The 144,179-nt window shown below is 35.8% G+C and overlaps 5 protein-coding genes and 1 long non-coding RNA gene across 6 annotated transcripts; all 6 read left to right on the forward strand.

Annotated features, from left to right (window-relative positions):
• The first annotated feature begins 16,267 nt into the window (after nucleotides 1-16,267).
• On the forward strand, nucleotides 16,268-23,462 carry LOC139859227 (serine/threonine-protein kinase TIO-like). Its single transcript, XM_071848021.1, has 11 exons — nucleotides 16,268-16,594; nucleotides 16,838-16,932; nucleotides 17,903-18,101; nucleotides 18,596-18,694; nucleotides 18,781-19,438; nucleotides 20,003-20,194; nucleotides 20,241-21,073; nucleotides 21,148-21,381; nucleotides 22,905-23,012; nucleotides 23,087-23,320; nucleotides 23,445-23,462. The coding sequence occupies exons 1-11, from the start codon at nucleotides 16,352-16,354 to the stop codon at nucleotides 23,460-23,462; spliced, it is 2,913 nt and encodes a 970-aa protein (XP_071704122.1). The 5' UTR covers nucleotides 16,268-16,351.
• Nucleotides 23,463-23,667: 205 nt separating this feature from the next.
• On the forward strand, nucleotides 23,668-53,913 carry LOC139859228 (serine/threonine-protein kinase TIO-like). The gene is made up of 7 exons (XM_071848023.1): nucleotides 23,668-23,813; nucleotides 24,348-24,546; nucleotides 51,357-51,455; nucleotides 51,543-52,226; nucleotides 52,767-52,844; nucleotides 52,921-53,813; nucleotides 53,910-53,913. The coding sequence occupies exons 1-7, from the start codon at nucleotides 23,698-23,700 to the stop codon at nucleotides 53,911-53,913; spliced, it is 2,073 nt and encodes a 690-aa protein (XP_071704124.1). The 5' UTR covers nucleotides 23,668-23,697.
• A 7,171-nt stretch (nucleotides 53,914-61,084) lies between these two features.
• LOC139858773 (uncharacterized) lies at nucleotides 61,085-61,629 on the forward strand. The gene is made up of 3 exons (XR_011763080.1): nucleotides 61,085-61,187; nucleotides 61,305-61,385; nucleotides 61,484-61,629. It is a non-coding gene; the product is annotated as an uncharacterized lncRNA (long non-coding RNA).
• A 31,478-nt stretch (nucleotides 61,630-93,107) lies between these two features.
• LOC139859229 (serine/threonine-protein kinase TIO-like) lies at nucleotides 93,108-106,402 on the forward strand. Its single transcript, XM_071848024.1, has 8 exons — nucleotides 93,108-94,217; nucleotides 101,729-101,842; nucleotides 102,086-102,180; nucleotides 103,154-103,352; nucleotides 103,845-103,943; nucleotides 104,030-104,458; nucleotides 105,254-106,302; nucleotides 106,399-106,402. The coding sequence occupies exons 1-8, from the start codon at nucleotides 93,447-93,449 to the stop codon at nucleotides 106,400-106,402; spliced, it is 2,760 nt and encodes a 919-aa protein (XP_071704125.1). The 5' UTR covers nucleotides 93,108-93,446.
• LOC139857150 (serine/threonine-protein kinase TIO-like) lies at nucleotides 102,682-108,397 on the forward strand. The gene is made up of 6 exons (XM_071845877.1): nucleotides 102,682-102,703; nucleotides 106,399-106,632; nucleotides 107,058-107,201; nucleotides 107,319-107,399; nucleotides 107,498-107,689; nucleotides 107,818-108,397. Exons 2-6 carry the CDS (start codon nucleotides 106,483-106,485, stop codon nucleotides 108,001-108,003), a joined length of 753 nt encoding a protein of 250 aa, XP_071701978.1. The 5' UTR covers nucleotides 102,682-102,703; nucleotides 106,399-106,482; the 3' UTR covers nucleotides 108,004-108,397.
• Nucleotides 108,398-135,028: 26,631 nt separating this feature from the next.
• On the forward strand, nucleotides 135,029-135,790 carry LOC139859230 (receptor-like protein kinase HERK 1). The gene is made up of 2 exons (XM_071848025.1): nucleotides 135,029-135,614; nucleotides 135,690-135,790. Exons 1-2 carry the CDS (start codon nucleotides 135,029-135,031, stop codon nucleotides 135,788-135,790), a joined length of 687 nt encoding a protein of 228 aa, XP_071704126.1.
• Nucleotides 135,791-144,179: the final 8,389 nt, after the last annotated feature.

Consider the following 144,179-nt stretch of genomic DNA (forward strand, 5'->3'; position numbering starts at 1 on the left):
TGGTGGTGATGATCTAATTGGTGATACACATGCTATGACAGATACGGTTGCTCCGTCGATCCCTGGGTTGCAGACTAAGCACTTTACTCGAGGTGTTGGCGGTTTTGTTGATGGAGATTTGATGTTGGTTTTTCTTCTCCGATGATTACGAGTAAAAAGGCGGATGGTCATTGTAATTCTTCTATTAAAGCTGGTTTGAGTTTTGATATGCCACCCTCGGTTACGTTTTCTTTAGATAAGATTCAAGCGGCTCTAGATTCTCAAGGCTTTCGCAAACACAAACGAGCTCGTTGTTGAAGTTCAGGTGATGATATTGTGGGTTCGGTGGGGTACGAGAAGGTTAATGGGGGTGTGTGGTTCGATCGAATGTCTGACTTAGGGGCAGCTAAGGGTGATCCTAATGATCAACCTATTAGTTACATGATGGCTAACGTTGATGTTTCTCGGGTCGATTTGGGTCAAAGAAGAAAGGGATGGAAGATGGGTTGTGAGGTAGTTGTGGGTCGTGGAAGTTTTGATGGGCTTGGACCTGTGTTTGATTTAAGCCTAGGTGAAGGTAATCCATCGGGTAAATCTTCTAGCTTTTTTGAGGAGGTGGCAAAAGAACTTGAAGGATGTATTATGGTGGAAGGTAAATTGATTGGTTCGATCACGCTCCCGAAGCAAAAAGAAATTAAGAGATCTATGGCGAAGAAGGTTCACGCGGAGGTGTCACAAAAGGTTAGTGCCGAAGGTTTGTGAAGTCCTCGTTTCGTTTCCTAAGTTTATTTGGTCTGTAGGTTTATTGGCTTTATTTTTGTGTGATCGTACATTAACTCTCTTAATTTTGTTCGATAGTTTGGATGTTGTTTGTTTAGAAGTTATGTTTTGTGTTTTTGGGCTTCGTTGCCTTTGTTTGTATCATTGTTTCGAGTTTTCACTTTTTTATGAAGATCTCGAGTTTAGTTTTTATAAAGTTAAATAAAGTTCATGTTGAATTTTTTTTTGGTAAGAATCAACTAGCTTTTCTATTTTTCTTGTACCGTTGCATTCTCGAGTTTTTCTTTTAACATAAAGGAAAGGAAACAAACAACAACAACAAAGCCCAATCCCATATGCGTGGGGTATGGGGAAGGTGAGACGTAGACAATCATTCCTCTACCCATGAATAAAGAGAATTTGTTTCTCCACCCCGAGTGAAACACTCACAAGAGTAGAGAGAGTCATCCCTCTCTCGATTCGACGGATAAAGAGATTGCTTCCAAGCGGACCTCCGGCCAGATAGTAAGGGGAAAAAACAGATTGTGACGACCCGGAAATTTCCGACTAAATTTAAACTTTATCTTTATATTATTCTGACACGATAAGAAATGTTTGTTAAGTTAAATCTCAAGGATTTTAAATTATGTTTATACATTCATTTAAACCTCGACCAAATTCCAATGATTCACGAACCATTAAATGAACATATATGAATATGTATGTATATGTGTATATGTTATAAATTGAAAATGTCAACAAAGTATTTAAACGTATAATGCTTTATATGAACGTATTTGTTTCAATATGATTATCGACGAAATTAAAAAAATATATATTAAATGATTGAATTATCAGAAACATTGAATTATGATTACAAGTCTCTGTTGAGAGGTCCACTATGATTTGAGAAAATCTATTCCTCTTAACGATATTCGGAATAATTTGTAAAGCTATTTATAAATAAAAATAAAAAGTGTCATTTACGAAAGTTAGACAAAAGCTAGTGGAGAATTGGTTTCCATAATATTCTATTAATCTATTTTCAAACGTACAAAAACGTTTTCAGTTTAAAAAGAACTTTATTATTAAAACGTATATAACTTTTATAAATATCTAGAATCGCTTTTGACAACTCATTATTTAACCAGTATGATAAATATAACGATATTTATGTTTTATTTCATTAAATATATATAACGATTTAAATTAATATTATATATATTTATACGCGTATTATACATAAATAGTTTTTATACTTTTACTATACTTTAACTTTACCTTTACTTTACTTTTACTTTACTTTAACTTTAATAATTCACTTTAATAATTCATACTTTAATAATTCACTTTAATAATTTATACTTTAATAATTCACTTTAATAATTCATACTTTAATAATTCATACTTTAATAATTCACTTTAATAATTCAAAAATCTATTATAAATAGAATTCAATAGGTTTCATTATTTCATAGAAACTTTAAAATATATTTCTCTAAACTCTCTCAATCGATTTATATATATATATATATATATATATATATATATATATATATATATATATATATATATATATATATATATATATATATATATATATATATATATTTGCTCTGTATTATTTCAAGATATTATTAGTATACATAAAATATTACGACGGAGTGATGTCCGAGTGATTTTAAAATAGTTTTTTGAATGAGTTGAAGCTAAGGAAATTATGGGTTATAGCTATGGAGGTGATGGGTATGGTTCATGGGTATGCTCGTGAGGTCAATCTAGTGTTTATCATCTCCGTTGCGTCTACGTACTTTCCTGCAATATTGAATCTCAATATTGATACGTGAGCACTCATAACTTAACTTTTATATATCAATAGTGTATCCCTGACTAGTGCTCGAGTATATAGGATTATGCATGCTTGTACATTCGATATTGTCCTTAGATAGGTTTGTTGAATCCTGAATTAGATACATATGCTACTGAGATAGGGTATATGATATGCATGTCATTGAAAAGCTAGCGAAAAATTAAGAACTTTTCATTTAGATATCGAATGGTTTCGATGAACGGATTAGAAGTTATAGTCAACTGAATTTTAGTATTATTGTTAAAATGATTATTATTACTATCGTCGTTATTATTTTAATAGAAATATCATTGTTATTATAAAATATCATTGTTACTATTATGTTAGTATTATCATTTTATCATAATACCATTTTTAGTAAATATAAATATTGTTATTTTTTTATAGAATAATAATAATTATTATTACAATATAATACAACTTTTACTTATTATTATTATTATGATCAATATTATTTTATCAAATAAATAGGGGATACAAAGATATTTTTCACCACGCGTAATATAATTACATTAATAATACTTACCACTATAGTTTTACGATATTAAGTGAACTTTATAAATTTTACTACTTAAGATATATAAAAGTATATTTTATCATATATAAACGTTAATATAAATTTTTATTAATAAATGACTTTTATTATTATAAAATCTAATAAATATATTTAAATACATAAAACGACTATAGTTAAGTTATATAATAAACACGTATAAATTTTAGAAGTCATTTTGGGTCAAGTTGACTTTTGTTGACTTTTGCATATTAGTCTCGAGCATTAGGATTGTGGTGCACTATGACTTGACCAAAAATTGTTAGACAAATATTGACCAACATATAAATATATATAATTAATATAGGTTCGTGAATCCGAGGCCAACCTTGCACTTGTTAAATGACGTTATATGTATTTTTACTACAAAATACAGAATGGTGAGTTTCATTTGCTCCCTTTTATATATATTTTTGGGACTGAGAATACATGCGCTGTTTTTATAAATGTTTTACGAAATAGGCACAAGTACTAAAACTAATTCTATGTGGGTTTAAACCAGAAATATACCCTTAGCTTGGTAACATTAAACTACTTGTCTATGTACGGTAGGCGCGAATCCTAAAGATAGATCTATTAGGCCTAACAAACCCCATCCTGACTATGGGATGCTTTAGTACTTCGAGGTTATTTTAAACACACCTGATCTGGTGTACTTCAGAGGGTAAAACATGAACGTTAAGGCTTGTTACCGGGTGCCTACAACTTATAGAATACTTTTATATACTTGCGAGTGTACATATATTTATAAACGAAAATCTTGTGGTCTATTAATATATTGAAATGATTGTTATGATAAACCTATGAACTCACCAACTTTTTGGTTGACACTTTAAAGCATGTTTATTCTCAGGTATTAAAGAAATCTTCCGTTGTGCATTAGCTCATTTTAAGGATATTACTTGGAGTCATTCATGGCATATTTTGAAAGACGTTGCATTCGAGTCATTGAGTTCATCAAGATTATTATTATGTCAATTATAGTTGGATGTATTATGAAATGGTGTGCATGCCATCAACTTTCGTTGTAAAGAAAGTTTGTCTTTTAAAAACGAATGCAATGTTTGTAAAATGTATCATATAGAGGTCAAATACCTCGCGATGTAATCAACTATTGTGAATCGTTTATAATGTATATGAACGGGTCCTTTCAGTTGGTATCAGAGCGGTGGTCTTAGCGAACCAGGTCTGCATTAGTGTGTCTAACTGATAGTCGTTAGGATGCATTAGTGAGTCTGGACTTCGACCGTGTCTGCATGTCAAAAGTTTTGCTCATCATTTTTGTCGGAAATTACTTGCTTATCATTCTTAGTCTAGACACGTCTTACTGCATTGATTGAATGAATAGTGTATAGACAAAATTCATATCTTAGCGTATCTGCTAATCCATATCTTAGCGTATCTGTTACTGTAAACTTTGCCTGACATATCCCGTAAATTCCTCCGTAATCTACAAAATATTTTGCGCTATATATATATATATATAGATATTCTATGTAATTAGAATACCACCCGATAGCCAAAAAATCATTTCATATCGAAAAATCCTTTATTCAATCGAACGAAATGGAATCCGTCATTAGTTCAAGTCCCTCAAATTCTGATATGGAATCCCACTCAAGATCCGAAAGCAGTGTGACCGGAATGGATCAACCAATTAGCCATCATCTATTCTGGATGAATTGGGGATAGGTTCGTAGCCTCCTCAATAATTGGAGACAAGAAGAAGGTGATCCCTTCCATCCACCACATTGCCCTCTTGGCGATGAACCTGAAGCACTTACCGGTGAACCGGTCCGAAACACCATTTTCTCTCTCATTTCCAGAGTATCTCGTCACGATTATATACTACATCAAATTCTAGATTTTATTTATCAGCTCATCCGAACCGACAATCACCCCGGTGTAATAGAAGAAGTCAACGCGCTTCGCTCGAGTAGTGGCTTTAGAGAATATGGTGCAAGGGTTACAAACACCAACAACAGCACTAGCAGCATAACCAGTACCACCATCAGCAACACCAACAGTACCATCACCACCACCAACAGTAACATCCGCATCTCACACTTCAACATCACAACCTATATCCCACGAGTACCAATGACATACACTCTATAGATACCAAGGAATACCAACAACAACAAACGATGAAGTATTGATTCATAACTTCACCGGAGAAACATTTTGCGACGATTATGTAGTCTCTAAAGTCTTAGAGATTATCTATTCTAGCCCTAACCATAAATTAGATGAGTGAACCCAAATGATAGAAGGAAGAGTAGAAACCCTGACAAGAATGATGTGTGGTTTACAAGCTAGACTTGATTTACCAACAGCATCAACAGTACCATGAACATCACCAGTACAGTCAGTGCCATCAGCGTTGTGAGAATCAGCAGCACCTATAACATCACAAACTCCGTCAGTTCAAGAATCACCGTGGACATCATTATAAATCAACAAGAAGTATGTCATATCAATGAGTTATGAAGTGTTAACTCATTTCCACTGAAGGATTTATATGTATATCTTATATATATAAATTTTTAGACCATAATAAATATTTTCGTACTAAGCTATTATGTGTGAATCTTAACTACTCGGTTAATTCATATTACTAATATGCAATAATGTACGTCCTTCGTCCACAACTTAACCATCATTAACTACAATCTCTGCCTCAATTCAATAAATCCCAATTCATAATAAATCAAATGAATTATTCAAATATAAGTTTGATTTTTCACTTTCATCGTCGATGTACTCGAAACTTTTCAAATAACATTATTCGTACCTTGCGAAATTCATAAGAATTCCACAAACACCAACAAATAACGAAGTATTAATTCATAATTTCAATTTTATTGAATAAATACTCCGTAAAAGTTATGTAATTTCTAAAGTCTTTAGGGATTATTCAGTTCTAGTTTCAACCGTAAATCAAACGAGTTTAATTTAATATTAACTCATTAAATCTATGTTACATCTAAAGAAAATATGCACATATATATTTTCATAAACACTGTAATAAAATTCTATTGTACAAAATATTAATTGTGAAAATTTTTTTTTAACGGGTAGGTAATACCCGAGAGGTATATAAATTCACAATTAATATGTTACATTTTTCGAATCTGATTAAGCAAATCATCAACTATACTCCCAAAATCTCACAACAATATACATTCTTGTATAGAAATCAAAACAACCATTCTCACCCAAATTTGATTACGCATTCTGATTTTGATAAATCAAAATCCAAGTCACGATTTAACAGAAGACATCACTCTTAGATTCCTACATCTTTCAAAGCTATACTTTGACTTCAAAACTGTGTTAGAACATCATATGTATATTAACGATTACAAACTGTGTTCAAACTCTCCGAAGTTTTCGAAGACACTTCAAACAATGAACAATCGAGATGATGATCCAACCACATATTACCCACATTTATGTACCTAAAAAGCTCTCGAAGCCAAAGTCATAGTTCGATACGTATCCGTGTCAGACCCTTTGGCATTTATTAGCTAAAATGACTTTTCAATTCCTTTTCAAAGTAGACAGTTTTGTCACAGCTCCAGCAAGTCAACTTCGACTTTTCAGTCGGACTAGTCTTATTATAACCTCGATAGATACGTTGCCCTTTCGTCATCGTTACTAGGGACCTTTCATATCTCGCCACCTTAGCAATAAACTTACCAACAACTTCAATTATCTTTGACTTTTCAAAAAATCATTATATTTATTGAAATCACATCATTTACTCATTCGCATCTTGTAACGAGAATTGTCATACGAATCATCGGAAAACAGTAACCAGTATTTTGAAATCTCGCAGCATGTCTACGCCAACAGTTATATGTGTACGTAAAACGTCTATCTCCTGGACTTACATACTTTGAATGTGAAGTTCTGAAAAATATTTTGAACTGCAAACTAGTTCTTGAAATGCTGACGAAGCATCAAAAACTGTAAACGATCTTAACAGTAAAAAGTTTGATGACAAAGAATAGTAAGGTGGTAAAGCTGAGAAAAAGAGAAGGTTTGGAACTGGAAAACGGATTGAACAGACTATGAAGGAGGCTGTGGACAAATCACAAAGACTAAATCTGCCTTCAAAGAATCCAAATGATTCAGTGCCTGCTAAAGTCATTAATGAATACCTTACTCTTTATTCTAAACCTTTACAGACAAATCTTCATCATCATCCATCAATATTAGAAATTCTAAGATATTATCATATCTTTCATTATAAATATCCGCGATATTTCTGAAGATATTTTCACAACTAATCTTATCTGAAGTCATTTATCTCTTTGCGCTATCAGTGTTACATCATATAAGAAACTATTAGTTTCTATATTCTATAAACTTTCGAGTTTAAATTATGAATGTTTTGTAGTAGTGTTGGGAACTGAAGCATGAGTTAGTATAATATAATGACACTTGATCAACGTGATTATATTACAGTAAGTCATGCTAAGTTTCTAATGGGACATGACGATTCACAGACCATGCCGTCATCATGTTCCATGTTACACGACTCTTGTATTCTATTTAATCTCTAAAAATATCAAGAATATATTTTCTTGATGATTCGGTCTTTTCAGGGTATTCTGGTAAATTAACAAATCAAGATCGTGCTATTACCATTTTCTTCTTAGAACATTAACTATGTTCATTCTGAAATTCATATCTGCGAATACTGGACCATTACAAATGTTGCTTAATCGCAAGAAGAAGAAACGAAAGGACAAAACTCCAAAATAAAAATTGGAGTATAAATCGCAGCAAATAGAAGGGAGCATTAACTATGGATGTCAATGATTATAGAAGACAAAAGCAGGGGCTTTGAAATATAAGGGAAGATATAAAACCCAACAACCACCCAAAAATTATAAACCGTATATATCGATGCATATAGCAATATAAAGACACAGAAGAACTAAAAACACTATAAAACCGAGAGTATAGTAGAAGTAAATAGATTCTTCCGGAGGCAGATGAAAAAGAAGAATGACAGATATGAAAGTGAGGAGTATATCGAGAATCAGTACTGGATGAAGCATATTGACAAATACTTTAAAATATGAGTTGAGGGAGAAAGAATAGAAGGTGTGAGTTGTAAGGAAACGAAGGAGGTGGATTTATAGTGAAATACCCGACAGAGAAATCAAGATGGATTATCGTATTAATTCGAAGAGAATCATAATCTCCTTAATCACCGAAGCATCAAATCCAACATAGATTACAAAGATTTTCTTTAAATTCGGAGATCAATTGTGATGACGTCAAAAGATATGACGAATCACTATAATCTTATTTCCTTCATTTACGATAACTTCCCTCATACGCTTCGAGTAATCGAATTATTTTATCCATACTTCTTAGACATGATAAAACTTCATAATCGTTACGTCATAATAACATTCTCATTGTTAGCCATAACGACCTCTATCAAATTTCGGGGACGAAATTTCTTTAACGGGTTGGTACTGTGACGACCAGGAAATTTTCGACTAAATTTAAACTTTATCTTTATATCATTCTGACACGATAAGAAATGTTTGTTAAGTTAAATCTCAAGGATTTTAAATTATGTTTATACATTCATTTAAACCTCGACCAAATTCCAATGATTCACGAACCATTAAATGAACATATATGAATATGTATGTATATGTGTATATGTTATAAATTGAAAATGTCAACAAAGTATTTAAACGTATAATGCTTTATATGAACGTATTTGTTTCGATATGATTATCGACGAAATTAAAAAAATATATATTAAATGATTGAATTATCAGAAACATTGAATTATGATTACAAGTCTCTGTTGAGAGGTCCACTATGATTTGAGAAAATCTATTCCTCTTAACGATATTCGGAATAATTTGTAAAGCTATTTATAAATAAAAATAAAAAGTGTCATTTACGAAAGTTAGACAAAAGCTAGTGGAGAATTGGTTTCCATAATATTCTATTAATCTATTTTCAAACGTACAAAAACGTTTTCAGTTTAAAAAGAACTTTATTATTAAAACGTATATAACTTTTATAAATATCTAGAATCGCTTTTGACAACTCATTATTTAACCAGTATGATAAATATAACGATATTTATGTTTTATTTCATTAAATATATATAACGATTTAAATTAATATTAAATATATTTATACGCGTATTATACATAAATAGTTTTTATACTTTTACTATACTTTAACTTTACCTTTACTTTACTTTTACTTTACTTTAACTTTAATAATTCACTTTAATAATTCATACTTTAATAATTCACTTTAATAATTTATACTTTAATAATTCACTTTAATAATTCATACTTTAATAATTCTCTTTAATAATTCATACTTTAATAATTCACTTTAATAATTCAAAAATCTATTATAAATAGAATTCAATAGGTTTCATTATTTCATAGAAACTTGAAAATATATTTCTCTAAACTCTCTCAATCGATTTACATATATATATATATATATATATATATATATATATATATATATATATATATATATATATATATATATATATATATATATATATATATATATATATATATATATATATATATATATATATATATTTGCTCTGTATTATTTCAAGATATTATTAGTATACATAAAATATTACGACGGAGTAATGTCCGAGTGATTTTAAAATAGTTTTTTGAATGAGTTGAAGCTAAGGAAATTATAGGTTATAGCTATGGAGGTGATGGGTATGGTTCATGGGTACGCTCGTGAGGTCAATCTAGTGTTTATCATCTCCGTTGCGTCTACGTACTTTCCTGCAATATTGAATCTCAATATTGATACGTGAGCACTCATAACTTAACTTTTATATATCAATAGTGTATCCCTAACTAGTGCTCGAGTATATAGGATTATGCATGCTTGTACATTCGATATTGTCCTTAGATAGGTTTGTTGAATCCTGAATTAGATACATATGCTACTGAGATAGGGTATATGATATGCATGTCATTGGAAAGCTAGCGAAAAATTAAGAACTTTTTATTTAGATATCGAATGGTTTCGATGAACGGATTAGAAGTTATAGTCAACTGAATTTTAGTATTATTGTTAAAATGATTATTATTACTATCGTCGTTATTATTTTAATAGAAATATCATTGTTATTATAAAATATCATTGTTACTATTATGTTAGTATTATCATTTTATCATAATACCATTTTTAGTAAATATAAATATTGTTATTTTTTTATAGAATAATAATTATTATTATTATAATATAATACAACTTTTACTTATTATTATTATTATGATCAATATTATTTTATCAAATAAATAGGGGATACAAAGATATTTTTCACCACGCGTAATATAATTACATTAATAATACTTACCACTATAGTTTTACGATATTAAGTGAACTTTATAAATTTTACTACTTAAGATATATAAAAGTATATTTTATCATATATAAACGTTAATATAAATTTTTATTAATAAATGACTTTTATTATTATAAAATCTAATAAATATATTTAAATACATAAAACGACTATAGTTAAGTTATATAATAAACACGTATAAATTTTAGAAGTCATTTTGGGTCAAGTTGACTTTTGTTGACTTTTGCATATTAGTCTCGAGCATTAGGATTGTGGTACACTATGACTTGACCAAAAATTGTTAGACAAATATTGACCAACATATAAATATATATAATTAATATAGGTTCGTGAATCCGAGGCTAACCTTGCACTTGTTAAATGACGTTATATGTATTTTTACTACGAAATACAGTATGGTGAGTTTCATTTGCTCCCTTTTATATATATTTTTGGGACTGAGAATACATGCGCTGTTTTTATAAATATTTTACGAAATAGGCACAAGTACTAAAACTAATTCTACGTGGGTTTAAACCAAAAATATACCCTTAGCTTGGTAACATTAAACTACTTGTCTATGTACGGTAGGCGCGAATCCTAAAGATAGATCTATTGGGCCTGACAAACCCCATCCTGATTATGGGATGTTTTAGTACTTCGAAGTTATTTTAAACACACCTGATCTGGTGTAATTCAGAGGGTAAAACATGAACGTTAAGGCTTGTTACCGGGTGCCTACAACTTATAGAATACTTTTATACACTTGCGAGTGTACATATATTTATAAACGGAAATCTTGTGGTCTATTAATATATTGAAATGATTGTTATGATAAACCTATGAACTCACCAACTTTTTGGTTGACACTTTAAAGCATGTTTATTCTCAGGTATTAAAGAAATCTTCCGCTGTGCATTAGCTCATTTTAAGGATATTACTTGGAGTCATTCATGGCATATTTTGAAAGACGTTGCATTCGAGTCATTGAGTTCATCAAGATTATTATTATGTCAATTATAGTTGGATGTATTATGAAATGGTGTGCATGCCATCAACTTTCGTTGTAAAGAAAGTTTGTCTTTTAAAAACGAATGCAATGTTTGTAAAATGTATCATATAGAGGTCAAATACCTCGCGATGTAATCAACTATTGTGAATCGTTTATAATGTATATGAACGGGTCCTTTCACAGATTAAAAAATAATAGTGATTCTTGAGTTTTTATTTTAAGCGAAAAAGAAAAGAGAGTAGAGGATTAGAAAAATTAGTATAGTTATATTTTGTTAACAACACACTCTCGGATTAGAAATGATGGTAAAACAGTCTCGTCACATTTCTTTTCCACTCCTTTTAACTGAAAAAAGAATTCGAGAATACAGCGTAGTGATTGACATACAACTAACACAAAAGTAAAAAAAAAAATAACAAAATTAAAAAATTGTGGAAACATTTATGAGTTTTTCTCTAATATTCCTCCATTAGAGGTGATTCTCACACACCACTTTTTTTTATCCATATACACTTTTGTATTATAAATTTATAATAATACCCCTGTATTTATTTAGGGAATTGCACTTATATTATTATTTTAAACATAAGTAAGGTTATAATCTATAATATATATAAAGCTCTAAAATAATGATGTCATCATTAAGTTAATTACTCTTTACTTTTTATAATGATGATGTCATAATTATATTAATTTAATTAAAAAAATAATACGAAATCTTTTATAAAAATAAATATTAATCTCTCATAAATTGCAATTTTATTTTTCTAAGGAATTTAAAAGGCATTTATTATTATTAATAATTATAATTATTATTATTATTAAAAATATAAATATAAATATTCAACTTTGAGCGAACTTTATGTTTGTAAAATCAACGACAAATTTTTTAGTCGGAATCCGTGGTTCCACGGAGTAACACGGGCCAATAAATTAAATGACATTAACATTTACATTCACTCAATACCTAAAACATAACCGGTATTTTCACGAGTCATTTCATTAAGTGTGTATTGTAGTGACCCGAACTTTTCCATGTTTATATATATTAATTGAGATTGATATTTACATGATTAAATGTTTCCAACATGTTAAGCAATCAAACTTGTTAAGACTTGATTAATTGAAATATGTTTCATATAGACAATTGACCACCCAAGTTGACTGGTGATTCACGAACGTTAAAACTTGTAAAAACTATACGATGACATATATATGGTTATATATATAGTTAACATGTTTTTATTATAAGTATGTATCTCATTAGGTATTTTAACAATGAGTTATATACATAAAAATGAGACTATTAATTTAAGAAACTCGAAAACGATATATATAACGATTATCGTTATAACAACGTCTTACTAGATACATATGAATCATATTAAGATATTGATACACTTGGTTAATTATGTTAAATTATAAGTAAATATATTATTAAGTGTATTAACAATGAAATACATATGTAAAAATAAGACTACTAACTTAATGATTTCGAAACGAGACATATATGTAACGATTATCGTTGTAACGACATTTAACTGTATATACATCATACTGAGATATATTATATATCATAATATCATGATAATATAACAATTTAATATCTCATTTGTTATAATAAACAATGGGTTAACAACATTCAACAAGATCGTTAACCTAAAGGTTTCAAAACAACATTTACATGTAACGACTAACGATGACTTAACGACTCAGTTAAAATGTATATACATGTAGTGTTTTAATATGTATTCATACACTTTTGAAAGACTTCAAGACACTTATCAAAATACTTCTACTTAACAAAAATGCTTACAATTACATCCTCGTTCAGTTTCATCAACAATTCTACTCGTATGCACCCGTATTCGTACTCGTACAATACACAGCTTTTAGATGTATGTACTATTGGTATATACACTCCAATGATCAGCTCTTAGCAGCCCATGTGAGTCACCTAACACATGTGGGAACCATCATTTGGCAACTAGCATGAAATATCTCATAAGATTACAAAAATATGAGTAATCATTCATGACTTATTTACATGAAAACAAAATTACATATCCTTTATATCTAATCCATACACCAACGACCAAAAACACCTACAAACACTTTCATTCTTCAATTTTCTTCATCTAATTGAACTCTCTCAAGTTCTATCTTCAAGTTCTAAGTGTTCTTCATAAATTCCAAAAGTTCTAGTTTCATAAAATCAAGAATACTTTCAAGTTTGCTAGCTCACTTCCAATCTTGTAAGGTGATCATCCAACCTCAAGAAATCTTTGTTTCTTACAGTAGGTTATCATTCTAATACAAGGTAATAATCATATTCAAACTTTGGTTCAATTTCTATAACTATAACAATCTTATTTCAAGTGATGATCTTACTTGAACTTGTTTTCGTGTCATGATTCTGCTTCAAGAACTTCGAGCCATCCAAGGATCCATTGAAGCTAGATCCATTTTTCTCTTTTCCAGTAGGTTTATCCAAGGAAATTAAGGTAGTAATGATGTTCATAACATCATTCGATTCATACATATAAAGCTATCTTATTCGAAGGTTTAAACTTGTAATCACTAGAACATAGTTTAGTTAATTCTAAACTTGTTCGCAAACAAAAGTTAATCCTTCTAACTTGACTTTTAAAATCAACTAAACACATGTTCTATATCTATATGATATGCTAACTTAATGATTTAAAACCTGGAAACACGAAAAACACCGTAAAACCGGATTTACGCCGTCGTAGTAACACCGCGGGCTGTTTTGGGTTAGTTAATTAAAAACTATGATAAACTTTGATTTAAAAGTTGTTATTCTGAGAAAATGATTTTTATTATGAACATGAAACTATATCCAAAAATTATGGTTAAACTCAAAGTGGAAGTATGTTTTCTAAAATGGTCATCTAGACGTCGTTCTTTCGACTGAAATGACTACCTTTACAAAAACGACTTGTAACTTATTTTTCCGACTATAAACCTATACTTTTTCTGTTTAGATTCATAAAATAGAGTTCAATATGAAACCATAACAATTTGATTCACTCAAAACGGATTTAAAATGAAGAAGTTATGGGTAAAACAAGATTGGATAATTTTTCTCATTTTAGCTACGTGAAAATTGGTAACAAATCTATTCCAACCATAACTTAATCAACTTGTATTATATATTATGTAATCTTGAGATACCATAGACACGTATACAATGTTTCGACCTATCATGTCGACACATCTATATATATTTCGGAACAACCATAGACACTCTATATGTGAATGTTGGAGTTAGCTATACAGGGTTGAGGTTGATTCCAAAATATATATAGTTTGAGTTGTGATCAATACTGAGATACGTATACACTGGGTCGTGGATTGATTCAAGATAATATTTATCGATTTATTTTTGTACATCTAACTGTGGACAACTAGTTATAGGTTACTAACGAGGACAGCTGACTTAATAAACTTAAAACATCAAAATATATTAAAAGTGTTGTAAATATATTTTGAACATACTTTAATATATATGTATATATTGTTATAGGTTCGTGAATCAACAGTGGCCAAGTCTTACTTCCCGACGAAGTAAAAATCTGTGAAAGTGAGTTATAGTCCCACTTTTAAAATCTAATATTTTTGGGATGAGAATACATGCAGGTTTTATAAATGATTTACAAAATAGACACAAGTACGTGAAACTACATTCTATGGTTGAATTATCGAAATCGAATATGCCCCTTTTTATTAAGTCTGGTAATCTAAGAATTAGGGAACAGACACCCTAATTGACGCGAATCCTAAAGATAGATCTATTGGGCCTAACAAACCCCATCCAAAGTACCGGATGCTTTAGTACTTCAAAATTTATATCATATCCGAAGGGTGTCCCGGAATGATGGGGATATTCTTATATATGCATCTTGTTATTGTCGGTTACCAGGTGTTCACCATATGAATGATTTTTATCTCTATGTATGGGATGTGTATTGAAATATGAAATCTTGTGGTCTATTGTTACGATTTGATATATATAGGTTAAACCTATAACTCACCAACATTTTTGTTGACGTTTAAAGCATGTTTATTCTCAGGTGAATATTAAGAGCTTCCGCTGTTGCATACTAAAATAAGGACAAGATTTGGAGTCCATGTTTGTATGATATTGTGTAAAAACTGCATTCAAGAAACTGATTTCGATGTAACATATTTGTATTGTAAACCATTATGTAATGGTCGTGTGTAAACAGGATATTTTAGATTATCATTATTTGATAATCTACGTAAAGCTTTTTAAACCTTTATTTATGAAATAAAGGTTATGGTTTGTTTTAAAAATGAATGCAGTCTTTGAAAAACGTCTCATATAGAGGTCAAAACCTCGCAACGAAATCAATTAATATGGAACGTTTTTAATCAATAAGAACGGGACATTTCATGTATTCTCCCTTTCCGAATTTATGACCTACAACCACAACATCAAATTCCCAACAAACAAATGAAAACCTACAGAAAATCAAATCAAATCCATATAGCCCATATTACTTTGAACTTGATGAATCCCTACAATATGGATGATGAATAAGTGTGATCTTAAGGAAGAAAATTTAAAATAAACAATACCTTGGAACCCTAAATTAAATGTAAATCCACAACAAGCACAGTATCGGACAAGTATAAAAAAGAAGAAAGAAACTAGTCGGTTGTGTGTTTAATTTCAAATCAAACTGTCGGAATAATTCCTCCAGACAATCACATTGGGGCCCAGAGTAAAACCCACACCCGAGCCCCCGAATGATTCCTATCTATTATCTATTGTTTGTTAAAAGGGTGTCAATTTATTTATTGTATAAAACTGCAATTATGTCAAGATCAAGAGTTCAAAAGATCAACATGCTTAACAATATAACATTTGAATTTCAGGATGATATGGATAAAGGCCCTAAGCTGACGAACTATGAAGGGATAAAAGATTCTCCAAGGGATGAGCTTACAACAAATGCCATTAAGAAAGTCCTTATCAAGGGGGACACCGAGGTATTTACTCAACCATATTATACATTTATACATACATACATGAAATTGATCCAAACAGAAACAAATTTGAGATATGTATTTTTTTAATATTAAAATAATGTACAAATACAAAAATATATTTTGATAGTAGCACTAAGCATTACACTAGCTTGGTGTAATACAAGTAACAATATTAGTATTTCACCAAATATATACAAATAATATTTTTATATATTTCTAGTAATGAGCAGTGTTACGTTACAGTTGATTGGTTCTACCGGTGAAAACACATCTGAGAGGAAATTAGAGGCGATATCATTTCAAGAAAATTGGATACCGATCAGTTTGCCTGAATCCTGGTTATCTCTTTATCTTTTTTTGACATTTTCATAAGAAAGTTTGTTTAGGCCTAATAAAGCAACGACGATGATACAATCTTGATGATTTAGGACTTGCAGTTTGGTTGATTAGGGCCCTGTTTAGATAAGGGTTTCAATGTATGGAAATGAATATAAAAAATTGAAAATGAATAAGAATGATACAATCTTTTATCTAGGAAAAAAAGAGAAAAGAGAAACGGGTGGTTTTACCCTCGTGTGTAACGCAGACGAATGTCAGTTGCAAGGGACTGTTCAAGCAGATATGTAAACCACAACTGCTGACCTAGTATCAATAAAAAAAGTTTAGACACTGTCTACAAATAATTTTACATTAAAAGATAAAAAGAAAACACTACAACTTGACATGTGCACTTAAATATTTAAAAACATAGCTCCCCTGGCTGAACCCCTCACGCACAATACCACAACAGTCTGCGCATAATCTGGTTTTACAACAGAATAAGGTCCGTTTGATTGATAAAACTCATAGAACTGTAATGTAAGTAGAATCTTAAATTTATTGTATATTCTGTAATCCTGTATGGTTGTAAAGTACAGTTCATATTTTGTTACACTGTTACTTTTGCATGAAATTTTATAGAACTGAAATTTTTTTTAAAAATTATTATTATATCTGATAGCATATGAGGTAACACCGTAACAGTTTACTAACCGTGGCATTTATATTATTACTATCATGAATATTATTATTATTATTGTTAGATTATTATATTAATATATTATTGATACATTATATTATATACTAGATTTGTTTTCCATTATTATTGATATCACTTTTAAATTTTAATCTTTTTCACTTGCAAACACACTCAGTAATCTGTATATGTAAATTCCCTGATATAATTGTTTAGTGTAAAAGATATGACGTACTCGTCAGACCTTGGTTTCTTGGATTTGTGTGTTCTAAAATGTCTTGTTATGACAACAGGGATGACGGTGTTTCAACGTCAAACCAGTCCGAGCCGAGTGTTGTTACAAAGTTAGTTGCTACTGGTGCACGTGATTCTAAAGGGGTGGCAGATGAGATATTTTGGGAACACATGGGTATTACTGTCAACATTCTTCGAATGAAAAAGTCAGACTACAATAGAGGGCAGTTACATTTGCTAGATGACTTGCTGATTAAGGTATGCTACTTTTTGTTGACTACTACTGCAAAGCTAGCTGGCTACCGGATTAAAACTTAAAACTACTATGTATCATACATAAATACATTTTAGACAACTTTCGGTATAACTTTTGACTAAACTTTTTGTTGTCCGGTTTGAGATAAAATACTAACCCAAATTAATAGACCTAATTTGGGTAAATTGGCGGAAGTTTAATAACATTTCTTTTTCTCCAACGGAACTGTCATGTTTGTTAACAAGATTACAAGAAGCATTTGGTTGTTATTAAAGCACTTTATTTTTATTTTATATTTTCAGGCAAAAAACTTGAAATAAAAGATAAGAGTAATATCAACTATTGTATAAAAGTAGGATGTCCTAGGTTAGAATCAAACATTGTATAAAAGAAAATATCAACTATTTTTTTTTTGCTATGTATTTTATTTCTTTTTTTACCATGTTCATTTTTCTGGATGGTGCTAGTCATAAAAAACAACTCTTTTTTGTTGCAGTGTTTCTCACTTTTAAGAAAATTATTGGATAATAATGGAGGTGGGTTTGGAGATTCATATATGAGTCATTGGGTGGCCGTAGTGGAGCTCTATAAAGAGGTTATAATCTCAACCAAAGATATAATATAATAAATGTCTAACATTTTTATCTATTACATCTCAAACTTCAGTATATGTATATGTAGGTTACTGGTTGCACTGAAGATGCATCGGGGAGACTTGTATATGAATCTGTTGCCTGCATTAGAATTATGATATCCAGTGTAGCACAACATCTGAAAGCTTCCAAGGCCACCAAACATGCCGAGGTGGCGACAAACACTCTTAGAGAGATGTTGGATCATGCTAAAGCTTTAGGTGTCATAGATGATTTGCTTTCATGTGTAGCGACTTGTGGTAAAAGTCTCATGTCTGGTTCTTCAAATTTGTTACGTGCAGCTTGTGAAGCATGTGAGGCTATTTGGTCACTAATACATGCTTTTGAGATTCATTCTACAAACGAAGAGGCACCTGTATTTCCGTTAAGCTCGATGTATTCCCACTCTCTGGATCAGATTAATATTAGGTCACTGATACATGCTTTTGAGATTCAATCTAGAAAAGAGAATGAACCTGTATTTCCATTAGGTTCAATGTATTCCAACTCTTTGGATCAGATTAATATTAAAGGAGATGAATATGGACCATTGATGGGTACAGATTATGAAAAAATAGTGGAAACTGTGACGCAAGAATTCCTCAGGTCTGATGATATAAGGGTTGCTATCTTCTATTGTCTTCGCCAGCGCCTGGAAGCCTCATGGTCTTCTGTAATTCAGGTGATAACTAAGGCTTTCTGTATAAAGTTAAGTCCTAACAGTTGGATAATGGTTCTAAATGGGAAATTTTTGTAGTACATGTCACTATGGGTCAGGCTAACCCGAAAAACATCAAGTCATAACCGGTTATTTTACTTAGCGAAGTTTACTTTGACATAACCCAAATCATTTATAAAATTTGGTGAAAATCAATCTTTCGACTTCTGTTTTGCTGTCCCTGTCATTATCATCATGATCCCCTGTTTGTCAACCTTCCTGCTCATCCTGACTCACTGTGTTACGTGATACGTCACCATATTAAATAAAGTAATCTAATAAGTACTTCAATTGATTAAAGCTAATTCTACAACCTTTTCAAATATAATGGTCTACTTCCATGAGTAATACGATTTTGGAGGTTGTTTCATTTGTAATACACTCGGCAATATCGGACCTGTCTGATTCCGATTAGACCCCTTTTGATCTTCTTTATTTTATTTTACTCTTTTGACCCAGATAAGAGTATGAAAATGTATCCAAACCGACAACTCACTGATAAGTAGTTAATCATGCATTACCTAACCTGAGGAGTGGTATAATTTCTATTTTCAGATAATCTTACGGTGTTGCCTGCATAATGATTTGGTTGCTAGAGTTTTATGTGGTCTCTCTAGTTCATGTTCATCAGTGGTTGGTGGAGGTGGTGAAAATACAATCATTTCAGAGGTTTTTTCATTAATATCTTTTTGTGCTTCATTCGATACAGATCCTCAACAACAAGACAAACAACCTGAAAATCGAAGTATCTGATCCAAGTGACTTGGTTCTACATGCATGCCTTTTATTAGCTACAGTTGCACAATCCATAGATGATCGGTCTAAAGGATATACTGCAGTAATTATGCTTACATCATCACCTGAAACTCAGCAGTCTCGCCTCTCTGACCTAGCTCACCATTACTCTTTGTGTGATGGAATACAGAATTTTCGTCCCCATTCTATGTCGGCCATGCTGGCACTTGGATACATGTGCTCCCTTGAAAATAATGAGCCCATTGCAACGTCAATTCGTGAAATAGTCGTTCCTTTGATCCCACCGAGTACCACACTTTGTGATTATCTCAGGATGTCAATTACAGACGCTCAAGGTGGTAAACTCATGCTCTCATACTGGCGCGGGATCAAGGATGGGTGCGTGGTTTTGTTGTATTTCAGATTACTTTGGGGTGGACCTTTAGCTACTATTCAAGACTTGGGTAGCTGTGATATTCCCCAAAGTCTTATTAATTTGTTAGGAAACAAGCAGCAGCAGCAGCAGCAGCATTCAAATGAAATTGGACTATCACCTCTTGGGGTTTACTGGGCAGTTAGTTCATTACACATGTGTCTTAAAGGAGGAAGTTCAGTTTTTCGCCAGGTGTTGATTACAAGTGAAAATGTAAAAATAATGTGTGATTTAATATCTGATGTCCATCTTAAGCTTTTACGCTATTGGGTTGGACCTGGTGGAGGGAAAAGTGGAGTCAAAGAGACAGTTGATCAAGTAGTTAATCTTTTGAGGTTTCCATTTGAGGCTTCTGAGAAGAGTATTGAACTTGGAGACATGGACTCTCAAAGTAGGAAGGATATGGTTATAGAAATAAAAGCAAGCATGGACCAGTATATTCAAATCCTTTTAGAGGTATGCATATATCTATATTTACATATATTTTGTCTTTAAAGTTTTGCAAATAATTAATGCTATTAAATCTTTAGGTAGGACTTCCTGGGCAAATAATCAAGTGTTTGGAACATTTGGAGTCCAAGGATACTGAACAACCTCTTGAGCTTCTAATCTTAATGATAGATCATCGTTCACTGGTTGTTGAACTTGTTAGGAAAGGACTCTTGAATCCAATTTTAATGAAAAGCTTACTTGATGATTCATCACCAACTCAAGTCAAGGTGAAGGCTCTGAAAATAGTTACAGGATTAGCCGAAATGGACAAGGTCAGTACTTGCTACTGTATTTGGTAAAGTCTCAATCTTCTTTTATATTAGTATAGGCCCGCTTACACATGGTTACGCATCATGTTATAAGATAAATTAAGATAAAGTCTTAAATAAAATTCAGAACTCTGTGTTAGAGTGAAGATGTAAGAGTACAAAACCCATAAATAACATTTCGAACCAAATCTTATTTTTCTATAAGGTAGTTATCACTTTTCAATAAGTAACCTTAACTAATAATTTCAAGGAATTGAATCATTGCTTGAAGGTCTTATTAAGTTTTATTATAAATGAAATTCAATATATTGCAATTCCAAGTTGTCTGGTATCGTAAATTTTGTAGAAATAGAAATAGGTATAGCCATGTTAAAAGCAATTATGATATCATCATTATTTTGTGTTAATGAACAAGCATTTGGACGCAGGAGTTTTATGAGCTAATAGATGGAGCAGATATATTACAACTGAAAGGACCGGTTATAGCCCAACAAGCACCAAACATATAAGCCATGAGCTCCCACATTACTCTAAAACCAATTGGTAGTAGAGAGAGACACTCATGAGCTTATATGTTGATCTTGACATTTATCCTTAACCAATGTGGGATTGGGTTTGCACCCAACAATCCTCCCCTCAAACCGAAGACCACATCACCAGGTCTCCCCTTCAACGATATTCCGCACATGATCCATTCATCTTATATCGCCGGCCATTACCCGCAACTCTCAACCTGACCAAGGCCAAATCAGGGAGATCTTTTGATATAAGGCACACACAATGATCCATTATCGTTGTCTAACTGGGGCGATTAATCCACATAATTCTAGGCTAACCCGCTCTGATACCACTGAAAGGACCGGTTATAGCCCAACAAGCACCAAACATATAAGCCATGAGCTCCCACGTTACTCTAAAACCAATTGGTTTGTTGGGTTTTTTATTTGGTTTCCAATTATGTGGTTAGCCCAAGCCCAACAAATTAAGCCCAATTGATTGTTTGACTTGGTCAACCATCAAGGGGCATCTTTAATTTGAAGTTGTGCAGCTGTATTCACAAAAAGAGTGCAGAGAGATAGATCAAGAAATTGTGTGAAACCCCAATTCCCGTCTACAGTGACAGCAGGCCAGAAAACCTTCGATCCCCGGAGATCCGACCGTTGAATCTTCTTCATTTTTGGGCTGTGTCTTCCTGACATCAGTGCCAACATTTTCAACCGTTGAATTCGTCTCAAGTGGTCTGTAGCTCGAGTTACAGCAGGTCGAACAGTAGCAGAATTTTGGGTGATGAAATTCTTCTTTTGTCTTTAATTGTTTCATATACTTGTTGATTATTGTTGTTCAAGAGTATGATGATGTTGTATACCTCTAGTTGATCTAGAGAAGGATTATTGTATTGCTCTCTTTGTTGATGATAGTGGAACATTAAGTGGCTTACGAGTCCCGTGGTTTTTACTCTCGATTTTGAGGGGTTTTCCACGTAAAAAGTCTCGTGTGTAGTTAATCTTTTGAGGTTTCCATTTGAGGCTTCTGAGAAGAGTATTGAACTTGGAGACATGGACTCTCAAAGTAGGAAGGATATGGTTATAGAAATAAAAGCAAGCATGGACCAGTATATTCAAATCCTTTTAGAGGTATGCATATATCTATATTTACATATATTTTGTCTTTAAAGTTTTGCAAATAATTAATGCTATTAAATCTTTAGGTAGGACTTCCTGGGCAAATAATCAAGTGTTTGGAACATTTGGAGTCCAAGGATACTGAACAACCTCTTGAGCTTCTAATCTTAATGATAGATCATCGTTCACTGGTTGTTGTACTTGTTAGGAAAGGACTCTTGAATCCAATTTTAATGAAAAGCTTACTTGATGATTCATCACCAACTCAAGTCAAGGTGAAGGCTCTGAAAATAGTTACAGGATTAGCCGAAATGGACAAGGTCAGTACTTGCTACTGTATTTGGTAAAGTCTCAATCTTCTTTTATATTAGTATAGGCCCGCTTACACATGGTTACGCATCATGTTATAAGATAAATTAAGATAAAGTCTTAAATAAAATTCAGAACTCTGTGTTAGAGTGAAGATGTAAGAGTACAAAACCCATAAATATATTATACATTTATACATACATACATGAAATTGATCCAAACAGAAACAAATTTGAGATATGTATTTTTTTAATATTAAAATAATGTACAAATACAAAAATATATTTTGATAGTAGCACTAAGCATTACACTAGCTTGGTGTAATACAAGTAACAATATTAGTATTTCACCAAATATATACAAATAATATTTTTATATATTTCTAGTAATGAGCAGTGTTACGTTACAGTTGATTGGTTCTACCGGTGAAAACACATCTGAGAGGAAATTAGAGGCGATATCATTTCAAGAAAATTGGATACCGATCAGTTTGCCTGAATCCTGGTTATCTCTTTATCTTTTTTTGACATTTTCATAAGAAAGTTTGTTTAGGCCTAATAAAGCAACGACGATGACATAATCTTGATGATTTAGGACTTGCAGTTTGGTTGATTAGGGCCCTGTTTAGATAAGGGTTTCAATGTATGGAAATGAATATAAAAAATTGAAAATGAATAAGAATGATACAATCTTTTATCTAGGAAAAAAAGAGAAAAGATAAACGGGTGGTTTTACCCTCGTGTGTAACGCAGACGAATGTCAGTTGCAAGGGACTGTTCAAGCAGTTATGTAAACTATTATTATTGTTAGATTATTATATTAATATATTATTGATACATTTTATATTATATACTAGATTTGTTTTCCATTATTATTGATATCACTTTTAAATTTTAATCTTTTTCACTTGCAAACACACTCAGTAATCTGTATATGTAAATTCCCTGATATAATTGTTTAGTGTAAAAGATATGACGTACTGGTCAGACCTTGGTTTCTTGGATTTGTGTGTTCTAACATGTCTTGTTATGACAACAGGGATGACGGTGTTTCAACGTCAAACCAGTCCGAGCCGAGTGTTGTTACAAAGTTAGTTGCTACTGGTGCACGTGATTCTAAAGGGGTGGCAGATGAGATATTTTGGGAACACATGGGTATTACTGTCAACATTCTTCGAATGAAAAAGTCAGACTACAATAGAGGGCAGTTACATTTGCTAGATGACTTGCTGATTAAGGTATGCTACTTTTTGTTGACTACTACTGCAAAGCTAGCTGGCTACCGGATTAAAACTTAAAACTACTATGTATCATACATAAATACATTTTAGACAACTTTCGGTATAACTTTTGACTAAACTTTTTGTAGACGCGAATGTACTGTTGTGCTTGAACTCTATTTTCTAGCCTGTACAGCATCCGATTGTAGTACAATGTGAAGATGTCAGCTTCACAGCAATTTCTCAACCAAACGGGATCTAAAACCCGTATCGAGTCTGTCTCATCTTCCTTCAATTTGTCCAAAACGATGACTGCCTCCTCTGAGCATTCATCGTAGTACCACCAGCGAAAACGTGGGCTAAAGTTCTGCGGCATTTTCATCACAGGAACCTTTCTCATATAATTTACTGGCTTGTATTTGACAATCTTTCTTCGTTCGCCCGTTTTCTTGTTTGTTCGATAAGTGATCGTGGGAAATTGAGGGCTGAATCCCTCAAAGTTCTTTGACAAGTACGAGTGTCTTATCTTCTTGCAGACAATATTAGGAATTCCGTCATAATCCCTATATAACATTTTGAGCCTAGCCACCTGCATAAATTCAAAGTACGGTAGAGACGTGAACTCGTATCCATGTTTGATGTAATCCACTCCGTACTCCTTCTTTATTGCGTATATATTCAACTCTTTAATGTAGGCCCACGCAATTATCTTTCCTTTAGCCAAAAGATTCGCCGGTCTATTAATGTAATTCATCCATTCAGGTTCCGGCGCTGGCTTCTCACAATATTTTCTGATCCTCAACAGGATCTTCCACTCAGCTTCTAGAACTTCTATCTTTTCTTTATTTATCTTGACCGGTAAAAACCCTGGAGGCAAATCTTCGGTCTTTTCTTTTTCTTCGCATTTACGGTTTAGAAGCTCTTCATTCATTTTGAAGTAGTCTTGAAATGTAGGTAGATCTTTATCGTTATTACATTCGTACTCCGGAAAATCACCTATTGGTTCATCTTCAATAATTACTTCATCAAAATCTTTGTCGTTTTCATTACTTACGACAATTTCCACAAAATCATCACTAGAATCGTAACGATTCTCAAAAGATGAGCTAGCAGTTGCGTCAGCTGAAGTACTTGCTTGTTGCTCTTGACGCACTAGCTCGGCCTGCTCCTCAGCGCTTAGATCCGGCGGGATCTCCCCTTCTTCTAAATCATCAAATACAACTGAGTGATTCAGACGATCCTGCTTTGCCAAAAAATCACGTAAAGAATAATCAATATTTAGAGGAATTACTGACAGTGGGTTCTCGCTTGTGCCTTTAGCAACATCCAAACCTAGCTCATCCTCGCCTTGATCGTTAAAATTACCAAAGTCTATATCCTCCTCGAGATCAACAGCCTCAATATCGAAATTATTTTCCCACTCAAGCATCTTCGACAGTGCCTTGTTCGCTGTAGTCTCAGCCTTTACAATCAGCAAATTCTGAGCATCAAACTTAGTTTGTAACTTCTTCAATTCAACCTGCTTGGTCAGTTTGGCAATCTCAGCATCCTTTCTTCTCTCTCGTTCATCAGCTTTTTCTTTAAACTTTTCAAATTCAGAAGCCATATTGACAACCTTCTCACTTAATATAGAAACCGCAGCATCTTGTGTAATAGCAGTCGTGGATGCAGCAGCATGACCTCCTGTATCAGTTTCAGCACGTGTTTCTTGAGTAGCAGCAGCTGAAGGTTGTCGTTGTGGTTGTGATTGCTGTGATTGTCGCTGTTCAGTAGCTGAGGACGACTCAGTCCTTTTTGCCTTCTTAATGAATCTTATGCGCCTCTGCTTCGGCTTTGTCGTAACCGAAGGACCCTCAGATTGTTTTTGCTTTCTCAGCTCGAATTGATCAGGGTCAAAGTCATCTCCTTCATCGTCTTCATCAACCAGTGTCTGTTCAATTGCAAAAACTGGCGGTGGCTGATTAACCTCTTGATCGTCTTCACCAACTGCGACGATATCATCTTCATTACCAGACGTACTGTTCTCATGACGACAGGCAGCACCTGGTGGACATACATAGTTTTCATTTGCGAGGTGGCCAACCAATCTCTTGAATGGTTCATCAGGACCTCTCTTTTGCTTGACTCGATTGAAAGTCAAATCGTTCAGATGATTCAGCTTAATCTCATCCTCCCAAACCTTATTCAATCCTTGCACTTGCTTTTCAATCATCACCTGCAAGAACCTAGGAAACATTAAGTGGCTCTTCTTTTTCACGTTCACCAACATGCTTCTGAAAATTACTTCGGAGAAATTGAAGTCCGCATGAAGAACTAGTGCTGCAAACATTGAGCTGTAAGTCTCATTCAGCTCATCAAAACCGCCTACCATTGGACTCATGCATCTTAACAACACCAAAGTTAGGTATTTGTATTGATGACAGAATCGAGTTCTCTTAACAGCACCTTTCATTGAATCACCAGAGTATCCACATCTTACTAGACACCTTCGGACCTTAGTTCTATTCAGTGTGACTGGCATAGAATCATTATCTGGAAAACCTAAGTCTTCACGAACTGTCTGTGCCGAGATCTTTACAATTGTACCACCAACACTGCTTCGTATCACCTTTCTTCCTTGTTCAGTGACAATAGAAGCATTGTTCCAGAATTCTCGTTGGTGCGAGTAGTATGCCTTGCATTCTAGGGTGATTGCAGTATAAATCCTAGACCTTTTCAAGAACTTGATAATATCAACGAAGCCTTCCTTTGCTTCAGGTCCTTCCTCGTTTAGACATGCCTCCAGATTGACATTTTCACTTGCCGTCAGCCCTGGAAGATTCTTGGACAGAATCACCTCTTCCTCATGTACGTCTTCGTTCACTGGACTACCTAGTTGAGCCATTTATTCTGCTATACAAACATATATAATAATCGAAAAGCGTTAAATCGAAAAACTTAAAAAAAAATACAGGAAACAACAGTCGGTCGACATACAATGTAAGTCGGTCGATTTTCAAGGACAGTCGATCGACGTACAGGTAAATCGATTGACTTATAAAGTCGGCCGACATACGCTAAGTCGGTCGATTTTCAAGGGCAATCGGCCGACTGATTAAACGAAGCAAAACACAGATCTAAACATAAATTCTTCGATTTTATGGTGTTTTGACTCAATCAATGTCTAATACATGTACAGAGGAGGCCGATTAATATTATCTATTCAACAATTATCAATTACAGGTCCTAAACACCACACATTGAATCGAAACAGAAAAGTAAACACGAAAACTTCAATAACTTTCGATTTAAAAAGAATTACCTAGATTGGTTAACGGCGCTGGAATCACAATTCAAAGATGTATACGAAAAACACGATCAAAAACTCTTCCTTGCAAAATTCGAATTTTTGGTAAATCAACACAATCGCACGAGATAAAGAAAATCGGCCGTCTGAGGCCTTTTTATACTCAGCTCGACAATCGGTCAACTTTGGTGTTATGTCGGTCGACATATGTGACAATCGGTTGACATACTTGATAAACGGTCGACATTATAACAAACGAGTAAGTCGGTCGACTTTCTTCAACATCGACCGACTTATGTTATAAATCGGTCGACTGTCTCTTCCCTTTATAAAATAGTTTTGCGTTTTAGAAACCCCAATAATTCCTTCTATTCACTTCCACTGGCTGATTTTACACGCAAAATATTTTCATTTTGAAGACTTTAACAGGTTTATGATTTGAGATGTGTAGTTCGTTTCTTTTTGACGTCGAGACACAATTTGTAACTTCAAGGAAATATACACATATTCACATAAGCAAACAAATAAAATGTTTTTGTATTTTTCAAAATAAATATCAACACACTGAAAAATCTTTTTGTAGTTTTTTTAGGATTTTAAAACTTTTCACAATAACAATGCAAATGAAGTACAATTCATGTCAGAAAGTCAATGATCAAGGTTAAGAAAGATCCAAGATTGTATGGCATAAAACATGTTATTTACAGGAAGCAGTTTCTGTAAGTCATAAACCTAAGGAAGCTAAATTATCAAAATGTATACATGTTCAATTAACATTCAGACAATAGTATGTACACAAAATTTCACAAGTAAAAACAAACAATAACAGAGAAATGATTTTAACATGGTTTCTATCTTCATTAACCTTTTACAGACTTTCCTCTTAGACATTTTGATGATCAAGTTAATTAATTACATTAACATATTGCTATGTTAGATTCAATCACAGACTCGGTCATCAATGTGAGATCGCACGATTTTTTAGGTAGTCAATTGAGCACAAGTCTATTGACGCTTTCCGTTACCACAAACACATACGTTAGATCCAATTGAACAGGAAGATTCTCATAGTAATTTTGGAATATCCCTGTCAGCCATTAGCTTCTATCTTAAAGTATACTTTTCAATTCATATGATTCTGATGGATCTCATAGTATATTCATTATTCTATCAATCATGCAATCAACCAACTGCTATCAATCTCATTCCTTCTTTATTATTAAAGTTATTGGAGGAAACGGAATGAAAGACGTAGCTTTCTTAATAAGTGAGTATTCAGAATATCTCTCTGAAAACATCTTTCGCTGTCTAGGCCTTAATGGGTACAGTCCCATATCACAGACAATGATAATAAGTCCAATAGAATGGTTTTGTTGAAGTATGAATGATTTAAGTTCTTCTTGGTAATCTTCACACTCATTTGTATTCTTGCAAAGACTTCTCTTCTCGATTTCATCATTATCTTGACCTTTATATTTTCGTCTTCCATGATTTCACTTCTGTTTTGATGATATAATAACTTGATATGCAATGTGCCATTTATTATTATTATTTTTTTTTTTAACAACACATTGCAGTCTTGACTTTGATTTAGTTCTCAAATTGACTTCCTTGCGATGAAGATCTCTTTTCTTCATTTGTGTATCAATTAACTTAAATCATTCATTCATGGACTGTCTGTAATATAGAACCACACTTTTCAACCCGTTCACAGGAAAGACACTCTTATTGAGATAAACTTACTATTTTGGAGTTTAGGTACGATTCAAGAATTAAAGTTTGATAGAAGTCGGTATGCATAGTCAATTAGAACATTTTCAACGCTTATTGATCGCTTGAATATCCCAATTAGTCGTGAGACTCAATGGTGCAGCAATTTGGAATTTGCTTGGGGATATTCTACATCATGTGTTTCTAGATTATACGTCATGATAGGGGATACCCTCACCTTTTGTTGATTTCCTCAACAATTTTCTTTAAAGTATGCACCTGTGGTAATTAAGTGACTACCCTCAACCGCTGTAAACCTTTCCATGAGTTCCTTATCAAGATATTTACATGATTGTGATTATGATCATCTCATTCTATGATTAAGTCCGTATCCCATTTTTATATAGATCAAACTCGTTTTTTTTTATTTTCTGAATATCTGATGTTGATGTTGCATTCATTACTCCCCCTAAAATACTAAAAATCTAAAATCTTTTTGGTTTTTAGATTTTAAACACACAGAAACAATCAGAAAGAAAAGAAATATAACCACACAGTATATACAGCTATGCAAGCAGAACACATAAAATGAAGTTACTCGTTGGTCTCTTCGTCAGGAACGACATCTGACAATATTTTGACACTTAACTCAGTTAACAAGAAATCAAAACGTGGTTTATCAAAAGCTTTTGTGAAAAGATCAGCCCTTTGCGTAGTTGTGCCAATTTGGATAACATCAATTAGCCTTTTCTCATAACAGTCTCGAATAAAATGATATTTAATCCCTATGTGTTTGGTCTTAGAATGATTCACAGGATTTTTTGTAATAGCTATGGCAGCAGAATTATCAACAAAAATAGGAGTGTTAGAGATATTCAAACCGTAGTCACGAAGCTGCTGTTGTATCCACACAACCTGAGATGCACAGCTTGCTGCAGCAATGTATTCAGCTTCACAAGTGGACAAGGCCACTGCTGTCTGCTTCTTGCACTGCCATGTAACTAGTCTGATTCCAAGGAATTGACAACCTCCTGATGTTGACTTAAAATCTTTCTTGCATCCACCATAGTCGGAATCACTATAAGCCGTCAGTACAAAATCATTATTACAGGGATACCATAGGCCCAAATTCGGAGTTTGCTTTAAATAACGCATAATCTTTTTCACCACAAGCAAATGATGTACATTCGGATTTGCTTGATAGCGAGCACATAAACAAACTGCGAACATGATATCAGGGCGAGACGCTGTTAGATACATCAACGAACCAATGATGGCTCTATATAAGGTTTCATCAACCTTATCACCTTCCTTATCCGGTGTAATCCCGTGATTCACCGATAGCGGCGTCCTTGCAGGACGTTCATCTTCCATTTTGAATCTTTTCAGAATATCTGATACATATTTTGTCTGATGTAAAAAGATACCCTGATTTGTTTGTACAACCTGAATACCAAGGAAGAATTTGATAGTTCCCATTGAACTCATCTTGAACCGTTTTTGCATTACCTCCTCAAAATCATCCACCATCGTCTTATCTGTAGATCCAAAGATAATATCATCCACGTACACCTGTACTAGCATTATATGCTTGCCCTTTTCTTTGATGAAAAGTGTCTGATCGATAACACCTCTTCTAAAACCATTATCAATCATATAGTTGGACAACGTACCATACCACGCTCTTGGAGCTTGATGAAGCCCATACAGTGCTTTTTCTAGACGATATACCTTTTTTGGAGAGTGTGGATCTGTAAAACCCGGTGGTTGCTTAACAAACACGGTCTCATTGAGAGTCCCGTACAAAAAGGCGCTTTTGACATCCATTTGATAGACCTTGAAGCCTTTAAAAGATGCGAATGCCAAAAATATTCGAATTGCCTCAAGTCTAGCCACTGGTGCAAATACTTAATCATAATCTATATCAGGGATCTGTTGATATCCCTTCACAACCAGTCTAGCTTTATTTCGAATTACAATACCTTGCTCGTCTTTTTTATTCTTCCATACCCATCGAAGCCCATAAGGTTTGCAACCATGAGGCGGAGTCACTAGTTTCCATACTCCTAAATGCTTGAATTGCAAAAGCTCTTCTTGCATGGCATTTACCCAATCATCATAAAGAAGAGCTTCCTCAACAGAATTTGGTTCAATTTGACACACAAAGCATGAATATGCATGTAAGAAGAGTTTGCCTGACCTATTTAGTGAAGAATAGAAAGCTTGCATAACATTCTCAGTTGAAGCTTTCTGATTTTCAGACGTTGAGGCATCATTTGATGGTGGTCCAGAAACTCCTTTCGAATCAACAATAAAATCATCTAAGTGTCGAGGTAGGACAACTGTTCGTGATGATCTATGAACACCTTCAGGTTCTGGTTGTTCTTCCTGAACTTCTACAATTTGTGGCAGATTATGAAAACTTTCACCACTATCTATAGGTTGTGACTCCTCTTCAGAATCAGATCCATCATAAGATGGATCATCTTGATAATCACCTGATTCTTCATCATCTTGAACAAGTTGTTGTTGCGGCACTGGGTGATGTTGTGGTGCCGTTTGAGATTTCAGAACCATTTGTGATGGAGACGTCTGCATTTCATTCAGTAATCTTGCAATAACTTCATCATCAGTAGCAACAGATGGAAGACCAAAAGAATCAAACAAATCTTCATAATCAAACTGCCAAGAAAAACCTTTCCCAGCAGGAATAGCAGCATTTCTTTGAACATCTACTTCGAAATGTTCTTCAACACGTTTAGATACAGTGTTGAAAACTCTTTTGTTTGGATTTCCATAACCAAGAAATATACCAGGAACAGCCTTAGGATTAAATTTTCCTCCAGTATCTCGTATCATGATTGAACACGGTGCACCAAAGGGTTCGAAATGTTTAATGTTAGGCTTCCTTTTATGTAGCAATTCATAGCAAGTCTTTCCATGTCTCTTGACTACTAACAATCGGTTCATTGTATAACATGCTGTAGCCACAGCTTCACTCCAGAAGTTAACCGGTAAACTTGAATCGGCTAACATAGTTCTCGCAGTTTCAATTAAAGTTCTGTTACATCTTTCAGCAACACCATTTGATTGTGGAGTATAAGCTGGACTGAACTGTTGTATAATGCCTTTCTCATTGCAGAAACTCTCCATCTGCTGATTCTTGAATTCAGTACCATTATCTGTTCGAGTCTTCCTAACCTTTAACTTGTACAAAGATTCCAGCTTCAAAAACAACAACTTTATATTTTCAAATGCGTCAGACTTCTTCTTTAACATCACTACCCAAGAGTATCGTGAGTATTCATCAGTCACTACTAAACAATATGAATCTCCAGAGATGCTTGTTCGATTAATCGGACCAAAAAGATCCATATGTAACAACTCTAGAGGAACAACAATTGAATGATGTTTCTTTGTTGCATGTGACTTTTTAGTCTGTTTGCCTTTCTTACATGGAAGACATCCTTCAGGAATTTGAAAACTCTTAACATTTACTCCCTCAATAAGATTATTATGAACAAGATTGTTCATCTTTCTCAAGCTCAAATGACCCATACGCTTGTGCCAAGAAATTGATTCTTGTTCTGTAGCTTTGGATATGAAAGCTTGATGACCTGTTGCAGCTTTAACATGGGCTGTTTGTAGTGACCCGAACTTTTCCATGTTTATATATATTAATTGATATTGATATTTACATGATTAAATGTTTCCAACATGTTAAGCAATCAAACTTGTTAAGACTTGATTAATTGAAATAGGTTTCATATAGACAATTGACCACCCAAGTTGACCGGTGATTCACGAACGTTAAAACTTGTAAAAACTATATGATGACATATATATGGTTATATATATAGTTAACATGATATTATGATAAGTAAACATATCATTAATTATATTAACAATGAACTACATATGTAAAAACAAGACTACTAACTTAATGATTTTGAAACGAGACATATATGTAACGATTATCGTTGTAACGACATTTAATGTATATATATATATCATATTAAGAGATATTCATACATCATAATATCATGATAATATAATAATTTAAAATCTCTTTTGATATTATAAACATTGGGTTAACAACATTTAACAAGATCGTTAACCTAAAGGTTTCAAAACAACATTTACATGTAACGACTAACGATGACTTAACGACTCAGTTAAAATGTATATACATGTAGTGTTTTAATATGTATTCATACACTTTTGAAAGACTTCAAGACACTTATCAAAATACTTCTACTTAACAAAAATGCTTACAATTACATCCTCGTTCAGTTTCATCAACAATTCTACTCGTATGCACCCGTATTCGTACTCGTACAATACACAGCTTTTAGATGTATGTACTATTGGTATATACACTCCAATGATCAGCTCTTAGTAGCCCATGTGAGTCACCTAACATATGTGGGAACCATCATTGGGCAACTAGCATGAAATATCTCATAAAATTACAAAAATATGAGTAATCATTCATGACTTATTTACATGAAAACAAAATAACATATCCTTTATATCTAATCCATACACCAACGACCAAAAACACCTACAAACACTTTCATTCTTCAATTTTCTTCATCTAATTGATCTCTCTCAAGTTCTATCTTCAAGTTCTAAGTGTTCTTCATAAATTCCAAAAGTTCTAGTTTCATAAAATCAAGAATACTTTCAAGTTTGCTAGCTCACTTCCAATCTTGTAAGGTGATCATCCAACCTCAAGAAATCTTTGTTTCTTACAGTAGGTTATCATTCTAATACAAGGTAATAATCATATTCAAACTTTGGTTCAATTTCTATAACTATAACAATCTTATTTCAAGTGATGATCTTACTTGAACTTGTTTTCGTGTCATGATTCTGCTTCAAGAACTTCGAGCCATCCAAGGATCCATTAAAGCTAGATCCATTTTCTCTTTTCCAGTAGGTTTATCCAAGGAACTTAAGGTAGTAATTATGTTCATAACATCATTCGATTCATACATATAAAGCTATCTTATTCGAAGGTTTAAACTTGTAATCACTAGAACATAGTTTAGTTAATTCTAAACTTGTTCGCAAACAAAAGTTAATCCTTCTAACTTGACTTTTAAAATAAACTAAACACATGTTCTATATCTATATGATATGCTAACTTAATGATTTAAAACCTGGAAACGCGAAAAACACCGTAAAACCGGATTTACGCCGTCGTAGTAACACCGCGGGCTGTTTTGGGTTAGTTAATTAAAAACTATGATAAACTTTGATTTAAAAGTTGTTATTCTGAGAAAATAATTTTTATTATGAACATGAAACTATATCCAAAAATTATGGTTAAACTCAAAGTGGAAGTATGTTTTCTAAAATGGTCATCTAGACGTCGTTCTTTCGACTGAAATGACTACCTTTACAAAAACGACTTGTAACTTATTTTTCCGACTATAAACCTATAATTTTTCTGTTTAGATTCATAAAATAGGGTTCAATATGAAACCATAGCAATTTGATTCACTCAAAACGGATTTAAAATGAAGAAGTTATGGGTAAAACAAGATTGGATAATTTTTCTCATTTTAGCTACTTGAAAATTGGTAACAAATCTATTCCAACCATAACTTAATCAACTTGTATTGTATATTATGTAATCTTGAGATACCATAGACACGTATACAATGTTTCGACCTATCATGTCGACACATCTATATATATTTCGGAACAACCATAGACACTCTATATGTGAATGTTGGAGTTAGCTATACAGGGTTGAGGTTGATTCCAAAATATATATAGTTTGAGTTGTGATCAATACTGAGATACGTATACACTGGGTCGTGGATTGATTCAAGATAATATTTATCGATTTATTTCTGTACATCTAACTGTGGACAACTAGTTGTAGGTTACTAACGAGGACAGCTGACTTAATAAACTTAAAACATCAAAATATATTAAAAGTGTTGTAAATATATTTTGAACATACTTTGATATATATGTATATATTGTTATAGGTTCGTGAATCAACCAGTGGCCAAGTCTTACTTCCCGACGAAGTAAAAATCTGTGAAAGTGAGTTATAGTCCCACTTTTAAAATCTAATATTTTTGGGATGAGAATACATGCAGGTTTTATAAATAATTTACAAAATAGACACAAGTACGTGAAACTACATTCTATGGTTGAATTATCGAAATCGAATATGCCCCTTTTTATTAAGTCTGGTAATCTAAGAATTAGGGAACAGACACCCTAATTGACGCGAATCCTAAAGATAGATCTATCGGGTCCAACAAGCCCCATCCAAAGTACCGGATGCTTTAGTACTTCGAAATTTATATCATATCCGAAGGGTGTCCCGGAATGATGGGGATATTCTTATATATGCATCTTGTTAATGTCGGTTACCAGGTGTTCACCATATGAATGATTTTTATCTCTATGTATGGGATGTGTATTGAAATATGAAATCTTGTGGTCTATTATTATGATTTGATATATATAGGTTAAACCTATAACTCACCAACATTTTTGTTGACGTTTTAAGCATGTTTATTCTCAGGTGATTATTAAGAGCTTCCGCTGTCGCATACTTAAATAAGGACGAGATTTGGAGTCCATGCTTGTATGATATTGTGTAAAAACTGCATTCAAGAAACTTATTTTGTTGTAACATATTTGTATTGTAAACCATTATGTAATGGTCGTGTGTAAACAGGATATTTTAGATTATCATTATTTGATAATCTACGTAAAGCTTTTTAAACCTTTATTGATGAAATAAAGGTTATGGTTTGTTTTAAAATGAATGCAGTCTTTGAAAAATGTCTCATATAGAGGTCAAAACCTCGCAACGAAATCAATTAATATGGAACGTTTTTAATCAATAAGAACGGGACATTTCAGTTGGTATCTGAGCGTTGGTCTTAGAGAACCAGAATTTTGCATTAGTGTGTCTTATCGAGTTTGTTAGGATGCATTAGGGAGTCTGGACTTCGACCGTGTTTACTTGAAAAATGATTGCTTAACAAATTTTGTTGGAAACTATATATTTTTAACATGTGAATATTATGTGATATATTAATCTCTTAACGCGTTTGATATTATGTGATAGATGTCTACCTCTAGAACAAGTCCCATTGACTCACCTAATAATAATGAAGAGTCAAATGTAAATTGGAATGATTCGTGGACTGATTCACAAGTTCCCGAAGAGGAACCGGAAGAAGAGTCGGAACCGGAAGAAGAATCGGAACCGGAAGAAGAATCGGAACCGGATGAAGAAATAGAACCGGTGGGGGAAATAATAAAACGGCTAAGTAAAAGAAAATCCTCAACCAACCGACCAAGGTTAATTATGGTCAATGGTGTTTCCGCCAAGGAAGCAAAATATTGGGAGGATTACCAATTCTCCGATGAATCGGATTCCGACGAGAATTCCGATGATGTTATAGAAATTACCCCAACTGAATTTAAAAAGGCAAAAGAAAATAATAAGGGAAAGGGCATAAAAATAGAGAAATCTAATTCCAACCCCGATGAACTTTATATGTATCGTCAACCCCCGAAGTCCTTAAGTTGTAACAATGACCCGGGAACCTCTAAACCACCAGGTTTTTCTAAACCAATGTGGATTACGACGACTCGTATTAGGGGAACATCATATATCCCTAGAAACTTGGCAAAACGAACCAAAACCGAAGAAGAAGAAACAAGCGAGTCGGAATAAGATAGTTGTATTCGTGTGGTGTAATATATGTAATATAGTGTGCTTATGCTTTATGATATATGTAAAAATTGCTTGTATTAATAAGTATTTTTTTTTATGAATCTAACTCTTGTCTATTTTACAGTATAAAAACACAAAATGGATAGACAACCCAATATTTTAAGAGACCTACCCGGAGACATGATTGATGAAATCTTGTATAGAGTCGATCAGAATTCTTCGGCACAACTATTTAAGGCGAGATCAGTTTGTAAGACATTCGAAGAACGTTCCAAGAATGCCTTGGTTTATAAAAGGCTTTCGTTCGAAAGATGGGGGATATCACATTGGGAAATCCATAAGTTACGATGTGTTTACTTTGACGCATATATTGCGGGGAACCCAAATGCTATTTTACGCAATGGGTTAAGAAATTATTTTGACTCAATATATCCGAATATTGGACTTCGTGATTTAGAAAAAGCGGCTAACATGCAACATAAAGAAGCATGTTATGCTTACGGATTAGTAATGTTCGCTTCTCACCAAAGTGAGAACAAGAACATCGGGCTACAACTATTAAACAAAACGTTCCCACAAGTGACGGAGTCGGTAATTGGGGTAAGAAATGAGGTTTTTAGATTGTTATGGGACTGTTGGACATTACGTAACCCTCGCCCCTTTGACGACGTTACAACACGCTGTCTTATCAACGGCCATAACGGTTATGTTCCACAAGACCAAGGATGGGAAGTAATCCTAGTAAAACCAGAATGCATGACTAGTTTCTGGACGTATGAATTACGTGTATTTATTGCCTTTGCTGAACGACTTGTGTACTAGCTAGAATTATCTTCACAACCATCTTGTATCAAATTTATTGTGTGCTATATTTGATACTATATGTAAAATAAGCGGTATAGTAAGTTTGTAAAATATTGTGTAAAAGTTTGAACGCGAAATATTATTATAATCAGTTTTTCATATAGAATTGTAGTAGTTGAATTGTATATTAGCTACTAAGTATGAACTTAACGGGTAGGTACTACCCGAATTTAAACTTATAAAATGCTAATATGAAGAAAAAGCTTTTATAAATGAGTTCATATTATGCTACAAAATACTATTAACTACTCTTAATATTCTGTATGATTAACTTGTTCCATTTGACTATTTTGAAGGAAATGGCACCGACTACTCGACACACCGTGAATATGAATGAAGAGGAATTCCGTACTTTTCTAGCTTCAAACATAGCCGCAGTACAGGCTGCGCTACATACCAACAATAACCTTGGATCTAGCAGTACAGGAAATCGTGTAGGATGCACCTACAAAGAATTTACTGCCTGCAAACCTTTGGAATTTGATGGAACCGAAGGACCGATCGGATTGAAACGGTGGACCGAGAAGGTCGAATCGGTGTTTGCCATAAGTAAGTGTACTGAAGAGGACAAAGTGAAGTACGCTACGCATACATTCACAGGTTCTGCGTTAACATGGTGGAATACCTATCTAGAGCAAGTGGGACAAGACGATGCGTACGCACTACCGTGGTCAGCATTCAAGCACTTGATGAACGAGAAGTACCGTCCCAGAACCGAGGTCAATAAGCTCAAGACAGAACTTAGAGGGTTACGAACCCAAGGATTTGATATTACCACGTACGAAAGACGATTCACAGAATTGTGCCTATTGTGTCCGGGAGCATTCGAAGATGAGGAAGAGAAGATCGACGCGTTTGTGAAAGGATTACCGGAAAGAATCCAAGAAGATATAAGTTCACACGAGCCCGCCTCCATACAACAGGCATGTAGAATGGCTCACAAACTAGTGAACCAGATTGAAGAAAGAATTAAAGAACAGACTGTTGAAGAGGCCAATGTGAAGCAAGTCAAAAGAAAGTGGGAGAAAAACGGTGATAAGAATCACCAATACAACAACAACAGCAATTACAACAATAATCGCAACAATTATCCCAACAATCGCAACATCAATCGCAACTACAACAAACGGCCCAACAACAACCACAACAACAACAACAGCAACTACAACAATCATCCCAACAACAATAATAACCGCAATAACAACAACAATCAGAAGCAGCTATGCCAAAGGTGTGAAAAGTATCACTCGGGGTTCTGCACCAAATTTTGCAACAAGTGTAAAAGAAATGGTCATAGCGCGGCGAAGTGTGAGGTCTACGGACCAGGGGTTAATAGAACGAAAGGAACAAATGGTGTCGGAACGAGTAATGGCGGAGCAAGTAGTGTCAGAGCAAGTTATGCCAATGTAGTTTGTTATAAATGTGGAAAACCGGGCCACATTATTAGAAATTGCCCGAACCAGGAGAACACGAATGGACAAGGCCGCGGAAGAGTTTTCAATATTAATGTGGCAGAGGCACAAGAAGACCCGGAGCTTGTTACGGGTACGTCTCTTATTGACAATAAATCTGCTTACATTTTATTTGATTCGGGTGCGGATAGAAGCTATATGAGTAGAGATTTTTGTGCTAAATTAAGTTGTCCATTGACGCCTTTGGATAGTAAATTTTTACTCGAATTAGCAAATGGTAAATTAATTTCAGCAGATAATATATGTCGGAATCGAGAAAATAAACTGGTTAGCGAAACATTTAAGATTGATTTGATACCAGTAGAGTTAGGGAGTTTTGATGTGATAATCGGTATGGACTGGTTGAAAGAAGTGAAAGCAGAGATCGTTTGTTATAAAAATGCAATTCGCATTATACGAGAAAAAGGAAAACCCTTAATGGTGTACGGAGAAAAGGGCAACACGAAGCTACATCTTATTAGTAATTTGAAGGCACAAAAACTAATAAGAAAAGGTTGCTATGCTGTTCTAGCACACGTCGAGAAAGTACAAACTGAAGAAAAGAGCATCAATGATGTTCCCATTGCAAAAGAATTTCCCGATGTATTTCCGAAAGAATTACCGGGATTACCCCCACATCGATCCGTTGAATTTCAAATAGATCTTGTACCAGGAGCTGCACCAATAGCTCGTGCTCCTTACAGACTCGCACCCAGCGAGATGAAAGAACTGCAAAGCCAATTACAAGAACTTTTAGAGCGTGGTTTCATTCGACCAAGCACATCACCGTGGGGAGCTCCTATTTTGTTTGTCAAGAAGAAAGATGGTACATTCAGGTTGTGTATCGACTACCGAGAGTTGAACAAACTTACCATCAAGAACCGCTACCCACTACCGAGAATCGACGACTTATTTGATCAACTACAAGGCTCGTCTGTTTATTCAAAGATTGACTTACGTTCCGGGTATCATCAAATGCGGGTGAAAGAAGATGATATTCCAAAGACTGCTTTCAGAACACGTTACGGTCATTACGAGTTTATGGTCATGCCATTTGGTTTAACTAATGCACCAGCTGTGTTCATGAACCTTATGAACCGAGTGTGTGGACCATACCTTGACAAGTTTGTCATTGTTTTCATTGATGACATACTTATTTACTCAAAGAATGACCAAGAACACGGTGAACATTTGAGAAAGGAGTTAGAAGTATTGAGGAAGGAAGAATTGTACGCTAAGTTTTCAAAGTGTGCATTTTGGTTGGAAGAAGTTCAATTCCTCGGTCGCATAGTGAACAAAGAAGGTATTAAGGTGGATCCGGCAAAGATAGAAACTGTTGAAAAGTGGGAAACCCCGAAAACTCCGAAACACATACGCCAGTTTTTAGGACTAGCTGGTTACTACAGAAGGTTCATCCAAGACTTTTCCAGAATAGCAAAACCCTTGACTGCATTAACGCATAAAGGGAAGAAATTTGAATGGAATGATGAACAAGAGAAAGCGTTTCAGTTATTGAAGAAAAAGCTAACTACGGCACCTATATTGTCATTGCCTGAAGGGAATGATGATTTTGTGATTTATTGTGACGCATCAAAGCAAGGTCTCGGTTGTTTATTAATGCAACGAACGAAGGTGATTGCTTATGCGTCTAGACAATTGAAGATTCACGAACAAAATTATACGACGCATGATTTGGAATTAGGCGCAGTTGTTTTTGCATTAAAGACTTGGAGGCACTACTTATATGGTGTTAAAAGTATTATATCTACCGACCACAAAAGTCTTCAACACATATTTAATCAGAAACAACTGAATATGAGGCAGCGTAGGTGGATTGAATTATTGAATGATTATGACTTTGAGATTCGTTACCACCCGGGGAAGGCAAATGTGGTAGCCGATGCCTTGAGCAGGAAGGACAGAGAACCCATTCGAGTAAAATCTATGAATATAATGATTCATAATAACCTTACTACTCAAATAAAGGAGGCGCAACAAGGAGTTTTAAAAGAGGGAAATTTAAAGGATGAAATACCCAAAGGATCGGAGAAGCATCTTAATATTCGGGAAGACGGAACCCGGTATAGGGCTGAAAGGATTTGGGTAAAAAAATTTAGAGATATGAGAGAAATGGTACTTAGAGAAGCTCATAAAACCAGATACTCAATACATCCTGGAACGGGGAAGATGTACAAGGATCTCAAGAAACATTTTTGGTGGCCGGGTATGAAAGCCGATGTTGCTAAATACGTAGAAGAATGTTTGATGTGTTTTAAGGTCAAAGCTGAGCATCAGAAACCATCAGGTCTACTTCAACAACCCGAAATCCCGGAATGGAAATGGGAAAACATTACCATGGATTTCATCACTAAATTGCCAAGGACTGCAAGTGGTTTTGATACTATTTGGGTAATAGTTGATCGTCTCACCAAATCAGCACACTTCCTGCCAATAAGAGAAGATGACAAGATGGAGAAGTTAGCACGACTGTATTTGAAGGAAGTCATCTCCAGACATGGAATACCAATCTCTATTATCTCTGATAGGGATGGCAGATTTATTTCAAGATTCTGGCAGACATTACAGCAAGCATTAGGAACTCGTCTAGACATGAGTACTGCCTATCATCCACAAACTGATGGGCAGAGCGAAAGGACGATACAAACGCTTGAAGACATGCTACGAGTATGTGTTATTGATTTCGGAAACAGTTGGGATCGACATCTACCGTTAGTAGAATTTTCCTACAACAACAGCTACCATTCAAGCATTGAGATGGCGCCGTTTGAAGCACTTTATGGTAGAAAGTGCAGGTCTCCGATTTGTTGGAGTGAAGTGGGGGATAGACAGATTACGGGTCCGGAGATTATACAAGAAACTACCGATAAGATCATCCAAATTCAATAACGGTTGAAAACCGCCCAAAGTCGACAAAAGAGCTACGCTGACATTAAAAGAAAAGATATAGAATTTGAAATTGGAGAGATGGTCATGCTTAAAGTTGCACCTTGGAAAGGCGTTGTTCGATTTGGTAAACGAGGGAAATTAAATCCAAGGTATATTGGACCATTCAAGATTATTGATCGTGTCGGACCAGTAGCTTACCGACTTGAGTTACCTCAACAACTCGCGGCTGTACATAACACTTTCCACGTCTCGAATTTGAAGAAATGTTTTGCTAAAGAAGATCTCACTATTCCATTAGATGAAATCCAAATCAACGAAAAACTTCAATTCATCGAAGAACCCGTCGAAATAATAGATCGTGAGGTTAAAAGACTGAAGCAAAACAAGATACCAATTGTTAAGGTTCGATGGAATGCTTGTAGAGGTCCCGAGTTCACCTGGGAGCGTGAAGATCAGATGAAGAAGAAATACCCGCATCTATTTCCAGAAGATTCGTCAACACCTTCAACAGCTTAAAATTTCGGGACGAAATTTATTTAACGGGTAGGTACTGTAGTGACCCGAACTTTTCCATGTTTATATATATTAATTGATATTGATATTTACATGATTAAATGTTTCCAACATGTTAAGCAATCAAACTTGTTAAGACTTGATTAATTGAAATAGGTTTCATATAGACAATTGACCACCCAAGTTGACCGGTGATTCACGAACGTTAAAACTTGTAAAAACTATATGATGACATATATATGGTTATATATATAGTTAACATGATATTATGATAAGTAAACATATCATTAATTATATTAACAATGAACTACATATGTAAAAACAAGACTACTAACTTAATGATTTTGAAACGAGACATATATGTTACGATTATCGTTGTAACGACATTTAATGTATATATATCATATTAAGAGATATTCATACATCATAATATCATGATAATATAATAATTTAAAATCTCTTTTGATATTATAAACATTGGGTTAAAAACATTTAACAAAATCGTTAACCTAAAGGTTTCAAAACAACATTTACATGTAACGACTAACGATGACTTAACGACTCAGTTAAAATGTATATACATGTAGTGTTTTAATATGTATTCATACACTTTTGAAAGACTTCAAGACACTTATCAAAATACTTCTACTTAACAAAAATGCTTACAATTACATCCTCGTTCAGTTTCATCAACAATTCTACTCGTATGCACCCGTATTCGTACTCGTACAATACACAGCTTTTAGATGTATGTACTATTGGTATATACACTCCAATGATCAGCTCTTATCAGCCCATGTGAGTCACCTAACACATGTGGGAACCATCATTGGGCAACTAGCATGAAATATCTCATAAAATTACAAAAATATGAGTAATCATTCATGACTTATTTACATGAAAACAAAATAACATATCCTTTATATCTAATCCATACACCAACGACCAAAAACACCTACAAACACTTTCATTCTTAAATTTTATTCATCTAATTGATCTCTCACAAGTTCTATCTTCAAGTTCTAAGTGTTCTTCATAAATTCCAAAAGTTCTAGTTTCATAAAATCAAGAATACTTTCAAGTTTGCTAGCTCACTTCCAATCTTGTAAGGTGATCATCCAACCTCAAGAAATCTTTGTTTCTTACAGTAGGTTATCATTCTAATACAAGGTAATAATCATATTCAAACTTTGGTTCAATTTCTATAACTATAACAATCTTATTTCAAGTGATGATCTTACTTGAACTTGTTTTCGTGTCATGATTCTGCTTCAAGAACTTCGAGCCATCCAAGGATCCATTGAAGCTAGATCCATTTTTCTCTTTTCCAGTAGGTTTATCTAAGGAACTTAAGGTAGTAATTATGTTCATAACATCATTCGATTCATACATATAAAGCTATCTTATTCGAAGGTTTAAACTTGTAATCACTAGAACATAGTTTAGTTAATTCTAAACTTGTTCGCAAACAAAAGTTAATCCTTCTAACTTGACTTTTAAAATAAACTAAACACATGTTCTATATCTATATGATATGCTAACTTAATGATTTAAAACCTGGAAACACGAAAAACACCGTAAAACCGGATTTACGCCGTCGTAGTAACACTGCGGGCTGTTTTGGGTTAGTTAATTAAAAACTATGATAAACTTTGATTTAAAAGTTGTTATTCTGAGAAAATAATTTTTATTATGAACATGAAACTATATCCAAAAATTATGGTTAAACTCAAAGTGGAAGTATGTTTTCTAAAATGGTCATCTAGACGTCGTTCTTTCGACTGAAATGACTACCTTTACAAAAACGACTTGTAACTTATTTTTCCGACTATAAACCTATACTTTTTCTGTTTAGATTCATAAAATAGGATTCAATATGAAGCCATAGCAATTTGATTCACTCAAAACGGATTTAAAATGAAGAAGTTATGGGTAAAACAAGATTGGATAATTTTTCTCATTTTAGCTACGTGAAAATTGGTAACAAATTTATTCCAACCATAACTTAATCAACCTGTATTGTATATTATGTAATCTTGAGATACCATAGACACGTATACAATGTTTCGACCTATCATGTCGACACATCTATATATATTTCGGAACAACCATAGACACTCTATATGTGAATGTTGGAGTTAGCTATACAGGGTTGAGGTTGATTCCAAAATATATATAGTTTGAGTTGTGATCAATACTGAGATACGTATACACTGGGTCGTGGATTGATTCAAGATAATATTTATCGATTTATTTCTGTACATCTAACTGTGGACAACTAGTTGTAGGTTACTAACGAGGACAGCTGACTTAATAAACTTAAAACATCAAAATATATTAAAAGTGTTGTAAATATATTTTGAACATACTTTGATATATATGTATATATTGTTATAGGTTCGTGAATCAACCAGTGGCCAAGTCTTACTTCCCGACGAAGTAAAAATCTGTGAAAGTGAGTTATAGTCCCACTTTTAAAATCTAATATTTTTGGGATGAGAATACATGCAGGTTTTATAAATGATTTACAAAATAGACACAAGTACGTGAAACTACATTCTATGGTTGAATTATCAAAATCGAATATGCCCCTTTTTATTAAGTCTGGTAATCTAAGAATTAGGGAACAGACACCCTAATTGACGCGAATCCTAAAGATAGATCTATCAGGTCCAACAAGCCCCATCCAAAGTACCGGATGCTTTAGTACTTTGAAATTTATATCATATCCGAAGGGTGTCCCGGAATGATGGGGATATTCTTATATATGCATCTTGTTAATGTCGGTTACCAGGTGTTCACCATATGAATGATTTTTATCTTTATGTATGGGATGTGTATTGAAATATGAAATCTTGTGGTCTATTATTATGATTTGATATATATAGGTTAAACCTATAACTCACCAACATTTTTGTTGACGTTTTAAGCATGTTTATTCTCAGGTGATTATTAAGAGCTTCCGCTGTCGCATACTTAAATAAGGACGAGATTTGAAGTCCATGCTTGTATGATATTGTGTAAAAACTGCATTCAAGAAACTTATTTTGTTGTAACATATTTGTATTGTAAACCATTATGTAATGGTCGTGTGTAAACAGGATATTTTAGATTATCATTATTTGATAATCTACGTAAAGCTTTTTAAACCTTTATTGATGAAATAAAGGTTATGGTTTGTTTTAAAATGAATGCAGTCTTTGAAAAACGTCTCATATAGAGGTCAAAACCTCGCAACGAAATCAATTAATATGGAACGTTTTTAATCAATAAGAACGGGACATTTCACTGTTGACATATCCAAAATATACAAATCTTTATTTCTGGGAGCTGTCATAAGAATCATCTCTTCCGGTATTACATACTCTTTCTTCAAAATGTAGCATCTTTGATCATCAAAAGCAACCTTATGCTTTTTATCTGCTACTTGCGAAACTGACAGCAGATTATTTGACATCTGCTTCACAAAATTCACTTTATCAAAACTAACATTAGCATTAGCAATCACACCCTGAGCTGTAATAAAACCTCCTTCATCTCCTGCAAAAGAAACAGATCCTCCATTTACTGATTTGACATTAGAAAGTAAGGACATGTTTCCTGTCATGTGCCGGGACGCCCCACTATCAACAATCCAGGTATTTCTACTCGGATCGTAGGCGACCTGCACAACAAGAAAAGAAGTTAGTTTGAGATGGACACCCATGCCCGAATGGCAGTGGGTTTCCCATCGACACCAATAACTGCACATCCATCCATTGACCCTTTGATCCTGATGGATCATTGGAATTGTCAACAACCTTTGTCTCGGTTTTAGGCTTCCAAACGGTACGTTTACCAACAAATTTCTCATAATAGTCATTCGTTTGAAAAATTTTATTCACACCTGACTGTACCCTTGTGGATGAATTAGCAATAGAATTTGACTTTGGTTTATAAAAACCTTTTGAACTATTACTTGAAGTACCTATGGAACTGGAACTAGAAGCATAGTGTGTAGTTTTCGTTTCAGTGTCAGATTTTCTTTTTGGTGTTTTCCAACGCTGTTGACAGTTAACAGCACAATGACCCTTTTTTCCACATTTATTACAGTTTTGAGTTTCTTTTGTATGTGTTTTTGAACTCAGATGCTTATTGGGAAAAAGACTGTTTCATGGGTGACATAGGCTTCTCAACATGATGTTTCAAGCCTAGTCGACGGTTAGGATGCACATATTTAGGCACATTGTTAGTATTAGGGCTCCTTTTATTAAATAGTTCTTCAGGTGCTTGTGTAAGAACATATTCTTTATCTAGGTTGAGTCCCTGCTGATACTTGACAGGTGTCTGAAATATTTTCTTTCCATTAGCGTTCCTAGAGTTTACTTGTTTTCTAGGTGTGGGTTGTCCGCTTTCACTAGCCTTACTAGCATTCAATGAATTTTTCAGGATAGTAATTGGTTTGGATTTTGGTGTCACTAACTCTGAAACTTTTCCATACTCTGAATCAGATTTACTGTCCTCAGCTTCGTTTTCAACAACCGACTTAGTGCTGTCTGATTTTTCATTCTCTACAGGCTTAACACTTAGGATTTCACTAAGGCAAGAATCAGAAGGTTTATTAATGTACTCATTCCTAAGAGGAGGAGGACACTCTTTATAACCTAAACCCTTTTTACCATCATTCTTGTTATAGACAGTATAGTCAATGACATATGACATTCGCTGCCAAGTGTCATTTCTAGCCTTTTCTGACTCATACTTAATCTTAAACTCTTCCTTTTCTCTCTTAGCACATTCAAGTTGATTTAAGTACATCATTATGGCCTTTTGGTCACCTGAAATTGTAGCTCTTAAATCATGAACTTGATTTTCTAGAGTTTTGATTGTCTCCCTAAATTCCTTTTTATTGTTAAACTGAGTTAAATTAGTCTTGTATAGGCCTTTTACCTCAAGATAAGCTGCTTTAACAATCCTAAGTTCATGTTTTACTTCAGGACAGTAGATACATCCTAAGGGGATATCATTCAGTTTTGAAACTATGGATTCAAGTTTAGCAATTTCTAACTTATGATCAGCACAATCGTTACATTCCAAAGGAAATTCAGTTTGTACCTTAGAGTCACTTGATGTGTTTGCCATGAACGCATATTCCTTTTCTTCAGTCTCTGATTCAGGTTCAGATTCTGAACTAGAACTGGAACAGTCAGAATTATTCAACTCAACTGAAGTCTTGACATCATCTACCACAATAGTTTCTCCATATGATGAAGACGAACTACTGTAATCAGTCCATACATCGCCATCATTGTGCATTGCGTACTTGAACTTCTCATACACTCTCTTGTTAAGAACACCTCTTCTAACATATCTGATCATTGCATAAGTTCGCTCAATTCTTGCTTCCATCTTGCAGATGTAACACATGCATTCATTCGCAGTACCAACACAACCAGCTTTCTCTCTCTCTCTTGTTTCTCACTTTCAGTTTCTTCTTCGGTCTTAGGCATTCTAACAACGTTAGCATGATTTTCATCATCAGCAAATACTGTCCAATCACAACCTTCGTCTGAATATGTTGCAATTAAGCCTTTTGCTTTATCATTTCTGATAGTATCACTGCTCGTTGTTTCAACTGGCACATTAACCTTTGTCTTATTATACTGATTGTGAAATGGGTTGTGAAAACCAGTTTTCTGTGGCCTGGTTCATGTTCTTTTGAAGTGTCCTAACTCATTGCAATTAAAACATCTCACTTTTGACATATCAAAACCTAACTTAGTATCTCTAGTAACACCTAAGCTCTGTTGACCTGTCCTTTTCAGAAATTTCTTCGCTCGTCTAATCACACTAACCATAGCCCAGAGGATATCCATCTTTTCAAGTTCATCCTCATCAATCTGCTCATAATCTTCTGCTTCTAAATGAGCATTACCAATTTGACCACCAACCATTTCATTATAAGAATTAACTACCAAAGCAACTAAAGCCATATCTTCCTCTACAACTGAAAGGGGCCTAGTTCTTAAATTCTCAGTGTTGAGAACTACAGTTTTTGGCTCCTGTCTAATGGTGGACTGATTTGTACTACTAGGCTTATTTACTTGGGTTGGAAACATCACATTTTGAGCAGGTTGTGATCTATTTACAGCACTATCATTAGAAACAAAAGCTGTTTGTAAGGGAGCATGAACATTGCTCAATCCAGAAGTACCAGCTTTGTAAATTATAGGACTCTGCTGACCCTCAAGACGTTTCTTCTTGGTTTCCATATCCAAGTCCTTTACCATCAATTTTGATGTGAATTTATCTAGGGTCAGTGATTCACCAGCAGACGAAGCTCTGTCTTCTATCTGTTCAATAAACGCATCCCACTTGTGTGGTAAACCATCTGTTAATTGTTTGATAGCTTTCTGTTCTGTAACTTCTACACCTAAGTTACCCAATTCAGAGACAAGATGACGATAACGAATGATTGTCTCTTCTAACGTTTCATGACTTAGAGCAGCAAACCTTTTCCATTCACTTTTGATTACTTTAGCTTTCTTTTCACGATACGCCTTATTTCCTTCGACACCTATCTTAATAGCATTCCAAAGAGAATATGAAGTTAAGTGCATTTGATATTGATGATAAATATCACCGTCTAAACCCTGGGTCAATTGAGCATAACATCTACATTCTAAGGCATATGTTTCTTTTTCTGTCACGCTATAATCTTCATACTTTTTACTATTACCATCAGTACCTAAAGGCTCTTTATATTCATGTTGTATCAAATCCCACATTCTATGATCAAGGCCTCTAATGTAATTCATGAACCTAGCCCTCCATCTAATGTAATCATTTGTATTATCAAGTCTAGGAGCACGATTGGCACTGCCTGATTCACTATCAGATAGTAAAATGTTTTGAACGCCGGAAGTAATTGCCATTGCCTGATCAGACATTTTAAAATTTAATTAAGGTTGAATCTGATCCTAAGTCGGTCGACTGTCGGTGACAGTCGGTCGATGAACAGCTACAGTCGGTCGATGAACAGATACAGTCGGTCGACTGTCAATGGGTAATTGGTCGAAGTTCTGTTTACATTTAGTCAAATGGTAGTACTTTTTTTAATCGGTCGATGTTCCTTCAATCGGTCGGTTTAGTACTTAAGTCGGTCGGTTTACAACTTAAGTCGGTCGGTTTAGCATATGTCGGTCGGTTTACAGACAATCGGTCGAACTAATGACAATCGGTCGAAATACACGAAAATCGGTCGATTGTCTCCTAAGTCGGTCGACTGTACTTTCTTTCGGAGCTAGAATAAAAAAAAACAGGTTTTTGACTTCTAAACGATCTCAAGCTCAATTTTCGAACTAAAACTACTGACCAACACCTTAAGCAACTTAGAATGACTTCTGTAAATACTCTAAAGCAATTAAAACCAAAGGTTTAACGTAAAAGTATACAAAATTCAATCCAAAACCAAATTTTGACCCAAAAATATACCAAAAACTCGTTTAAAACAATTGATTCAGCAAGCCAAGGCTCTGATACCACTTTGTAGACACTGAGAGAGGATCTTAGAATCAACCTAACACGATCTAGAGGCGGAATAACACTAGAAAGAGCTTAAACGAATATCTATGGGTTTTCGGGTTCGTACAAGTCAAACCAAGATTAGATCATGATAAACATGAAGCCTAGACTGACATTCTGTGGTATTTGGACATGAAGATTGAGAGAGACTCGACTTAGAACTGTTTTCGTGTGTGTGTAATCTGCAGAGTTGTTAACTAAATTAATGAAGATTAATTAGGCTTAAATACCTCAGTTCCTATGTCGGTCGACAGTGTATGACAGTCGGTCGACTGACCATGTCAGTCGGCCGACCGTCGAGTAATATTACGAATTATATTTAAACGTTTACAAATATAAAATAACACATCGACAATCAACGTTTAACAATATTACAGGTTACAACATGATCGAATAAAACGTTAAAGTTCATGGAACTAGGGATTACAAAATATGCACCAACACTTTTTGTTGTCCGGTTTGAGATAAAATACTAACCCAAATTAATAGACCTAATTTGGGTAAATTGGCGGAAGTTTAATAACATTTCTTTTTCTCCAACGGAACTGTCATGTTTGTTAACAAGATTACAAGAAGCATTTGGTTGTTATTAAAGCACTTTATTTTTATTTTATATTTTCAGGCAAAAAACTTGAAATAAAAGATAAGAGTAATATCAACTATTGTATAAAAGTAGGATGACCTAGGTTAGAATCAAACATTGTATAAAAGAAAATATCAACTATTTTTTTTGCTATGTATTTTATTTCTTTTTTTACCATGTTCATTTTTCTGGATGGTGCTAGTCATAAAAAACAACTCTTTTTTGTTGCAGTGTTTCTCACTTTTAAGAAAATTATTGGATAATAATGGAGGTGGGTTTGGAGATTCATGTATGAGTCATTGGGTGGCCGTAGTGGAGCTCTATAAAGAGGTTATAATCTCAACCAAAGATATAATATAATAAATGTATTAACTTTTTTAGCTATTACATCTCAAACTTCAGTATATGTATATGTAGGTTACTGGTTGCACTGAAGATGCATCGGGGAGACTTGTACATGAATCTGTTGCCTGCATTAGAATTATGATATCCAGTGTAGCACAACATCTGAAAGCTTCCAAGGCCACCAAACATGCCGAGGTGGCGACAAACACTCTTAGAGAGATGTTGGATCATGCTAAAGCTTTAGGTGTCATAGATGATTTGCTTTCATGTGTAGCGACTTGTGGTAAAAGTCTCATGTCTGGTTCTTCAAATTTGTTACGTGCAGCTTGTGAAGCATGTGAGGCTATTTGGTCACTAATACATGCTTTTGAGATTCATTCTACAAACGAAGAGGCACCTGTATTTCCGTTAAGCTCGATGTATTCCCACTCTCTGGATCAGATTAATATTAGGTCACTGATACATGCTTTTGAGATTCAATCTAGAAAAGAGAATGAACCTGTATTTCCATTAGGTTCAATGTATTCCAACTCTTTGGATCAGATTAATATTAAAGGAGATGAATATGGACCATTGATGGGTACAGATTATGAAAAAATAGTGGAAACTGTGACGCAAGAATTCCTCAGGTCTGATGATATAAGGGTTGCTATCTTCTATTGTCTTCGCCAGCGCCTGGAAGCCTCATGGTCTTCTGTAATTCAGGTGATAACTAAGGCTTTCTGTATAAAGTTAAGTCCTAACAGTTGGATAATGGTTCTAAATGGAAAATTTTTGTGGTACATGTCACTACGGGTCAGGCTAACCCGAAAAACATCAAGTCATAACCGGTTATTTTACTTAGCGAAGTTTACTTTGAGATAACCCAAATCATTTATAAAATTTGGTGAAAATCAGTCTTTCGACTTCTGTTTTGCTGTCCCTGTCATTATCATCATGATCCCCTGTTTGTCAACCTTCCTGCTCATCCTGACTCACTGTGTTACGTGATACGTCACCATATTAAATAAAGTAATCTAATAAGTACTTCAATTGATTAAAGCTAATTCTACAACCTTTTCAAATATAATGGTCTACTTCCATGAGTAATACGATTTTGGAGGTTGTTTCATTTGTAATACACTCGGCAATATCGGACCTGTCTGATTCCGATTAGACCCCTTTTGATCTTCTTTATTTTATTTTACTCTTTTGACCCAGATAAGAGTATGAAAATGTATCCAAACCGACAACTCACTGATAAGTAGTTAATCATGCATTACCTAACCTGAGGAGTGGTATAATTTCTATTTTCAGATAATCTTACGGTGTTGCCTGCATAATGATTTGGTTGCTAGAGTTTTATGTGGTCTCTCTAGTTCATGTTCATCAGTGGTTGGTGGAGGTGGTGAAAATACAATCATTTCAGAGGTTTTTTCATTAATATCTTTTTGTGCTTCATTCGATACAGATCCTCAACAACAAGACAAACAACCTGAAAATCGAAGTATCTGATCCAAGTGACTTGGTTCTACATGCATGCCTTTTATTAGCTACAGTTGCACAATCCATAGATGATCGGTCTAAAGGATATACTGCAGTAATTATGCTTACATCATCACCTGAAACTCAGCAGTCTCGCCTCTCTGACCTAGCTCACCATTACTCTTTGTGTGATGGAATACAGAATTTTCGTCCCCATTCTATGTCGGCCATGCTGGCACTTGGATACATGTGCTCCCTTGAAAATAATGAGCCCATTGCAACGTCAATTCGTGAAATAGTCGTTCCTTTGATCCCACCGAGTACCACACTTTGTGATTATCTCAGGATGTCAATTACAGACGCTCAAGGTGGTAAACTCATGCTCTCATACTGGCGCGGGATCAAGGATGGGTGCGTGGTTTTGTTGTATTTCAGATTACTTTGGGGTGGACCTTTAGCTACTATTCAAGACTTGGGTAGCTGTGATATTCCCCAAAGTCTTATTAATTTGTTAGGAAACAAGCAGCAGCAGCAGCAGCAGCATTCAAATGAAATTGGACTATCACCTCTTGGGGTTTACTGGGCAGTTAGTTCATTACACATGTGTCTTAAAGGAGGAAGTTCAGTTTTTCGCCAGGTGTTGATTACAAGTGAAAATGTAAAAATAATGTGTGATTTAATATCTGATGTCCATCTTAAGCTTTTACGCTATTGGGTTGGACCTGGTGGAGGGAAAAGTGGAGTCAAAGAGACAGTTGATCAAGTAGTTAATCTTTTGAGGTTTCCATTTGAGGCTTCTGAGAAGAGTATTGAACTTGGAGACATGGACTCTCAAAGTAGGAAGGATATGGTTATAGAAATAAAAGCAAGCATGGACCAGTATATTCAAATCCTTTTAGAGGTATGCATATATCTATATTTACATATATTTTGTCTTTAAAGTTTTGCAAATAATTAATGCTATTAAATCTTTAGGTAGGACTTCCTGGGCAAATAATCAAGTGTTTGGAACATTTGGAGTCCAAGGATACTGAACAACCTCTTGAGCTTCTAATCTTAATGATAGATCATCGTTCACTGGTTGTTGAACTTGTTAGGAAAGGACTCTTGAATCCAATTTTAATGAAAAGCTTACTTGATGATTCATCACCAACTCAAGTCAAGGTGAAGGCTCTGAAAATAGTTACAGGATTAGCCGAAATGGACAAGGTCAGTACTTGCTACTGTATTTGGTAAAGTCTCAATCTTCTTTTATATTAGTATAGGCCCGCTTACACATGGTTACGCATCATGTTATAAGATAAATTAAGATAAAGTCTTAAATAAAATTCAGAACTCTGTGTTAGAGTGAAGATGTAAGAGTACAAAACCCATAAATAACATTTCGAACCAAATCTTATTTTTCTATAAGGTAGTTATCACTTTTCAATAAGTAACCTTAACTAATAATTTCAAGGAATTGAATCATTGCTTGAAGGTCTTATTAAGTTTTATTATAAATGAAATTCAATATATTGCAATTCCAAGTTGTCTGGTATCGTAAATTTTGTAGAAATAGAAATAGGTATAGCCATGTTAAAAGCAATTATGATATCATCATTATTTTGTGTTAATGAACAAGCATTTGGACGCAGGAGTTTTATGAGCTAATAGATGGAGCAGATATATTACAACTGAAAGGACCGGTTATAGCCCAACAAGCACCAAACATATAAGCCATGAGCTCCCACATTACTCTAAAACCAATTGGTAGTAGAGAGAGACACTCATGAGCTTATATGTTGATCTTGACATTTATCCTTAACCAATGTGGGATTGGGTTTGCACCCAACAATCCTCCCCTCAAACCGAAGACCACATCACCAGGTCTCCTCTTCAACGATATTCCGCACATGATCCATTCATCTTATATCGCCGGCCATTACCCGCAACTCTCAACCTGACCAAGGCCAAATCAGGGAGATCTTTTGATATAAGGCACACACAATGATCCATTATCGTTGTCTAACTGGGGCGATTAATCCACATAATTCTAGGCTAACCCGCTCTGATACCACTGAAAGGACCGGTTATAGCCCAACAAGCACCAAACATATAAGCCATGAGCTCCCACGTTACTCTAAAACCAATTGGTTTGTTGGGTTTTTTATTTGGTTTCCAATTATGTGGTTAGCCCAAGCCCAACAAATTAAGCCCAATTGATTGTTTGACTTGGTCAACCATCAAGGGGCATCTTTAATTTGAAGTTGTGCAGCTGTATTCACAAAAAGAGTGCAGAGAGATAGATCAAGAAATTGTGTGAAACCCCAATTCCCGTCTACAGTGACAGCAGGCCAGAAAACCTTCGATCCCCGGAGATCCGACCGTTGAATCTTCTTCATTTTTGGGCTGTGTCTTCCTGACATCAGTGCCAACATTTTCAACCGTTGAATTCGTCTCAAGTGGTCTGTAGCTCGAGTTACAGCAGGTCGAACAGTAGCAGAATTTTGGGTGATGAAATTCTTCTTTTGTCTTTAATTGTTTCATATACTTGTTGATTATTGTTGTTCAAGAGTATGATGATGTTGTATACCTCTAGTTGATCTAGAGAAGGATTATTGTATTGCTCTCTTTGTTGATGATAGTGGAACATTAAGTGGCTTACGAGTCCCGTGGTTTTTACTCTCGATTTTGAGGGGTTTTCCACGTAAAAAGTCTCGTGTGTATTGTGTGTGCTTTGTTATTTCGTATTTGCTGATTTGGGACAGAATTGGTATTGATTTGTGGTGATTGTGGTATACCTTATTTGTTAGTTTCCTCACGGGTTCATACGGGTCGGGAAATGCTTGTCAAACGGGTTTGTTTCCGCTTTGTAGTTTGCCCGTTGTGACCATTTTCCCATCAAATTGGTATCAGAGCTAGGCTATAGCCCGATGTGGTGAACGACGCAGTGGTGGCGCACCCCCTAAGCGCACGGTGAGACATGGCACACCCCTCAGTTTGCCAAAGATAATGGAGCCATGGTGCCTTATATCGAAAGTCTTCTTTCCCAAGGCGTGGAAGTGCGGCGTGTCCCGATGGTGAAAGAAAAAGTGAAAGAAAGAGATCGGCGGTATAAGAGGCGTGTCCCGGTAGTGAAAGAAAAGTGAAAGAAAAAGAGACCGGTGATATAAGATGGCGGGAGTATTGTTGAAGGGGAGGCTCGGTGATGTGGTCTTCGGTTTGAGGGGAGGATTGTTGGGGTGCAATCCTATCCCACATAGGAGGGAGACAAAAATAAATGTATGTATATAAGTCTAAGGGGAAGTCCCTCTAATACCAATTGGTTTTAGAAAAGGATGGACTCTTGGGCTTATATTGCAGGACATTGTGTTTGGGCTATGCGATCTTACAAATGGTATCTAGAGCTAGGTTATTTGATTTGACTTGTGTGAAAGATGGAAGCTAATACAAGTAAGATGATTAGTTTAAATGGTTCAAATTATCATGTTTGGAAAGGCAAGATGGAGGATCTTCTTTATGTAAAAGATTATTATTTGCCTGTTTTTACTGAGGATAAACCTGAGGAAAAATCTGATGCTCAATGGAAAATTTTGCATAGACAAGTATGTGGGTATATTCGGCAGTGGGTTGATGATAATGTAGTGAACCATATTACTGGGGAGACTGATGCTAAAGCCTTATGGAAAAAGCTTGAGCAGTTATATGAACGAAAGACTGGGAATAACAAGTTGTTCTTAATTAAGCAGATGATGGCTTTGAAGTATCATGATGGGACTCCTATTACAGATCACCTAAATGCATATCAGGGTATTATAAATCAGCTTGCAGGTATGGGTATCAAGTTTGAGGATGAGATTCAGGGTCTCTGGTTACTTGGTACATTACCGGACTCTTGGGAGACTTTTAGGACATCTTTGTCCAACTCTGCACCGAATGGTACTATCACCATGGAATTGGTTAAGGGTAGTATTTTGAATGAAGAGATGAGAAGAAAGTCACAAGGTTCCTCTTCACAGTCAGATATCTTGGTCACAGAAACGCGGGGGAGAAGTCATAGTAGAGGTCAGGGTAAAAGAGGCAATCATCGTAGCAGCTCACGCAAAGGCAAATTTGCTAATGTTGAGTGTTATAATTGTCATGAAAAGGGGCACACAAAGTGGTATTGTCCAAAGTTGAAGAATGAGAAGAAAAAGGCATATGACAAGAATAAACAAAAGAAAAGTGATGGTGGTGATGATGATAAGGTTGAAGTTAACGCTATCACAGATGAGTTCTTTGTTTGTATTGATTATGATATGATCAATCTTACTCATGATGACACGAGTTGGATTGTTGATAGTGGTGCTACATGTCATGTTGCAATTTGTAGAGATCACTTCTCATCTTACACTCCAGGTGACTATGGATTTGCTAGGATGGGTAATGCCGGGTTATCAAAGATCGTTGGTATTGGAGATGTTTGTTTGAAATTTGACACGGGAATGGAGTTAGTTTTGCATAATGTAAAACATGTTCCGGATATGAGACTTAATGTTATTTCAACAGGCATTCTTGATGATGATGGTTATTATAACGGTTTTGGTAATGGTATTTGGAAACTAACTCTTGGTTCTATGATAGTGGGAAGAGGCAAGAAAGACTCAAGATTATACATCACGCGTCCGAAGATCATCCAGAACATTGTTAACGCAGTGGACAATGTTGATTCTAATGAGTTGTGGCATAAAAGACTTGGCCACATGAGTGAAAAGGGGATGTCTATCTTGTTCAAGAAGAATGTGTTGTCGGGTGTTAGTGGTATTGATTTGAGTAAGTGTTCTCACTGTTTGGCAGGGAAACAGACCAGAGTTGCGTTTAAGAGTCATTCTCCTTTTCGAATGGAGAACATACTTGATGTAGTTCATTCGGATGTTTGTGGGCCTATGAAGACTAGGACACTTGGTGGATGTTCCTACTTTGTTACATTCATCGATGATCATTCCAGGAAGGTGTGGGTTTATACCTTAAAGTCAAAGGATCAAGTATTTGAAAAGTTTAAGGAATTTCATACACTAGTTGAAAGGCAAACGGGGAAGAAACTCAAGTGTATTCGGACTGATAATGGCGGTGAATACATTGGCAGATCTGATGCTTATTGTAAGGAGAATGGTATTCGGCATCAAAAGACTCCACCAAAGACACCTCAGTTGAATGGCTTAGCAGAGAGGATGAATAGAACTTTGGTTGAGAGAGTTAGATGTTTGCTTTCACATGCAGGGTTGTCCGATTCCTTTTGGGGTGAGGCTTTAAATACAGCAGTTCATATTATTAATCTAACCCCTTGTGTTCCTTTGCATTTTGATGTTCCTAACAGGGTTTGGAGCGGCAAAGATGTTTCTTACCGTCATTTACGAGTTTTTGGATGTAAAGCTTTTGTTCATGTTCCCAAAGATGAGAGGTCAAAGCTTGATATGAAGACTAAGCCATGTGTATTCCTCGGCTATGGTGAAGATGATTTTGGGTACAGGTTATATGATCCAGTTCAGAAGAAACTCGTACGAAGCTGAGATGTTGTATTTACAGAAGATCAGATGTTAAAAGATGTTGATAAGACAGATTCAGTTCCTCAACCTAGTGCTGATCTTGTTGATTTGGATCCAGTTACTCCACAACATGTTGGAGATGATGTTCATAATGATGAACATGGTACTGATGATGATTATGCTCCGGAGCAGGTAGAGATTCCAGTACCAGATGTGCCCCCATTTGTCCCACTTAGGCGGTCTACCCGAGACCGTCATCCTTCTATTAGATATTCTGCTGATGAGTATGTATTAGTTACTGATGGGGGAGAGCCAGAATGTTATTCAGAAGCAATGAAAGATGAGCATAAGAAAGAGTGGGGTGAAGCTATGCAAGATGAGATGAATTCTTTGCATGAGAACAATACTTATGAGCTGGTGAAGTTACCTAAAGGCAAGAGAGCTTTGAGAAACAAATGGGTATTCAAAGTGAAGACAGATGAACTTACTTCACAACCAAGGTACAAAGCTAGGTTAGTCGTTAAAGGATTCAGCCAGAAAAAGGGTATTGATTTTGATGAGATTTTCTCACCGGTCGTGAAGATGGGATCTATTCGAGTGGTTCTTGGGTTAGCTGCTAGTCTTGATCTTGAGGTTGAACAGATGGATGTCAAGACTGCTTTTCTTCACGGTGATTTGGATAAGAAAATCTACATGATGCAACCTGAAGGTTTTAGGGTTAAGGGTAAAGAAAATTATGTTTGTAGACTTCAGAAAAGTCTATATGGGTTGAAGCAAGCACCGAGACAGTGGTATAAGAAGTTTGAGTCGGTTATAGGAAAGCAAGGCTACCGAAAGACAACTTCAGATCATTGTGTTTTCTTTCAGAGGTTTGGTGATGATGATTTCATCATATTGTTGTTATACGTTGATGATATGTTGATTGTTGGTAAAAATATTAAAAGAATTGCGCAGTTGAAGCGAGAATTGAGCAAGTCTTTTGCTATGAAAGACTTGGGGCCAGCAAAACAGATTCTTGGCATTCGAATTTCTAGAGATAGAGGTGCTAAGACGTTACATATATCACAAGAGCAATACATTGAAAAGGTGCTAAGTAGATTCAACATGAAGAATGCTAAAGTGGTTAGTTCCCCTCTTACAAACAACTTTAAGCTAACAGAAAGAGATTGTCCTACTTCAAAGGAAGATATTGAGAAGATGGATATAGTTCCATATGCGTCAGCAGTTGGTAGCTTGATGTATGCTATGGTGTGTACTAGGCCAGATATAGCTCATGCGGTAAGTGTTGTTAGTCGGTTTATGTCAAATCCGGGTAAGAAGCATTGGGAAGCGGTTAAATGGATTATGAGATACTTACGAGGTACTTCAAAGTTAGGTATCACATTCGGAAATGGAGAGCCAGTGCTTATTGGTTATACAGACTCAGATATGGCAGGAAACAAAGATAACATGAAATCCACTTCTGGATATTTGATGACTTTCGCAGGGGGAGCAGTTTCATGGCAATCAAGGTTACAAAAGTGTGTTGCATTGTCTACAACCGAGGCTGAGTATATGGCAGCAACAGAAGCGTGCAAAGAACTATTGTGGATGAAAAGGTTTCTACAAGACCTTGGGTTTAAGCAATCACGATATGTGGTTCTTTGTGATAATGAGAGTGCGATTCATTTGGCTAGAAATTCTATGTATCATAAGCGGACAAAACATATAGATGTGCGGTATCATTGGATTAGAGAACGTCTTGAAGATGGTTCGTTTGAACTTGATAAAGTTCATACCGATGATAATGGTTCCGACATGTTCACAAAGGCTTTAGCAAGTGAGAAGCTTAAGGTATGTTGCTCGATCGCCGGGATGGCGATCCCTTCCTCATAATTGGAAAGGGGGAGATTTGTTGGGTTTTTTATTTGGTTTCCAATTATGTGGTTAGCCCAAGCCCAACAAATTAAGCCCAATTGATTGTTTGACTTGGTCAACCATCAAGGGGCATCTTTAATTTGAATTTGTGCAGCTGTATTCACAAAAAGAGTGCAGAGAGATAGATCAAGAAATTGTGTGAAACCCCAATTCCCGTCTACAGTGACAGCAGGCCAGAAAACCTTCGATCCCCGGAGATCCGACCGTTGAATCTTCTTCATTTTTGGGCTGTGTCTTCCTGACATCAGTGCCAACATTTTCAACCGTTGAATTCGTCTCAAGTGGTCTGTAGCTCGAGTTACAGCAGGTCGAACAGTAGCAGAATTTTGGGTGATGAAATTCTTCTTTTGTCTTTAATTGTTTCATATACTTGTTGATTATTGTTGTTCAAGAGTATGATGATGTTGTATACCTCTAGTTGATCTAGAGAAGGATTATTGTATTGCTCTCTTTGTTGATGATAGTGGAACATTAAGTGGCTTACGAGTCCCGTGGTTTTTACTCTCGATTTTGAGGGGTTTTCCACGTAAAAAGTCTCGTGTGTATTGTGTGTGCTTTGTTATTTCGTATTTGCTGATTTGGGACAGAATTGGTATTGATTTGTGGTGATTGTGGTATACCTTATTTGTTAGTTTCCTCATGGGTTCATACGGGTCGGGAAATGCTTGTCAAACGGGTTTGTTTCCGCTTTGTAGTTTGCCCGTTGTGACCATTTTCCCATCAACAACAGTTGAAAGCTTTCCTTACACATGACGATCCAGAAGTGCGTGCTTGGACGTGCACGGCTATAGGATACATGTGCATGCGTAGCTCCTACTTTTATAGCTTGTTGGTAAGCATTAACCATTATTTGTTTACAAAATCCTGCCATAGATATTGAAACATCATTCTATATTTTGCAAACACCATTGATCATATATGTGTGTTCTTGATGCTCTTTATATTATAGGCAAAACACAACATCAGTAGCCTGTTGGTTGACCTGTTATTCGATAAGGATGTCTTCCCCCGTGTATGTGCTGTATTTGCTGTAAGATGCCTCTGTGTTTTCAACTAGTTATTCTGCAACAATAAGTTTTATTATATACACTGGATGAGCACTTCCATGAGATTGTTTACTTTGTATAGATTGGTCATATGACACTCTTCAGTGAATATTTCTATGAAGACCTGAGGAGATGTATACATCAACTTGCAAAACTGTTGCTTTCACCAGAGATGCATAACATAACGAAGAGGAATGTTGCAGCTTGTCTTAACAATTTTTGTAAACACTCGGATAAACTTAGTGAAGATATGATCTCTAAAGGAGCAATGGAGGTAGGTGTACCTATATATATATATATATACTATCATCTTTCATTTATACATATCTGATACAAAAACTTCATGTATAGTACCACCTTTGACTATCTGGTTTGACATGTATGTCTTTTACGTGGTGGTCCCTGCAGGCTTTGTTAAAGGTAGTCACAGATTACTCTGTTGTTGCACTCTGAAGATGTAATTCGGACCTTAGATCATACGTTGTATCTAGATTAATGGCGGAAACACTAATTAGAATGAGTCGAATACGTATTAGACTAACGGGATCGAATTAACCAATGAATAATTGATAGAATCGATGCCTAAGACTGTGTATTCGGTTGGTAAGGGTTTTGGGACGATTAGCAGCAAGTAATTCGACGGCCTAAGGGTTTATGGTGTGTAACCTAACACAAAACCACGAAACCCGTATTTATACTAAATACAGTGACCATCGGCCGGTGGTCGGGGACCTTCGGCCGATGGTGACAGTCCCTCGACCGATGGTCCCTACCATCGGTCGATGGTCTTGAGCAGCCAACCGACTGCTTGACCTATTCACGACATTATACTAAGCATCATAAACACAAAGTATAAATGTCCACGTACATATATGACTGAAATATCAAGTACATAACAAATAGAACAATAAACGTAATAGAACTCGGGATTTATGCACCAACAAACTCCCCCTAAGACCTAGTTCTATTCCATAAGTCTTCAGTCATCATACGGATCGATCACCATGTTGTTCAAGTAGCACAGCTTAGCCACTTTAACATACTGTTCAGCCTGTACCCTGTTTTCACGACGATAAAGCATACGGTTATAGTACAAAGTAAAAATATCAGCTTCGGTACAGTTCCTTAACCAGATCGGATCCAACACACGAATACAATCGATATCATCTTCCTTCAGCTTATCTAAAACAATCACAGCTTCCTCAGAACGATCATCATAAAACCACCAACGAAATCTCTGACTCCAATTCTGCGGCAATTTTCTTAACGGAACCTTCTTCATAGTCTTTGCCGGCTTATACTTCAAAATTTGTCGAGATACTCCACTAACAGGATCAACCCTGTACTTAATCCTCGGATACTGTGGTCTAAAATCCTTCCAGTTATTCGAATTGTACGCGATTCGAATTTTCTTAACCAACAATGATGAGCGATCGTTCATTCCACAATACAACATCTTTAACCTGGCAATCTGCATAAGCTCAAAATACGGCAGTGACTTGAACTCATGACCATGTTTGATGTAGTCAACTCCAAACTCTCGTTTAATTGCAAACATGTTGAATTCTTCAATGTATGCCCAGGCCAAGATCCTTCCTTTCGCACCTTTCCTCAAATTTATCATCTTCAAATACTTTGGCTCAAGCTTCGGTTTTTCACAATACTTTCAAATCCTCAAGATATCACGCCAGTCAGTTTCTAACTTCGCAGCAACCTCATCATTATACTTGACTGGCAAGAACCCTTCAGGCAAAACCTCAGTTCTCTCTTTCTCTTTACACCTTCGATTCAAAACTTCGTCATCTGTTCTAAATAACTCCTCAAAACCAGGAAGATCTTCATTCCTATCATTCATATACGTAGGATATTCTTCAAAAGTAACATCTTCCATTAAACCATCAACTTCCCCATCATCGATATCCTTAGAAATCTCAGGGCCAAAAGAATCATCCTCTGATGGAGGATCATCGGACTGTGCGTCAGCAGCTTTAGCTTCTTCTTTCTCTAGACGCACCAGCTCGTCCAGCTCAGCTCTGGTGAAGTTGTGAGGGATCTCCCCCTCCTCTAAATCATCATAAACAACAGAATGCTTGAGCTCATCCTGTTTAGACAAGAATTCACTAAAACTATAATCAATTTGTAAAGGAATTACTGACAGTGCTGTTTCTTTTGAAGTACCAGGAGCCACCACCATTTGAACATCAGTTTCTCCTTCTAGCAATTCAACCAGATCAAACTTCTCTTCCCAAGAAGTAATCCTAGCCAAAGCCGACTCTGCCACCTTTCTAGCTTCAGAAGCTTCTTTCTTTGCAGCAGTTAACAACAATGATTGATCACCAACTTTCTTCTGTAACAAATCAACCTGAGTTCTCAACCTAGTAACATCCTCAGTTTTCACACGATTCTCTTCTCTCAACTCCTCCACTTTCGCATCCATATCCTTCTTCATTCTCAGATTATCAGCCATAGCTTGAACATACAAATCATTCAGATTCAGAAGCGCAGATGAACTAACTCCTCCTTCTGCTCCTGTATGTGGTGCCTCCGGAGTTGGAGTAGACACAGTCTCTTGAGACAATTGTTGAACAATTGGCGGTGATTGATGTTGCGGTTGAGTTTGTTGCCGTGGCTGACTTTGTTGCTGTTGTTGACTTTGTGCTTGAGTAGGTGCAGTTCTTTGTGTAGCACCTGTAGCAGAACCACCTGGATTCTTCAAAACCAACTTAAACCTCTTGCTCGGTCTCATCTTTGTAGAAACCTGAGAACCTTCATCTTCTACCAGACGTCTCCTCTCACCTCTAGGAGCTTCTTCACCAGTACCAGTATTAACATCAACGGGCTCATCAGCCAAACCTCCAGTACCAGAACCACCTATACCCTGAGTATTCATCGGCTGATCAACCTCTTCATCACTGTTTGCTAGCTCAAAATCAGGCTCATGACCAGATAGACTGTTCTCATTCCTCCACTTCTTGCCTGGTGGACATTGATAATCTTCCCTCGCAAGATGACACACCAGCTTTCCATCACTAGCACTCTTCTTCTGATTTAATCGATTAAACGTAAGATCTGTCATATGTTTCAGCTTGATGATGTCCTTCTTTGATCTCGGCAGATCCATAGTTTGAGCATTAATCATTATCTACAGGAACCTCGGATAAATCAAGTATTGTAGGCTCGTAACATTCTCCATCAACAGATCAAAGATAACACCCGAAAAATTGAAATCAGCTTTCAGAATCAAGGCAGCAAACATTCCCTGATAAATCTCACTCAGCTCATCAAATCCTCCTTGTAACGTACTCAAACACTTAACAATCACTAAAGACAGATATCTGTACGGTGGAGAGAATCCGCTTCTTTTGATCGTAGCACGTGTAATATCACCAGCATACTCACATCTCAGCACACATCCAGTAATCTTAGTCTTCGACAATCTCTTGGGCATTTTCTCATCATCCTCAAACAAAAACGTGTTCCGAATAGTATACTCAGATATCTTAACCTCTTGATCACATACTCGACTTACTATCACAGGCTTATTATCAACAGTTTCCACTCTAGCGTTAGCCCAGAATTCTCTCTGATGAGAATAGTAAGCAGTACATGGCATTGACACCGCAGCAAATATCCTTGAACGCTTCAAAAATTCAATCACAGTCTTGTACTTGCTAGCATTTGGACCTTTGTCATTTAGACACGCCATCAGATTAGAGTTAGGGCTCGCCTTCAACCCTGGAAGACTAGCAGATGTGGGTCCTCCTGATGATTCAGTCTCAGAACTGTGGACAGCTTGTTCTTCATCCATTTGTGCACCTGACATGATTAACAAAAACTGCAAACACAATTCTTAATCAGCGTTAAATTCATGAGTAATTAAGTATCACTGATTTATCATCATAGTACATATCACATTAATACGATCACGGTTACATAATCACATGTTCAAAGTTAGATCATTACAGACATAAGATACCGTATCAATGCTAACAGGCTAGCATTATCAAATTACACAATAATCTGAAAATAATCAAACATAAACATAACATCAGAATCAATCATCCCATTATGGAATCCTCTGGCACTAACTTTTCTTCATGTTGAATCACACCAAGTTTCTCAAACAAGTTATACAGTAAAGCTGCATATGGGAATGGTTCTTCTGATTCAAGAAAATCTTTCATCACATGAATGAGAAAGTGTCCCACATTCACTTGAATACCCTCTAGTAGGCAATATAGAAGCAAGACTTCAGTACCAGACAGCAAATGATCTCCTTCTCTCCTAAAATTCACATTTCTTTTGATGATTCTCAAATGTATCTCATATTGTGGCAAGATATCTTCATCACTAACCTCAACTCTACCAGTATACACTACCTTCTCTGGCTTGCATATCCTAACAATAACATCTGACAATCTGAATCTACTGGGAATCTTTCTGATATCTTTGCTAGGGTACAGTATCTTAACCCCAGTATGAGGAACGTTTAACAGGTTTGAGAATTCCTCTAAAGTCCACCTATACTGTTGATTAAATAGACCCGAGTGTACAAACTTCTTCTTACCATCCTCTAAAGCAACATTGGCGTAAAATTCTCTAAGTAGAGCAGGACAGTAATAATCCCCAATATCTATGAAAGCCTGACACCCAATCTGTTCCCAAGGACTATAAGTCTGTCGAGTCGCAATGACCTTTTGTTCTACTAAGATTGGTCGATATCTAGCTAGGATTCTCCTACGGTCGATGTTGAACATCCATTGACCAACAAATGAGCCACCTGACATTCTAATACAAACTACAAACACTAGCATTAGATGGGCATCACAGAAATTATCAGAGACTAATCATTCAATGAAAATTAATCAAAATAATCTACCATCGGTCCAACAGAATGACCATCGGTCGATGGTGGAGACCATCGGTCCGATGGTCTAGACCTACGACAGATGGTCTAACCACATACACACACTGGTCAAATAACGACCTTCGGCCGAGTGACAAGATGTCCGGCCGATCGATGGACACCATCGGTCGATGGTCAGAGACCCTCGGCCGGAGGTAGTTCATCAGATCTGTGACTCGAAATTGATCAAATCGTCCGATTTGACGTTTCTAGTTCAAATTCCTGTTATAACAGATGCTAAAGGGGCCGTTTATCATACATCAAACATCAATTTCAACAGATCTCAAATAAAACTCATCCGATTTAAAGTTTATACTTCGAACACTAAATCATCGATTACAAACAAACGATTAAGAGTTATGTTACCTTGTTTACGGCGCTAAGATCACAAAGAAAAGATGAATAATAAAAACTGGATCAAAACCTTTCTCCTTAACTTCAGAAAATTAGGGTAAAATCACACAATTTTGGCCAGAGTGACTGACCCGTTCGTCGCTGGGTCCTTTTATACCCTGTCAGTGACCATCGGCCGATGGTCAAGTCCGTCGGCCCGATGGTCTTGACACTCGGGCGAGGGTCTGAGTCCATCGGCCGGATGTAAGGACTGTCGGCCGGTGGTCTGACATTTGAAAACTTTTAAAACTTAACACTTTTCAATATCAGACTTTTACCCATTTACACTAACTCCCCCTGGGACTGATCTCCACAATAAAAAACATCACGCTTTGTTCCTTTAAGCTCAAAACAACTTATATTCAAAACAATAAGAAACCTAAGGTTCCTTTCACAGTAAACCTTACCCAGAACTGAGTTGTGGACTTAAAAGATGAAATATAAATGCACATGCAACTAACACATGAATGCAAACTAATTCAGAAATGCATGCTCATGCAAATACACAAAGCAAATAACTGTACAAGATCAAGTGTATCATGATCAGCAATATAATAACAGATATAATCAGTAACATTTAACCTTTTAGATCTGTGGATAATAAACTTTTAACATCAGTTTCATAAAGCATTAACATTAACAAATTCATGATGTTATCAGCATAGGAACAAATAATACTGCTTATCATCAGTCACACTTCCAGAAGAATAACATATCTTTTGTGAGTTGGCATATAAAATTGATTGAATCCTTTTGATTCGGGGATCAGAACTGAACTATATTGACATGTTATTCCATAGTTCATTCACGAACTTATTCATTAAAGCATATACAGAACAACCTTCAAATATATCAATAAACATTCATCAACTTTCACCCTAGACTTAGATGATCACGTTAGATTAATTACTTTAACATTTTTCAATGTCAGATTTACATCACAAAGTCAGTCCTCGTTTGAGATCGCACGATTTCTCGGGTAGAACAATTGAGCACAAACCTGTTGACACTGTCCTCTTATCACATCAATGTACTTTCGATTCTATTGAACAGAACCATCTCACGATGTTTCTAGCAACCCTGTCAGCCTTTGGCTTCTACCTTAAACTTATACCTTTCGTTTCAGATAACATTGTTAATCTCAAATTTATTGCATACTCTGTTAAGGACGCATACCGGCCGCTATAAACCCCATACTTAAACGGAAATAGTATGATGTATGGTGTTGGATGGATGGAAGTGATATAAATATTTGAGTGATGGAACGCTAAGATACCTTCCAGAAGATATTCCCTCTATCCAGGTCAATAGGCACAATCCCATATCACAGACAAAAGATGTAAAGTTCACTAATTGAGATGTGAACTAAATGATTTAAGTTCTCTATATCTGATGATCTGATAAATTCTCCCCCTCGGATGTAGATAACGAAATCGTTCAAATAAGTCTCCGATTGGAATGTATGTTGTCTCAAACATTGATAACCGAGAAATCTCTGAAACTCTGTTCAATTCTTGATCCATGATTCTCTTGCAGCTATGTAGTGCATCATGTTATTTACAAATTGAAATAAATACATAAATAAACATAAACAATCCATAACTTGCATTTTTTTTTTTTTTTTTTTTTGGATTTTCTGATGTTGCATTTTCTCCTTACAATACATAAACAAAATAAATAAATAAAAGATTACAACTGAACATGATGATGACGCACCACTGTCTTTGACATTTGTTATAACTGCACGAAAAACCAATCTTCGTATGTGGAAATCTAGAACCCGATGATGTTGCCTTTTAAAAATCATTATGTGTCTGTGATACAAAACTGCACTTCTCAACCCTTTTAGAGAAAACACCTCCCTTTGGGTACCCGATATGTATGTTGTTGGATTTCGGTCCAAGTAATAAAGGTAAATAGAAACAAGTATGCATCCTAGACAAAATATGCTCACCTTGGGGACTCACAAAATTATCCTTTTGCTACCGAGTATAAATCGTAGTAGGGGAGACCTCAACCGTCTGTCGAGTTTCTGTTCAATCATTTCTCGGTACATATTCAGTGATAAGTAGGTGACTACCCTCAACCGCTGTAAACCTTTTCACGATTTCCTCATCATGATATTTACGCGTTATTAGTGTGATCATCTCTATCTAGAATTAGATCAATAAAGTTTACCAACATATTATCAATCATCCTGTATTACTTGTTTTTCACAACTTACATGTCAGTTCAGTATTGCAATCACTTCCCCACAAACATAACAAGCAACTCATTTTCTGATTTTTCACTTTTTATGGATTTTCTATTTTTCTAATTTTTATTTGTTTTTCTGGTTTTTCAATTTTTATGGCTTTTTGATATTCTCTGTACAAAAGCATAAAACTATCTAAAAACATAAGCAAACATGCAAATTTCAGTAAAAACTAATCTAACATGCAAACGAAAAATGCAAATGATCTAGAAGCTATCATGCAAAACTATTCAAACTCTACAAGCAGTTTCTAACCATTCACAACTCAGTCTCAGGCTTAGATTCCTCTGTGTCAGGTACCTCAGTTTCAGGAATTTCAGTTTCAGGAACTACATCTTGAAGCAACTTAACACCTATCTCATTTAATAGAAATTCAAAACGTGGTTTATCAAAAGCTTTTGTGAAGAGATCAGCCCTTTGGGCTGTAGTGTCAATTTGCACTACATCAATTAACTTTTTCTCATAGCAATCTCTAATGAAATGGTATTTAATCCCTATATGTTTCGTCTTAGAGTGATTTACGGGATTCTTAGTGACAGCTATGGCAGCAGTATTATCAACATAAATAGGAGTGTTAGAGATTTTCAAACCATAGTCACGTAGTTGCTGTTGTATCCAGATAACCTGTGATGTACAGCTGGCCGCGGCAATATATTCTGCTTCACAAGTGGACTGAGCCACTGCTGTCTGCTTCTTACACTGCCAGGTTACTAGTTTGCTACCAAGAAATTGACACCCTCCTGATGTTGACTTGAAATCTTTCTTGCAACCTCCATAGTCTGAATCACTGTACGCTGTGAGATCAAAACCATCCTCACACGGATACCATAACCCTAAGCTGGGAGTATCTTTTAGATACCTCAGAATCTTCTTGACCACTAACATATGATGAACATTAGGGTTTGCCTGATAACGAGCACACAGGCACACCGCAAACATTATATCTGGTCTAGAAGTAGTTAGGTACATTAGAGAACCTATGATAGCCCTGTACAAAGTAGGGTCCACTGGAGCACCCTCCTTATCTGGTGAAATCCCATGATTAACCGACAACGGAGTCTTAGCTGGTCTCTCTGTATCTACCTGAAAGCGCTTAAGGATATCAGCAACATACTTCGTCTGATGTAAGAAGATGCCTTTATCCGTTTGAGCTACCTGCAAACCTAAGAAAAACTTAATAGTTCCCATGGAACTCATCTTAAACTTCCGTTGCATAACCTTCTCGAACTCATCAACCATACTCTGATCTGTAGACCCGAAAATAATATCATCAACATAGACCTGCACTAACATAAGATGTTGTCCTTTCTTCTTGATGAAAAGTGTCTGATCAATGACACCTCTCCGAAAACCATTCTCAAGCATGTAGTTGGACAAAGTTGCATACCAAGCTCTAGGAGCTTGGTGTAGACCATATAGCGCCTTTTCTAGTCGATACACCTTTTCTGGGAAATGCGGATCCTCAAAACCAGGCGGTTGTTCAACAAACACTTTCTCATTTATCTCACCATACAAAAACGCACTCTTCACATCCATTTGATAAACTTTGAAACCCATATAGGACGCGAAGGACAAGAAAATCCTGATAGCCTCCAGTCTCGCAACTGGAGCAAAAACCTCATCATAGTCAATTTCCGGGATTTGTTGATATCCCTTAACCACCAATCTAGCTTTATTACGAATCACTATACCCTGCTCATCTTTCTTATTCTTCAAAACCCAACGAAGACCATAGGGTACACAACCATGCGGTGGATTGACTAACCTCCAAACCTTAAGATGTTTAAATTGCAACAGCTCTTCCTGCATAGCACTTACCCACTCATCGTACTTTAAAGCTTCGTATACATCTTCCGGCTCGATTTGACACACATAACACGAGTGGGCATGAACAAACACTCTCCCTGTCTTGTTCAATGATGAATAAAAAGCTGTCACCAAATTCGCACTTTCACTTTGAACATCTTCAACTGCAGTCATATTTTCAGTAACCGCGGGAACCTCGGATGTAGAGATAACTCCTGACGTGGATGCCCCAGATGTAGTAGTTTGAGGAGGATTGACACTAGGCAGTCCTCTTGTATCCACATAATAGTCTGCCAGACGCTTTGGTGGCAGAATAAAACGATTCGATCTCCGTACACCTCCTGCATCTGCTATCTGTTCTAGATCAGTCACAGTAGATGGTTGGTTATATAGAGGATTCAGATGTCTCTCTGTCAATACTGTACGTTCCACATCATCATCTAACTCACTATCTTCATCTGTATCAACTACCCCGTCCTCATTAGACTCAAGATTACCTTGAACATTTTGTGGACTTGGTTGCACGCTAGAAACCGGATTCTGAACCTGCGTAGGAATAGTGATAACATTTTCTGAAGAATTCCGAGAATCAAACAATATCCGAGTCAGAAGTTCTTCCTCTGTAGCACCTGGTGGAAGATTGAATGAATCAAAAAGCTTATCATACTCAAACTGCCATGCATAACCTTTACTGACACGAGGCGGTGCATTGCGCTGAATATCAACTTCAAACTGTTCTTCCAGACGTTTTGTCTCATTGTTGTACACCCGCTTGTTCGGATTCCCGTAACCCAAGAAGATACCAGAAACAACCTTTGAATTAAATTTTCCTCCAGCATCACGTACCAAAATAGTACAAGGTGCGCCAAAGGGTTCGAAATGTTTAATATTAGGTTTTCTCTTATGCAGCAGCTCGTAACAAGTTTTACCATGACGCTTCACCACGAGAACTCTGTTCATAACATAACACGCTGTACTCACTGCTTCACCCCAGAAGGCAATCGGAAGACATGAATCAGCTAACATTGTTCTTGCGGTCTCAATCAAAGTCCTGTTCTTTCTCTCAGCAACACCATTTGACTGTGGTGTATAAGCAGGACTGAACTGCTGTTGTATCCCCTTTTCGTTACAAAACTGCAGCATCTGATTGTTCTTAAACTCCGTACCATTATCAGTACGAATCTTTCTCACTTTCAATTTATATAAACTTTCGAGCTTTAGAATCAGCACCTTAATATGCTCAAAAGTATCCGATTTATTCTTCAACATCACCACCCAATAAAAACGTGAATATTCATCAGTAACTACCAAGCAATAAGATTCTCCTGTGAGAGTTTTACAGTTGACTGGACCAAAGAGATCCATATGCAACAACTCCAAAGGAATGTTAACAGAATGATGCTTTTTGGTAGCATGTGACTTTTTCGTTTGTTTCCCCTGTTTACATGGAAGACACACATCAGGAATATGAAAACTTTTAAGATTAACACCATCAACTAATCCATTGTGGACTAGATTGTTCATCTTCCTCAGACTCAAATGACCCATACGCTTGTGCCATATGATAGACTCTTGTTCAGTAGCTTTAGAAACGAAAGCCTGATGGCCAGTAGCTTCCTTTACATGAGCCTTACGCATGTCAAGGATATAGAGATCCTTGCATCTGGGAGCAGTCATCAGAATCATGTCTTCCGGAATAACAAATTCTTTCTTCAAAATATAGCATTGTTTATCATCAAATGCTACTGTATACTTCTTGTCAGCAACCTGAGAGACTGAAAGCAGATTGTTTGACATCTGCTCCACAAAATTAACCTTATCAAAGCTGACATTTTCATTCGCGATTACACCTTGAGCAGTAATAAACCCTCCTTCACTACCAGCAAAAGAAACCGGTCCACCATCCACTGTTTTCACATTAGAAAGTAAGGACAAGTTCCCTGTCATGTGCCTGGACGCCCCACTATCAACAATCCAAGTACTGCAGCGTGGATTGTAGGCGACCTGCACATTAAAGTAAGAGGATTAGTTAGAAAGGGCAACCCATGCCCTAATGGCAGTGGGTTTCCCGTCAATGCCAACAACTGGCAATTCCACCCATTGTCCCTTGGATCCCGAAGGACCTGCAGGACGTTGAACACCCTTCACCCCAGATTTTGGTCTCCAAACTGTATTTTTAGGCAATGGTTTTCTATAATAATCGTTAGTTTGAAAAACCTTTCAATCAATTACTTTCACATTTGAATTGTGCACAGGAGAAGATGATCTTCTATAAAAAGAACGATTTGGACTGAGATCAATCTTCCTGCGGGGTGTCTGTCTAATGGGTCCACAATCCACAGCCCTGTGTCCCAGCCTCCCACATTTGAAACAGTTAACATTATCAAAATCATTAACGTTAAACAACCTGCGTCTAATCGGTGAAAACTGTCTCCTAGGCTGTTCAGTACGTTGTCTAATCGTAGGGGGTGTCAAAACCTGTTTTTCAACAGTCTGACGCCGACTAGGCGGAACATACTTGGACACTATCTCAGAATTAGAACTCCCACCTTTAGGTGGTTGTTCTACCTTAGGAACACTAACCTGCTGTTTTCCTGAATTATTTTCTTTAACAAACTTAATAGGAGTAGACAAAGTGGTCTTTTTCTTACTCTGTTTGGGCCTTTCTACACTCTTTGTCGGCGTCTTAAGACTCTCACTCCTATTCTCACTGTGTTTTGGATTCTTAAGAATCGTAACTGGCTTAGTCACTGGTACAAATGGTTTGCTATCTTTCTCAGTGTCTATGTCAGTATCAGACTCAGTCTCATAAATAACCTCTGTAGGGTTCTTAGAATCAACAACCTTACTAGCACTAACCACTGGGGTCTCCTTAGGTTTACCATATGGTGGTTCCACCACTGGTTCCTTAAACTTCTCTACGGGCTTATTAACATACTCACCCATAAGAGGTGGTGCAACCTCAGAATATCCCAGACCCTCCCGATTAGAATGATTAAAATGTAGCGACCCCGACAAATCGTCAAGTGACGGCGTCGGCTACGTGGGTCCCATTACCTGATTATAAGTCTTTTAGATAACTTTTGACTAAAATATGTCGCCTTCATTTCAAAATAAAGATTGTTTCAAAGTTTACAAGAATTGTTCAACCAATAGTTAAGTTATAACGTTATAATACGAATGAAATCTAGGCGACACGGTTTAAAGTAAAGTCAAAAGACGCTCCATGAAATGCACGTATACTCGACATCCAATGCAAGTATCAAATAATGAGCAGAAGCATGTATCACATATCGTGCAAGACCTGAGAAAAACATAGAAATCTGTCAACGAAAACGTTGGTGAAATCACAGGTTTAAGTAAGTAAGTGAGTAAAAGTAAGTAAGTCAAACCACAAGGTTTGCAAAGTTGAAATAATAGTAATACATTCTAAAAGTTAATATTCACGAGCACCCAATTATCAAAGCTTAACATTCCATCCATTGTATACCCCATCCATAGTGCTAGAACAAACACTAATTCTCGAAAATATATTTCATCCGTAGACGATAGCGAACCGTCAGAGATGAGGGTTGTCAACCCATATGGCCATATAACATAAGTTCTCGCTTACACCCGTCAAGTGTAACTAATGATAATCGAATTGAGGATTTTTGTTCTAAACTCGTATGTAGAATGTTTGTTTTCCCGTTCTTGTGTTCACTTAGTTCAAAAGAATCGTTTATGTTTTCTCATCCCAAAAGTAAGTTTAAAAGAGTAAAAGTGGGACTATGATCTCACCTTGCGTGCAAGAGTTAATAAAGTACTTCAACAAGTAAACGCGTGCAAAGACAAAGCTAGTCTTGACCTAAACATATAGGTTATATCAATAACGGTAAACACAAACGGTCAAAGATGTTCAATTAGTCCTATGGCTCGTTACGACTCGATTATGTAGCATGTGAATCAATTAGTCAAGTTTCATGCACGATACAAGTAATTAAGCATGTTAGAACGATCGTATAATTGTTTGGTTAAGTTTGACTAAAAGTCAAACTTGGTCAAAGTCAAGGTCAACGGGGTCGGGTCGGGTATCCGACAATTTTCCCATGATGAGAAATCATTTATGAGCAGAATGGCCAAGTTTCATGTTAATCGGAGTTACGGTTAAGCGGAAAACATTTTGTGAAAGGAAAAATAAAAACAAAAATGAGCTGGGCATATGCGCGGCGCGCTATGGGTTGCGCGGCGCGCACCCTAGTGTAAATCCGGGTCAGAACTCAACTAAAGGGGGCAAATATCTGGGATTTCTGTTTTGCGCGGCGCGCTGAGGTTGCACGGCGCGCATACCTGGAATTTTTGCTGTTTGCAGAAAAATAGACCAAGTCACGAACCAAAACTCAAATTAACATATTTTATGAACCGAAAACATCCAAAATGCATACTATATATCGTTGGAAAGGTAATTTGACAAGGAAAACAACTAAACACGTTTCATCAAACAAAAACATCAATTTCAATAACCGATTTTCCGTCAAGTGATCATTAAGAATCCATTTTCAAAGTTTCAAGTTCATCAAATGCATTTTAAGTTTCGGGAATCCAATTCACACATGTGATATGCCGTTTTGAAGGTAATGAAGCATACATTACTACTAAACACTAACAATTAACATTTCATGGCATTCAAGCATCCAAAAATTCATGTCAAGAACTATCAAACCCTAGTCAAACATCTCAAAATCAATAATCATGTTTTTGAAGTTTTCTTAATCAACCTACACATCAAATTGAAGCTAATGACGCTAGTAACACATTTAATACATGAACTTTAACAATTAAACAACTTTTAATCATCCAAAATCAAAGATTTAGCAAGCAATTTTCATAATGAACTAGTTACACCAAAAACAACAAATCGAGCATACAAATTACATACACGACATCACAATGAGCCATAGACACTAATTAACTACTTTATAAGTCAAGAACACGAATTTAAAGAAATCTAGTGATTTAGAAATGTTACCCAAAATCGAAGTAGTTAGCATCAAATCGAAGAGGATGATGAGAGGATCAAGAATATGTAGTTTGTTTTGATGTTTACTTCCTTGGTGAGATTTGGATGATGATTTTATGTTTGAGAAATGAGAGAGTTTGAAAGTATCAAAAATGGAAAAGGGAGGATGAATGAAAGGGATGAAGGAGGTTGACTCTTTGACCTAGTCAAAAGTTTGATACTTTGGCAAGTTTGGTCCCTCAACTTTGAATCGGGTGCGGAAAATAACCGAACGAATTATTTTAAGTTACACGGGAGTACGGGAGATATTAAAATCCGATAACGAAAATATTTAAAATGTTACATAACAAAGGATACGAATTTAGATACGAAGGGTATTATTTAAAAAGAAAAAGACGGGCGTTAAAATAATTTAACGGAAAAATGCGGGATGTTACATTATCCACACCTCAAAAGAAATTTCGTCCCGAAATTTAGTTGAAAGTAGTAGTCGATATCTCCTACTCGAGACTTTACGTTGTCAATGCTATGAATAAGTGAAAGTACGTCCTTGAGTGTTCTCATGAATTTGGATAGTCAGGGTTTTACGTTGTATTAAGGTTTGGTTTTACGATCCCCAGTTTCAACTGGTTTTCCCCTATGAAGAGAAGTTTGTCATCAATAGTTGATGTATCTAGCAGGATTGCACGTTCCTGTTCCGCAGGACACGTTTCTAAGTTTGTTACACGAAAAGTAGGGTAAACGGAAACTTAATTGCATCGGAAGTTCTAAACGGTAGGAAGCGGTTCCAATACGCCCCAAGGTTTCAAAAGGTTCAATATTGCAGATATAGCCTTTCTCGATTTCCTAAAATGGATTTCACCTTTCCAAGGTGCGGTTTCTCAATATTACGCGATTACACACTGGGATTTGTGAGGTTTTCATCTAAGTTTGGTATAACTCTTCTGGCGACCATGGGTTGTCTCTAGCCCTCCTCGGACTTGAACGATCTCAATTGTTGTTTCTTGATGGAGTTCAGATTCGGCGATTTGCTTGCCGCATGCTTTGGTTAAATGAACAGGGGTATGACATTAGCGGTCATATAGGGTTTCGGAAGTGCTGCGTTAATATACGAGCGATAGCTGTCGTCGTAAAAGGAACTACTAAAGGTGACAATACCAGTCTGTAACATGTCTTTCCAAGATTGAATCGTACGTTTGCTCAGTTCGTCGGTTGTGGGAGATACGCGGTACGTATGTCCAAGTGGGTTTCCAAGGTTTCTTGCAAAACTAGAAGCGATACGAGTATTTTGATCCGAGGTAATTGGCAATGGTACACCGTGTTAGAATAGGATCTCTTAAGATATGTTTGAACAAGTCAGTTAGGTTTCGAAAAAAAAATGTTCGCTAGGACTATTCACCCTCGTGGCGAATACTAAGGTAATATGAGGAATTTCTCTATCCATGGAGAAATTTTACAAGGAGTTCCCTTTAACGGAAGTGCGAGCGATAAAGATAGGAGTGAAACGAGGACTTAGAATAGGATGAGCTTACATCTCGAGGTTGCCATAACGTGCCTCTAGTTGTCAAAAAAAAATGAAGTCTGAAAGAGAAACGAGATAGTACACGTAATTGTATAGTTCGGGGTTGAATAATGGTTGGACGATTATCAGCGACGCAAGGGCGTTAAGTCAAAGAAGAGTGAAGTATCGTTGGATTGTGTGTTATCTTAAATTCCAGTAATATCAGACGGTAATGGTGAAATAACATAGGTATGTAGTGTGGTACGTGATGGCGAGAAAGTTGATTGGATCCACAATTTAGTATTCGAATTCTTCGCGCAAAATAACGAATTTTAGTTACGTTGATTTTGAGTCGAGAGAGTATGCCTTTCGGCGTTCAAGTAGAAATATTTCCATGTTTGAGTTCCATCTAGTGCTATACGAATTTAGCTAGGAAGGTTGGTGTGAAGAATCACGTTCAAGGCTCAGACATGAAGAGGTTTAAAGTTGTGTAACACGAGAAAAGTCAGAAATGAATCTTCGGTAACAACCGGTGAGATCTAAGATTTTTACGAATACAAGTCTGAGTTGGGAGAGTTTCCTGATTACATGTGGCTTGATTTCGAGATTGATTGTAACGACCTGACCATAAACATCATGGTCTAGAAAATTGGACTTCGTTCAACAGAAATTCTCACTCAGAGACTTTGGTATAGAGTTGCTCTTTTCTCAAAAGTTCGAGCGGGAGATGGTGATGTTGTTCGTTTTCCTTCTTTACTTGGATAGGTCAAGATATCATCTATAAATACGATAACGAATTAGTCTATATGAATTTGCATACGCGGTTCGAGAGGTTTGTGGATACGGGCGTGCCTTGGATAAATCGAATGGTACCAAGAGAGATTTACAACTAACGTTGTGAGTTCGGAAGATGGCTTAGGAGACATCGTCTCCCTTAACCCCCAATTGGTGATAACCGGAACGGAGGTCGATTTGGAATACACGGGATCCACGCAAATAATCATGAGGTAATGGATACGAGGAAGAGGGCATCGGCTTCCAACCGAAAATTACTCGGTTCACAATAATCTATACCTAGTTGTAGGGAAAAAATTTCTCCCTAACGAATAGGTTCTGAGCTCCTTAGTTCTATAGGTGTCAAGTCATAATTCTTAACGTATATCCTCTGATAAAATTTATAGGCACACAATATATTCCGTTGGTCACTTAAATTGCCTAAGTAGTGTCTAGGGAAAAAGTGGAGTGCAAAGAGCACGAGTCAAAGACTTGGTTATAAAACGTCTAGCGGTAATGGAATCGAATAAGTATGAAGTATACGGTTTGTTGTGAAGAAACGTACCCGTTACTAGTCCATCGTCGTTCCGGGCATCCTAGGTGTCGATGTTGAAGGTTCAACGGCGTGCGTTGGGGTTGGTTTTCTTATTTGGGCACACATTCCTAAAATGACCCAGTTGGCCACATTCGAAGCAAGCACCCGTTCTGTGTGCGTTGGGCATCTTTCGAGCGACAGGTCCTTGGCGCCGGTGGCGAAACCTGCCACATCCTTCAAAGTGATGCTTGTGGCATTCGTTACAAAAAGGTAGTTTTCCGGCATAGCCTTTCTTGTCGTTGGAGGTAAAAGGCTTCTTGGCGGGGTTGTTGTTATTGTTGTGGTTGCTTGATTGAGAGGCTTCCCATGTTCTTTTGTTGTTACTCGGGTGGTTCTCGACCATTGGTGCCGGTGCTTCCATTTCATTCACCGTTTCTAAGGCTTGGCGGGCCATTGTTAAAGCCTCTTGTAGGTTAGTGGGTTGAGATGTCATTACCTTGTGTTGAATGCTCTTAGGGAGGCCATCTATGTAAAGTTCGACTCTTAGGGATTCGGGAGTCATGAGATTTGGGCACATCGAGACTAGTTCGGTAAACCGTTGATTATAAGCTTCGAGGTCATTTCCGACCGTTTTTAAATTCCTTAGACCCTGTTCGAGCCTTCGAGTCTCGTCGCGTGGGAAGTATTCGGTGATCATTCTTTCTCTTAATTCTGTCCAAGAGAGTGTGTGGGCTTCATCGCTTCCCACTAATTGTACATACGTGTTCCACCATGAGAGAGCAATACCGGTGAAAGTGAGGGTGGAAAACTTGACCTTATCTTGGTCTCGACAACCGCTTGTGTTAAAAACGGTCTCCATTTGTTCAAACCATCGGGTGAGAGTAACCGGTCCCCCGGTTTCATCGAAAGTGGGAGGATTGTACTTCATGAAGTTCTTGTAGGAGCATCCTTCGATTGAATTACCGGCTCCATGATTGTTGTTGTTAGAAAAGTGATCGGCCACGGCCGTACCCACGGCGGTGGTTATCATTCGTTGAAGAGCTTGTTCTAGAGTTTCGAGAGGAGTATTGTGTTGACCTTGGTGAGCCATTGTTCCTTCATGAGACAAGAATATCGTTGGTTAGTATTTTCAACAATACTAACCGTGGCATGGAATAAGGATAGAGAGAAAATTTTTCCTTGACTCGCCTTAAATTCTCTATGTCATAATGTCAGAACGTCCATGTGAATCACCGTAATATAATCCCGGAAATTATATTACCCTGATTCTCATGTGCATTTAACATTACTTCATAAAGTCAAGGTGGCGCATCAACAAAATTTATCAACGTAAGATCAAGATCGAATACGAGTTAGATATGATAGAAGAGTTCGAGTATAAATGCACAATTAGTCAAATAATTCCTACTTCAGTCTATATGCCGGTTGTAGTCTAGATTCAACTATGTACCCTATGACTCGGGGTGGACACAAATGAACTCTAAATCCCTACAACCAAGGCTCTGATACCACTTGTAGCGACCCCGACAAATCGTCAAGTGACGGCGTCGGCTACGTGGGTCCCATTACCTGATTATAAGTCTTTTAGATAACTTTTGACTAAAATATGTCGCCTTCATTTCAAAATAAAGATTGTTTCAAAGTTTACAAGAATTGTTCAACCAATAGTTAAGTTACAACGTTATAATACGAATGAAATCTAGGCGACACGGTTTAAAGTAAAGTCAAAAGACGCTCCATGAAATGCACGTATACTCGACATCCAATGCAAGTATCAAATAATGAGCGGAAGCATGTATCACATATCGTGCAAGACCTGAGAAAAACATAGAAATCTGTCAACGAAAACGTTGGTGAAATCATAGGTTTAAGTAAGTAAGTGAGTAAAAGTAAGTAAGTCGAACCACAAGGTTTGCAAAGTTGAAATAATAGTAATACATTCTAAAAGTTAATATTCACGAGCACCCAATTATCAAAGCTTAACATTCCATCCATTGTATACCCCATCCATAGTGCTAGAACAAACACTGATTCTCGAAAATATATTTCATCCGTAGACGGTAGCGAACCGTCAGAGATGAGGGTTGTCAACCCATATGGCCATATAACATAAGTTCTCGCTTACACCCGTCAAGTGTAACTAATGATAATCGAATTGAGGATTTTTGTTCTAAACTCGTATGTAGAATGTTTGTTTTCCCGTTCTTGTGTTCACTTAGTTCAAAAGAATCGTTTATGTTTTCTCATCCCAAAAGTAAGTTTAAAAGAGTAAAAGTGGGACTATAATCTCACCTTGCGTGCAAGAGTTAATAAAGTACTTCAACAAGTAAACGCGTGCAAAGACAAAGCTAGTCTTGACCTAAACATATAGGTTATATCAATAACGGTAAACACAAACGGTCAAAGATGTTCAATTAGTCCTATGGCTCGTTACGACTCGATTATGTAGCATGTGAATCAATTAGTCAAGTTTCATGCACGATACAAGTAATTAAGCATGTTAGAACGATCGTATAATTGTTTGGTTAAGTTTGACTAAAAGTCAAACTTGGTCAAAGTCAAGGTCAACGGGGTCGGGTCGGGTATCCGACAATTTTCCCATGATGAGAAATCATTTATGAGCAGAATGGCCAAGTTTCATGTTAATCGGAGTTACGGTTAAGCGGAAAACATTTTGTGAAAGGAAAAATAAAAACAAAAATGAGCTGGGCATATGCGCGGCGCGCTATGGGTTGCGCGGCGCGCACCCTAGTGTAAATCCGGGTCAGAACTCAACTAAAGGGGGCAAATATCTGGGATTTCTGTTTTGCGCGGCGCGCTGAGGTTGCACGGCGCGCATACCTGGAATTTTTGCTGTTTGCAGAAAAATAGACCAAGTCACGAACCAAAACTCAAATTAACATATTTTATGAACCGAAAACATCCAAAATGCATACTATATATCGTTGGAAAGGTAATTTGACAAGGAAAACAACTAAACACGTTTCATCAAACAAAAACATCAATTTCAATAACCGATTTTCCGTCAAGTGATCATTAAGAATCCATTTTCAAAGTTTCAAGTTCATCAAATGCATTTTAAGTTTCGGGAATCCAATTCACACATGTGATATGCCGTTTTGAAGGTAATGAAGCATACATTACTACTAAACACTAACAATTAACATTTCATGGCATTCAAGCATCCAAAAATTCATGTCAAGAACTATCAAACCCTAGTCAAACATCTCAAAATCAATAATCATGTTTTTGAAGTTTTCTTAATCAACCTACACATCAAATTGAAGCTAATGACGCTAGTAACACATTTAATACATGAACTTTAACAATTAAACAACTTTTAATCGTCCAAAATCAAAGATTTAGCAAGCAATTTTCATAATGAACTAGTTACACCAAAAACAACAAATCGAGCATACAAATTACATACACGACATCACAATGAGCCATAGACACTAATTAACTACTTTATAAGTCAAGAACACGAATTTAAAGAAATCTAGTGATTTAGAAATGTTACCCAAAATCGAAGTAGTTAGCATCAAATCGAAGAGGATGATGAGAGGATCAAGAATATGTAGTTTGTTTTGATGTTTACTTCCTTGGTGAGATTTGGATGATGATTTTATGTTTGAGAAATGAGAGAGTTTGAAAGTATCAAAAATGGAAAAGGGAGGATGAATGAAAGGGATGAAGGAGGTTGACTCTTTGACCTAGTCAAAAGTTTGATACTTTGGCAAGTTTGGTCCCTCAACTTTGAATCGGGTGCGGAAAATAACCGAACGAATTATTTTAAGTTACACGGGAGTACGGGAGATATTAAAATCCGATAACGAAAATATTTAAAATGTTACATAACAAAGGATACGAATTTAGATACGAAGGGTATTATTTAAAAAGAAAAAGACGGGCGTTAAAATAATTTAACGGAAAAATGCGGGATGTTACATAAAAGTCTGAGTCACATACGACATCCTCTGCCAGTTATCTATTCTAGCTTTCTCCGACTCATATTTTAACTTAAAAGAATCCTTTTCAGCCTTAAGAGTCTCTATTTGCCCCAAATACATTGTGATCACCTTTTCATCATCTCTAATCGTTGATTTCATGTGACCTATTTGGTTTTCTAGAGACTTAATCACCTCAACATATTCTTTCTGTTTGTTAAGGTAGAAAAGGGCATCTTCATAGTTCTTCTTGTTGGTTTGATTTTCTAAGCTTAGGTTCTTAAGGTCAGTCCTAAGTTTAGGGCAGGTCTCACAAGTAACAGGTATTTCACTTAGCTTAGAAATAACGCATTCAAGTCTTTCAATTTCCTGTTCATAACCAAAACAATAAGCACATTTAGAAATTGAATCAGTACATACCTTATCGTTACTGGAAGTATTAGCCATAAAAGCATAGTTATGCCTTCCATCCTGTGATTCTGCATCTGACTCTGATTCGTACTCCGAACTTGTGCTGTCCGAATAATCAGCTTCATAACCTTCCTTACCCTCACTATTATCTGAACTAACTTGACTTTGAACCGTCACAACTTTCTTATCACCACTCACAAAATCACGGTTGAGCAAATGACCCAACACTTCTCTGAACCAAGTACCCTCATGACAACTTTTACCTTCTTCTTCATCGGATGGATCAGTAGTAAACTCAATGTCTGACAAATCCTTGGCTTTCCGGAACTTATCATACAGCTGTTCCTTAACCCTCTTTCTGAAACACCATTTCATAAGCTCCTCAGCTCTCTTTAACCTTGCATCACACTTGCACACGTAGCATGTGCAGTTTGGATTATCTTTACCCTTACAACCTGCTCTTCTACGAACTACTCTTTCTTCCTCAATTTCAGCCGGACTCTTTCCCACAAATACAACATTAGCTTTCTGAGCATCAACTGGAATAGACCAGTCACAAACTTCATCAGGATATATTGTGGAACCAGTTAAGGCTTTAGGTTGAGCAGAACCAGATGATTCCTTCTCAACAATGACGTGTTGGGGAGTCACTGAGATGGTTGTACTAAGAAAAGGATCATGATAACCAGCCTTTGGTGGTCTAGTACAAGTCTTCTTGAAGTGACCAAGTTCATCACAGTTATAACATCTAACCTTCGCCATGTCAAAACCAAACTTAGAATCCCTGTTTAAACTCAAAGATCGTTGACCAGTTCTCTTTAAATACTTCCTTGCACGCCTAACAATGCTACCCATACAGTACAGAATGTCCATCCTCTCTAGCTCATCTTCATCGATCTGATCATAATCTTCATTCTCGAGATGATTGTTAAGAACCTGTCCACTAATCATATCGTTGTAAGAGTTAACAACGATAGCAGCTAAAGCCATGTCCTCCTGAATGGACTCAATAGACCTTTTCCTGATATTGTCAGTTTGAAACATAGGACTCTGAGTCTGAGTCTGAGGTGGAATCTGAGTCTGCTGAGTCGGAACGTCCTCAATCATCTTAATTGTAGAGTTCTGTATTTTGGCATTAAAGTAACCAGATTGTGACTTTGGTGCAGATATCTGATTTGCATTTGCTGTGATGTACGCTGTCTGCAATGGAGCATGACCAGAAGAAGAAGCACTAGATGTGACATTGGCTGCTACAGTACCAAGCCTTTTCCTTTTGGCCTCAACCTGAATATCCTTCTCCATTAACTTTGAAGTAAATGCAGTCAATGTCAAAGGACGTGCCGAAGCAACATATAGGTTTTGGATCTTCTCTACTTCATAATCCCACTTCTCAGGAAGACCAAGTGCCAACACTTTTATTGCCTTATCATCTTTTACCTCAATCCCATAATCCGTCATCTCGGCAACCAATAACCTGTACCTTTCTAAGGTCTGGCTCAAAGTTTCTGTTGGAAGTGCTGCAAACACCTTCCACTCATCCTTCAACACTTTACCTTTAGTTGCTTTATAAGTAGCAGTACCCTCAGTTGCGGACACAATAGCCTGCCAAAGAGTATAGCATGTCTTATAACGGTTCTTAAACTGACCGAAGATTTCCTTAGACAAGGCTTGCGTTAACTGAGCATAACACCGACACTCAAGATTATACCCTTCGCGTTCTGCGGGATCAAAATCATGAGTTTCTTTAGGTTCACCGTCAGCCCCTGATGGCCAAACAAAAGGAGTCTCAATACACTCCCAAAGTCGAGAATCTTGTCCATTAAGGTAAATCACAAACCTAACTTTCCATTCTAAAAAGTCTTTTAAGTTTTCAAGCCTCGGAACTTTATTGTTAGATCCTGATTCACTTTCGCTTAATAATAGTCTTTGAATTCCGGGTGCAATAACAAGTGCACTGTATTCGTTTGTTAATTTCTCGTTTGTATCAGACATTATTAACTGATTAAGTGATTAATTATGGATTAATTAGATTATTCTGGATTAAAAGAGGATCGGCCGATGGACTGAGACGATCGGTCGGAGGACTGAGACAATCGGTCGATGGTCTAAGGACGAACGGTCGATGGTCTAGACAAACGGTTCAAGGTTATCACAAACTGTCCTCCGGTTCAACTTTAGACGGTCGGTCGAGTGTGAGTAACTATCGGTCGAAGGTCAAGACACTCGGTCGATGGTCAATGACGACCGGCCGAGGGTAGTTCTTACGTATCTGGGCAGAAAAAACTAGGGTTTTTGGCCAAAACTCAAATTTTGATTGATTCTAACGTTCTGGACTCAAACAAAACCGATGAAAACTTCACAAAAACACCTTTGAACACAAAAACACTCGAAAACACTGGATTTAAACGTAAAAGTTCCAACCTTTTAATTGAAACCCGTTTTGACACAAACCCTAATCACAAAAATCAAAAATTCGACTCAAATAACGTATGGATCAGCAACACATCGCTCTGATACCACTTTGAAGATGTAATTCGGACCTTAGATCATACGTTGTATCTAGATTAATGGCGGAAACACTAATTAGAATGAGTCGAATACGTATTAGACTAACGGGATCGAATTAACCAATGAATAATTGATAGAATCGATGCCTAAGACTGTGTATTCGGTTGGTAAGGGTTTTGGGACGATTAGCAGCAAGTAATTCGACGGCCTAAGGGTTTATGGTGTGTAACCTAACACAAAACCACGAAACCCGTATTTATACTAAATACAGTGACCATCGGCCGGTGGTCGGGGACCTTCGGCCGATGGTGACAGTCCCTCGACCGATGGTCCCTACCATCGGTCGATGGTCTTGAGCAGCCAACCGACTGCTTGACCTATTCACGACATTATACTAAGCATCATAAACACAAAGTATAAATGTCCACGTACATATATGACTGAAATATCAAGTACATAACAAATAGAACAATAAACGTAATAGAACTCGGGATTTATGCACCAACACACTCGACCCAAACAGGATTGATGACGTCAAAGAGTCACCTCTACAACGCACTCTTGAGGCATTAGCTACAATGTGTAAACATCAACCTTGTAGACAGTTCATCCGTTCATCACATGTGTACCCAGCCATAGGAGAACTACGTGACTCACCCATCGAAGACATTGCCAGCTACTCACATCTCATCTTCAACAGAGCCTCTGAAGAGACCTAAAACTTATCAAGTGATGTACAACTTCCATTTAGTACTTTTAAGTTGTTAAAACAGGTCCTTTCATAAGCACCGTCTCATTTCTACTACGCTTAATAATTACTACATAATACATTAATAATTATTGTTGGAAATATAAAACATAAAAGAAAAAAGATGACGGAGTTGTGAGATGGTATGGTAAGAGTGCTGGACAGATTCACTTCTATTTGATTATGATAAACGCAATCATATATGGTCACCATGACTACATCGGGATCTAACCTTAATTTGATCATATTGTGGAAGATTGACAGATTTTGATGACCTTTTTTTGTATTTTAATGATTAATTTAGTCTGTTTAGATACAAAATAACTCTGTAGTAACTAATTACTAGATGTGAAGTGAGATTCTCTAATAAAAAAGGCTTCATTTAAACGATTCCAGGTATAAATCTCTCTGAATCAGCAGTTATACTACTCAAAAACAACATGTGGTTTAATACTGTATGTCTTTTAATGATTTACTACTACTATTTTGTTTGTTTAATGAAAGTGGTAACTGATAAGGTACTCATGGTCTATCTTATCTGTCCATATATATGACATTGAAAATTTCAATTTTTTTAAAAGATGTTTATTATTAGTAATAATAAATCGGTCCGAATAATGAATCGAAAGTCGACATCTGGATGATTAACTTTCAGAAACGGGCAATTCAACTTTGACGAAGAAACTGGCATCAACTTCGGGACCTTTTATTAAAAAATGGTGAGGTGATGAAATTGAAAGCCAAAGGTCGAGATTTGGATTAAATGTGAGATGATGAATTGGTGAGATGTCAAATTATAATAGTAGAGATGTGGTTAGTTTAAAAAAATGGTTAGATTAAAATAGCTGTATGGGAAGGACGCTACCTCGGAATCTCAAGTGATCAAACTAAAGAAGCTTTCTACAAAATCCTAAATTATAATCTAATCTAATCTAAATTAAATGATTATAGTTTGATAAAATACTCTTTAAGTGGTTAGTAACATAATTAGGCAGCGGATTTGTCTAGAAAAATAAATAAAAAAATTTGTAAGTTAAAAAAAATAAAAACAAAATCAGGCAGTGGATTGTCCAATAAGGCTTTCCAAGAAATTTGAGACATAAATTAAATTTAACCCAAAAACGATGAAGAGCCCTAACCCTATTGTCATTTGTAGGATCGTGTAAACAGGATTAAACATCTTATCTTCTATATCGAGTACGGAATAACTCGATATTGGATTTATATCAAAACGATTAATCAAAACAACGATCTTAGCGATATAATAGACTTTAGGATGATTAAGATCAACCCACAAGAGTGTTGGACGATTAGGAAGTGGAATACAAGAGTTGAAAGGGTTTAGAGTTCGTAACCCTAACAATGAACCTGAATTGAACATTAAATACTAACAGCACGTTCAACCGTGCGGTTGCAGGATGCAACCGTGCGGTTTCAGGATGCAACCGTGCGGTTGCCCATTGGACTCGTATGGATGCAGTCTGCATCCGTGCGGTTGCACTCCAAGTGTGTAAATTAAACATTAACGTATATTAACTCGTAAACTATTACACACCGCATATTATAATGAACTTGGGACTAACGTTATGCACCAAGAAACTCCCCCCAGGACCCAGTTCATTATTTAAACAATAAAATCAACATTTACCTGCATTAGTTAAACAACCACGCATTCAATTGAATCAAATAACAAATAGTTCACACGTTTACGTCACGTTATTATAACCAAATCGAAAACAAAAGCAACGTTCAAGTCCAGAGTTCAAAAGTTAATGATCAAAAGAAAAACATTAGGTGCAAAGATCATATGCATAACATGTACGAACAACCCTGTTGAACTGAATGGCTTGTTCCATGTTCTGCAACTCATGAAAGATTGGGTGTCGTCGCAACACCTTGATATCCGCTCTGCATAAATTCCTGATCCACCACGGATCGAAAATCCTAATATGGTCTAGATTATCACCAGATTCCAACAGAATCATAGCCTCCTCAGTTCGCCCGTCATAGTACCACCACTTAAACCTTTTACCGAAGTTTTGTGGCATCTTGCGAACCGGAGCATACTTCATCGTCTTTGCACGTTTATACTCAACAACCTTAACCCTCCTTCCAGTTTCTTTGTCGATACGATATGAAGTCTTCGGAAACTGTGAAGCCAACACTCACCAACCATACTTGAATTCTTTCTTGATTTTGAACTGCATCCACTGACCCCAACCATCAGACTCATGGGTAACATAGATTGAACATAACTGGGGTGAATTATGTGGAGCGAACGCGTAACCAATTGAATCTTAATCTCATAATTAGTAAATTACTTAGTCACAATTGAAAGAGGTCTTTGGTGAAAGGGAACCCAAGCCGGTAAATTCTAGCTTGAAGTGTTTGCTAATAGAGAACTCTGGTAAACCGATTTTGTAATTGCATTCATGTATCGATATAACTAGTGCTTAATATTATATCATCTGGCGTTGAGGGTAAAAGATCTAGGCAAGTATTCCTTTGTCCATTGAATTTAAACTATCTTTATTCGTTGTTGAGTCTGCATTTATTTTTTATGAACTTAGAAAGCAAAAATATTGTTCTTTACATTTAATCTACCTTTGATTCGGCTAATCGTTAAATAGCCACAAACAACAATTCCGTACTTTCTGATTATTAGTTTAATATTAGTTTATTTTTTTTAGTTGACAATTGATATTTGCGTGAAACTGTCCTTGAACAATACTTGGAATTACCTAAATTCTATACTACTACACGATCGGGTACATTGCACGTGAGTGTGTAATATACGTTTAACCGGGATTTTTCCAGACATAATTTATATATTATATTTTACACATCACTTTCTTCAATGAATGAAGATGTATATTTATAATTATGGGTCAAAAGGTGCAATGAATGTTGCAACATTTCATAAATGAATATGATCAAAAGACACACCCCTTGGATATGTACATGTTTGAAAGGGTGCATAAGAACACTAATAAGCAACTTACAAAACGTCCAGGTACACTATGCAAACATTTGTGAAACGTTGCAAAACGTTTGGAAAATTTTGCACCATTTCTTCATAATCAGCAGCGTGGTGTGGCGCACTACATAAGAGGTGCGACGCACCTCTCTTCGTTTCAGCTATATACGGCGCATTCAATGAGGGATGTGGCGCACCTTAACTCACCAAAACTTTTTGTTACCGAAAGGTTCCTTTCCCGTTATATAGTGTGGCGCACCACCAAACTGGTGCGACGCACCTTAAGCCTAGACAACTAAACTTTAGTTAGTTTCAACTCAAACTAAATCCCAACCCAAGTAATCTTCTTAACTCTTTGACGGACGTGTACTCCACACTCTCCAAATCCGTTCTAGAGTATTAGAGATTGCTTCCACTTTATACCTAGTAAATATAATACACCAAAATGATTCATTGAATCACACTAAAATCACCAACAGGGGTCGGGTCGGGTCGGGTCAGCTCATGTTACGTCAAGTAATTTATGAGAATCTGGTGTTTTCCAGTTACGTGATATAGTGAAGGTTACTTATCCTAAGAAATGTATAGTTTGTTGATGAGTTGGGTATTTGTTTTATGGTATATGAGTTTACATCTCTAGCTATGATACAGTGTTAGGACGAGATGAGAACGGTGACGTTTTCTATACCTTATTCTAAATGAGAAAGTTACGATTGCGACTTTTGGGCTTCCTCATTTTCATAAAGTTGTTTTGATGGTTTAGGTTTTCAATCTTATGGGTTAGCTTAGCTTAACGCTGCTCTTTACTTGAGTTGGGTTCATCATCTTCAAGGAAGTAGCTAGGAAATTGTGGCTCTTGATTATGCTTGCGAACAAGTCAAGTTGAGCTCTATCAAACTCGAGCCTGCCTCGATCCATTTAGTCTGACCACAGGTTCGACCTGTAAAGCTTGAATTTTTAAGTAAAGAAAATAGTTTCTAGTCAAACTTGTATTAGATGGGCCTGGACCAGACCAAATTCCGATTGAGGCGTGGAAGTGCCTAGGAGGTGACGGGGTTAGATGGTTGACAAACCTTTTCAACACGACGTTTAGAAGCGCAAATATGCCTATAGAATGGAGACTCAGTGAGGTTATTCCCATTTACAAGAACAAGGGAGATGCGCAATTATGTAGTAACTATAGAGGCATAAAGTTACTCAGTCATACTATGAAGCTTTGGGAAAGAGTGATCGAGACGAGGCTCAGACGCGAGACAAAGGTTTCAGAGAACCAATTCGGCTTCATGCCAGGACGCTCGTCGATGGAAGCGATTCACATAGTTAGAAGCCTTATGGAGAAGTATAGGGAAAAGCAAAAGAACCTACACATGGCGTTCTTAGACTTGGAAAAAGCTTATGACTGTGTCCCGCGTGAGCTGATTTGGAAGACTCTTAATGCTAGGGGAGTCCCAAGTAGATATATAAGATCTATTAGAGATATGTACGAGGGGGCGAAGACTCGTGTACGTACGACGGTAGGAAACACAGAGTTTTTCCCGGTAGAGGTTGGTTTACATCAGGGATTTGCCCTTAGCCCTTATCTTTTCGCTTTGATCCTAGACGAGTTGACTCATAGGATAAAAGACAACATCCCATGGTGCCTGATTTTCGCCGACGATATTGTATTAGTTTCGGATTCTCAGGATGAGCTTAACAGGAGGCTAGAGCAATGGAGGATCGCCTTAGAATCAAATGGCCTACGGATTAGCAGACTTAAATCGGAGTACCTTAGATGCGATTTCAAGGGGGGCGAAGAGGAACACGACGATATAGTGGATATCAGAATTGGGGATCAGATTCTACCCCCGCAAGAGTCCTTTAGATATTTAGGCTCGATGCTTCACATTTCGGGAAGGATAGATGAGGATGTGACGCATCGTATACGAGTAGGATGGTTGAAGTGGAGGGCTGCGAAAGGGGTGTTGTGCGACAAGAAGGTCCCACTTAAACTGAAAGGTAAATTCTTTAAGGTGGCAATTAGACCAGCCATGTTGTACGGATCAGAGTGTTGGCCAATGACGAAGGCCCAAGAGAGGAGGATGGAGGTGGCAGAAATAAGGATGCTTAGATGGACGTGTGGTAAGACCATGCTAGATATGATACCAAATGGAGTTTTTAGGGAGAAATTGGAAGTTGGGAACATCATCAACAAACTTAGGGAAGGACGATAATGTAAAAGAATCGTGGCCAAACAGAAATAACAATTGATGAACACGAATATGATAAACAAAGCCTCGGCTTCTTTATTCTCAAAAATAATAATATCAAAGACTGACTTTTAAAATAATCTAAATCCCTTTAAATACAAATAACTAATAAGAAGATAATAGGAAACAAACAAGATAATAGGTAACAAAATATGGATAATTATGGAATTTAAATCCCACCGATTTCATTGCTTAAATGCCACCGAATCTTTTTTTCCAAATAACATCAAATCTGCCTTGCTAATTGCTTCCTTCACAAGCCATCAGCCCAAATGGGAGGCCCAACTTGAGTTTCTCCAAAGTAATCTTGTAGGAGCCTAATATTTGTCAGCCTAATATTTATTGGTCTAATATTTTTCAGCCCATTAACAAGTTCAACATGTTTACCCGATTCTGCATCAGACGACTTAGATGGTTTGGGCATGTTAGGAGGCGCCCACTTTTAGCCCCAGTTAGGAGAGTCGAGACCCTCGCCGTTGGCGGCGTAAGGAGAAGGGGTAGACCTAGACGTAGGATGGAGGATAGATTGAAGCTTGACATGAAAGAGCTCCTACTGACGGAGGACATGACTTCTGATAGGAGCCTGTGGAGGAGTAGAATTAGAATTATTGAGTAGGTTTTTTTTTTTTTTTCATTGTGTTAGTTACTTTTATTATACAACTACATATATAACTATAACTAGATATTCAATAACCACACTATTTATACCCCTCTACATGGTTTATATGCCTTTGTATCTATGTATATGTTTTTAGGCTATATATATGTACCGATGTATATGTTTGTATCTATATATGTATCTATGTATCTAAGTGCATGTATTGGTGTATGTATGTTTGTCTGTCTTGTATCTGTACCTAGGTATATATATCTACGAATGTATCTATATGTATTTATGTTTAAGCATGAGTTTTTTTTTTTTTTTTCATGCTTTCGTGTGGTATATATATATATATATATCGGTGTGTGTGTCTGTGTGGGTGGGTATATATGTATATGTATATGTATATGTATATGTATATGTATGTAGATGTAGATGTAGATGTAGATGTAGATGTAGATGTAGATGTAGATGTAGATGTATATGTATATGTATATGTATATATTTTGTTTGTCTGTATCTACCTGAAATTAAATGGTTATGTGCACTATTTTATTCATGCTCTTTGCCCTACTGTTGTGCATTACTGCTATATGTGTCCCCTTTATGGTTACTGTGTATGGTTGCTTCTTGCTAGGCGCTCATTACTCGTACAGGTACGTATCATTTGCCCTCTCTATTTCATTCTTATGAGCTCTTCGGGCCGGAGGTCCTTTAGGAAGCAATCTCTTTTGCGCTAGAGTAGAGGGAGGGACGACCTTATCTAGGCGCGGGTTCTATACCCGCGGGTGGAGTAGTGACTTCCTTCTAATCTAGGGTACGAGGAATAATTGTCTACACTCACCTCCCCCATACCCCACTTTCGTTGGATTGGGTATTGTTGTTGTTGTTGTCATATATGGACATTAAACAATTTCCATAAGTACCTTAAAAATCAAAATGATGGATTTTTTTATACTTTTTGACCGGCTCTAAAGGCTTGGTCATGATGGAGATGTTATTGTTTAACAAGTAGGTAGTTTATCATCAAGATGACATTCCATCGATCTGAGATTAAACAATTTCAACTGGTACATTTAAAAATCCAATAAAACTAAAAACGTGGAAATTAAATAACATAATTTTTTTTTTTTATTATTATTTACTTGTATAGGTAGATAGATAGACATAAATCAAGTCTGACTTTTGTTTTCATATAGACATCTAAAAAGTCTGGTCTTTTCATTCAGAGGCAGTGATCATCATCTCATTTGCTGCTAATTATCTTAATTTGAATCTCTTTATAATTTCATGAGATAACGTCTCTTATAGAGTCAGATCACCTCAGTGTGCCCTTCCAAGATATCGTAACAGCCACCAAAAACTTCACAACATTTATCGGAAAGGGAGGATACGGCCAAGTTTACAAAGGAGAGCTCTTACTCTCCGGGGAACTTAGGATGGTTGCTGTAAAGCGACTTAGTACTAAAGAGTCTAAAGGTGGTCAGGGGATTAAGGAGTTCTTAACAGAGATTCAACTGTTGTCTCGTTATAAACACCAAAACATCGTCTCCCTTCTTGGTTTCTGTAAACAAGGCGATGAAAAAATTCTTATATATGAGTATGCTGAGCATGGAAGCCTTGATACGTACCTGAGTAGGGCATGTACATTCACATGGAAGCAAAGGATTAATATATGCATCGATGCAGCTTACGGTCTTGATCATCTTCACAACCATGTTTCAGATAATCATAGAGTTATCCACAGGGATATTAAAAGTGGAAACATTCTGTTGGGTCACAACTTGAAAGCTATGATTGCGGATCTAGGACTTTCCAAAAGAGGTCTTACAAATGATAATGATAGTTATATTGTGACGCATGCGTGCGGCACGGATGCTTATTTGGATCCGGAGTATAGGAGAACAGGAATTCTTACTAAAGAGTCGGATATATATTCATTCGGGGTAGTATTGTTTGAGGTCTTATGCGGCAGGTTGAGCTACATGAATGTGCAGGACAATCGGCGTTATCTAGATCAACTGGCTCGAAGCTCCTACAAAGAACATAAACTAGAGGAAATAATTGATCCTAGTTTGAAAGATAAAATTGACTCAAATTCTTTGTTTACATATTCAAAGATTGCATATGAATGCTTACTCATTAATCGGCCTGAACGACCTGCAATAGCTACTGTGGTAAAACAACTCAAGGATGCATTGAAATTCCAGGTAAGTTCAAGTTTTCTAAATAATAAGTGGTTTTATTTTTTTGGGCATTAGTTTGGGATCACCTGTGGGGACTTAACCACCCACGGGTTCATCTCCCATAGTTGTATAATCCGCCCCCAACTACTGCCCTGGAATAAACCCGGACCAATCCGAGGGCATGGCCGGTAAAACTCCCCTCCCCGCTATCCCCGCATTAAGCGAAAGGCGGTCTGGGTGGATACTTTAGGTCAGGGATAACATTGAGTCAGTCCAGCGGAGTCGAACTCCTGACCTCTCGCTAAGAGAGGCAGGCCACTACCAGGTAAGCTACAAGTCAATGTTTAATAAGTGGGTTTATTACTTGGAAAATGATCTACAAGTTAAATCAAAACTTGGATGAGTTTTCTTGAATTGTTTGTGTCGTCAAAACCATCCCAATATAATCACGTGGTCGGGCATTAGTATATTCGCAATATGCCTTAAGCTCTCACTATAAACTTTTGTTTCCCTGTTAAAACAAACACACATTTTGTGGGAAGTCTGATGTGTATATTAGCATGTTATATGCTCACTTAGTAAAGTCAGTTCATTTCTTATGGTAGTTGGTGTTGCGGGTGATGTGTAGTTGTGGAGGAAATTTTGTTGAAATTAATAATTAATATTTCATATTTAATATTTAATAAAGAATAATCCTTTTTTAGGTTCGTAGAAAAAACTTCACTACTGACAACCACATTTAGATCCTTACTAGCAAGCAAAACCCCTGGGTAACAAGCCCCCTAAGCGACGAGACCTGTAACATGGTGAATTGTGCACACTGACGCCACCTCTAGTCAAGAGTCTAATTAATTCAATCTTGAGCGTTAAAAAGAATTGAACATGGGTCTTCTGCTTCATTACGAACTCGGTGGCCACTTGAGCTATGTTCAAGTGGTTTAATATTGAATAATCATTAACAATTAATAATTAATGATTAATTATGAGGGATACAAATAACTAATTTGAAGGAAAACTGGTAACTAATTAGGAGACAAAATCATGTTTTGGTTGAAATTCTAATCAATGGTTAAAATACAAATTAATGGTTGACAGCATCACATTAATCAATGGTGAAATTATGATTTAAAATAATTATGTAACACTTGAAATTGAATACGCTTACATAATTATGACTTTCTTTTATATATAGTTAGATTAGATATATTAGATTAGAAGTTAAATTAAATTAGATTGATACTTCAATAAAAGATATAGCAATTAAACAAAACTTAAACATCACATAAATTTAAAGAGAACCTAAAAAAAATGAAGAAGTAAGCATACTCTATAGCTCTCCTTTGTCCTTTGTCCTTTGTCCTTTGTCCTTCAGTTGTAGCCAACACCATCAACCTCATTTTTTACCTTGAACGGGTCAAAGTCAAAAATAGGATTAATAGAAAGAAAGGAGATCAGAAAGATAGGCGGACGAATTATATATGTTGGATGTTTCCTTGAGCATTAAGTAGTAGATCCCCCTTATTTTGGGAAAGCTGGTGGCCACGTGTGAATTCTTTCAACGGTACCAATTTCAACCAGAGGGTTTGATTTCCGATCAATTTCATTTTTCACTACGGTTCCAGCTGGGGATCCTTTCCTTTCATCTTCAATTATCAACTAATTTCAATTAAAAACCCTTTACTCCACTTCATCATATCCTTCGATGATCCTGCTCAGATGGGTGATTCAATTTTTATCGGCAGACTGGAAAGGGTATCGCAAAATATGCTCAAAGACGCTTTCGGTAAGATTGGTCCGATTAAGGAAATCAAATAGTAGTCATTTCAGCGTTTTGCGCTTATTTCTTTTGAAGAAATTGCACATGCTTCTTTGGCGATTCAAGAGATGAACGACTCGAATGTCTTCGGAAAACCTATCTATGTGGGCGGCCTTGTCGACGTGATGGTGGATTGTCCAGCTTTGAGGGTCATTCATGGTCAGTTGTAACGCTTGCCCCAAATCGTTCTATTGTCGAACGTTTAGATCTGTGTGTGCTCATTGTTGATTCAGCTCCTCTGGTGGAGGCCAAGGTTAAAGATTTCCTTTTCAATTGCAAGGCACGTATTTTGTTACCCGTGTACATGGCCAACGAAGGCGCCTCCCGGATGGCACCACCATGTACACCCGAATGTGGTCAACGAAAAGTGTGGTCTCAATTGGTAACACTTCCCACATCCTCACAAGTGGCCAACGAAGAGTGGACTTCAAAGTAATCACACTCACCACTTTCCCCAAACGCAATGTGGCCAACGAATACCGAGTCTTATATTAGGGACATCACTCACCACAATGCACCAAGTGGCCAATGAAGAGTAAAATTCTTCACAATCGGATAGTACTCGCCACTAACCCGCAAGCAAACAATTTATATACGCACACATATAAATACTCCACTCACCTTGAGCAATTAGGCGAGTCACAACCTCTCTAGGACTTTAAGCTTGATCCAAGAGCAAGTCACCTATCATATACACAACATCAAGCTATAAATACTAGTAGCTTGACCTAAAACCCATACGTGCAACTTTGACCCCAATTGCACCCAAAATCACCAACTTGGTCAAACAAGACCCAAACTCCCCAAATCACCAAAACTAGTGATTTGGTCCCAAACTCAACCTAAAACATCTTATGGTCAATTGCTAGGAGCAATTCATAACCCAAATCAACCAAATGACCCATTTTGACCCAAATCGGGTTTACACCCAAAATCAACTTTCAAAGACACCCATTTGGTTCCATTCAACAACAAAATCACTAATAATAGTGATTATGCCCAAATTGCAAGTCTACACATGACCAAAATATTTTACAACCCAAAACCCACCAACAAGGGTCAACCAGACCCACAACTAGCTTCAAACACCCATTTGTAAGCTAGATGGGTTTTATCAAGAACATGCAATACCAAACTACAACACCAAATTGAAAGAAAATCGGAGTTAGGACGTACCACTAGTATCACAAGATAGCTAGAAACAAGATGAACAAGGTTAACTCTTGCACTTTGGTGAGATTCAACCTCCTTCTTCTCCAAATCAAGCTTTCTCTCTCAAGAATTAGGGTTTCTCACTCTAGAAAGTTTGAGAGTGTTTGAGTGGGTGGAAAATGCAATTGAAATGGATCTAAAACTGATTGATTAGCTATAAGGCCATCCATGTGTGAAAAGACCAAATTGTCCCCACTTAAAACCCTTTAAAAACGCATTAAATCTCAGATCTGACGAAGGAACGTCATTCCTGCAAATGGAACGTTGTTCCTTAATATGATAACTTCGTTCTTGAAATGACCTCTCGTTCTGTTCAATGATACCCATTTCCTTGATCACAACGTCGTTCCTGGTTTTGGGACGTCATTCCTCCATTTGGAATGTCGTTCCTCCACTTCGGAACGTCGTTCCACCTACAGAAAAACCGAGGTGTTACATGGACCCTCTGTTTTTTATGGTGATGATCGAATTGGTGATACAGATGCTGCGACGGATACAGTTGCTTCGTCGATCCTTGGGTTGCAGACTAAGCACTTTACTCGAGGTGTTGGAGTTTTTGTTGATGGATATTTGATGTTGGTTTTTCTTATCCGGTGCTTACGGGTAAAAAGGCGGATGGTCATTGTAATTCTTCTGTTAAAGCTGGTTTGAGTTTTGATATGTCACCCTCGGTTATGTTTTCTTTAGATAAGATTCAAGCGGCTCCAGATTCTCAAGGCTTTCGCAAACGTAAACGAGCTCGTTGTTGAAGTTCAGGTGATGATATTATGGGTTCGGTGGGGTACGAGAAGGTTAATGGGGTGTGTGGTTCGATCGAATGTCTGACTTAGGGGCAGCTAAGGGTGGTCCTGATGATCAACCTGTTAGTAACATGATGGCTAATGTTGATGTTTCTCGGGTCGATTTGGGTCAAAGAAGAGAGCGATAGAAGATGGGTTGTGAGGTAGTTGTGGGCCGTGGAAGTTTTGATGGGCCTGGACATGTGTTTGATTTAGGCCTAGGTGAAGGTAATCCATCGGGTAAATCTTCTAGCTTTTTTGAGGAGGTGGCAAAAGAACTTGAAGGATAGGGTGGAAGGTAAATTGATTGGTCCGATTAAGGAAATCAAATCGTGGTCGTTTCAACGTTTTGCGTTTATTTCTCTTGAAGAAATTGCACATGCTTCTTTGGCTATTCAAGAGATGAATGACTCGAATGTCTTCGAAAACCCTATCTATGTTGGGCGGCCTTGTCGACGTGATGGTGGATTGTCCAGCTGTGAGGGCCTATCATGGTAACGCTTGCCCCAACTCGTTCTATTATCGAACGTTTGGATCAGTGTGTGCTCATTGTTGATTCAGCTCCTCTGGTGGAGGCCAAGGTGAAAGATTTCCTTTTCAATTGCAAGGCACGTGTTTTGTTTTTCAGTAAGATGGGTGCGTTGGTTCGGGTGATCGAATGTGACGATTTGAATTCTTATTCCAACATTCTTGCGAGGGGTCCAGTTTCGACGTGGTGGTTCCTTTTTCTCCAAATACTGAAGAGTTTTCAGGTTTGTTCAGGTGGAATTACGGGATTTTTCGGCCAAGTTTATTTTCGATGAGAACATTAGGAGTATTGATGGTAGGGTGGGTGTGGTGGTGAAGGTGTCTCAACCTTGGTCTGATTTGTTAAGCATTGGTTCTTTATTTGCTTTTGTTGACACTACTTGCGTTAAACATATTCATGAGCTTGTTCGGGTGACGTTGATCTCTTATACACTTGTTAAAGTGCATATTTGGGTCAATGAAATTCCAGACGTGTCGGTTGTGAAGAGATTGCAAGCTGTTTCGTTTTCCTGTAACTTTATGCAGGTAACTAATGATTCAATTTTAAAGGAAGTTCTTTCTTGTGGTTGTCCTAATGATTCGAGTGATCATTTTGGACCCTCTGTTTTTGGTGGTGATGATCTAATTGGTGATACACATGCTATGACAGATACGGTTGCTCCGTCGATCCCTGGGTTGCAGACTAAGCACTTTACTCGAGGTGTTGGCGGTTTTGTTGATGGAGATTTGATGTTGGTTTTTCTTCTCCGATGATTACGAGTAAAAAGGCGGATGGTCATTGTAATTCTTCTATTAAAGCTGGTTTGAGTTTTGATATGCCACCCTCGGTTACGTTTTCTTTAGATAAGATTCAAGCGGCTCTAGATTCTCAAGGCTTTCGCAAACACAAACGAGCTCGTTGTTGAAGTTCAGGTGATGATATTGTGGGTTCAGTGGGGTACGAGAAGGTTAATGGGGGTGTGTGGTTCGATCGAATGTCTGACTTAGGGGCAGCTAAGGGTGGTCCTAATGATCAACCTATTAGTTACATGATGGCTAACGTTGATGTTTCTTGGGTCGATTTGGGTCAAAGAAGAAAGGGATGGAAGATGGGTTGTGAGGTAGTTGTGGGTCGTGGAAGTTTTGATGGGCTTGGACCTGTGTTTGATTTAAGCCTAGGTGAAGGTAATCCATCAGGTAAATCTTCTAGCTTTTTTGAGGAGGTGGCAAAAGAACTTGAAGGATGTATTATGGTGGAAGGTAAATTGATTGGTTCGATCACACTCCCGAAGCAAAAAGAAATTAAGAGATCTATGGCGAAGAAGGTTCACGCGGAGGTGTCACAAAAGGTTAGCGCCGAAGGTTTGTGAAGTCCTCGTTTCATTTCCTACGTTTATTTGGTCTGTAGGTTTATTGGCTTTATTTTTGTGTGATCGTAAATTAACTCTCTTAATTTTGTTCGATAGTTTGGATGTTGTTTGTTTAGAAGTTATGTTTTGTGTTTTTGGGCTTCGTTGCCTTTGTTTGTATCATTGTTTCGAGTTTTCACTTTTTTATGAAGATCTCGAGTTTAGTTTTTATAAAGTTAAATAAAGTTCATGTTGAATTTTTTTTTGGTAAGAATCAACTTGCTTTTCTATTTTTCTTGTACCGTTGCATTCTCGAGTTTTTCTTTTAACATAAAGGAAAGGAAACAAACAACAACAACAAAGCCCAATCCCATATGCGTGGGGTATGGGGAAGGTGAGACGTAGACAATTATTCCTCTACCCTTGAATAAAGAGAATTCGTTTCTCCACCCAGAGTGAAACACTCACAAGAGTAGAGAGAGTCATCCCTCTCTCGATTCGACGGATAAAGAGATTGCTTCCAAGCGGACCTCCGGCCAGATAGTAAGGGGAAAAAACAGATTAAAAAATAATAGTGATTCTCGAGTTTTTATTTTAAGCGAAAAAGAAAAGAGAGTAGAGGATTAGAAAAAATAGTATAGTTATAATTTGTTAACAACACACTCTCGGATTAGAAATGATGGTAAAACAGTCTCGTCACCTTTCTTTTCCACTCCTTTTAACTGAAAAAAGAATTCGAGAATACAGCGTAGTGATTGACATACAACTAACACAAAAGTAAAAAAAAAAATAACAAAATTAAAAAATTGTGGAAACATTTATGAGTTTTCCTCTAATATTCCTCCATTAGAGGTGATTCTCACACACCACTTTTTTTTATCCATATACACTTTTGTATTATAAATTTATAATAATACCCCTGTATTTATTTAGGGAATTGCACTTATATTATTATTTTAAACATAAGTAAGGTTATAATCTATAATATATATAAAGCTCTAAAATAATGATGTCATCATTAAGTTAATTACTCTTTACTTTTTATAATGATGATGTCATAATTATATTAATTTAATTAAAAAAAATAATACGAAATCTTTTATAAAAATAAATATTAATCTCTCATAAATTGCAATTTTATTTTTCTAAGGAATTTAAAAGGCATTTATTATTATTAATAATTATAATTATTATTATTATTAAAAATATAAATATAAATATTCAACTTTGAGCGAACTTTATGTTTGTAAAATCAACGACAAATTTTTTAGTCGGAATCCGTGGTTCCACGGAGTAACACGGGCCAATAAATTAAATGACATTAACATTTACATTCACTCAATACCTAAAACATAACCGGTATTTTCACGGGTCATTTCATTAAGTGTGTATTCTCCCTTTCCGAATTTATGACCTACAACCACAACATCAAATTCCCAACAAACAAATGAAAACCTACAGAAAATCAAATCAAATCCATATAGCCCATATTACTTTGAACTTGATGAATCCCTACAATATGGATGATGAATAAGTGTGATCTTAAGGAAGAAAATTTAAAATAAACAATACCTTGGAACCCTAAATTAAATGTAAATCCACAACAAGCACAGTATCGGACAAGTATAAAAAAGAAGAAAGAAACTAGTCGGTTGTGTGTTTAATTTCAAATCAAACTGTCGGAATAATTCCTCCAGACAATCACATTGGGGCCCAGAGTAAAACCCACACCCGAGCCCCCGAATGATTCCTATCTATTATCTATTGTTTGTTAAAAGGGTGTCAATTTATTTATTGTATAAAACTGCAATTATGTCAAGATCAAGAGTTCAAAAGATCAACATGCTTAACAATATAACATTTGAATTTCAGGATGATATGGATAAAGGCCCTAAGCTGACGAACTATGAAGGGATAAAAGATTCTCCAAGGGATGAGCTTACAACAAATGCCATTAAGAAAGTCCTTATCAAGGGGGACACCGAGGTATTTACTCAACCATATTATACATTTATACATACATACATGAAATTGATCCAAACAGAAACAAATTTGAGATATGTATTTTTTTAATATTAAAATAATGTACAAATACAAAAATATATTTTGATAGTAGCTCTAAGCATTACACTAGCTTGGTGTAATACAAGTAACAATATTAGTATTTCACCAAATATATACAAATAATATTTTTATATATTTCTAGTAATGAGCAGTGTTACGTTACAGTTGATTGGTTCTACCGGTGAAAACACATCTGAGAGGAAATTAGAGGCGATATCATTTCAAGAAAATTGGATACCGATCAGTTTGCCTGAATCCTGGTTATCTCTTTATCTTTTTTTGACATTTTCATAAGAAAGTTTGTTTAGGCCTAATAAAGCAACGACGATGACATAATCTTGATGATTTAGGACTTGCAGTTTGGTTGATTAGGGCCCTGTTTAGATAAGGGTTTCAATGTATGGAAATGAATATAAAAAATTGAAAATGAATAAGAATGATACAATCTTTTATCTAGGAAAAAAAGAGAAAAGATAAACGGGTGGTTTTACCCTCGTGTGTAACGCAGACGAATGTCAGTTGCAAGGGACTGTTCAAGCAGATATGTAAACCACAACTGCTGACCTAGTATATCAATAAAAAAAAGTTTAGACACTGTCTACAAATAATTTTACATTAAAAGATAAAAAGAAAACACTACAACTTGACATGTGCACTTAAATATTTAAAAACATAGCTCCCCTGGCTGAACCCCTCACGCACAATACCACAACAGTCTGCGCATAATCTGGTTTTACAACAGAATAAGGTCCGTTTGATTGATAAAACTCATAGAACTGTAATGTAAGTAGAATCTTAAATTTATTGTATATTCTGTAATCCTGTATGGTTGTAAAGTACAGTTCATATTTTGTTACACTGTTACTTTTGCATGAAATTTTATAGAACTGAAATTTTTTTTAAAAATTATTATTATATCTGATAGCATATGAGGTAACACCGTAACAGTTTACTAACCGTGGCATTTATATTATTACTATCATGAATATTATTATTATTATTGTTAGATTATTATATTAATATATTATTGATACATTATATTATATACTAGATTTGTTTTCCATTATTATTGATATCACTTTTAAATTTTAATCTTTTTCACTTGCGAACACACTCAGTAATCTGTATATGTAAATTCCCTGATATAATTGTTTAGTGTAAAAGATATGACGTACTGGTCAGACCTTGGTTTCTTGGATTTGTGTGTTCTAAAATGTCTTGTTATGACAACAGGGATGACGGTGTTTCAACGTCAAACCAGTCCGAGCCGAGTGTTGTTACAAAGTTAGTTGCTACTGGTGCACGTGATTCTAAAGGGGTGGCAGATGAGATATTTTGGGAACACATGGGTATTACTGTCAACATTCTTCGAATGAAAAAGTCAGACTACAATAGAGGGCAGTTACATTTGCTAGATGACTTGCTGATTAAGGTATGCTACTTTTTGTTGACTACTACTGCAAAGCTAGCTGGCTACCGGATTAAAACTTAAAACTACTATGTATCATACATAAATACATTTTAGACAACTTTCGGTATAACTTTTGACTAAACTTTTTGTTGTCCGGTTTGAGATAAAATACTAACCCAAATTAATAGACCTAATTTGGGTAAATTGGCGGAAGTTTAATAACATTTCTTTTTCTCCAACGGAACTGTCATGTTTGTTAACAAGATTACAAGAAGCATTTGGTTGTTATTAAAGCACTTTATTTTTATTTTATATTTTCAGGCAAAAAACTTGAAATAAAAGATAAGAGTAATATCAACTATTGTATAAAAGTAGGATGACCTAGGTTAGAATCAAACATTGTATAAAAGAAAATATCAACTATTTTTTTTGCTATGTATTTTATTTCTTTTTTTACCATGTTCATTTTTCTGGATGGTGCTAGTCATAAAAAACAACTCTTTTTTGTTGCAGTGTTTCTCACTTTTAAGAAAATTATTGGATAATAATGGAGGTGGGTTTGGAGATTCATATATGAGTCATTGGGTGGCCGTAGTGGAGCTCTATAAAGAGGTTATAATCTCAACCAAAGATATAATATAATAAATGTCTAACATTTTTATCTATTACATCTCAAACTTCAGTATATGTATATGTAGGTTACTGGTTGCACTGAAGATGCATCGGGGAGACTTGTATATGAATCTGTTACCTGCATTAGAATTATGATATCCAGTGTAGCACAACATCTGAAAGCTTCCAAGGCCACCAAACATGCCGAGGTGGCGACAAACACTCTTAGAAAGATGTTGGATCATGCTAAAGCTTTAGGTGTCATAGATGATTTGCTTTCATGTGTAGCGACTTGTGGTAAAAGTCTCATGTCTGGTTCTTCAAATTTGTTACGTGCAGCTTGTGAAGCATGTGAGGCTATTTGGTCACTAATACATGCTTTTGAGATTCATTCTACAAACGAAGAGGCACCTGTATTTCCGTTAAGCTCGATGTATTCCCACTCTCTGGATCAGATTAATATTAGGTCACTGATACATGCTTTTGAGATTCAATCTAGAAAAGAGAATGAACCTGTATTTCCATTAGGTTCAATGTATTCCAACTCTTTGGATCAGATTAATATTAAAGGAGATGAATATGGACCATTGATGGGTACAGATTATGGAAAAATAGTGGAAACTGTGACGCAAGAATTCCTCAGGTCTGATGATATAAGGGTTGCTATCTTCTATTGTCTTCGCCAGCGCCTGGAAGCCTCATGGTCTTCTGTAATTCAGGTGATAACTAAGGCTTTCTGTATAAAGTTAAGTCCTAACAGTTGGATAATGGTTCTAAATGGAAAATTTTTGTGGTACATGTCACTACGGGTCAGGCTAACCCGAAAAACATCAAGTCATAACCGGTTATTTTACTTAGCGAAGTTTACTTTGAGATAACCCAAATCATTTATAAAATTTGGTGAAAATCAGTCTTTCGACTTCTGTTTTGCTGTCCCTGTCATTATCATCATGATCCCCTGTTTGTCAACCTTCCTGCTCATCCTGACTCACTGTGTTACGTGATACGTCACCATATTAAATAAAGTAATCTAATAAGTACTTCAATTGATTAAAGCTAATTCTACAACCTTTTCAAATATAATGGTCTACTTCCATGAGTAATACGATTTTGGAGGTTGTTTCATTTGTAATACACTCGGCAATATCGGACCTGTCTGATTCCGATTAGACCCTTTTTGATCTTCTTTATTTTATTTTACTCTTTTGACCCAGATAAGAGTATGAAAATGTATCCAAACCGACAACTCACTGATAAGTAGTTAATCATGCATTACCTAACCTGAGGAGTGGTATAATTTCTATTTTCAGATAATCTTACGGTGTTGCCTGCATAATGATTTGGTTGCTAGAGTTTTATGTGGTCTCTCTAGTTCATGTTCATCAGTGGTTGGTGGAGGTGGTGAAAATACAATCATTTCAGAGGTTTTTTCATTAATATCTCTTTGTGCTTCATTCAATACAGATCCTCAACAACAAGACACAAACAACCTGAAAATCGAAGTATCTGATCCAAGTGACTTGGTTCTACATGCATGCCTTTTATTAGCTACAGTTGCACAATCCATAGATGATCGGTCTAAAGGATATACTGCAGTAATTATGCTTACATCATCACCTGAAACTCAGCAGTCTCGCCTCTCTGACCTAGCTCACCATTACTCTTTGTGTGATGGAATACAGAATTTTCGTCCCCATTCTATGTCGGCCATGCTGGCACTTGGATACATGTGCTCCCTTGAAAATAATGAGCCCATTGCAACGTCAATTCGTGAAATAGTCGTTCCTTTGATCCCACCGAGTACCACACTTTGTGATTATCTCAGGATGTCAATTACAGACGCTCAAGGTGGTAAACTCATGCTCTCATACTGGCGCGGGATCAAGGATGGGTGCGTGGTTTTGTTGTATTTCAGATTACTTTGGGGTGGACCTTTAGCTACTATTCAAGACTTGGGTAGCTGTGATATTCCCCAAAGTCTTATTAATTTGTTAGGAAACAAGCAGCAGCAGCAGCAGCAGCATTCAAATGAAATTGGACTATCACCTCTTGGGGTTTACTGGGCAGTTAGTTCATTACACATGTGTCTTAAAGGAGGAAGTTCAGTTTTTCGCCAGGTGTTGATTACAAGTGAAAATGTAAAAATAATGTGTGATTTAATATCTGATGTCCATCTTAAGCTTTTACGCTATTGGGTTGGACCTGGTGGAGGGAAAAGTGGAGTCAAAGAGACAGTTGATCAAGTAGTTAATCTTTTGAGGTTTCCATTTGAGGCTTCTGAGAAGAGTATTGAACTTGGAGACATGGACTCTCAAAGTAGGAAGGATATGGTTATAGAAATAAAAGCAAGCATGGACCAGTATATTCAAATCCTTTTAGAGGTATGCATATATCTATATTTACATATATTTTGTCTTTAAAGTTTTGCAAATAATTAATGCTATTAAATCTTTAGGTAGGACTTCCTGGGCAAATAATCAAGTGTTTGGAACATTTGGAGTCCAAGGATACTGAACAACCTCTTGAGCTTCTAATCTTAATGATAGATCATCGTTCACTGGTTGTTGAACTTGTTAGGAAAGGACTCTTGAATCCAATTTTAATGAAAAGCTTACTTGATGATTCATCACCAACTCAAGTCAAGGTGAAGGCTCTGAAAATAGTTACAGGATTAGCCGAAATGGACAAGGTCAGTACTTGCTACTGTATTTGGTAAAGTCTCAATCTTCTTTTATATTAGTATAGGCCCGCTTACACATGGTTACGCATCATGTTATAAGATAAATTAAGATAAAGTCTTAAATAAAATTCAGAACTCTGTGTTAGAGTGAAGATGTAAGAGTACAAAACCCATAAATAACATTTCGAACCAAATCTTATTTTTCTATAAGGTAGTTATCACTTTTCAATAAGTAACCTTAACTAATAATTTCAAGGAATTGAATCATTGCTTGAAGGTCTTATTAAGTTTTATTATAAATGAAATTCAATATATTGCAATTCCAAGTTGTCTGGTATCGTAAATTTTGTAGAAATAGAAATAGGTATAGCCATGTTAAAAGCAATTATGATATCATCATTATTTTGTGTTAATGAACAAGCATTTGGACGCAGGAGTTTTATGAGCTAATAGATGGAGCAGATATATTACAACAGTTGAAAGCTTTCCTTACACATGACGATCCAGAAGTGCGTGCTTGGACGTGCACGGCTATAGGATACATGTGCATGCGTAGCTCCTACTTTTATAGCTTGTTGGTAAGCATTAACCATTATTTGTTTACAAAATCCTGCCATAGATATTGAAACATCATTCTATATTTTGCAAACACCATTGATCATATATGTGTGTTCTTGATGCTCTTTATATTATAGGCAAAACACAACATCAGTAGCCTGTTGGTTGACCTGTTATTCGATAAGGATGTCTTCCCCCGTGTATGTGCTGTATTTGCTGTAAGATGCCTCTGTGTTTTCAACTAGTTATTCTGCAACAATAAGTTTTATTATATACACTGGATGAGCACTTCCATGAGATTGTTTACTTTGTATAGATTGGTCATATGACACTCTTCAGTGAATATTTCTATGAAGACCTGAGGAGATGTATACATCAACTTGCAAAACTGTTGCTTTCACCAGGGATGCATAACATAACGAAGAGGAATGTTGCTGCTTGTCTTAACAATCTTTCTAAACACTCGGATAAACTTAGTGAAGATATGATCTCTAAAGGAGCAATGGAGGTAGGTGTACCTATATATATATACTATCATCTTTCATTTATACATATCTGATACAAAAACTTCATGTATAGTACCACCTTTGACTATCTGGTTTGACATGTATGTCTTTTACGTGGTGGTCCCTGCAGGCTTTGTTAAAGGTAGTCACAGATTACTCTGTTGTTGCACTCGACCCAAACAGGATTGATGACGTCAAAGAGTCACCTCTACAACGCACTCTTGAGGCATTAGCTACAATGTGTAAACATCAACCTTGTAGACAGTTCATCCGTTCATCACATGTGTACCCAGCCATAGGAGAACTACGTGACTAACCCATCGAAGACATTGCCAGCTACTCACATCTCATCTTCAACAGAGCCTCTGAAGAGACCTAAAACTTATCAAGTGATGTACAACTTCCATTTAGTACTTTTAAGTTGTTAAAACAGGTCCTTTCATAAGCATTGTCTCATTTCTACTACGCTTAATAATTACTACATAATACATTAATAATTATTGTTGGAAATATAAAACATAAAAGAAAAAAGATGACGGAGTTGTGAGATGGTATGGTAGGAGTGCTGGACAGATTCACTTCTATTTGATTATGATAAACGCAATCATATATGGTCACCATGACTACATCGGGATCTGACCTTAATTTGATCATATTGTGGAAGATTGACAGATTTTGATGACCTTTTTTTGTATTTTAATGATTAATTTAGTCTGTTTAGATACAAAATAACTCTGTAGTAACTAATTACTAGATGTGAAGTGAGATTCTCTAATAAAAAAGGCTTCATTTAAACGATTCCAGGTATAAATCTCTCTGAATCAGCAGTTATACTACTCAAAAACAACATGTGGTTTAATACTGTATGTCTTTTAATGATTTACTACTACTATTTTGTTTGTTTAATGAAAGTGGCAACTGATAAGGTACTCATGGTCTATCTTATCTGTCCATATATATGACATTGAAAATTTCAATTTTTTTAAAAGATGTTTATTATTAGTAATAATAAATTGGTCCGAATAATGAATCGAAGGTCGACATCTGGATGATTAACTTTCAGAAACGGGCAATTCAACTTTGACGAAGAAACTGGCATCAACTTCGGGACCTTTTATTAAAAAATGGTGAGGTGATGAAATTGAAAGCCAAAGGTCGAGATTTGGATTAAATGTGAGATGATGAATTGGTGAGAGGTCAAATTATAATAGTAGAGATGTGGTTAGTTTAAAAAAATGGTTAGATTAAAATAGCTGTATGGGAAGGACGCTACCTAGGAATCTCAAGTGATCAAACTAAAGAAGCTTTCTACAAAATCCTAAATTATAATCTAATCTAAATTAAATGATTATAGTTTGATAAAATACTCTTTAAGTGGTTAGTAACATAATTAGGCAGCGGATTTGTCTAGAAAAATAAATAAAAAAATTTGTAAGTTAAAAAAAATAAAAACAAAATCAGGCAGTGGATTGTCCAATAAGGCTTTCCAAGAAATTTGAGACATAAATTAAATTTAACCCAAAAACGATGAAGAGCCCTAACCCTATTGTCATTTGTAGGATCGTGTAAACAGGATTAAACATCTTATCTTCTATATCGAGTACGGAATAACTCGATATTGGGTTTATATCAAAACGATTAATCAAAACAACGATCTTAGCGATATAATAGACTTTAGGATGATTAAGATCAACCCACAAGAGTGCTGGACGATTAGGAAGTCGAATACAAGAGTTGAAAGGGTTTAGAGTTCGTAACCCTAACAACGAACCTGAATTGAACATTAAATACTAACAGCACGTTCAACCGTGCGGTTGCAGGATGCAACCGTGCGGTTTCAGGATGCAACCGTGCGGTTGCCCATTGGACTCGTATGGATGCAGTCTTCATCCGTGCGGTTGCACTCCAAGTGTGTAAATTAAACATTAACGTATATTAACTCGTAAACTATTACACACCGCATATTATAATGAACTTGAGACTAACGTTATGCACCAAGAAACTCCCCCTAGGACCCAGTTCATTATTTAAACAATAAAATCAACATTTACCTGCATTAGTTAAACAACCACACATTCAATTGAATCAAATAACAAATAGTTCACACGTTTACGTCACGTTATTATAACCAAATCGAAAACAAAAGCAACGTTCAAGTCCAGAGTTCAAAAGTTAATGATCAAAAGAAAAACATTAGGTGCAAAGATCATATGCATAACATGTACGAACAACCCTGTTGAACTGAATGGCTTGTTCCATGTTCTGCAACTCATGAAAGATTGGGTGTCGTCGCAACACCTTGATATCCGCTCTGCATAAATTCCTGATCCGCCACGGATCGAAAATCCTAATATGGTATAGATTATCACCAGATTCCAACAGAATCATAGCCTCCTCAGTTCGCCCGTCATAGTACCACCACTTAAACCTTTTACCGAAGTTTTGTGGCATCTTGCGAACCGGAGCATACTTCATCGTCTTTGCACGTTTATACTCAACAACCTTAACCCTCCTTCCAGTTTCTTTGTCGATACGATATGAAGTCTTCGGAAACTGTGAAGCCAACACTCACCAACCATACTTGAATTCTTTCTTGATTTTGAACTGCATCCACTGACCCCAACCATCAGACTCATGGGTATCATAGATTGAACAAAACTGGGGTGAATTATGTGGAGCGAACGCGTAACCAATTGAATCTTAATCTCATAATTAGTAAATTACTTAGTCACAATTGAAAGAGGTCTTTGGTGAAAGGGAACCCAAGCCGGTAAATTCTAGCTTGGAGTGTTTGCTAATAGAGAACTCTGGTAAACCGATTTTGTAATTGCATTCATGTATCGATATAACTAGTGCTTAATATTATATCATCTGGCGTTGAGGGTAAAAGATCTAGGCGAGTATTCCTTTGTCCATTGAATTTAAACTATCTTTATTCGTTGTTGAGTCTGCATTTATTTTTTATGAACTTAGATTCTTTACATTTAATCTACCTTTGATTCGGCTAATCGTTAAATAGCCACAAACAACAATTCCGTACTTTCTGATTATTAGTTTAATATTAGTTTATTTTTATTTAGTTGACAATTGATATTTGCGTGAAACTGTCCTTGAACAATACTTGGAATTACCTAAATTCTATACTACTACACGATCGGGTACATTGCACGAGAGTGTGTAATATACGTTTAACCGGGATTTTTCCAGACATAATTTATATATTATATTTTACACATCACTTTCTTCAATGAATGAAGATGTATATTTATAATTATGGGTCAAAAGGTGCAATGAATGTTGCAACATTTCATAAATGAATATGATCAAAAGACACACCCCTTGGATATGTACATGTTTGAAAGGGTGCATAAGAACACTAATAAGCAACTTACAAAACGTCCAGGTACACTATGCAAACATTTGTGAAACGTTGCAAAACGTTTGGAAAATTTTGCACCATTTCTTCATAATCAGCAGCGTGGTGTGGCGCACTACATAAGAGGTGCGACGCACCTCTCTTCGTTTCAGCTATATACGGCGCATTCAATGAGGGATGCGGCGCACCTTAACTCACCAAAACTTTTTGTTACCGAAAGGTTCCTTTCCCGTTATATAGTGTGGCGCACCACCAAACTGGTGCGACGCACCTTAAGCCTAGACAACTAAACTTTAGTTAGTTTCAACTCAAACTAAATCCCAACCCAAGTAATCTTCTTAACTCTTTGACGGACGTGTACTCCACACTCTCCAAATCCGTTCTAGAGTATTAGAGATTGCTTCCACTTTTTACCTAGTAAATATAATACACCAAAATGATTCATTGAATCACACTAAAATCACCAACAGGGGTCGGGTCGGGTCGGGTCAGCTCATGTTGAGTCAAGTGATTTATGAGAATCTGGTGTTTTCCAGTTACGTGATATAGTGAAGCTTACTTATCCTAAGAAATGTATAGTTTGTTGATGAGTTGGGTATTTGTTTTATGGTATATGAGTTTACATCTCTAGCTATGATACAGTGTTAGGACGAGATGAGAACGGTGACGTTTTCTATACCTTATTCTAAATGAGAAAGTTACGATTGCGACTTTTGGGCTTCCTCATTTTCATAAAGTTGTTTTGATGGTTTAGGTTTTCAATCTTATGGGTTAGCTTAGCTTAACGCTGCTCTTTACTTGAGTTGGGTTCATCATCTTCAAGGAAGTAGCTAGGAAATTGTGGCTCTTGATTATGCTTGCGAACAAGTCAAGTTGAGCTCTATCAAACTCGAGCCTGCCTCGATCCATTTAGTCTGACCACAGGTTCGACCTGTAAAGCTTGAATTTTTAAGTAAAGAAAATAGTTTCTAGTCAAACTTGTATTAGATGGTATATATAATAATAATTGGAGTAATTAATAATAAAAATGATTTATATAAAAAAACATTTTTTAGTACATTAACTAATGTTGTAATGAAAAACTAAAAACGTCATCTAGATCATGCTTGCAAACAAGTCAAGGTTTACTATTATGATCTATGAGATCTGCGTTTCCACTGATGGTTGTGGTGTTCTTCACCCTGTTGTGAAGGCCGGTGACGGCGCTGGAGGATGGCGGGTGCGAGTTGGGGACTGGGGAGATGGTGGTGGGTGTGGGTCGTTGGCGAGTTGGGTTGACTATTTCTCTGGGTGCATTTGCGGGTCCAAAATCCTTACCGGGGTGCTGGGTTTGGATCAGACGATGATCTCTGTGTTGAAGATCTAGTTCCAGATCGAGGGAGGAGTCGGTTTTTTGAGGTTTGGATCATCTTGAGACGATTCAGTTTGCTTTGCGGCTGCCAGTGTTGTTCTGTTGCCGTTGCAGTTAGCTTGTTAAGGATGTTATTCAGCATATAAAACAAACACTAATATTTATTCATCATTTATGTCTTACAGACATCTTATTTAAATTCGATATAATTGCGTCAATCATCCTTAAAGTTTACTAATAATTTCACTCTGAACCCTGACGTTAATTTTTTTCATGGTAACCCTTAATGTTTTAATTTGGTTTCATATTCATCCCTATAACTAACAGGTCCAAGTGACTTAACGAAGATGACTTAACGCCAGTTAATTCTACGGACGAATATGAAACAAACACAAAACATTAAGGATTATCATGAAAAAAATTACTTAATGACCCATGGTGAAATTAACGGTAAACTTTAGGAACTCGAAAGGGATTTTAATTTCAGTAATGAGATAATAATAATAATAATAATATAATAATAATAATAATAATAATAATAATAATAATAATAATAATAATAATAATAATAATAATAATAATAATAATGATGATGATAATAATAATGATAATAATAATATCTACAATGTGGCATTATTACTCGATATTTATATATAGTTATTTAAATTTATTACTCATTTTAATAACATTAATTATTAAAGCAAAAATTGAAATAGACGAATGGTGAATGAGAATGACTAATAACAGAGATATTCGATACCCGTGAGAAAACCTGGTAACCCGAGAATTAGTAAGTAAATGGAGATCCTCGTTTACCCGTGGGAAAACCCGATAACACGACAATTAGTAAGTAAATGGGTACTCGACGGGTAAGAGTCCGGTTTTGAAACAGGGTTTCTTAATCGGTTTCGGGTCTGGGATTAAGTGATTAGCTAAATCCGGCCCAAACCCGACTCGACTTCATCCTTAAATAAGATACTGGAATTAAGTTATTAACAATCGTGCATCTCATTTTTTTTTACAAAGCCTTTATATTGTATTGATATTTTTGTTTTGTAGAAATGTGTGATGTACAAGAACAAGAAGAATTGTTGAAATCTGTCATTTGAGGTTAACTTTAAAATTAAAATTTCAATCATGCACGTCCAGTAAATACTCGAAGTTATGATACAGTAGTTTTAACATTTACATTGTGTTAGTCAGAGTTTTTTCTATAGGAAATAATGGGATGGAAAAAGAAAGAATTTTTTTTTTAAGTAATATTATATTTTTGAGTTGGAAGGATAATAAATAACACAGTGAAGACAAGTATCAAACGAGAATGATAAGTAATAGGAAAAAAATTACTTAAGACTTTATTAAAGTTATTAGTCATTACAAAACACATGATTTCTCTTCCTTCGTAATCCACTCATTATTAGAGTTAAAAGGCTTTTATTCTAGCGGTATCAAAGGAGCTCATCAACTTTAAGTTCGAGTCCCGTAAACAAAAAGAGTGTGTTTGTTATTCTAAAAAAATCCGCTGATTATTGGATGGAAACACTTAAAGCTCTAAAACCTTTAAATCTATAACCCATTTTTCATCTCTTTCATTCTTCTTATTTATCTTTTACTAAAAAAAAGGAAGAATGATAGTTTTAATTGCTTTCATTTATTTTCTATATTTAAAAAAATTTTAATTGCGCCAAACGTCCTTAAAATTTATCATTAATTCACCATGGGTCCTAAAGTTACTTTCTTCATGATAACCCTTAATGTTTTGATTTGGTTTCATATTCGTCCATAGAACTAACTAGCGTTAAGTCATATTCGTTAAGTCAACTAGGCAGTTACTTCTAGGGATGAATATGAAATCAAATTAAAACATTAAGGGTTAACATGAAAAGAAGTAACTTTAAGGTCCATAGTGAAATTAATAGTAAACTTTAAGGACGATTGACGTAATTAAGTCTTTAAATTCAGACAACGGAACTTAATAAGAATAAAAACAAACAGGACATATGCGTTGTTAGCTTGTCAAGGATGTTTTTCCCCTAAGTCATTTGCGCCCCGCTCCGTTTGCTGAAAATTTGAATTAGGTTGGTGTTTTTTCTATTTATTTTTATTTTGACCAGGTTTGAATATTCATTCATTGTGTACATGTAATTACAATTTTTAAAGAGAAAAAACATCTTCTTCTAAGACTACTCTCATCAGCTACGCCATTGGAGAGTCTTTGGAGCTCCATTGCAAGGGCGCTGATGTTAGCGAATGTCCTTGTAGCTCCATTGCAAAGACCGTGGTTCTAGATGTCAGTGTTGGGCATATTGGAAGACGGAGCAACTAGCTTTTATTTCTTGTATGGGTGGTTTAGTCCCTCTCGGGTGATCCCAATCGTTATTCAAAAAAAATATTGTAGATATATGAGTTGTACAAATGTATTAATAATTAATTAAAGTAGGTCTATTTTATAATAAAGAGATATGTCATGGATACTAGAGAGTGTGATGGGTTAAGTGATATGAAGAAGTTGATGAAGTGACGTTGATGTGGCAGAATGTAGTTGTTTGACGGGTGTCATGAAGAAGAATGTTTTAATACTAAATAAACAGCGTCCACTAAGCCACTATGGCCCAAAAAATATTTATGAAAGACCATATCTACCAAATTCTTGTTTATTTGGCCGCCTCTCAAGGTTCCACTGTTAAAAGTAGGTAGCTTAATAATCATGATGACGCGTCATCAGGGATTAAACAATTTGTTATAATATATAGAATATAAATATAATAGAGTGGATAGTCAATTTTGATACACAAAATTAATGTTATTGTATTACCTAAAGTACTTGAATTCTTGCTATAAATAGACCTTTAAGCAAGCATAATACTTGCTCATTCTTACAAGAAAATTTCTCTCTTTACTCATATACTCTTGTTCTTAAAATTTTCAAAGTCTATATTCAAGAACCAATCTACTAAAGGTAGTTATAAGCCTACTGAATTATAACACGTTATCAGCACGAAGTGCTCCGTATAATCAAGGTTTATCTAAGCAAGCACAAGTCACAAATCAAGGTAAGAAATTCTTTAACGATATCTTCTATTATTTATTAGTAAGGTATATATTATCATCATCATAAATAAAATTATATTTATGTAATCTAACTTTTATTAACTTCACTAACATTTATATTTATGTTATTTAAGTTATATATGGTCAGTTATACCGCCTGAATTATATTTATGCAATCTAACTTTTATTAACTTCACTAATATTTATATTTATGTTATTTAAGTTATATATGGTCGGTTATACCGCCCGAATTATATTTATATAATCTAACTTTTATTAACTTCACTAACATTTATATTTATGTTATTTAAGTTATATATGGTCGATTATACCGCCTGAATTATATTTCTGTAATCTAACTCTTAACTTCACTAACATTTATATTTATGTTATCTAACATTTATGATTACTTATGCAATTAATCATTATTTATTTCATACATACTAATGTTTACTCTTAAAATTTATTATTTATGCATAATATGTTTATTCTCTTAATTTTCGTATTTATACTAAACGTATTTATACTAAATGTATTTATAGTAATCGTATTTGTACTAATAAAATTCTTTTATTAAAATTATTATTAATACAACGAGTACATAACAGTCGTTAACGTCAACTAACGACGTTACAACGATCATATATACATAACGGTTGTTAACGTCAATGACGACGTTACAAGAACTATATTTTTCAAATATAAAATAAACATCTCCGTTTTCACATTTTCACAAATCAATCTTCATTTTCTCAGATTACCACTCTCAAAAGTTTTTTTTTTAAAGATAATTCACACAAGGATGATTTTTTCTATTGTATTGGCCATACTAACTATCATCATTGTTGCTAATATACCACGGGGTGAACCTATATTATATCCTGCTCTTGTGGTTTTATCATTTGTAATCATGCCATTATTCTGTTGTTTGCTACTTATAAATTTAAAATGATTCTAAATTCATTTTATTATTTGTCTATGAATAGAAGTTGATTATGATTATGATTTATGTTGTTCATATTTTTGATAATAGAAAATGTCGAATTTGAAAAGGCTTAAATTTGCTCCTTTAGAATCAAGTGGGAACAACTACTTAACATGGGTTATGAATGTAGAAAAACATCTCGAATCAATCGGAATTTTAGAAACCTTGAATGAAAATAACAATTGTTCCGAACAAGAGAAAGCAATAGTAAGTATTTTTCTTAGCAAACATATTGACGAATTCTTAGAATCTACATATTATATGATCGAAGATCCAAATGTATTATGAAAAATACTCAAAGATAGATAGGATATTAATTATCAAGAAATAACGGTGATCCATGAAAGAATAAAATTGAAGATGTTAGTAGACGCTCTTATAAGAATCCCGGAGATTCTTATTAATGATCTGGTAACGTGGATCATCAGTCTAGTATTTATTGAATACATGAACATCTTGTTTATCTCTACAAATAAGTCCCAAAAGAAAAGAAAACGAGAGTGAATCTGTTGAAAAATCTTGATTAAATAAACCCTGAGCTACCTTGAGACTTGAATGGTCTGAATTTTCTAAGATGCCTAGCTTGTTATGTATCACTCATAAATAAATGGTTTTAGACCATAACGCATATGTTTATTAAGTGTTATCTTTTATGTACTTCAGATTGTAACTTGTTTACAGGTAATATAATTTGATTATCTTGCTGAAATATAACTCATTATTTGATTATCTTATTTAAGGTTTTAGTATGAATCTTGCTGAAATACAACATCAATTAAATGGTAAAGACCTATGTATTGCAGATAGTGGTAACATACAAATCTAAGAAATATTTCATTGATTTAAATCAAATGAAAGAATTATAAATACTATATCAGGTCTTGCAAACTTGATTAAAGGAACGGAAAAGGCAAAAATTCATATTACCAAATGGTACGAATTTTCTGATAAACAATGCCTTGTTTTCTCCCAAATCGAAGAGAAATTTGTTAAGTTTCTCTGATATATATCATAATGGATATGATTATCAGTCAATGATAACCGGAAATGAGAAATATCTATGTAGCACCGAAAAGCGCATATGATGAAAAGCGCAGCGCAGCGCAGCGCATATGATTAAAAGTGCATATGATGAAAAGCGCATATGATGAAAAGCGCAGCGCATATGATTAAAAGTGCATATGATGAAAAGTGCATATGATGAAAAGCATGGCGCATATGGTGAAAAGGATATATGATTAAAAGCGCATATGATAAAAAGTGCATATGATGAAAAACGCATATGATGAAAAGTGCAGTGTATATGATTAAAAGCGCATATGATAAAAAGTGCATATGATGAAAAGCGTATATGATGAAAATCGCAGCGCATATGATTAAAAGCGCATATGATGAAAAGTGCATATGATGAAAATCACAGCGCATATGATTAAAAGCGCATATGGTGAAAATGATATATGATGAAAAGCGCATATGGTGATTAATGAAAAAGCACATATGGTGATTAATGAAAAGAATATTGAGAAAGAATCACAATGTTTTTTGAAAGAATTCATGATTATATATATGGACCAATTCATCCATCATGTGGACCATTTTGATATTTCATGGTTCTAATAGACGCATCTAGCGGATGGTCTCATGTTTGTGTGTTATCAAGCCATAATATGACATTTGCAAAGTTTCTTGCACAAATTATCAAATTGAGAACACATTATTCTGATTACACCATTAAAAGGACGAGACTTGATAATGCTGGTGAGTTAACATCTCAAGCATTTAATTATTATTATATGTCTACATGGATTGTTGTTGAACATCCAGTTGCTCATGTGCATACACAAAATTGGTTTAGCTGAATCAATAGATAAACGCTTGCAGCTAATAACTAGACAATTGGTAATGAGTACAAAACTCTCAATATTTATATGGGGACATGTAAATTTACATGATGCGACATTAATTCATATTAGACGAAGTGCAAGTCATACATATTTTCCCCGACAACTTGATTTTGGCCGAGAGCCAAATTTTTCCTACCATTAGAACATTTGGTTGTGCAGTGTATGCTCTAGTTGCACCACCACAACGCACTAAATGAGCCCTCAAAGGAGGATGGGGATATATATATATTGGATATGAAACATCTTCAATTATAAGATATATTGAACCCATGACGGGTGATGTTTTTACAGCACGTTTCGCTGATTGTCATTTTAATGAAAAATTATTCCCTAGATTAGGGGGAGAAATGAAAAATAAATAAAATGATGTTTCATGGCGTGAACATCAATTAAGGTATCTTGATTCTCGCACAAAAGAATGTGAAACGAAAGTTCAAAAATAATGCATATGCAAGAAACTTGCAAATCGATTACGTGATGCATTTAAAGATACAAAAAAAGTGACTAAATCATATATAATAGCAGTAAATGCTCCAGCTCGAATTGAAATTCCAAAAGCTGGCAATAATGTCACTCTTGAGTCTTTACCACGCATGAAACGTGGAAGATCAATTGGTTCCGAAGATAAAAATCCTCGAAACTAAAATCAGCTGATAAAGAGGTAAAATAAAGTGTTCAAGAAGAACCAAATATCAATACTCCTTCTGCAGAGGATATTGATAATAAATACAGAAATTTCTATAAATTATGCAATATTATGGAACCGAAACGGAATGACAAATATTGATGAGAATTTTTCATATAATGACATCATGAATAAAGATGATGATCTAGAACCAAAATTTGTCATTGTGTGTCAAAATATACATGACTGAGCTCAATTGAAAGGAGCAATACGAGCTGAATTAGAATCGCTCAATAAAAGAAAAGTTTTCGGATCAATCGTTATCACTTTTAAAGATGTGAAACGTATGGGATACAAATGAATTTTAATTCGAAAAGAAAATAAGAAAAATGAACTTACAAGGTAAAGTCAGACTTGTAACTCAAGATTTCTCTCAAAGACCAGGAATTGATTATAAGAAAACTTATTCTCCTGTTATGGATGCAATTACTTTTAGATACTTAATCAGTCTGGCAGTTTCTAAAAATTTAGAAATACATCTAATGGATGTTGTTACTGCTTATCTATATGGATCACTTGATAGTGATATATATATATATGAAGATACCTGAAGGATTTAAGGTATCAGAAGCATCCAATGCAAAATCCAATTGGGTCGCATGTGGTATAAACGATTAAGTGATTACTTGATAAGCAAAGGGTATACAAATAATTTTATTTGCCAATGTGTATTCATTAAGAAAACAACATCCGGATATGTGATCATAGATGTTTATGTCGATGATCTTAATATCATAGGTACAAATAAAGAGATCCATGAAGCCATTCAACTTCTAAAGAAAGAATTTAAAATGAAAGATCTCAGAAAAACCAAGTATTACCTTGGTTTGCAGATTGAGCATATGCCTAATGGTTTACTTGTACATCAAACAACTTATACCGAAAAGATTTTAAAATATTTTTAAAGACAAAACCATTGGTTGATATATCACTCAATATTGACACTGATCCATTTCATCCCCGTGAAGATCATGAAGATCTTTACGGATCAGAAGTTCCATATCTTAGTGAATTGGGGCTCTTATGTATCTTACAAATTATACAAGACCTGACATTTCTTTTGCAGTTAATTTGTTGGCAAGGTTCAGCTCAGCTCCTACCAAAAGACACTGGAATGGGATCAAACACATATTTCGATACCTTCGAGGAACTACTAATTTAGGATTATTTTATTCTAACGAATCAAAACAAGATTTGGTTGGTTATGCAGATGCAGGTTATTTATCTGATCCACATAAAGCTAAATCTCAAACTGGATATGTATTCCTAAATGGAGGTACCACAAAATCATGGCGTTCTTAAAACAAACACTTGTTGCAACATCATCAAATCATGACGAAGTGATTGCATTATATGAAACTACTCGGAAATGTGTTTGTTGAGATCAATGACACAAATCATTATTGATTCTTGTGGACTAGAACGCCATAAAAGCCCAACAACTATCTATGAAGATAATGCAGCTTGCATAGCATAGATGAAAGAAAGGTATATCAAAAGTGACCGAACAAAACACATACCTCCTAGATTCTTCTCATACACTCAAGATCTCATCATTGACGACCAGATTGAAATGATATACGTTCAATCTAGCAAAAACGATGCTGATCTTTTTACCAAAGCACTTCCAACTACTATTTTCAGAACACACAGACTTTTTTGCTCCGTTGGTCCTTCAATTATACACGAAATTGCAATTCGAGTCCCTCGAGTTTTTTTTTGGATTTTCGAGTCCTTAATATTGAAAAATTTTGCAATCCGAGTCCCTCCGTCAGTTTGCCGTCTAAATTCGCCGTTAACCCTTGACATGTGCCATGCATGTGAGGGTAAAATCATCTTTTTACTCTTTTCTTCGACTGTTTTGCTCCGTTGGTCCTTCGTTTATAGACAAAATTGAAATCCGAGTCCCTCAAGGTTTTTTTTTTTTTTTTTGAAAGGCCAAGCATAATATATTATATATATGAATTATATAGATACCAAAAATGCAACTAGTTTAATACTTTATACAAACACCAAAAATGAAATGGAAAAGGAGAAATAAAGAGTACCATTGCGATAATAAGAAACAAAACAACAGGAAATTGCTTCATTCGAAGTGGCGGAACGGAATAAATGGTGCCAAAAAAAGACCGAAAGAATAAAGGGACGTGATGAACGGCCAAAATTCATCCCAACAATAATAACGCCTACAACCGCAAATGCTAACACCAAAAACCATGCTGACTGAACAGAAAGATCTCCAGAAGCAATAGGTAAATACGGTTTGTTCACCCTGAAAAAGTCAAACCAAAGTCAATTAAAAATTTAAAAACAAAACTGCATATGTCACAGATTATATGCTTACTTATCAATACCGATATCATAGATTTGATTGATGCTGACTATATAACCATTCCCACATATCAAAGCAACAAGGCCCGAAAATGCCTTGAGCAAAAGTGACCACTGAATCAAGTTCGGGTTTTCGAGTAGTGCTCTCGTTACTAAAGACCTATTAACAAACAAAATTATCAGTTTAGATTCTATAAACTTTGCAACAAGTAAGCGAAAATCAGTTATAAGTTGTAAATTCTTACACTGATCCTAATGTGGTCCCACGTATAGTATGGGGTCTTAGAAACCTCCAAAATGCATCTTTAAAGTCTGCAACTTTATTTAACAACGGACCGGATCCGACAGAACCAACTTGACTGCAAGCCTGTTGATCAAAACAAATTTATAAAAAATAAAGAAAAACAAAAACAAAGTCAAAAATTTATTAGAAGAATGGTAATTGCAACTACATGTATCTATACAAATGAGCATTTATTGGATGCTAATTAAATATCAGCCCCAATTTGTAATGCAAAGCAACGAAAACCCTAAAATAAATAAAATAGGAATACGCAAATATGACAGTACTTAACAGCTAAATTACTTAAGTACAGCAAATAATCATACAAATTTGAAGTTTTATAAGCTCAATTATCTAAATTTAACCTTGAAAATAGATAAGGAACTGAAACATACAACGGTAAATATAATGGATGATTAAATCAAATTTTCACATTAAGAAAATTCAAAACAAAAATTCATACCAGCTAATAATTAAATTAAATTGAAGGATGGGTAAGTATATGAAAAATATACCTTGATGGAGAATTGGTTTGGGTTTTTGTAATGCGAGAATCTTGATGATGAGGTTTTTGTTATGTTAGAATAGAAGAAATTGGTTTTTAGAGCAGAGTTATTAGAGAATTTGCATTTGGTGGGATTATTGAATTTATTAATAAAAAAGGGTGAATTTTTTATGGAATGTGAAGAAGATGAAGATGACAGTGATGATGATGACGGCGTATGAGTATGAAGTTTTGGAAGCTTGACCTTTCAAAAAAAAAAAAAAAACAAATTTGAGGGACTCAGATTGCAATTTTGTCTATAAACAAAGGACCAACGGAGCAAAAAAGTCGAAGAAAAGAGTAAAAAGATGATTTTACCCTCACATGCATGGCACATGTCAAGGGTTAACGGCTAATATAGACGGCAAACTGACGGAGGGACTCGGATTGAAAATTTTTGCAATTTTAAGGACTCGAAAATCCAAAAAAAAAAACTTGAGGGACTCGGATTGCAATTTCGTGTATAATTGAAGGACCAACGGAGCATAAAATGTCGAACACGCGTTCACAATATTGGCATGAGGCAAGTTCAAAAGATGTGACGACTCAACGATGTCTACTTGAAGGGGAGTCAACTCTATACTGCACTCTTTTTCCCTTGACTAAAGTTTTTATCTCACTGGATTTTTCTTTAGCAAGGTTTTTAACGAGGCAGTACTAGTTTATTTCTAATGAAGCAAAATTGTTATCCAAGGGGGAGTGTTATAATATATAAAATATAAATATAATAGAGTGGATAGTCAATTTTGATACACAAAATTAATGTTATTGTATTAACTAAAGTACTTGAATTATTGCTATAAATAGACCTTTAAGCAAGCATAATACTTGCTCATTCTTACAAGAAAATTTCTCTCTTTACTCATATACTCTTGTTCTTAAAATTTTCAAAGTCTATATTCAAGAACCAATCCACTAAAGGTAGTTATAAGCATACTGAATTATAACACAATTTTCATTTTAGCTACTATTAGTACATTATTAATTATTATTATTATTAATTAGAGTTAATCATGCAATTGGTCCCTGTAGTTTTTAAAATGTTCATTGCTAGTCCAAATTCTAAATCCTGTTAACTAGATTCATTAAGTGTTAGTATGTGCTGGTCACATGATGGGTTTATTTGTAATTTAGCAACCATGGTATATCGAATCAGTTTTAAACAAGGGGGATGATTCTCACACACACTTTTTTGATCCTCACACACCAATTTAAAGAAATGAAGTATTATTAGAAGAGTAAAAAGTTAAAATAAATGTGTGAGAATCAAAAAAGGGTGTGTTAAAATCATACTCCTTTAAACAATCGAGTTTCCAATTCTTATTAAAAGCATATAGTACGTGAGATCTCAAAAGTGTAAAACACCCAAATCTAACCACTTTGACCTGTAGACTCGTCACTAACATCCCTATTTCAACTGTATCACATAAACACATTTGAAGCCATTTCATTTTTAACATCAATAGACAGAAAACAAAACCTTTAATAACACATCTTGATCATGATTTTTAACAAAAATAAGTATCGACAAATAAGGACATCAAATAATCACCACAAAAAAACAGATCTTGAACATACACCAGCGGGGTTCCTTACCATCAATTCTACAATAACATTACATCATCGAAGCTTCTAACATCGATCGAATCAAACTGTAATTTAAAAAAGACTTTCAGTAATGGATTCATGACATTGGTCACCATTTACATTCTGGCGGAAGAAGCTGCGGGTATCGGCGGCGGAAGGAAGTGACGGGGAACGGCGGCGGAAGGAAATGGCGGTGAGCGGCGTAGGACGGTGGTGTGCGACAGAGAAAGGCAGTAGAGATTTACCAGTTGCCGTTCGATATCAATGTTCATATGTATGTATACAAAGTAGATTATGTCTCCGATTGAATTCTTTTTTTATTGGAGTATCATTTTTTTTTTTTTAATTGAATAAATATGCCTCTGATCAAATTCGTTAGAAGGTGTTTCAACTCAACTTGTTTTTATGGTAAAGTATTTTGTGGAGGTTAAAGATGATGATTTTATGGGTGTTCTTGAGAGTGATATGTCACGGATAGGGTTGAAGGTCTAGGATTTTTAGAGTGGGTATATGGTATTTTTAGGGTGTGTTTGGCGCGTAGCTTATTGGAGCTTATAGAAGCTTATGAGAGCTTGAGCTTATGATTTTAATAAGCTTCAAGTCATAAGCTTCGTTTGGTAGACAAAAAAAGTAGAGTTTATGAAAATCATAAGCTCTGAAAAAAATAAGCTACTTGTAGTAGCTTATGAAAAAAAGTAGAGCTTATGAACTGAAAAATAAGCTCCAGCTAATTTACCAAACATTTATAAAAAATAATAAGCTCCAGCTACTAGCTTCAAAAATAAGCTCTAGCTCCAGCTCCTGCTCATAAGCTCCAGCTCCAGCTACTTTCGTCCAAACACACCCTTAGTCAGTTTTTTTATTATTCTTTTATTTGTTTAATAAATTACAAAGATGATATGCCAACACTTAACAGATCTAGTTAACAAGAGTTAGAAACTGAGCCAAAGATAAATGTTTTTAAAACCACGGGGACTACTGGTATAAGTTTTAAACGATAGGGATCAGCGGTAAGATTTTGAGTAAACCACAGGGACCAACGGTATAATCAGGGCCGTCTCGTCAATTTATGAGCCCTGTTCGGTAAATAAATTTTAACGCCTTTAAACGAGTAAAATTTTTTTTTTTTTTTTTTGAAAAATAGAGTCACTGCCCGGTCAAGGCATATGTCGCGGCGCGGTTTGCCTTGTCGGGGCGCGACACAACGCGGGAAACATTACACATCTTAACCCAGTTTCTGATATCAACTTCAGGCCATTGCCGCGGCGCGGAGGGCTTTGCCGCGGCGCGACACAACTCGTGTCCAGGATCTGACCTGCAACTTTTTATTTAAACCAAATTTTACACCTTTCATCATTTTTCCAACACAATCAAAACTGCATAATTCATACACAAACTTAAGGAAACAGTTTCTAATATCATTAAACATTCGCAAACATCTTTTAAACATCAAAACATGTTTTCATAATCTAAACCATCATTTGGTCCCAAATTTGACAATAACAAACATGACACATTCAAAACACTAGGCGTTGATAAGCGGTAACCGTAGAGCGTGTTTACAAAAGGGACTTGCAATACCACTTACACTAATGCCAATGCTCCCCTAGCGCTTCAAACGGGCTCCTTACCTTCGCGATGAACCTTAGCACCTAAAACATAAAACATCATGGGAGTAAGCTTTTACACTTAGTGAGTTATAGGAAAGTAGTAAAACATAAAACATAACACTTATCCTTCAACCCATCGGTTGTTTGCTTACTTTCGGATCCGATTCATTCATACCATAGGCATGACTTACTAGGCCAACCCTAGTAATCATACCTAAGCTAACCATAGACATACTAAATATGCCTAAGCTATCATCATTTCATTTCATCATCATTTCAAACATAGACATTTAATGTGTCTAAGCTAAAACAAACCATAGGCAAGATTACTAGCAATGTAATAACCTTGCCTTAGCTAAACATCAACCATAGATACAATTATTAGGCTAACCTAATAATTCTATCTAAGCTACATATATAGTGCACTTAGTCGTTACTCTCTTGCACGGATGCAATCCGAGAACACTAAGCCACTCTTGACCCGCCCATATTACCCCCTATAAACTCACCTTGCTTAATTGAATTTCCTTGATCACTTGTAACCTCTTTTCCTTGATTAGCACCTATACATGAGCTAATCCCATTAATCACACAACTCAACAAAATCACAACTTTCATGAATCATTGCATCTTTCTATACTTATACATACACTTAACCCCCTAATCACAACATACATACATTCTAGCCTTGATCTCATCTTTTCTAAGATAGGAATATTACCAATTAAACTTCATAACTTTAATCATGTACATTACTAGTTCATCTCTTTTAGTAATACATGCAACTTTCCACCAATCTTTTCATTATTCATTTAATAAGTTGCATACAATCCAATTCCATTACTAACACCCTTAAGTTATTACTTAATCAAATTCCATAACTTACAATAATAACAATAACTCAAACATGAACATCCTTCTTCAAAATTACTAACTAAAACACATGAACATCTCATTGAGACATTTTATCAAACACTTGGTGTGCATGACTAGAAATTTAACTAGAACATCACTAAATTCATCATATTCATACCATAAATCCAAAATGCAAGTTCATGCTTAATTCTTCTTCCAAAATCAATGACAATTTCATTTTAACTCAAACAATTGTGCACCATTCAACAACTAGCAACTTCTTAAGCATAAATCTCATCATTATCACACAATAAAAGCAATACATAGACATAAAATTCATACCTTGACTTTTAGAGTTTAAGAACCCTAATTATGCACAAAGAGAGTGAAATTGGAAGATTAAAGCTTGCTAGAGTGATTAAGGTGTGTTAGATTTCACAAATCTTCAATTGCATGAGTCTAATTTCAACAATTTGTGGTTTCTTCCTCCTTCTCCCTCAACATCGACATACACACACATACAGGAGGTTTTTCTGTATAATTTTTGTGAATAACTCAATTTCCAGCATTTTAATTCCTTTTTATTTAAATTAACTTTGGCCTAATTGCACTTTCTACCCTCCCCATCACATCTATAGCTAGGAAGGTCCTTAATTCTAACTTTGCACCATTAGTCCTTCTTAACTTAACCAATAAACTTAACTTTTGTCCATTTAACATAAAATAACTTTTACCAATTAATTTCTTAGCAATAAAATTTCACATAAAATAATACCTTAAATAATTGGGATGTTACAACTCTCCCCCTCTTGGATCGTTCGCGTCCTCGCGAACCATTCTTGATGCAACGACGGATAATACTTCATGAGCCATTCTTCAGGTTCCCATGTACATTCGGAACCTTTTCTAAATTGCCATAATACCTTCAACAATATAACCGACTTATTTCTCAAGCGCTTAACCTTTTGCTCCAAAATCTTTATTGGCTTCTCCGCATATCTTAACTTATTATCGACCTCAATTTCATTCAAAGGAACATAGGTTGATTCATCCGCCAAACACTTTCTCAATTGCGACACGTGAAATGTGTCATGTATATTACTCAATTCTTCGGGTAAAGCCAAACGGTAGGCTACCTTCCCAACTTTCGCCACTATCTCAAATGGTCCCACGAACCTTGGACCCAATTTTCCCCTCTTTCTAAAACGAATGATGCCTTTCCATGGAGAAACTTTTAGCATCACTCTATCACCTACTTGAAATTCTATCGGTTTTCTCCTTTTATCTACATAAGACTTTTGTCGATCTTGTGCCGCCTTCATTCTTTCACGAATTTGGTCGATCATCTCGGTGGTTTGTTGTACTATTTCCGTGCTTCCTAATTCTCGTTGACCCACTTCGCCCCAACAAGTCGGGGTTCTACACCTCCTTCCATACAACATCTCATATGGTGCCATTCCAATTGTAGAGTGATAACTATTGTTGTATGAAAACTCAACTAAAGGTAAATGAGTATCCCAACTTCCACCGAAATCGATGACACATGCTCTCAACATATCCTCAAGAGTTTGTATAGTCCGTTCACTTTGACCATCCGTTTGCGGGTGAAACGCGGTACTTATATGTAACTTAGTACCCATTTCCTCTTGAAACTTTCTCCAATATCGTGAGGTAAATCGGGTGTCTCGATCCGAAACTATAGAAACCGGCACTCCATGCCTTGCAACAACTTCCTTCATATACAACTTAGACATTGCTTCTGATGACGAAGCTTCTCTTATTGCCAAGAATAATGCACTCTTAGTCAATCTATCAACAATAACCCAAATTGCATCGTGTTGTCTAGGGGTCTTAGGCAACTTAGTCACTAAATCCATTGTAATATGCTCCCATTTCCAAACCGGTACCTCTAAAGGTTGCATCTTACCATAAGGCATTTGATGATCGGCTTTCACTTGAAGACAAGTAAGACACTTGTGCACATACTTAACTATATCCCTCTTCATTCCCGGCCACCAATAGTCTTTCCTTAAATCTCTATACATTTTCGTAGCACCGGGGTGAATCGAATATTTAGATTTGTGAGCTAAGTCAAGGAGCTCACTTCTAACACCACTTTGCAAAGGTACCCAAATTCTCCCATATCTAAGTCTTAATCCACGAGAATCTACCATAAAATCATCAACTTGCCCCTTGATCCTTTCTTTTCTCACGTTTTCGGGCGATAATGCTTCACCTTGTGCAACACGAATATCATCAAATATTTGAGGTGATATTACCATGGCCAAACTCGTTATCTTAATCGGTTGATGACTCGACTTCCTACTAAGAGCATCCGCTACCACGTTCGCTTTTCCGGGGTGATATAAGATCTCACAATCATAATCTTTCACCAAATCGAGACCTCTCCTTTGCCTATCATTCAGATCCCTTTGATCAAATAAATATTTTAAGTTCTTATGATTGGTATAAATGGAAAACTTAACACCATAAAGATAATGACGCCAAATCTTTAAAGCAAAAACTACGGCCGTCAATTCTAAATCATGCGTAGGATAACGTTTCTCGTGTTCCTTCAATTGTCGGGAAGCATAAGCTATGACCTTCTCATTTTGCATCAATACACACCCTAAGCCTTTCTTAGAAGCATCACAATAAACCGTCATGTTCTCATTCCCTTCCGGTAAAACCAATATGGGCGCTTGAATAAGCTTCTCCTTAAGGAGTTGAAACGCTTGTTCTTGCTTTTCTTCCCATTTCCATGGCACACTTTTACGAGTCAACTTGGTGAGTAGGGTGGCTATTCTAGAAAAATCTTGTATAAACCGTCGATAATACCCCGCTAAGCCTAGAAAACTCCTAACCTCGGTAGGATTCGTAGGTGGTTCCCATCTCATAATTGCTTCTATCTTTACCGGATCAACACAAATACCCTTCTTATTAATGACATGACCCAAAAATTAAACTTCACGAAGCCAAAACTCGCATTTAGAGAACTTAGCAAACAAACTTTCTCTTCTTAAAGTCTCTAATACTTGTCTTAAATGCACCGCATGTTCCTCTTCATTCTTAGAATATACCAAAATGTCATCAATGAATACAATTACAAATCTATCAAGCATCGGTCGACAAACTCTATTCATCAAATCCATAAACGCGGCCAGAGTATTTGTTAACCCAAACGGCATAACCACAAACTCATAATGACCATACCTCGTTCGAAAAGCCGTTTTAGGAACATCTTCTTCCCTCACTTTCAATTGATGGTAACCCGACCTTAAATCTATCTTTGAAAAGAAACTTGCACCTTGTAGTTGATCAAACAAATCGTCTATCCTCGGCAACGGATACTTATTCTTAATAGTGACCTTATTCAATTCTCTATAATCAATGCACATTCTCATAGTTCCATCCTTCTTTTTCACAAATAAAACCGGAGCTCCCCATGGTGAACTACTGGGACGTATAAAACCTTTATCTATCAAATCTTGTAATTGAGTCACCATTTCTCTCATCTCCGACGGGGCTAATCGATAGGGAGCTTTGACAATTGGCATGGCCCCGGGTATCAAATCTATTCTAAACTCTACCTCTCGTTCGGGAGGTACACCGGGCAATTCACTTGGAAACACATCCGGAAACTCGTTAACTATCGGTACATCATCTAATTCAACAATTTTTTTCGAATTATCAACAACATGTGCCAAAAACGCACAACATCCATGAGACAAAAATCTTTTAGCCCTAGCATACGTGCATATAGGAATAGCACGCCTAGCTCGCTCCCCATAAATCCATATAACTTTCCCACTTGGCGATTGAACTAACACAATTTTCTTACGACACAAAATTATCCCTTCATTGTCATCTAACCAATCCATACCCACAATTACTTGAAATTCCCCCATATGCATGGGTATTAAATCAATGACAAACTTTTCATCATCCAAAACAATTTCACACCCCTTAATGATACTATATACCATCACGGTTTTATTATCCGCTATTTCAACCTCTAATGGGTGTTCTAACATACTTGGGGTCATATTAAAATGCTTACAAAAAGAATACGATACAAACGACCGCGTAGCACCGGAATCAAACAAAACATGCGCAGGTAAAGAGTTTACAATAAAGGTACCTGACACCACATTTTGGGACTCCTTCGCTTCGAGTGCGGTAATCTGATGAGCTCGGGCCCTTGGTCGGCTATCACTAGTCTTCGGTTCCGTCTTAACCTCTTTCTTAACGCTACCACTAGCTAAATCCTTCTTGTATTCCGGACATTCGGCTTGAAAGTGACCTTTCTCAAAACAATAATAACATTGCTTACCTTTCTTAGGACATTCGACGGCCCTATGACCCGGCTTCCCGCAAGAGTAACAATCAGTGATACCCGCTTTACATTCACCCGTATGATTCTTACCACACCTAGTACACGACTTGGCTTCTTTCCCACCGCTCTTACCCGACACAAAACTCCCTTTTGACTTGTGCGGGGATTCGGAACCAAACTTACCCTTCTTCGGACTAACATTATGCATCGCCTTAGAGTCTTGATCTAACTTTCGCTTAAACGCCGCCTTCTTCCTAAGTTCATGCTCTCTAACAAGTGCTCTATTCATCATTTCGGCTAAGGTCTTATAAGTGCTCTTGTCGATAAATTCACTTATCTCGGGATTCAACTTTTCATGATAATGATCCATCATCAACTTGGGACTTGACACAAAGTCCAGACAAAAACGAGACTTATCATTGAACTCGGCATTAAACTCGGTCACCGATTTACTTCCATGCTCTATATTCATAAACTCGGATTTCAACCTACTAACCTCGGCGGGTGGAGCAAATTGGGTCATAAACATTTCACGGAACTTGTCCCATGAGAAACTTGTAGCCACGTCTCGCCCATGAGACTTAACTATGAAATTCCACCACTCATAACCACTACCCTTCATTTGATGAGCCGAATAAATTACCTTTAAATGCTCGGGGCATTCACACAACATAAAAGTTTCTTCAATCTCATCGATCCATCTTTGACTAACAATTGGGTCAACCTTACCATGAAACTCCGGGGGATGGCAATTTGCAAAGTTCTTATATTCAAATCGATCATCCTTCCTTCTTGGGGCTTCTACCTCTTCTTGTCTTACCCCACTTCCCCCTTCGCCTCTTAAAGTAGGGTTATTAGCAATAAGAGTCTTTAACTTCTCGTCTAATTGATCGTTTATCATTGTCTTGATCTTTTCTAACAAGGTTGGGGTATAACGTATCAAGGCTTGCCCTATTTGCCCCGAAATGTCATTTGGCATGTTAACTTCTTCGGGTTCATTTTGAGAGTCTTCAATAGACTCCATGGATGGGGTGTGGACGTACTCGTCGTCCTCCTCATTACCTCTATTCGGTGATACAATAGCCATTCTGAAAATTACATTCAACTCGTTAGTTCAAATACCTACATCATCATCATAACCAAACAAATCGAAAGAATTCCTAACTCGATTCACCATGACCATAGTAGACGTTCATGTGTACTAAAATGAAGTAATAACAATGGCCTGTTGTTATTACACCATTCCATTACACATTTAATCTACTAAGACATCATGGCTAACGAGTATCAAACTCCTTACATAAACCAATCATAATCTCAATCATTAAACTACAAGTCTCGTCAACGACTCTACCCTATGGAGCATGGCACAACTATTCGACCTTAACACTTATGCAAGTCCTAAACCGCTTATCATTTCATAACAATGGTTTAAGCCTAGATAATCCCTATCGTGGGTTATCCAAGTCCCATCCAAGTCCCTTAAACCACAGCTCTGATACCAACTTTTAACGCCTTTAAACGAGTAAATTTTTTTTTTTTTTTTTTTGATAAATAGAGTCACTGCCCGGACAAGGCATATGCCGCGGCGCGGTTTGCCTTGTCGCGGCGCGACACAACGCGGGAAACATTACACATCTTAACCCAGTTTCTGATATCAACTTCAGGCCATTATCGCGGCGCGGAGGGCTTTGCCGCGGCGCGACACAACTCGTGTCCAGGATCTGACCTGCAACTTTTTATTTAAACCAAATTTTACACCTTTCATCATTTTTCCAACACAATCAAAACTGCATAATTCATACACAAACTTAAGGAAACAGTTTCTAATATCATTAAACATTCGCAAACATCTTTTAAACATCAAAACATGTTTTCATAATCTAAACCATCATTTGGTCCCAAATTTGGCAATAACAAACATGACACATTCAAAACACTAGGCGTTGATAAGCGGTAACCGTAGAGCATGTTTACAAAAGGGACTTGCAATACCACTTACACTAATGCCAATGCTCCCCTAGCGCTTCAAACGGGCTCCTTACCTTCGCGATGAACCTTAGCACCTAAAACATAAAACATCATGGGAGTAAGCTTTTACACTTAGTGAGTTATAGGAAAGTAGTAAAACATAAAACATAACACTTATCCTTCAACCCATCGGTTGTTTGCTTACTTTCGGATCTGATTCATTCATACCATAGGCATGACTTACTAGGCCAACCCTAGTAATCATACCTAAGCTAACCATAGACATACTAAATATGCCTAAGCTATCATCATTTCATTTCATCATCATTTCAAACATAGACATTTAATGTGTCTAAGCTAAAACAAACCATAGGCAAGATTACTAGCAATGTAATAACCTTGCCTAAGCTAAACATCAACCATAGATACAATTATTAGGCTAACCTAATAATTCTATCTAAGCTACATATATAGTGCACTTAGTCGTTACTCTCTTGCACGGATGCAATCCGAGAACACTAAGCCACTCTTGACCCGCCCATATTACCCCCTATAAACTCACCTTGCTTAATTGAATTTCCTTGATCACTTGTAACCTCTTTTCCTTGATTAGCACCTATACATGAGCTAATCCCATTAATCACACAACTCAACAAAATCACAACTTTCATGAATCATTGCATCTTTCTATACTTATACATACACTTAACCCCCTAATCACAACATACATACATTCTAGCCTTGATCTCATCTTTTCTAAGATAGGAATATTACCAATTAAACTTCATAACTTTAATCATGTACATTACTAGTTCATCTCTTTTAGTAATACATGCAACTTTCCACCAATCTTTTCATTATTCATTTAATAAGTTGCATACAATCCAATTCCATTACTAACACCCTTAAGTTATTACTTAATCAAATTCCATAACTTACAATAATAACAATAACTCAAACATGAACATCCTTCTTCAAAATTACTAACTAAAACACATGAACATCTCATTGAGACATTTTATCAAACACTTGGTGTGCATGACTAGAAATTTAACTAGAACATCACTAAATTCATCATATTCATACCATAAATCCAAAATGCAAGTTCATGCTTAATTCTTCTTCCAAAATCAATGACAATTTCATTTTAACTCAAACAATTGTGCACCATTCAACAACTAGCAACTTCTTAAGCATAAATCTCATCATTATCACACAATAAAAGCAATACATAGACATAAAATTCATACCTTGACTTTTAGAGTTTAAGAACCCTAATTATGCACAAAGAGAGTGAAATTGGAAGATTAAAGCTTGCTAGAGTGATTAAGGTGTGTTAGATTTCACAAATCTTCAATTGCATGAGTCTAATTTCAACAATTTGTGGTTTCTTCCTCCTTCTCCCTCAACATCGACATACACACACATACAGGAGGTTTTTCTGTATAATTTTTGTGAATAACTCAATTTCCAGCATTTTAATTCCTTTTTATTTAAATTAACTTTGGCCTAATTGCACTTTCTACCCTCCCCATCACATCTATAGCTAGGAAGGTCCTTAATTCTAACTTTGCACCATTAGTCCTTCTTAACTTAACCAATAAACTTAACTTTTGTCCATTTAACATAAAATAACTTTTACCAATTAATTTCTTAGCAATAAAATTTCACATAAAATAATACCTTAAATAATTGGGATGTTACATAAATAGTAGGCCTTATATGTATATAGTAGGGGAACCAAAAAATTTATTAGTTGTGAGCCTTTTGTTGTTATTATAAGATTGACTAATTATTAAAGTGGTTCAAAACAAGATTATGTCGATAAAATGAGAAAATAGTGTACATGATGTAAAATTATTCACATGGGTACATGTTTTCGATGTTTACCGAAGTTTATGGATAAAAAAAGCATTTTAGTAACGAATAATAAATACATGTAATATATACTAATAAAATAAAAAGACAACACATTAAAACTAAGAGCATATTAAATATTAAATGATAGGTTGCTTTGGATCATTATGCATCCCACATCGTTGTGCACATAAATAATGTTTGGGTATAAAAGACAGGAGCACACATCTGCTGTGCTAATTCAGAATTTAAATATCAAGTTGGTTCTGGACTTCTAAATAATCTAGTTGGTCTTTTCATTTTCTAGCTGTCATTGGGTCCATAAGCCTACTGGTACAAGAGAGGGAGTAATAAATTATGGGCCCTCATTACTTATGGCCCCGTCCCCGGGGTATAATTTACTTAAATAATTAAATTAATTAAATCAAAAAGTAAAGGTCTTGTCTTTCGTTTGATTCATAGGCATTCATTTGCTGCGAATGAATCATTTTGATCAATTATCTTTTTAATTCATTGGCAGTCACCTCATTCGCTGCTAATCAATCATTTTGAACAATTTTTTCTTTCTTCCTTCACCCATAATCTCGATCTTGATCATTTTACTTGCAAGTTATGATGCCATTTAAAGACTTGGAGCACCTCAGTATACCATTTGAGCATATAATAGAAGCCACCAAAAACTTCATAACTATCATCGGAAAGGGCGGGTATGGACCTGATTATAAGGGACAACTCTCACTCTCCGGTGAAACGAAACTTACCACCATTGCTGTAAAACGACTGGATACTAAAATTTCGGGACAGGGGCTTAAGGAGTTTTTAACAGAGATTCAATTGCCATCTCGTTATAAGCATCCAAACCTCATCTCCCTTCTTGGTTTTTGCAACCAAGGCCCTGAGAAAGTTCTCATTTATGAGTACGCTCATCGCGGTAGCCTAGACAAGTACTTACATAATGCTAGTCAGAATCCCACTTTTACACTAACATGGAAGCAGAGACTAAATATTTGCATTGACGCAGCACGTGGTTTAGATCATCTACACAACCACGTTGCACAACATGAACGAGTTATCCACAGAGACATTAAGAGTGCTAATGTTCTCTTGGATAGCAACTGGAGAGCCATGATAGCTGATTTCGGCCTTTCTAAATTGGGTCGTGCCAACGAGAAGGATTCATTTTTTATCACCAACGCGTGCGGCAAGTTGGAATATGGAGACATTTATACAAAACGAGAAAAAAAAAATTGTTTCAACACTTGCACGGATTTTGCAGATTTCGGGAAGCGTGAAACAATCAAATGCGACGCATCCAAGGGTGGATGCGGCGCATTCATAGAGCAAAAAGGTCCGAAGGTTTTAGATGCGGAGCATTAAGCTGATACGGTGCATCAGGGGGTCAGATGCGGCGCATCCTCAACTAATGCGGCGCATCTGGTGCTGGTTCTCGAATCTGAAATGTGAAAAGCAAGTGATGCGGTGCATCACACATCAGATGCGGCGCATCTGGTGTCTGGCAGCAAGTTGGCAAGTTGCAACCTTTACATCCGAGCATGCTTTGGCCTCCTTTCACTTTAGGTGCAAAGTTAATCACTTTACACCTAAAATTAGGGCTGTGATCATGCCATTACAAGGTAGAAAGCATGGCTAGTTGGTAAACAAGATGATTACTTGTCATGGTGAAGATTCCTAGCTAGTTGTCATGGTGTTCATGTTTTCTCATATATATAGAACTCATTGTATGCAATTGTAACATACCACATACAGATTCTCAGTAATAAACACTCTCTAGTTGGTCCGTGGACTAAAGCAATCACAACGATTGCATATAACCACGTTATATCTTATGTCGATTTACTTTTTTCGCATTTATATTCTTTCGTTCATTAAGTGGGTGAGTGATCTTGAAGAATCACTTGCGTTGTTTGGGTCCTAATATCCTAACAACTGGTATCAGAGCACAAGGTTTCGTTAAGGCAACGATGGCGGAAGATGGGAAGTTTAGAATCGACCGATTCGATGGGAGAGACTTTGGCTTTTGGAAGATGCAAATTGAAGATTACTTGTATCAAAAGAAGCTACACCAACCCTTGTTAGAGACCAAGCCCGAAAGCATGGACGATGCCGATTGGACGCTTTTGGATCGTCAAGCTTTGGGTGCTATTCGTCTTTCACTTGCTAAGAACGTTGCATACAACGTTGTGAATGAGAAGACGACGTTTGCTTGCTTGAAAGCACTCTCTAACATGTATGAGAAACCTACAGCTGCAAATAAGGTATTTCTCATGCGTCAATTGTTTAATACTAAGATGAAGGAAGGTATGAGTGCAACGGATCATATCAATGAATTTAATAATATCGTTTCAAGACTTGAATCGGTAGAGATTAAGTTTGATGATGAACTAAAAGCACTTATCTTGCTTTCATCATTACCGGAAAGTTGGTCGGGTACGGTTACAGCGGTTAGTAGCTCTACGAGAACTACTAAGCTAGCGTTTGAAGCTATAAGGGATTTGATTCTTGGTGAAGATACTCGTAGGAGAAACTCGGGGGAATCAACATCCGGTTCTTTGTTAAGTACCGACAACCGGGGTAGAAAATTTGAATGCGGTGAGAAGAAGGGTAGGAAGAAGTCTAAGAAGAGGTATTCATCGAAAGATAGAAGTGAAGTTACTTGTTGGGGTTGCAATCAAAAGGGGCACTTTCAAAGGAATTGCAAAAATGGTTCCGCGAAAGGTGTAAACTTAGCCGAAGGGGAAAGTGATGATGCACTTTTGTGTAGTGTTGAAAATTCTATGGAGTCTTAGATTTTGGATTCGGGAGCTTCGTTTCATGCTACTCATATCAAAAGCATGATGAAGAATTTTCGTTCATATCAAGGCAAGGTGAGATTGGCGGACAACAAGCAACTCAACATAGAGGGCATTGGAGATGTTGTTTTGAAGACTACTCTTGGTTCTAATTGGACTTTGAAGAACGTAAGGTACATTCCTAAATTGAAAAGGAAACTTATTTCGGTTGGTCAATTAGATGATGAAGGTAACGCGGTTACTTTTGAAAACCGCCAATGGAAGGTGGTTAAGGGTAGTAGTATTGTGGCTCGTGGACATAAAAGGGGAACACTTTATATGGTTGAAGTGTTTGATGAAGACACGGTGGTTGCTACTATTAATGTTGTGTCCGAATCAACTCTATGGCACCGAAGACTCGGGCATATGAGTGAGAAGGGTATGAAGATGCTTGTTTCGAGTGGGAGAATTCCGGATTTGAAAAAGGTAGAACTTGGGTTTTGCGAACCATGTGTATATGGGAAGCAAAAGAAGGTGACTTTTGGGAAATCGGGGAATGCACCTAAGTTGGAGAAATTGGAGCTCGTTCATACGGATGTGTTTGGTCCAACCAATGTAGAATCACAAGGAGGTTCTCGCTATTATGTCACCTTCATTGACGACTCCACTCGAAAGGTAAGGGTTTATTTTCTTAAAGCTAAATCCGATGTATTTAATACTTTTGTGAAGTGGAAAGCTATGGTAGAAAATGAAACTAACTTGAAAGTCAAGAGCTTGAAGTCGGATAATGGAGGGGAATATGGTAGTCTTGAGTTTAAAGACCATTGTGCAAAGCTCGGTATTAGAATGTTGAAAACGGTACCGGAAACACCGCAACACAATGGGGTCGCCGAACGTATGAATCGTACGTTAAATGAAAGGGCTAAGAGTATGATACTACATGCCGGTTTGCCTAAAATGTTTTGGGCGGATGTGGTTAACACGGCGGCTTATTTGATAAATAGGGGACCCTCAACACCGTTGGGTTTCTGAATTCCCGAGGAAGAATGGCAAGGTAAGAAGGTGAGTTATGGTTACCTTAGGATCTTTGGGTGTAATGCATATGTGAAGACCAAAGATGCGGATAAAGACAAGCTTGAAGCTAAGTCAAAGAAGTGTATTTTCATAGGCTACGGGTCAGATGAAATGGGTTATTGTTGTTGGGACAACGAGGCTAGAAAAGTAATTCGTTCGCGAGATGTTACTTTTGATGAAGATTCGGTCTATGGCAAACCGGAAACGGGGAGTCCTAAACCGAGTCAAGTTACTTTTGACGATGTTTCTATTGATGATCTTGCAGGTTCTAGTGGGAGTACGGGAAACAATGAATTGCCAAATAACGGTGAGGCGTCGGAAAATGCTAATGATGGGGATGATTCGGAAAGTGGTGATGATTCCGAACATAGTGCGAGTTCTAGTGATGAGGAGGATACAAATGAAACCGGTCCAACCATTCCGGTTACTCCAACACCAAGATGCTCGACTAGAGTGCGCAAACCTAATCCTAGGTATTCTCCATCAGCAAACTACTTGCTCTATACCGAGAATGGTGAACCCGAAAGTTACTTTGAGGCAATAAAAACAAAAGAATCCATACAATGGGAGCTTGCCATGAAAGAAGAGATGGGGTCACTTGAGAAGAATAAAACTTGGTCACTAGTGAAGTTACCTCATGATAAAAGGGCGTTGCAAAACAAATGGGTGTATAGAATCAAGAATGAGATGGATGGCAAGAAAAGGTACAAGGCTCGTTTGGTAGTCAAAGGCTTTCAACAAAAGGAAGGGGTTGACTACAAAGAGATATTTTCACCGGTAGTTAAAATGACTACTATCCGTTTGGTACTTTCTATGGTTGCATCCGAAGACTTACATCTAGAGCAACTAGATGTGAAGACTGCATTCTTGCATGGTGATCTTGTTGAAGAGATCTACATGAGGCAACCCGAGGGCTTTGAGGTAAAGGGTAAAGAGAAGTGGGTTTGTAAGCTAAAGAAAAGTTTGTATGGATTGAAGCAAGTACCTCGGCAATGGTACTTGAAGTTTGACGAGTTTATGAAGAAGATTGGTTTCTTAAGATGTGAAGCGGATCACTGTTGCTACTTGAAGAAATTCAAGTCTTCATATATAATCTTATTGTTGTATGTTGATGACATGTTACTTGCAGGTTCAAACATGTCCGAAATTAACAAGTTGAAGGGATTACTTTCCCGAGAATTAGAGATGAAAGATCTTGGCGGTGCTAGGCAAATACTTGGCATGAGTATTGTGCGTGATCGTTTGAAGGGTACTCTATACTTGTCTCAATCCAAATATATTGAGAAAGTAGTAGAGAGGTTCAACATGGAAGATTCAAAGGCTCGTTCTATGCCTTTGGGAAGCACCTTAAAGTTATCGAAAAGCCAATCACCAAAGACGGAAAGAGACAAGAAGGATATGGAAAAGGTTCCATATGCATCGGCCGTGGGTAGTATTATGTATGCCATGGTTTGTACAAGACCCGAAATTGCTCAAGCAGTGGGAGTTGTAAGTCGTTATATGTCTAATCCGGGTAAAGAGCATTGAGAAGCGGTCAAATGGTTGCTTCATTATTTGAAAGGTACTTCTAATATGGGATTGTGTTTCTCCAAAAACAATCTCATACTTAGAGGTTATGCGGATGCTAATTTGGGTGGATGTGATGATTCGGGGAAAAGCACTACGGGTTATGTTTTCACAATGGGGAAGACGGCAATTAGTTGGTTACCTCGATTGCAAAAGAGTGTTGCTTTGTCAACCACCGAAGCCGAATACATGGCTATTGCGGAAGCTTCTAAAGAGCTAGTGTGGTTGAAGAACTTCTTAGGTGAGTTAGGTAAAAGACAAGACTATTGCGTCTTGTATTGTGATAATCAAAGTGCGGTTCATCTTGGGAAGAATCCAGTGTTTCATAGTCGAACGAAACACATCAAGATAAGGTATCATTTTATTCAACAACATATAAATGATCGCACTTTATTCTTGGAGAAAATTGATAATGCTAAAAACGAACATATATTTCATAGCATTATTCCTCAAGAAAGACAAGCTTTTAGTTGCAATTGTTCTATTTACAAGTGATATTCGTTTAAATAATAAAAGGTGAAGACAAAAGACAGATTCGACGAATTAAAGACGCAAACGACCAAAAAGCTCAAAAGAACAAAAGACAATCAAAGTGGTTCCAATTATTGATAAGAAACGTCTCGAAATCACAAGAGTACAAGATTCAAAACGCAAAGTACAAAATATAAAATTGTACGCAAGGACGTTCGAAAATCCGGAACCGGGACCAGAGTCAACTCTTAACGCTCGACGCAACGGACTAAAAATTACAAGTTAACTATGCATATAAATATAATATAATATATAATTAATTATATTAATTATATATATATATTATATTTATAAATAAAAACCGTCGGCAGAGAAAGACTCCAAGATGTGAGCTGGAATTTCAAACTCCGCGACTCGCGGAGTTTGAAGGCCAAAATGGCCGCGAGTCGCGGAGCCCCAAAATGAAAAAATGCCTATAAAGCCAACCGAATTCTGAACGCAAAATATCAATCTCTCTTCTCTCATATATACGTAAAATATATATATATAATTTATATTTTAATTTTAATTTTAATTATAATTCTAATAATAAGGGTATGTTAGCGAATGTTGTAAGGGTGTAAGTCGAAATTCTGTCCGTGTAACGCTACGCTATTTTTAATCATTGTAAGTTATGTTCAACCTTTTTATATTAATGTCTCGTAGCTAAGTTATTATTATGCTTATTTAAAACGAAGTAATCATGATGTTGGGCTAATTACTAAAATTGGGTAATTGGGCTTTGTACCATAATTGGGGTTTGGACAAAAGAACGACACTTGTGGAAATTAGACTATGGGCTATTAAAGGGCTTTATATTTGTTTAACTAAATGATAGTTTGTTAATGTTAATATAAAGATTTGCAATTGGGCGTCCCTATAAATTACCATATACACTCGATCGGACACGATGGGCAGGGTATTTATATGTACGAATAATCGTTCATTTAACCGGACACGGGAATGGATTAATATCCACTAGAATAATTAAAACAGGGGTGAAATTACATTCAAGGGTAATTGGTGTAATTGTTAACAAAGTAGTAAAACCTTGGTTTACACGCAGTCGATAACCTGGTGTATTCATTAAACAAAGTATTAAAACCTTGTTACAATTCGAATCCCCAATTAGTTGGAATATTTAACTTCGGGTATAAGAATAATTTGATGAGGACACTCGCACTTTATATTTATGACTGATGGACTGTTATGGACAAAAACCAGACGGACATATTAAATAATCCAGGACAAAGGACAATTAACCCATGGGCATAAAACTAAAATCAACACGTCAAACATCATGATTACGGAAGTTTAAATAAGCATAATTCTTTTATTTCATATTTAATTTCCTTTATTTTATATTTAATTGCACTTCTAATTATCGCACTTTTATTGTTATTTAATTGCACTTTTAATTATCGTACTTTTTAATTATCGCAATTTTATTTTATCGCACTTTTATTATTCGCAATTTCATTATCGTTATTTACTTTACGCTTTAAATTAAGTCTTTTATTTATTTAATATTTTACATTAGGTTTAAACTGCGACTAAAGTTTTAAAATCGACAAACCGGTCATTAAACTGTAAAAACCCCCCTTTATAATAATAATATTACTTATATATATATTTGTATTTTTATAAAAAGTAAACTAATATAGCGTTGAGCTTTGTTTAAAGATTTCCCTGTGGAACGAACCGGACTTACTAAAAACTACACTACTGTACGATTAGGTACACTGCCTATAAGTGTTGTAGCAAGGTTTAAGTATATCCATTCTATAAATAAATAAATATCTTGTGTAAAATTGTATCGTATTTAATAGTTTTTCCTAGTAAAATATAAACTATTTTTATATACACCTCGCATAACATCAAGTATTTTTTGGCGCAGCTGCCGGGGAACTTTCTTAAACGCCGGAAGCGCAACGCTAATATAAAAAAAAAAGGATTTTTTTTTGTTTACTTTTATTAAAATTCGCTTTTGTAAAAATACGTTTTAAATATTCGAAAATATAAAAAGAAAAACAAAAATATAAGTATTTTTTTTAAGATTTTGTTAAATATTTAAGTTTTATAAGTTTCTTTATTTTTATTTTAATTTATAAAAATATAAGTTTTATTAAATATCTTTTATTTATTTAAAAACAGAAAACAGAAAATAAAATAAAAAATTAAATAAAGAAAAACGCGTAAAATTTCAAACTGCTCCAGATCTGAAATTCTGAACCCCGCGACTCGCGGGGTTTTCTTTATAAATTACCGCAACTCGCGGAGACTTTCTGACACGCCGACAGAAGCCCTAATTCAGCATTTATTACGGATTATTATTAATTATTATTAATATAAACCCTAATTATGTATTATTATTATTATAATTAAGTTTTATTTTAAAATTTCTTTTTATTTAATTTGTTTTATTTAGTTTAATTAGTTTTATTTAAATTATAAAATTAATAGTTTAAATAAATAAATAATATAAAAATAATATTTTTATAAAAATTGTACTTTTTACAACTTTTTGTATATTTTTATATTTTGTCCCTTTTTAATCGTTTTAGCGTAATATTTGTATTTTTAGCTCATATTTAATTTTAAACTTAGTTTTTGCTATAGTCATTTTTACTCCTAGATTTTTAGGCTTTGCCGTAGAATTCCTTAAGTGCTTTTTCTTTAGACTAAGATTTAGGTGCTTTAGAATTTTGCGACGCCTTTTTAAGTTTTAGTTTCTTTTTAAGTTATCTCCATTTGGGATTTAGTTTTTCCTGTAAGCTTTAATATTTTTAGACACCTTTTACTATGTATCAATTATCATTCCAATTAGTAATATCAATTTGCGATTATAATTTTAAGTTAGTTGTAGTAATAAGGTTAGGTTAGTCAAGTATTTTTAAGTTTTTATAAGTTTCTTTTATTTTTCCGTCACCTTTTATTTTTCAACCATTTTTTCTTTTTCGACCTTTTTCGACGAACTCTTTTTCTCTCTCATTTCTCGCCATTCTAGTTTTTAGGACTTAGAATTTTTTTTCTACTTCTTATCTAAATTTCTTAAAATTACGAAAATTTATTTTAAGTGGTTAAATTAATAGACATCAAAATTTTCTGGTTCGTAGTAATAGTTGGATTTGTACGTGGACCGGGTTATTGGAGCCAAACAGTCCTCAATTATATTGAGACCAAACGAATCCTGCCCCTCTGCTGCATCTTTTGGCTATTCGAAACGTGGGCAAAACCAGAAAAGTCTATTAATTGGATAACTTATTATAATTTTTCTTTCCTTTTTAAAACTAATAGGATATTCAGTGAATGCACCGAGCAAGACGTTCACCACCTTTTGTACGTTCACCACCTGTAACTAGATCAAGACATTTAGCAAATATAACCGCCGTTGATTTTTCTTTAGAATCGTCATCCAGTCGACCAAGAACTTCAGTTCAAATTTCCGATAATCCATTTTTTGAACCCGACATCACAATTGAGAATCCGGAAAATATTCAGGAACGGTTCGTAGATCCTGAACCATTAAACTTTCCTCCGGAACCACCAATCATTCAAACAGAGATTGTTGAGGAACGAACCATTAAATCAGAATCATCTAGTGATACCGATTCAACAAATTCAATTATGGAGAATCTGGAACCTTTAAGTATGGAAGACCGAATGAGAGCTAAACGCACTGGCCAAGGTCACGCAATTACTCATCCAGACATTAATGCGCCAGATTATGAAATCAAAGGACAAATTCTACACATGGTTACTAATCAATGCCAATTTAGTGGTGCGCCGAAGGAAGATCCAAATGAACATCTACGTACCTTTAATAG

The sequence above is a fragment of the Rutidosis leptorrhynchoides genome, chromosome 7 (assembly GCF_046630445.1).
Source record: "Rutidosis leptorrhynchoides isolate AG116_Rl617_1_P2 chromosome 7, CSIRO_AGI_Rlap_v1, whole genome shotgun sequence".
Classification (NCBI taxonomy): Eukaryota; Viridiplantae; Streptophyta; class Magnoliopsida; order Asterales; family Asteraceae; genus Rutidosis; species Rutidosis leptorrhynchoides.

Coding starts and splice junctions, on each gene's coding strand:
- LOC139859227 (XM_071848021.1), top strand. CDS start 16,352: ATGATTCCTATCTATTATCTATTGTTTGTTAAAAGGGTGTCAATTTAT. Junction 16,595..16,837: donor TTATCAAGGGGGACACCGAG/GTATTTACTCAA, acceptor GTTACGTTACAG/TTGATTGGTTCTACCGGTGA. Junction 23,013..23,086: donor ATATTCAAATCCTTTTAGAG/GTATGCATATAT, acceptor TTAAATCTTTAG/GTAGGACTTCCTGGGCAAAT.
- LOC139859228 (XM_071848023.1), top strand. CDS start 23,698: ATGAGCAGTGTTACGTTACAGTTGATTGGTTCTACCGGTGAAAACACA. Junction 24,547..51,356: donor TAGATGACTTGCTGATTAAG/GTATGCTACTTT, acceptor TTTTTGTTGCAG/TGTTTCTCACTTTTAAGAAA. Junction 52,845..52,920: donor CTAGTTCATGTTCATCAGTG/GTTGGTGGAGGT, acceptor CATTCGATACAG/ATCCTCAACAACAAGACAAA.
- LOC139859229 (XM_071848024.1), top strand. CDS start 93,447: ATGGTTGCTGTAAAGCGACTTAGTACTAAAGAGTCTAAAGGTGGTCAG. Junction 94,218..101,728: donor AGGATGCATTGAAATTCCAG/GTAAGTTCAAGT, acceptor TTTGAATTTCAG/GATGATATGGATAAAGGCCC. Junction 101,843..102,085: donor TTATCAAGGGGGACACCGAG/GTATTTACTCAA, acceptor GTTACGTTACAG/TTGATTGGTTCTACCGGTGA.
- LOC139857150 (XM_071845877.1), top strand. CDS start 106,483: ATGATAGATCATCGTTCACTGGTTGTTGAACTTGTTAGGAAAGGACTC. Junction 106,633..107,057: donor GATTAGCCGAAATGGACAAG/GTCAGTACTTGC, acceptor ATTTGGACGCAG/GAGTTTTATGAGCTAATAGA. Junction 107,202..107,318: donor CCTACTTTTATAGCTTGTTG/GTAAGCATTAAC, acceptor TTTATATTATAG/GCAAAACACAACATCAGTAG.
- LOC139859230 (XM_071848025.1), top strand. CDS start 135,029: ATGCCATTTAAAGACTTGGAGCACCTCAGTATACCATTTGAGCATATA. Junction 135,615..135,689: donor TTTTATCACCAACGCGTGCG/GCAAGTTGGAAT, acceptor CGGATTTTGCAG/ATTTCGGGAAGCGTGAAACA.